Raw genomic sequence first — 144,179 nt, forward strand, 5'->3', positions numbered from 1 at the left:
GTCACAGAAAAAGTTGTTTGGTTATTGGTAGTTTGATAAAGACATTCTAAGAGAATTTGGAATAGTTGCAAATACAAGTGTTTAATAAGATATTTTTAAGAGTTATAATCAACAATTGATGATACTAATATTCATTATAGATCAATACACATTTTTGTATAAGATGTGTCTTTATATGTTGTTGTATTTGTGTTTTTCTTTTCTCTTATCATCGTATTTTGGTTTTTCTTATTCAGAATAAATTTTATATATGAAAAATGTCCTTGTTGGATTGTTGTATTATCTCTTCTGTTGCATTGTTTAAGCGTCAAAGTGTTGATGCTTAAACTTAGTAAAATGGTTTGAATACATAGTTTTCAACATGTTTCTTAGCTTATAAAGCAGAATTTTAATTAAGATTTTACAATATGATTGCTTTCTACCATGACCTTGTTGAATTAACTTTTTACTAAAACAGTAAATATAACAGCAAATAACTTTATTAAAATTATGACAAAAGATGGAATCTTGAAAATACATATTTATTCCGAACAACACAGAGATGAAAGCATAATTATTTGTGAATGGTGCCATTAACTGGGGTTTGAGCAGGTTCAGGAAGAAGCCCTTTTTCTCTGCAGCTCTCAACAGCTCCTGTGAACATATCCTCTAAGTTGTACTCAAATTTGAAGCCCATGTCAGTGATCTTCTTAGAAGAAAATCTAATAATTTCCAATTCATCTGGAATATCCTTGAACCTGCATCAGAATCAGCACAACATGATCCATACATATGAATCAATTATCACCTTAAGCAAAAGACAGTATTATCACTACTACTATAACATTCTCTGATGAAATGAGAAAAATTACAAAGTCTTACTTTGTGGGGATATTATACTGAGGGTATTTTTGATTTAGCAGTTTTGCAATGTCATGAATGGTTGCCTCATGTGAACAGCATATGTACCTCCCTTCTGCTTTTGGATTCTCAAACAAAAATATATGAGCAAGACAAAGGTCATCTAAGTGCACGAACTGCCCTTGTTTTATGATATGGTAATGCCCTTCATTTCCTGCTAATTAAAAACTATGAATCATTCCAATATAATACAGTATACATTGAAATCATTCACTTGATTATATAATACGTTTAAGCTCATATATAAGTCTAAAACCGCAGATTAACAAGTCTAAAAAGGTTAATATTATTAGATTAAAATGACTATATTTATTAATTTTTAACCTTGAATCATTAATTTTAAATATGAATAAGTTTTGGTGGTTTGACCTGTGATGAGTGAAAGAGCAGTGATTAGGCTTGGTGGCATTGTTGGCATAAGAAAGGGACCAACGACAAGAGGTGGAATGATGGAGACAAAGTCTATGTTATGCTCTTTGGCGAATTTCCAAGCTTCTTTCTCCGCCAGGGTCTTTGAAACAAAATACATCTACAGAGAAACATGGTGTAGATTAGAATCATTCTTCTTCATGGTGTATGAACAAAGAACACATGTAAGATAGATAGTAAGAACTAACCCAACCAGTCATTTTGACCCTTCTACAGAACTCAACATCACTCCAACAGTTCTCATCATAAACAGGCTTTGGTTGCTCAGCAACATCAACAGTTCCAGCTGAGGATGTGAAGACAATTCTTCGCACACTTTTGGCCTTCACGCATGCTTTCATGATATCGAGTAACCCCTTTATTGTCGGCTTTATCACTTCGTTCTGCATTTCCACTCAACTTTTTTAACCATGTTACAACAACTTAATTCAACATTTTCACAACTATGGTAAGAATATATGTATAGATAATGGCTCTTTCGAGAGAAATTCATATGAAAGATTCAACAATAACGTACCTAAACCAAAGTACATAAGAAATTCATAAGAATTATTGCTGTCACGATGGGTAATCCATTTGTCAATTCGGTCCACTACAGGTTTGAGTCGGTTTGGATCGGATTAGGTGGACAAAAAAGTGAAATTTTGATGTAAACCAATTTTGATGTGACTCACTAAGAATTCGTGATGTGTTGAGTTAGCTCACCAATCAACCTTTTTTTATTTTTTTTTAATGAAATGAATTAATTATTCAATGAAACAAAAAAACATTACCCCTTGACCTATCTAAAACCTTTTTTTTATATCGATTGGTCTAATTATTATTGTTTCAATTTGATCGATCAAAGTAGCTTGTTATAAAAGTCATGAAAGAAGAGAGTGAAAAAAAGTTAAACGAGTGAGTCAATCCGTTTAATCCATCAATCCGTAGTATCAAGCAATATTCACATTTTTTTCGACTCGCTAATAAATGAGTCGGGTTAGGTTGTCTCACTAAGTGACCAATTAACAACAAGAAAATATGTATAGATACCTCAGGGTCCTTGGATTCAAAATCCATGGGGGTTGCAACGTGGAAAACTCCTGTGCAGCCTTTAATGGCTTCGTCAAAGCTTCCCTCTTCACCAAGGTCAGCTTTCCACAGAGACAGTTTCGTCTTTGCACCTGGAAGTTCCACCAAATGCTTCACCTTCTTCATGTTTGCTGCAGGGTATGTATGCACGTCCATATATATCATAATTAGCATAAAACACTGTGATATGTAATCTCCACTTTCATGTGTGTTTTTTTTCAAGAGAAAGTTTCAGCAAGTTGAATAACATATAAAAAAACAGTCTTAAATTTATTGTGTAGTTAAAATTTTTGTTGAATCTGTCATGTTTTGTCATAATTCACTTCCATTAATTAAGATATCTCATTGTCATAATATTATCAAAAAATTTAGGTTAACTTATGATTGTCTCTTTTTTTTAAGATTTTCTACTGAGACCAAATATTCATCAATAAATTTAAGTTATTTTTAGTATAAATCTTTTTTAGTTGTTCAAATTTAAGATCTTATTTACGAACATTCCAAGTTAGATCTATGGCCAGATGAAAAAACCATAACAGGATGATAATTTCAAGCTTTGTAATTTGAAAACATGGTGTAATCTTCTGAAGGCACCATGAGAATATAAGAGCAAATTAATGAAGTGGATTTAGACAGAGTGTTAAAGGTTAATCAAAACTATGTAAAATTATTAAGGAGTGTAAGATTTTAGCAAAATTTCAAATACTTGTGTTTAATTCTAATAAATAAATAAATAAATAAATAAGTGAAGTAAGAATGAGACCTGGGTCGCGTACGGTGGCTCGAACCGTGTAGCCACGCTCCATTAGCCTCATCACAAGCCATGATCCTATGAAACCTGAAGCTCCGGTAACGCAAACGGATTCGGACCTTGAACTCATTTTTTATTTTATTTTATTTCTTTCTTTGTTTTTAAGGTTGAAAATGAAATGGAAGAGTGTATGAAAATGAATATGGTTTTATAGAAGCAACTGGGGAAAGTGGAATGAGGTAGATGTCTGAATTTGAGTTGGAATTAGATGTACAAAATTTAGATATGTTTGTAAATCCATAATCCAAAATCAATATGGTTTTGTTTGGTACATTTGGGATTTGGTATGTTCGTTTTTCTTTTGACTCCCCACGTGATGAGCAGCCAGTCATATATAAATTAGTTACACTCTTGACCACGTGACACTTTCCAAATTCTAAGGAGGATTGTCCCAACTGAATATTGTCCAGTCGCACATATCACTAAGTGTTAACTTACTATTAACACATTCGAGCCATGGTCTCCATTGCAACATGGAGTTTTGCTTTTAAAAATACATCTCCGAAAAGTGAAAAGAAGAATGTATGTAAATTATTATTGATATCGATTATTAAGTAATTTGTTTTTGAAATTTGCTTATTTTTTATTCGGTTTATAAAGTTTAGGTTAAGTTTGTTCGTCTTCTGTCCTTTATCTATCATTCAGTCGAGTTAGATGTTACATGCAGAAAACACTTTGATGTTAAAGTTAATTTTTAACTGAATATCCTAACAATAAATGCATAGTAGAAAGTAACCAACTACCTTAATATCAAACTTGTATTTATAAATTTTAGGATAGATTTCTAATCAGTGTTGATCTAATTACGGTCCAAACAATAATGATCTGATTTAGGATTGATATAATTATTCTTAGTGTTAATTTTGTCTATAGTCTGATCGACCAGTCTACCCATCGTTTCATATGGGATTCAAAGGATTGTTGATCACTCAGTCTATAGTTGACCAAACGGTCATACTCTACATATTCCTTGCATACTAAAACTCTTAAAATGATCTCTTATCTCCAAATATTAGAGTTGTTAGAACGGTTTGGTGTGAATAAAAAATGAATTTGATTTACTAAAAATCCAACCTAAATTGATCGGGTTGGTGTAAATTAAAAAAAACACCTAACATTCTTCATACGCATCAACATTTTTACTTCTTGCACGTCACATATCAAATTCTAATATCACATAAATTTCACCTAGAACAAGATAACGAATTTGAAGTTGTTGATTGCTTCATGGTCTTAATTTTACATGCTTGTTGATTATGGGTCAAAGTTATGTTTGTTTTGCTCCATCCTTTCTCTTTCTTGTAGGCTTTTATAGTTTATGTTTGTGGTGATTTCTGGGAACAGAAAAAGTTTGTCTTCCGGTACATTCATCGAACACCTGGAGTTCGAAACCAGACGTCATATGAGGACAATATATGGAGAGTCTTCTTTTACTTTCGGTATGAAGACAAATGAAGAAACATATGGCCCCGTAGGAAGAAAGTGCCTACAAACTGATGGGTTGGTGGAATTTGGGCTTATGAGTCCAAACCCAATTGATGATCACCTCTACAACAAAAAGAGATGAAAATACATTTTTTAAGGCTAAAAAGTTGGTTTGGGTTAAAATTAGAATTTGATATAAACCGTATCCGACACTACATTTGATGGATATAAATCCCTTTACAAACTGATGGGCTTATTGAGTCTTAGCTTACTTCATATTCATAGCGTCTCTAGTATTGTTATATAAATACTTACGATTAAATAAAATTATTAAATTTATTTTATTGCATTAAAAGAACTTTATACTTGTTTTGTAAATCATTTTTAAATATATATTTTAAAAATATAAACATAATCTATAATAAAATATTGTGACCAACTTTTTAATTAGAAGTTGTTGTATATAAACTTGTTTAAAAGGTAAGTTTCAAATTAAAATCAATAATCTCGACAAGTTGAGAAAACTTCTGAGGTAACAAAGCTAAAATAAATCAACTTCAATAATTAGTTTAGATATTATGATTTACGTATTGAACTAAATCAAACAAAATTAATAATATTTTCTCAATATAATACGGTTACACATTTTTAACATTGACTTAGCCGAATACTATTTAAAAAATACTTGATTCAATTGAGATGGAAGAAAAAAAAATGTTGAAATGATCATGGCTCATTTGATGAATTTAATTGCTAAGGTAGTATATTTTGACTCATTAAACTTAAAACATAAGAAGACTTGATAATTAAAAGAAAATCAAAGCAATAATACAAGTTGGAAGTCATGCTATGATTTCCAATGGTATAATATACAAATAATAAACACAAATTGTTTCGGTTATCTGGAAACTAAGTTAACAAATGCCTCCACAATTTGTCCTCTTGTCCACTTGTTGTTTGGCTCCTAACTTTGCTGTCCACTCCTACTGTCCGGGGAAACCTGTCAAAGATTCTCCGATGTCAAAGTCAGTACGGAAACGGACGATTTCGATGGAACAGTAATAAATGTGCAGTAAATGCAACCTAGCTACCATTCACCTCTGACATCTATTTATAGTTTTTTACTATGGGCTTGGGATTACTGAAAGTTAATCACGACCCAACTCCAGCCCAATAGTTCTAATCCTGATTTACCTTAATCTTTTATCTTAACCACCTGGCTTACCCATCGGCCAGCTTTGAATACGGTCGGTCAGATGTGAAGTGAATTTCTACATGAACAGCCACCCTCCCATGCTGTTAAGAGTAAGATGGGGGAAACGTTGGTGGTTGGTTGAGTCTCGGGATTGCTCCCGGACCGGCCGGTCCATACGGTACACAAATATAAGTTTATTTATTCAAATATACATTAAATAATAAGTGAGACAATAATAATGTATTCGAAATATAGAAACAGTTTTATTAGAAGTACATGTAACTAACAACCGTGTGACCATAATCACTTGAATCAACAGAAGTAGATGCTCAAACATGTAATGTTATGAGACATCATTAAAAGTTCATGTTACAATGTACGCACATTTCTAACTTAATAAAAAAACTGAGATTGAAACTAACCAAGAAACATGCATGAACAAAGAAATTAAAGGGTGTGTTTAGTTCTGAATAACGCCCTTGGTAGGAGTTTCTGCATTCTGAATGATACTACTGAGTGGAGTTTCAGCAAGTTTAGGAAGAAGCCCTTTGTCTCTGCATGTATCAATTGCTCCACAGTACATGTCCTCTAAGCTGTACTTAAATTGGAATCCTAAATCTTTTATCTTCTTCGAAGAAAATCTCACAACCTCCAATTCATCTGGAATATTCTTGAACCTAAAAAAACTCCAATATTATGAACATGATCATGAACATTTGATGGATATAATATTTAAGAATAATGTTCTGGTCTTGTGTGAGAAACTTACTTGGTGGGGATCTTGTACTCAGGGTATTTTTCATTGATTAGTTTGGCAATGTCATGAATAGTAGTGTCACATGCACTGCATATGTACCTCCCTTCAACTTTTGGTTGTTCAAACAGAAATATGTGAGCAAGACACAGATCATCCAAGTGCACGAACTGACCTTGCTTTATGATCGAATAATGGCTCTCATTTCCTGCAAATTTTTCACTCATAAAGTTTTCTGGTCTATCGAAAAGGAATTTCATTTTAAAAATACAACGTGAACGAGATATGAATCTAATCACGTAAAAAGTTGACACCAGTCTCAATCTAAAATCTTTAGATAATAAATTAACGTCTCTTTTACTTTTATATAATTCTTTGTTCTTTCGTTTTTATTTAATGTAGGACTTTGACTATACTTGGATTTCGAATATATATCGTATATCAGATAACTTACGTGTGATAGGAGAAAGGGCAGTGATTAGGCTTGGTGGCATGGTTGGCATGAGAAAGGAACCAACAACAAGAGGTGGAATGATGGTGATGAAGTCCATGCCATGCTCTTTGGCGAATTTCCATGCTTCTTTCTCGGCCAGTGTTTTAGAAACGAAATACATCTGCAGAAAGAATAATCAGTGAGAAATCATGAAGGAAAAAAAGCATGGTGTTTTGTGTTGAAAGATGAAAATTTGAATGGTAATGGAAGAAAAATGACTAACCCAACCGGTCATCTTTACTCTCCTACAAAACTCAACGTCACTCCAACAAGTTTCATCAAAAACGGGCTTCTGGTGCTCAATAACATTAAGGGTTCCTGCTGAGGATGTAAACACAAGCCTTCTCACTGTCTTTGCCTTCATGCAAGCTTTCATGATATCCAGAACTCCGTTTACTGTAGGCTTTATCACTTCACTCTGCACCAGTTTCCATCAACTTTATCACATTCAAACAATAATAATAGAAAAATGTTTTTTAACAACCCTTTTTACAATTGTGTATGTGATCTGTTTCAAATACAGTAACCAATAAAATAGTAACACTTGTTCTATTATCAAAAAATTGTTAAAATAACATTTTAACAATTTTTTTAATAATTTTTTGAGAATAAATTATGTGTCACTATTTTATTGGTATTTATATTTGAAACTTAATCACAAATTATCACATAAGTTATTGAAAAAAATTTGTTAAAAAAAATTGTTAAAAAGACATTTTTCTATTATATGGATTAATAAATAAATTTTAAGTCTAAATTACTCTCACAAAATTGACTAAGTGAGGTTTATATTCATCAAACTGATTACTGATAAGATGAAATTTATATCCAGTTATATACTCTAAATTCTAAATTGACCTTATATTTAGTAGGATTATCATATACATTCCACCATTTTTCATGACTTTCAAAGATTTTCAATCAAATTTCACAAAAGTAGATTGGTATAGCTATATGAGTGTACCTCAGGGTCCGGAGAGTCAAAGTCCATCGGAGTTGCCACATGAAAAACTCCGGAGCACCCTTTAATGGCTTCATCAAAGCTTCCCTCTTCACCTAGGTCAGCCTTCCACAGAGACAGCTTCGTCTTTGCACCCGGCAGCTCCACCAAATGCTTCACCTTCTTCATGTTCCCTGCACATGCATATAATAATTAGCTAGAACAAAAGGTGGTGACACTGTATGAAAGCTTAACCTCGTTATCATTATGGTGAAGAGTGGGACCTGGGTCACGAACGGTGGCTCGAACGGTGTAGCCACGCTCGATGAGTCTCATAACAAGCCATGACCCGATGAAACCAGAAGCTCCGGTCACGCAAACGGTTTCAGAAACTGAACCCATTATCTTCTACCTTTCTCTGACCCAAATCACAAAATCAACAAAAAACAAAGAAGAGAAAACGTTGAACCTCTGATGAAATGAATATAGTTGTTAGATTCGTTGACTTGGGAATGGAACGTGTGATGTTTGTTGGAAGCTTTTATAGAAGCCTTTCTGCACTCTGCACATGAACAGAGACCAAGGAATTGTTGGTGAGCTTTACCTTCCCATCAGATTTTCTAGATTTCAGTTGGACATTACAGTAACCTTTTACTCTGTTTTCCTAAGATTACACTAATCCTAAATTAACACCACTCTTTGAAATGGAACATCGTCGTTTTGCTTTTCAATCCTAGGATTCTTCAGTTTAATCTTTACTTAATAAATTATCAGTTTGTTTATCTTTCACTTTCATAGTTAACATAACATGCTTGCTTTTCACACCTAAAAGTTGTTTTTCATTCATAGATGTTACGTTACTCGTATCGTTTTAACGTTTATTGCCACCATTGTTACATTATAATTAACTCTGCTTTCTTCGTGTTTCCTTTGTTCTAAACACATTCGTACTTATTTTCAATTTCTTACTATATATGAAGACTAACAAAACCTTTTCTTTCATCGTATAATTTTTTTTCTTATATGCTGACATTTTCAAAATTAATTAATTAAGAATTTAAGTATGGATTGAAAGTATCACACTAAATATAAATTATAAAGTTGAATGATATATATATAAAAAAAAACTTGTATAATCTTAACCTTATATGTTTTAAATGAATAACTTAAAAGGTCAAAAATATAAATATAAATTGAAAGTCTCATGTTAAATATAAATGATAAAATTAAGTGTCATATATAAAAAGGGTTTAATTAATAATTTAATTTTTATATTATTTAGATATATGATTCAAGTATTAAAGTCAAATTAATGTAAAGGACTACGGTGAATTTTTTTTATAAAAAATCAAGTTGATTCTTTTTATAGAAATAAAGACTGATTTACAAACAAATATAAAATTAAAATAAATAAAAAATTTAAATATAAAAATTAAATTACAAATTAAACCTAAAAATAACACTTTTAAACTTAAAGTATGACTAATAACTTTTAGAAGACTCTTAATAGCTGAGATATGAAGTTTCCGTTTAATCTTTAATAAGTTTATCCTAGATAAATAAATAGCCTAAAAAGAAACACCTTTATTATATCTAACATTATAATTTAAAAAAAATCTTATTCAAATTAATTGACAGAAGAAAAAAAACATGTTTTGTTGATCACGTGAGCCATCAGTAAGTTGACGTTGATAGTTAGAAAAACGTGGTTTGGTTTGGAGATGACTAGTTGGTTTAATGCTAAGCCTTTGTCATCTGCTTTTTTCTAATATGTTGACTGTCTCTCACAGTATATCAAGTTTTATTTTTTATTTATTTTTTCAAACATTATTCTTAAATTTTTTAATATTAATAATTTATTTTTAGTTTTCTTTCAATTAATTAATATTTATTAATAAAATATAAAGTTAAATTATTTATCTTCAATTTTTTTTATTCCGTATTTAAATAAATAAATAAGTTGTCAAACAAATAGGTAATATTTTATTCTAAAAAAATCTGCTACTTATTTTTATTTATAAGTTAAATCTAATATTAAAATAAAATCATTAAATAAAACAACTAATTTAAAAAATATATATTAGTTGCTATATTTAACAATTTAGATATTAATTTATAAACTAAAAATTATTAATGTCTAAAATAGTCTCTATTATAAATAAAAAATAATTTATTTATAAATTAAAGTTTAAATTGATTTCTAATATTAGTTACCAAAATTTTAACCATCAAAGAATTAATGTCTAAATTGGATTCTATTTTTTTTAACTAAAACCTTGGTATGGTAATTAATATTAAAAAATAATTTAGATTTTAATTCATAAATAATTATAATTTTTTTATTTATAATAAAACTATTTTAAATATCAATATTTTTTTTCTATAGATTAATATATAAATTAGTTATTACAGTTTTTTTGTCATTAAAATAGTTATTATCCAATGATTTCTTGTAGTGTAGTTTATACACTAACTAATTAATTGAAGGTATTTATTTTGGTTTGTTTAATTTTGATGTTAAAATGAAGATTTTATAGACAATTTACTTCATAACAAACTTAAATGTATTATGAGATTTGTTTAATATAAACATATTTAATATGTCTAAAATATTATTCATCTCAACATTTATAAACAAATAATATACAGTAGTGCAAAAACAACCCATAATTGTTTAAGGATTAACCACTTAATAGTCAATATTAAAAATGACATGTGATAATTTTATAAACAAATACAATTATTAAACGTTATTTATAATTATAATTCGACGTAAAAGGATATAAAGGGTCTAATGTCTCATACGTCAAAATATTAGTGAATTCAATAAAAATTTGAACTGAAGATTGAAAATTCATTCACTTTATCTTAACGCACGAGACCCTCTCCTCTGCTCAAATTTTTCTCGAACAAAGTTTGACGACAATCATATGTAATCTTTCTTTCATTTGATACAAATGCATGTTAATTAACTACTTTACGTATGATTTTCGTTTGTTTTCACCGATTATTTTCGTATTCTTGTCCTTCATAGACGCATTCTGCTTTCTCTCTCACAGTTGGCAACACTTTATTCCGATGAACCACCTTCTGAAAGTTAATTTTCGTTTTTGTTTTGAAGAACTTATTTGTTGAACTTGTTTGTTGTTTTTTTTGTTGAACTTGTTTGTTATTATTGTTTGGTTGAACTTTGTTGTTGTTGTTTGATTGAACTTGTTTATTGTTTGATTAAACTTGTTTGTTGTTTGTTATTGTTATTCGTTATTGATCCTATATTACCATTCAATTCTGAAGAGTTGTAAAAAAGAATTACAATTAATTAAAAATAAAATAAAAAAAATTGATTACCGTTCACATATCTGTTTTTGTTGTTTGTTTATAATATATTTATTTATTTTTTTGTAAAAGTTGATGAATTTAAGACCAAAAACGTCCTTGATCAAAAGCTAAAACTGAAATTGCAGACATTTATCTTTGTTGTAACTTAATAGTATTCAAATATTGTTGAGAGGTTCTCATTCCTCATCTCATTTCATTAATGGACAAGACTTAATCCACAAAATCCTCCTTAATAAACTCTTTTAAGAGTTTCATCATTTATTCTTAATCAAGTAATACTAAATAGGTTTAACATACTTTTTATTCTTACATTTTTTAATTCTAATTTTATCTTCTTAATCTTTATGTATAATTTTAGGTAAATTATAATTTTAAAATTTTTAAAATTGGATGTAAATTATTTACAGATTATATTGAAATTGAATTTATAAATAAAAAGTAGTTAGTGAAAATAGAGAAATAGTTTTAAAAAACAAATATATAAATAAATAATTATAAAAAGAATAATTTTGAAAGACATCCTGAAGCATGTTGGAACCATGAACATGATACCTTAAATTTTGTCCGAAAGTCGAATTCATAGCACTCACGGGGCAACAATGGTGCATGTAAGGACATAAAAATTTATGATGCTAAGAACAGCTTTGTGTTCCATCATCCTTCTCATACCTCATTTCACCATCAAAATGATACACTTCCAGACCCCACAACATAAACTTCAATCACTAACATTTTTTGTATAATTTTTTTTATTTACTGAATAATATATATATATATATATATTCCATCACAAACATTAAATTCAATTATATCTCAGGATCCTTATAGCATTCAAAATGGTAAGAGATAATACATGAAAAATAAGGTTATTTGAAATTAGAAAAACTAAATAAATAATAAAAAAATTATAATTAGTTTAATTAAAATGACAGAATATAGAATCAAATTGATTAGATAATAGTAGAATTTTCTTGATGGTAATTTAATAAAATTAAGTTTGGATTAAAATTGAAAATATTTTTTTTAAATATAAATTTTATTAATTTGAATAAGTAATTATAAATTATGTATACATTTTTTTCACATACCGATTTTTAAAAAAAATTTAAAATATAATAAAATATATGAAATTTACCATAAATGTTTTACAACACGATTTACTTAAACAAATTATATCTTTCGTATAGTTTGTTTTGTATTTTTCTTTAGATAGAATGAATTACCCATAATAACTAAAAATTAAGAAGTAACTTATATGTATAATGCATAAACTACTTTGATATATCACATATAATTAGAAATATCAAATTGAATTTGATTTGAAATGTATTAATTAGTATGAGTACATGTGTATTAATATTAACATGTAATTCTGTTCTCATTTCAATTATTATTTTTTATTTTATTAAATAACTTAAAAGAATTTATATTAACTTTTTTATAATTTATTTTTAAGACATATATTTGGTATTTTATTTCATTTTATAATTATTTAATTTTTATCCTATTGATATTTAATATTTATATAATTCTAGTTTATTTCTTAATATTTAATATTGAAGAAAATAAAAAATATATATTTTTAATTTTTTATACTCCATAATATCATTTATTTTTTTATTTTATTTTTTATTTTTTAATATTTAATTAATATTTATGACAATAAATAAAAAGTATCAGTATATATAATGAAACAAAAATTTTATAACTACTTTAGATATAAATACCACACATTTAAATCTCTGAGATTTATACATCCAACTACATTAACCAAATATTTATTTATCATAATATATACATATGCATACAATAATTACTAAATATTTAAACCAAATAATATAGATAATGAAAATATACCAATTTATTTATCACATCACTAAATTAATTTAAATAAATATAAATAATGAAAATGAAGTTATCAACACTTCACTGATAAAGGGAAAATAAAAATTTATTTATCTTCCTATAAACTTTTAATTATAAATTTGACTGGTCATATTAAAAATATATATTTTAATAACACTTTATAAAAATTGTAGCCTAATCCAGTGGTTCACGAGATTTAAATCACAATTTCACTTAGATAACTTAAAAATAAAAACTAATTAACACCTCAAAATCATTCTTTAATTTTTTTTTAAAAAGTACTTTTTCATAATATATCAATTTAATTATAAACATATTTAAAAAACTTAAATATACTTATGTTATTACAATTATATATATATATATATATATATATATATATATAAGATATTATTTATATTATAAATTATTTTATTTAAGATAGTCAACTATTTATATAATATAAATTTAAATAAAATAAAAATATACTTTTTTTAAAGTATTCTTCAAAAATTATATTTGTTTTATATTAAATATTTAACTATAAAATTTAAATATAATTAATGACTATGAAAAGAGGATGTTAAAAATAATAATTTTATTTTTTATTTTTTGGTAAATAAAATGAATTATGAATTAAGATTATAGTTATACTTATATTTTTATTAATTTTAAATAATTATTCATCTTTCTTGAACTTTTAATAAAAAATAAAATCACGAGCATTATATTCAATTGCTATATTATAAGATTGATATTTGGAGGAATTTTAATTTCTTTACCAAATAAAATAGATATTTCAATCAAATTAGACCTATTCAATTTCCATCAAATGTTATATTATTAAATATGCTTTAGAACTTTTGACATAAATTATATATTTAAAGATTTGTATTAATCTAAAATATCCAGCGATCTAATATATTTTTTAAAATAGAAATTATTTAATAAATTTTGTTGTTGTTCAGTTTCGCAAGTGATATAAACCATCATGATAATACTAAATTATAATTTAATAACTAAGTTGACAAAAACTTATCAATACTATGTAAAATTTATATCAATATAATATTATTTTTTATAAATTATTATTCTTATTATTACATATACAACAGTATTTAAGAAAGAATAAAGTACATGCATAAAGATTCACTTAATAATTTATTATTTATTGATATAAATAAAATGCCTTAAAAATATAATTAAATGTGATAATTATCATAAAAATATAAATTCAGCTGTTTAATTCACTTAATAAAGATTCACTTAAAAATTCAGCTGTTTAATTTTTAATCAAACAATTAAAAATATAAGTATAATTAAATGTGATAGTTATCATAAGATTAGAATTTGGAGGGATTTACTGAAAAGTTTAAGTTTTCTTTCAATATATATAAATACAGTACAGTGATAGTTGGTATACACAGACACACATTTGTCATTATAAACAGTGTGGGACTAGCTTCAGTGCTGCAAATTGAGCAGTATCATTCGTTCCTAGTTCTTCACGCCACCAAAAAGCAGAGAGTGTGAAGATTTTTGAAAGCAGAATAATGAAGCTTGGTTTCTTTCTGTTCTCTCTAGTTTTCTACCAGATGATACTAGAACCTGGGATCTTCAAAGTAGAAGGTGATGATCATGAAGATGAGTTTGTGAGAGTAAGAGGGGTGCAGCTTCTCTTGAATGGGAAACCCTACTATGCTAATGGTTATAATGCTTATTGGCTCATGTACATGGCCTCTGATCCATCTCAGAGAAACAAGGTCTCATCTGCATTTCAAGTAGCTGCAAACCATGGACTTAGCATAGCAAGAACATGGGCTTTCAGTGATGCTGGAGATAACCCCCTTCAATACTCTCCTGGATCCTACAATGAAGACATGTTCCTGGTCAGTTTCATTTCCATTTTCTAATCTCAATGTATTCTTTTCTACAGAGATTAAAGATGGTTTTGCTTAAATGTAGTTAATTAGTTGTTTAATTATAATGTTATATAGTCTATTTTGCGCTGGCTTTCCATCACATATCATCATTGAATTAACATCTAACACAGATATATTATGCGTTGTGATTAGATCGATGACAGTGTAACTTAGTTTTTCTGCGAAATGTATGCCTGCTATAATTGGTGTACAGTTTTTTCTGCAGCAGTAATAATGATATTTTGGCTGTGTGAATAATGAAGGGACTAGACTTTGTAATATCAGAAGCCAGAAAACATGGGACCAAGTTGGTGCTGAGTTTGGTGAATAACTATGATGACTTTGGAGGAAAGAAACAGTATGTTGAGTGGGCAAAGACTGAGGGCCAGTCCCTACACTCTGAAGATGACTTCTTCACAAACCCTCTTGTCAAGGGATTCTTCAAAAACCATATCAAGGTCATTACTATATTTTCTTTTCTTTAACATCATTTTTACAAGTTATTGATGCCAAATCTTATCTTGAAAAATAAATGTTATAAGATTGAATTAGACTTAAAATTTATTTCTTAATTAATCTGAATGATGTATTACAGAAATTTATTGTTTATTAGATTGTTCATCTATTATTAAATTATTCATTAATATCTAATAATACACTCAAGATATATATACTTCCACGAGATAAGATGAATTTATAGTATATAAATAGATACAAACTTGTTCAAAGTTCTACATCGACTAAAAGTAAGATCAATTCAAAGTACATAAGTGCAAACCTAATTTGTGAGGGAATAAGACCAATTTAGAGTACATAAGTAGGTCAAACCTAATTTGGGAGGGTCCAAACCCGAGTTGTGGAGTTGAGGTAGGCTTAAATGTATTTATTCACAAAACTTAATCTTATATTTTTGTAAAGTTAAATTAATCTTAATTTTTTAACAACCAATACAAATAGAACGAGATAAGAAGAAAAAGATCTAAAATCATAATAATTCAAAAAAAGTTTACATTCACCAGCTTTTGCAGTTGTTTTGGTCTGTGAGCATAAATGTTTAGCAGCAGAAAGCTACGAAGAATTAATGAACCTGTATAGAGGTTTAGACTTTTCTTAAAGAATGTTGCTACTTGCTACTGATACACACTTGTGATTTTCAACCATCTTAATGTGCTACATGTGCACTGTGCTATCGACCACTTCTTCTATAAAGTGCATTTAAGTACAGCTAATGAAACAAACACTACACATGAAGAAAATTTCAGCACTAACTACATATGCAGTAATATTTTTTTATTATTATAGTTGCTGTCTCAGCTACTTCTGCTCGTGACAACATTTGTACAAAGGTTTTTGAAGTGAAAAAGACATATAACAGTGTGGTTTTATGTTTGTCTGCATGATAGAGTGTGCTCACAAGGCGTAATAACTTCACGGGAGTGGTTTACAAAGATGATCCAACCATAATGGCTTGGGAACTCATGAATGAAATTAGATGCCCTTCTGATCATTCGGGAAACACAGTTCAGGTAATTATTATTCTGTTTTTCGATTATGTTTTCTTTTCCATTTCAATTTAAATAAATAGATAAAATAAAAACTTTATGTACTATCAATGCAAAGAAAAACAGAATTAAGAGAACCCTTTTGGTTATGAAGGAGAAATGTAACATTTTAATTTTTTTTTAAGACTACAACATTTTGATTAAATTAATATAATTTTGGATTAAAATAAGTAATGTGAAATCTATGTTTTCAAACATTAAGAGATATTTCCCTTTTTGACAGGCTTGGATTACTGAAATGGCATCTTACTTGAAATCCATAGATGGAAACCATTTACTTGAAGCTGGTCTGGAGGGCTTCTATGGACTTTCAAAGAATGAGTCTAATCCAAATTTCCAAGTTGGAACAGATTTCATTGCAAACAATCAAATCCCAGCCATTGATTTTGCCACAGTTCATTCATACCCTGATCAATGGTGTGCCATTTCACTTTTATTTAATGATCATTCACCATTTTTCAAACATGACACATTTTTTGTTTTTAACATTCATTTGACACAGTGTAGGATTATCTTTGTCGAATTTTCAGACCATCATAATACACAATTTTAAAATTTAATGATACTTGACATGTCAAATGATTGTTTTTGTCACGTTGACATCACAAGGTACTGATACTCTACCGAAAAACATGCATTTATACACATTCTATGTGTATATATCTCAAATTTTTTGATGACAGCAGAAAACATAATATAATATACAAGTGGAGGTAAATCTTATCTTCAAAGTTAGTTTGACAAGATTAAGTTAGACATAAAATTTTCTTTTTAACAATTTCATTAAAATTAATTTCTTATTTTGGAGAAATGTTTTATATTTTCATAATGTTAAATTGGGTAAGGTTACGAGAAGGTTATAAGAATAAATTTATATTAGAAGTTATCAAATAATTATTAAGAATGATATATATAGTGTTTATTGGATAAGGAAAGAAAGGTTAAGAAATTATTATGTTATGTTTTATAGTCATTATAGCAAGTTATTTATAATAATTGGGAGTATATTTTGTAGATGAAAAATCTAATGTTAGTGTTGAAATTATATAAAAATATACTAGAAACATATTTAGAAATATTTAAGTTAAAGTGAGTGTCATTTTCTAATACAGGTTACCAGAATCAAGCAATGAAGAACAAACCTTGTTTTTGGTTCGATGGGTGAATGATCACATACAAGATGCACAGATTATTATTGAGAAACCAGTTCTGTTTGCTGAGTTTGGAGTATCAGTGAGAAACATGAGAAGTGAGTCAATTACAATAAGGGATGAATTTTTCAACTTGGTGTATTCTTCAATCTATTCATCAGCAAGTGATGGTGGTGCAGCAACTGGTGGCTTGTTTTGGCATCTTTTAGCAGAAGGAATGAATGCTTTTAAAGATGGCTATGAAGTGCCCTTAGATGAGAATAGCTCAACTGCTACTTTGATTGCTCAAGAGTCTCAAAAGCTAAACAGAATCAGGATGAAGAAATTCTCCGTTGTTAACACTAAAGCAAAGCAAGTTAGAAACTGAGACAAGACTTTTGAACATTATTAACACAAAGCCCTTTAATCTTAGACATTATATTTGTGCATGAAAGATAAATTATAAGTGTCTCCATGTTCATCAATCTATAATACTATTTATGTTTTTTGGTATGCAAAAATGAATTAATAACATTTTGGTGTAATTAAGTTTTCAAATATTTTTTTCAAAGTTCTTGTTTATGAATTATTAAAAATTCAAAATTATTGCTAGAACATAAATAAGTTTGTCAAACAAGTTTAAATTATTTAAAGGATATAGTGAATTTTAATTTTCAAATTTTTTGATATTGAAAGATTAGAAAGAAATATAAATCTTTAGTTTATTATTATTATAGATGATTTTATATTAATTGTAAGACCCATGAAAAATATTTATAGTAAATTTTAGTATTTTATTAGTAATAATAATTTTAATGGATAGAAAAATATAAATTTTGGATATAAAATTATAGTAAAACTTTTCATTATAATTACTATAATTTTAATGGATATAAATTTTAGTATTTTATTAGTAATAATAATTTTAATGGATAGAAAAATATAAATTTTGGATATAAAATTATAGAAAAATATAATTTTATGATTATAATTTTCTTATTTTCGAGTTAGTATGGTAAAACTTTTCTTTTAATTATTTTGACCGTTGGATTTAGCTACAATTTTAATATATGAATCCTAAGACCTATTTCTTCACTTTGACCGTTGGGATTTGTAATTAGAAGTCTATACTTAGAGAAATAAATCCTGCATGTTGGAGTAAATTAATTACACCTATAGATCTGTTACTGAGTCATCTCGGTAAAATATATATTACGACTTATTTGACCGTTAGATCAACTTGAAATTTTTATATATGATTCCTAAGATATATTAATACACTTTGACCGATCGGATTATAAATTGAAAGTCTATGTTTGGAGAAAATAATTTTTAAGTTTTTGAAAAATCTGATGAACACTATATTTCTGTTCTTAAGTTATCATGGTAAACATTTCCTCTATATTTTATTTACCGTTAGATTGAGCCCAAAATTTAGTATGTAATTCATAAGACATATTAAGTCATTTTGACCGTTCAGATTTGTAAGTAAATGTCTGTGCTTAGGAAAATTAGTTCCGCATTTTGAGTATAACCAAAAACCACTTAAAATTCTGCACCTGAGTTACCTCGGTAAAACCTCAATATCTATCTAGTTAACCGTTGGATCAACCTGAAATTTTAATATGTAGTTTATAAAAAATAGTGAATTATTGTGACCATTCAGATTTGAAATCGGAATTACAGATTTATAGATATTAATTTCGTATCTTCTCAGGGATCTCAATATTGCTTAATTTCTATTTTTTTTATATATCTATATTAAATTTCGGTGTTAATATTATATGCTGTTGTTTTAAATCTGTAAATAAGAAATTTGTTAAAAACTAGTTGAGGAACGCTTTGGCTAAGGAAAGATTTGGTACTTAAGTTGTCCATTGTGACGCACCTCTCTTTCCTGGAAGTTTACTCGACAAGTTTTTAACTTAAATCCTATTGAACAGATTATGTACTGTTAAATTATTGTGCAATATATCTGGTTGGAATGGAAATGTCTGATGAATTCATGTTATTGTGGTAGATATGGAATTATGAATTATAATTGTGATGATTGCATTTTATTATATTGGATTTGAATTTATGCATCTGAACATGTATGAGTATTACAGGGAGATGTCGTAAGGGTATAATATGAGTTGAGGAATGTGAGTATGGTATGAGTCTCGCGGAGAGATTCTGTAATGTCATGGTATGTGTATGAGGATTGTGGTGAGATTTCGTAATGAGTTAAGGAATGTGAGCATGGTATGAGTTTCGTGGAGAGATTCAGTTATGGTATTTATGTATATGTTGATGTTGAGGGTCCCGTAGTTGGAGGTTATCCTGATACTCTAATAATGATTCAGTCTCAAGTAGAGAATGATGAATTATGTGGTGAGAGGGGCAGGAGGTCCTGGTCTATGTGCCGGTTTAGGACATAGTGAGGGGACTAACCTTGTGAATAGTATGGAGGACAGAATGTCCTGGTCTATGTGCCAGTTTTGGACATAGTGAGGGGACTAAGAATGACATCACAAGTGCGGAACCTCCCGTGATCGCTCATCAACATATCGTTGGGATAAGTGCCTATTGAATATCGTGGGGATAAGTGCCTATTGGGTATTGTGGAATGAGTGTTTATTTGGGTATTGTGGGATGAATGTTTATTGGGTATTGTGGAATGAGTGTTTATTGGGTATTGTGGGATGAGTGTTTATTGGGTATTATGGAATGAATGTCTATTGAGTATTATGGTATTTATTGGGTATGGTGGGACGAGTGTCTAATAGGAATTGGGGTACGATGGTATGAGGGTGTCTGACATAATTATTATATGATGTTTGTATCGAAGTAATTATGCATGTCTTATAAATGATTTGTTGCATGTTAGCTCACCCTACTTGTTTGTGTTTTGTGTTTGGGTATGTGCGATGATCGTATAATTCGTTATACGGGAGCAGATGAAGGAATGTCGCCTCACATAGTACCAAGGAAAGAGGAGTCGAAGAACTATAATTAGAATCTTTTTACATGTATAGACTAGGAAATTTTAAAGGGTGAGATTACGGAATGTTACCGTAAATGTAATGTTAATTATCAAGTGTGAAAATTTGGGATGTTACATTAATGTGAAAAGTTGGGATGTTACATTAATGTGAGAATTTGAGATGTTACATTAATTGTTCAATGTTGTTTGGTAATTCAGCTCTTTTGATACCATATTTCATATATAAACTATTTCACTAATTAATTCACTTTAATATAAACTACCTTTTAGTTTTCAAAATAATTTTTATATCTTCATTTTAACACAATAATAAGTGGAAACTACGTGCAAGTGTTTTTTTTATTCTAGAAAAAATGTATTAAATTATAAAATAATTTTTATTAAAAATAATTATAAAAATAAATAATTTGTATAAATTTTATCATTAAATATATTTTTTGTTATTTATAAAAAGGTATTTGAATTTTAAAACGTAGTTATTAAAGGAATAAAACAGTAAAATAAAATTGAAAAAATAACATGTTTACACAAAGGGTACTCTGAGTTTAAGAATTTTCTAACATTTTACAAATTTTTGTAAAAAGAGGTTGCTATAACTTTGTTAAAAATATAAATATTTTCTTAATTTCTATAAAATATTCAGTTTTTTTTTTTCAAAAAAATGTTTCGTGTAAGATAAAATATAATATCTTCTTCTATCTTTTCAGAAAAAATCATTGAATAAATCTCTATGTTTTCTTTTTTTTCAATACTAAAAAAAAAAGAAAAAATTAGACAAGTATTAAGAATAAAATAAAAAAGTAATTTGATATTTTAAAAGATAAGAGTTAAATATGTTTTTAATACCTAAATTATTTACCATGAGAATTTATTTTTAGTCCCTCTTTAAAATAAGGTACATTTTAGTTCTCTTTTTTTAAGAAAACTTTAATTTTTGGTTCTCTAAAACTAAGAGCGTGAGGATAAAAAATTAACTTTTTTTTAAACAGAAAAATTAAAATATATCTTACTTTGAAAGATAGACTAAAAACAAATTCGGTTAATAACTAAAATATTTAACACAAAATAATAAGTTAATATAATAGTTAAGTATGGAAAGATTAACTTTGATTGAAACAGAGCAACAAAAACTGTTTATTCAAACCAATAATTCCTACATGAAGTGTAACTTGGAGTATACAATGGAGCAAACTAATCCTACTACATTTTCTGCAACAAATTCCTTCAAATCACTGCAACAAACTCCTTCATATCATTGTTCCATCTTTGATTGTTGCATTCCTCACTACAACTACAATGCCAGATCTAATGTAGAATCCCTCTTCAGGCCTATCAGCTTCTTCAACACCCTGTGAACTCATCCAAAAAACTGAATCAACAAACTTGGATAGTGAAATACCATGTTCGAGTTTTTCAAGCAACACTTACATCAGCATTGGCAATGATTACATTTCTTCCTATCTTGGCATTCTTGTCAATGATGCACTTCCTTCAAAATATTGGAACAGGAAATCAGCATAAATTAGAAACAAAAAATTTATAATTTTTACGGAATAGATTTTAAGTCTAATTCGTAAATTTATGATAATTCCTAAATTATAATTAATAGAATATTTGACATATGACACAATTATCATTAACTGACATCACGGTACCTGATTTTGGTATTCTCTCCAACACCAATTGGAACCTTTCCCGTTTCCAGCAGAGATGCAATTTCAGAATCAGTTTGATAACAGTCAGCACCCATCATCATGGTATCCTGCATATTAAGAGGGTCATGGAAAAGATGTGAAAAATGCACCTTCCTTCTACCCCACCGATTTTCAATTGTGACAAGTACAACCATTCATGATGCAGAGAAAAAGTGCAGAATAAGCTTACCTGAAGCTCTGAACCAGCCTCTAAACGTGAGCGCAAACCAACAATAGAATGTTGAACTTTACAGTGATTCAAGTAACAGCCATGAGAAATAATTGCATCCACAATCTGCAAAAACCAAGCTTAGTTATTCATTTTTTGTAATAGCATGTAACGAAGGAAGGTCATGAGCGTGAGGAGACACGTGGAGACAGGCGCGTGAGGAGAAATAATGTGAGGCTCAAAAATTATGATTAGGTAAGAGCACATTAAATAGAAGTTCGTTAGAGGAGAGAGGGTGTGTGTGTTGTCATTACTTCTCTCTGGCATTTTTCATTTCTTTCTGTGCCTTCCTCTTTCTTTGCTTTTGTCACTTTCTGTTACATGGGAATTGTACTACATTTCATGTAAGAACCAAATACAGAAAAGCTTACGAAATGCTATTATAACATCATTCCAATTTTCACAAAATTGCGTTACTGTTACATTGCCCTTCTTACATAGCATAAAAACAGGAAGAAAACCAGTAAAAGTTTTCACTCTTACCCTGCATTTTATTGCTCTAGTGGGTGGGTTGTTTCTTGGGGAAGTGAAGAATGGCCTCTTCTGATCATAGAATTCAAATCTTGGAGACTACAAATAATAAAACCAGTTGCAGTAAACAATTGGAATTGGCTGAAACAAACTTCAAATTAAGAATTACATATAGAGGAAATAAACCTGTTCTGTTAGGTCCAGATTGGCTTCAAAGAAGGACTTGATAGTTCCAATATCTTTCCAGTAATTCTTGAACATATATGCCTGAAAATACAAACAGAAACAGAAGCATCAAGAACAGAAAGGAGTTTAACTTCATTAGCATAAGAGCATTCAATTCCATGGTTTGGATTGTTTCTCACTTGGACTTTGTGGTCCCTCAAAGAAGATGGGATGATTTCAGATTCTAAGTCATTGCAGGAAGGACAGCTCCACCTCAGCAGTTTCAGCAGGACCTCAGTTCTGAATACAAAAACACCCATTGGAGAAAGGAAAGGATATTTCTCTGCTTCTTCTTCACTTAAGCCTAGGAGAGTGGTATCAACACGCTGCAGTTATCAAACGTGACAGTGAATTAGCTTTGAACACTTCATATTTCATTGAATAAATGGGTCGGAAATGTGAGAGTTAAGGCAGAGCTAATGTACCATTGCGTTCACATCTACTTCATTTGGATTACCTACAAACTCTGTAATCATTCCCCTTCTATCAATTTTCATCAGCCCATGATCAGATGCACCGCTACAAGATAGCCCATAATAAGGTGGTTTTCCTTGATTGTTTTTTGCAATAAAAGCAAACTTCACTGATTTTTTGTAAAGATCAAGTTTAATGCATTTTCAATGTAAAGATTTTCAAACTGTGTAAAAATTATCTATATCAGTACATATTCTCTCTTTTGCATACACATACCTGTCATCCATAGGTACACATGAAACTGTGATATCAGCATTGTTCTTATTGTGTGTCTGAAGCATATAGTATTAGTTTTAGAAATTGGTGATTGAATGTTTCTGTAAGCACAGTTCTCATGAACTATATACAATAGATGTAATTTTAGCTGAGAAATTAAGTTGTACCTCCACAAGCTGCATATAGTCCATCCGGCAAAGATGGTCACCAGAAATTATCATTATGTGTTCAATATTCTTGTTCTTGGCATCCTGCATGATAATCATCCACACACACATTCATTTTATGGTTACTAAATAAGCAATTTTAGCACAGATGCATGTAGCATTCAAAATATCTACCTCAAAAACCCAGGTAAATCGTCTCACTGCATCGGCTGTTCCTTGGAACCATTTGCTCCCAGATTCTCCAGGAGTTTGAGTAGCAGCCAAGACCTGTTTCATGCAAATTACTCCAACTTTGATCAGTGAGGTAGATTAGATTCACTGATAAATTTCTTCAAACTTGTTTGTCAAATCCATTTCAAATCTTACTCTTTTTTTCAAACAACTAACCTCCACAAAACCACCTCCAAAGTTCACTCCATTTCCAAAATTATAGGTGCGAGACAGGTGAGCATTGAGGGAGCAAGAGTTGAACTGAGTTAAAACGTACACTTTCCTGATGCCACTGTTGATGCAATTGCTCATAGGAATATCTATGAGTCTGTAACTCCCTCCAATGGGAACCTGCAAAATTGATAATTATTAATTAATATCTCCTCACACACACACACACACACACACACACATATATATATATATATATATATATATATATATATTTCAGCACATTCAGAAATCCTGCAACTGCTTGAAGGAAGAACTGTGATGAGAATCCTTTACGTTAGTGCATGCACCCGTGTCTCAAAATTCAAAACAAAAACCTCTAAAGAAGTTTATATAAATTAGAAAACCATACAGCGGGCTTGGCTCTTGTGCGGGTAAGAGGAAAGAGTCGAGTTCCAGCACCTCCACCCAATATGATGGCAGCTACGTTTTCAGGGTTTACCTTTGGACTCTGAAAATCAAACCCAACGGTAGTATTTAGCATCCAAAAGAACCAACAAACCAAGCAACATTAACCAAAACGAAAACATCTCATGCACCAACATGTCACTCACATCAGATGACAAAAAACACACGTAAGTCTATAAAGAAAAGTTATTGAATAATTTAATACATTTCATGAAAATATGAACATTTTTTCATCATTGAAACATGCATATAGGTTATTACCGGATACTCTTGGTCGAGTTCGGGACTGTAAACAGCGCGTGCAATTCCAGACTTAGAACTTGCAGCCTTAAAACTCTTGCATGGTTTTGTATTCGGAAATCTTACGTTAAGACTTCCCTTCGTGCTCTCACCCCACAAGCCTGAACTTGTTCTTTTTATCCCAAACCTTTTCTTAGCTATGATATTACGACTTGCATTGGGAGTTGCCATGGTTGCATTCATCATGTTCTCTTTCACACAAAACCCACAATGCACTGAGTAAAATCAAGCTTGGCCTGTCTATTACTTCTTGACCAAATATATAGAAGTTTGTTGGAGACCCATTGCCAAATGAGTCGTCATTATATACCAGAAAAAAATGGCAGAACTTTCTATAGTTCCTGACTCATTACATGCTATATAATTATGTTACGAGGAATCAGGATATTAACATAACCTTTCTACGTGTTCTTTAACTTCCTTAAACTTGTTTTTGTCTTAAAAAAACATCTGTTCTACATCTCTTTTTAATACGAAATAAAATGTCAATTATTGAAACCACAAATGTCAGATAGTTACACTTCTCAAGTCAAATGTGTCACGTACCTTTGTCGTACCACAATTTTGTACCTAGTATGTAATTTATTTATTTATTTTTTAATTCTTTATATATGTTTTAACTTTGCCTTTTTTTTCTTCTTTGGGATAACGACGAATATGCTTATCCCATCCTGAAAACTACATTTCTCTTGCATTATATTGCCACAATGCAAATATCTTGCCATTTTCTCATAAAAAAAACTATTTTCTTTTTTTTTTATGCATATGTTATTTTTCATCTTGTGATAGGGTTACAACTTACAACCCTACCACACTGTTCATTTCACATTATTGCTATTGATTTCTCTTACGCGTTGTGGATCACAATAGCAATCTCCATAAGTTAGAGAATATTATTTCATGAATTAAAATTTATTAATTAAAAAATATAATTTTAGATTGTTCTATCTTGTTTATTTAATAAATTTTTCACGATAAAACAAGTTTTTATTATATATATGAGCACAACTATTAGCTTACAAGTTATTTATATAAAATTGGATTAAATTTAAAATTTATTTACTCATATAATATTCCTCCAAAATCTATTTTAACAAAGATTTATTAATTTTTAAGTTTATTGAATCTGTTATCAAATAATCCATTAAAGTCTAGTTCTACGTTTGAATCTGTTATAAGTTAGTTTTACAAACAAAATCTTATATTATAAACCAATTTTAAAAAGTTGAATTAATTTTAAAATTGACTTATTAAGAATATTTATCCTAATTTATAATTTTTAATAAATTATAATTGCTAAAAGAGGAGTGTATTAAGAAAAGTACGTTAGAAAGAATAACATTTTTATTGAATGTATTATTCTCTCAGCACGACAAATTTGGTCTTCTATGGTTGTGTATTGTGTTGTTAACTGGTGATGATGGTCTTGTCTCGTGGGGTTTACATTTAGGATTTGGTTCCATGTGAGATAAAGATGATGTTTCGTATTTGTGGCCTCGTGACTTTGCCTTTTTTTCTTTGCCTTGTCCTCAATAAGAAATAGGCTAAGTATATACGTGTAATAACTTTTTGACATAATGATGAGGTAATGTTTTGGTTAATGAGTCAAATTAATGTACCATAATTAATAGTTCATCAGCTTTTCTCGACATTAGATATGTTATTTCTTTCTCTTGAAAAAAAATGGCTAAATCTATTTACTCTAGGAGACCATGATGATGATGATAGAGTAGTGTTGTAGTTAATGTGTCAAAATTAATTACTATATATGGTATTATAGGTAATGAAGTAGTCGTGTAGTAGTTAATGTGTCAAATTAATTTGAACATATCTCTGTCAGATTTTATTACTAAATTATATTATTGGAAACAAATATTTAAAAGTCGAAACAGAAAAATCTCCTTTTTGTTGCCTTTAATAATTTAATGTCCATTTTGTATAATTATATATATAAGAATAATTACCATAAGTATTGATGTATTTGGTTTTATTATAATAATAAAACAAATTATAGTTTTCATATAAATAGTTTAATTTCATTATTTTTATTTTAAATTAATTAATAATTAGGATAATTATTCATGTAAGTTTTTACTAATTGTCACTGTATTTATTAAAATAAAAGTGATTCTTTTAAGATTAATTGTATATTTAATTTAATTTTCACTCTAATAAACGTTTGTCACAATTATTAAATATTAAAAAAAATTCACTCAAATAATGTCAACTGATTATGCAAAGTAAAAAAAATGAGTTTAAAGCTATGAATTAGATTGAAGTTTTCAACCTGTCAAAAATTAAAATTAAAATAAAAAATAAAAAATTAAATTGTTTAAATTACTTGAATAATTTAAATTGATATATATCAGCATTGTATTCGGATAATTGGATATAGATATCGTTTGTAATATAATTTACTAGTACAAAAATCGCGTACAACGCCGAATATTTTAGACTTTTAATAGCGAAATCATTAACAACGTTATATTAGGAGACGTTAAATTGATGTTGAATTTAAAAAATTCGACATTTGACGTTAATCAATTTTTTTAATTAATTGTCATCCTTTTTTACAACTTTACGAAATTTGAAAAACAGAAAAACAACAAATTTCAGTTTTTGGTATTTTATAAAGCATGAACTATGAACATGTAGGCCTTGTTCAATTGAATGGATTTTGAAGAGAGTGATTGAGGGGATTTGAGAGGATTTAAAAGTAAATTTTGTTGTTGTTTATTATTTTGAATGGATTTGGAGGTAAGTGAGAGTGAATTTGGAAGTAAAGTTTGTGAGAATTAGTGTATGATTTGATTGACATGACAGATTAAAAAATTTTATTTCGAAATTCATTCTCATTTACCTCCAAATCCACTCAAGTAAAAAACAAAAAACTTTACCTTCAAATTCTCTCAAATCCCCTCAATCACTTTTCCCCAAATCCATTCAAGTGAACAAAGCCGTAATGTAGTATCAACAACAAACAATAATAATCAACAACAAACAATAATAATCAACAACAAACAAGTTCAATCAAACAACAAAAAACAAGTTCAATCAAACAACAACAACAAACATGTTGAACAAAAAAACAAAAAACAAGTTCAACACATAAGTTCTTCAAAACGAAAACGAAAACCAACATTCAAAAAGTGGGTTCATCGGAATAAAGTTTCGTAACCGGTGAGAGAGAAAACAAAATATGCCTATGAAGGACAAAAACACGAAAATAATCGGTTAAAACAAACTAAAATCATACATAAAGTAGTTAATTAACATGTATTTGTATCAAATGAAAATGAAAGAAAGATTACATGTGATACTCGTTACACTTCGTTCGAGAAAAGTTTGAGAAGAAAAGAGGATATCGCACGCTAAGATAAAATGAATGAATTTTCAATCTTCCGGTCAAATTTTTAATGAATTCACTAAACCTTTTGATGTCGAATTTAAAGGGCATTCCGCATTTTATATCCTTTTACGTCGAATTACAATTCTAAATGACGTTTAATAATTGTATTTATTTACATAAATATCTTCGCTCATTTTTAAGGTTGGCTATTCAGTGATTCAACGTTAAACACATGTTGTTTTTGTACTAATGATTGCATAAAGAGAAAAAGGGTTACACCTAATGTTAATCCTATATATTTTAAGGTTTAAGTGATACGAAAATATATAGGTATTAAAAAATATCTGAGTGTATTTTTTAACACAGGTTACCGGAATCAAGCAATGAAGAACAAACCTTGTTTTTGGTTCGATGGGTGAATGATCACATACAAGATGCACAGATTATTATTGAGAAACCAGTTCTGTTTGCTGAGTTTGGAGTGTCAGTGAGAAACATGAGCAGTGAGTCAATTAGAATAAGGGATGAATTTTTCAACTTGGTTTATTCCTCAATCTATTCATCAGCAAGTGATGGTGGTGCAGCAACTGGTGGCTTGTTTTGGCATCTTTTAGCAGAAGGAATGGATTCTTTTAAAGATGGCTATGAAGTGCTCTTAGATGAGAATAGCTCAACTGCTACTTTGATTGCTCAAGAGTCTCAAAAGCTAAACAGAATCAGGATGAAGAAATTCTCCATTGATAACACTAAAGTAAAGCAAGTTAGAAACTGAGACAAGACTTTGTAACATTATTAACACAAAGCGCTTTAATCTTAGACATTATATCTGTGCATGAAAGATAAATTATAAGTGTCTCCATGTTCATCATCTATAATACTATTTAAGTTTTTTGGTATGCAAAAATGAATTAATAACATTTTGGTGTTATTAAGTTTTCAAATATTTTTTCAAAGTTCTTGTTTATGTATTAAAAATTCAAAATTATTGCTAGAATGTAAATAATTTTGCCAAATAAGTTTAAATTATTTAAAGGAAATACTGAATTTAAATTTTCAAATTTTTTGATATTGAAAGATTAGAAAGAAATATAAATCTTTAGTTATTATCCTTATTATTATTATAGATGATTTTATATTAATTGTTCAATGTTGTCTGGTATAATTCAGCTCTTTTGATACCATATTTCATACATAAACTATTTCACTAATTAATTGACTTTAATATAAACTACCTTTTAGTTTTCAAAATAACTTTTATATCTTCATTTTAACACAATAATAAATACTAGTGGAAACGTATACGTGTAAGTGTTTTTTTTTTACTCTAGAAAAAATGTATTAAATTATAAAATAATTTTTATTAAAAATAAATAATTTGAATACATTTTATTATTAAATAGGTTTTTTATTATTTAGAAATAAGTATTTGAGTTTAAAAATGTAGTTACTAAAGGAATAAAACAGTAAAATAAAATTGAAAAAATAACAACATGTTTACACGAAGGGTGATCCGAGTTTAAGAATTTTCTAACATTTTACAAATTTTTGTAAATTTTGTAACAAGAGGTTGCTATAACTTTGTTAAAAATATAAATATTTTCTTAATTTTACTAAAATACTCAGTTCTTTTTTTCATAAAAAATGTTTTGTGTAAGAAAAAATTTAATATCTTCTTCGATCTTTTCAGAAAAAAAATCATTGAATAAATTTCTATGTTTTCCTTTTTATTCAATACTAAAAAAATCTAGACAAGTATTAAGAATAAAATAAAAAAAGTATTTTGATATTTTAAAAGATAATAAGTTAATAAAATAGTTAGGTATGGAGAGATTACTTTTGATAGAAACAAAGCAACATAAACTATTTATTCAAACTAAGACTTACTACATAACTTGACCACATATTAGATTTTCCAGTATAAAAGATTAAAAAATCATCTCAAACCTCTCTTTTTCTTTTCTATTGCAATTTTTAGATTATTATATAACGATTTTTTAATTTTAAATTTTGCATAATTTTCCATTTATAGAAATAGATAGATTAGAAATAGAAACAACATTTCTTATCTCAATAACACCAAATATAGGAATATGAAATGAATGAAATTAGTTTATGGATGTAATATAATGAAATAAAGCGAGTTTGAGGTTCCCAATAAAATGAAGCATGGAAGGGAGCCGCTGTGAATAAATTTGACGAGTTACGAAGAAAACTTCGAGTTTCTATTAGTCATGGGTTGAGAACGGAAATTGAACTCTATTAGATCGAATTTCCCGGTGTTGCTCAGTAGCTCAGTGATAAAGCAGTCGGCTGTTAACTGACTAGTCGTAGGTTCGAATCCTACTTCGAGAGATTGAATGGATTCTGAAATCACTGCAACAAACTCCTTCAGATCACTGTTCCATGTTTGATTGTTGCATTCTTCACTACAACTACAATGCCAGACCTAATGTAGAATCCCTCTTCAGGCCTGTCAGCTTCTTCAACACCCTGTGGACTCATCCAAAAAACCGAATCAACAAACAAATGTTGGATAGTGAAATACCAAGTTTGAGTTTTTCAAGCAACACTTACATCAGCATTGGCAATGATCACGTTTCTTCCAATCTTAGCATTCTTGTCAATGATGCATTTCCTTAAAAATATTGGAGCAGGAAATCAGCATAAATCAAAAACTAAAACTTATAAAGGTTAAGAGGTAGATTTTAAGCCTAATTAAACTTTACAAAAATGATTTGTCAGGCTTCATCCATTAAAGAAATCCCACGAAAACCGACTCGTAAGACTTCATCTATTAAAGCAATGACATCTATACCAATTATAGGTAACATTTGACATACCAGATAATGATCATTTAAGTGACATTATGGTACCTGATTTTAGTATTCTCTCCAACACCAATTGGAACCTTTCCCGTTTCCAGCAGAGTTGCAATTTCAGAATCAGTTTGATAGGAGTCAGCACCCATCATCATGGTATCCTGCATATTCAGAGGGTCATGGAAAAGATGTGTAAAATGCACCTTCCTTCTACCCCACCGATTTTCAATTGTGACAAGTATAACCATTCATGATGCAGAGAAAAAGTGCAGAATAAGCTTACTTGAAGCTCTGAACCAGCCTCTAAACGTGAGCGCAAACCAACAATAGAATGTTGAACTTTACAATGATTCAAGTAACAGCCATGAGAAATAATTGCATCCACAATCTGAAAAAACCAAGTTCAGTTATTCATTTGCTGTAATAGCATAAAAAAGAAGAAGCAAACCAGTAAAAGTTTTCCCTCTTACCCTGCATTTTATTGCTCTAGTGGGTGGGTTGTTTCTTGGGGAAGTGAAGAATGGCCTCTTCTGATCATAGAATTCAAATCTTGGAGTCTACAAATTATAAAACCAGTACATATATCAGAATGTTGAAAAGGAAAACGTGATAATAGCATTGCTTTCTGCAAATATTATCAAGCTCAATATTATAAAGATTAACACAAACTTGGGCTCTGTATATTCTACTTCAAGTGTTCTAAAGAGTGAAAGATTCAAATTGTTTTTAAATTGAATTGAGATTAACTTTAATTCTTGGCTAATCAGTTGCAGTAAACTATTGGAATTGGCTGAAATAAACTTCAAATTAAGAATTACAAATAGAGGAAACAAACCTGTTCTGTTAGGGCCAGATTGGCTTCAAAGAAGGACTTGATAGTTCCAATATCTTTCCAGTAATTCTTGAACATATATGCCTGAAAATACAAACAGAAACAGAAGCATCAAGAACAGAAAGGAGTTTAACTTCATTAACATAAGAGCATTCAATTCCATGGTTTGGATTGTTTCTCACTTGGACTTTGTGGTCCCTCAAAGAAGATGGGATGATTTCAGATTCTAAGTCATTGCCGGAAGGACAGCTCCACCTTAGCAGTTTCAGCAGGACTTCAGTTCTGAATACAAAAACACCCATTGGAGAAAGGAAAGGATGTTTCTCTGCTTCTTCTGCACTTAAGCCTAGGAGAGTGGTATCAACACGCTGCAGTTATCAAACGTGACAGTGAATTAGCTTTGAACACTTCATATTTCATTGAATAAATGGGTCGGAAATGTGAGAGTTAAGGCAGAGATAATGTACCATTGCGTTCACGTCTACTTCATTTGGTTTACCTACAAACTCTGTAATCATTCCCTTTCTATCAATTTTCATCAGCCCATGATCAGATGCACCGCTGCAAGATAGCTAACATTGGTTAACTCCAACAGTTTATTGTTTCTGAAAGACATTTAATAAGGTGGTTTTCCTTGATTGTTTTTTGTGATAAAAGCAAACTTCACAGATTTTTCATAGAGATCAAGTTAAATGCATTTTCAATGTAAAGATTTTCAAACCGTGTAAAAATTATCTATATCAGTACATATACTCTTTTGCATACCTTTCATCCATAGGTACACATGAAACTGTGATATCAGCATTGTTCTCACTGTGTTTCTGAAGCATAGTCATCATCAATTAGTATTAGTTTTAGAAATTGGTCACTGAATGTTTCTGTAAGCACAATTCTCATGAACTATATACAATAGATGTAATTTTAGCTGAGAAATTAAGTTGTACCTCCACAAGCTGCATATAGTCCATCCGGCAAAGATGGTCACCAGAAATTATCATTATGTTTTCAATATTCTTGTTCTTGGCATCCTGCATGATAATCATACACACACATTCATTTTATGGTTACTAAATAAGCAATTTTAGCATAGATGCATGTAGCATTCAAAATATCTACCTCAAAAACCCAGGTAAATTGTCTCACTGCATCGGCTGTTCCTTGGAACCATTTGCTCCCAGATTCTCCAGGAGTTTGAGTAGCAGCCAAGACCTGTTTCATGTAAATTACTCCAACTTTGATCAGTAAGGTAGATTAGATTCACTGATAAATTTCTTCAAACTTGTTTATCAAATCCATTTCAAATCTCACTCTTTTTTTCAAACAACTTACCTCCACAAAACCACCTCCAAAGTTCACTCCATTTCCAAAATTATAGGTGCGAGACAGGTGGGCATTGAGAGAGCAAGAGTTGAACTGAGTTAAAACGTACACTTTCCTGATGCCACTGTTGATGCAATTGCTCATCGGAATATCTATGAGTCTGTAACTCCCTCCAATGGGAACCTGCAAAATTGATAATTATTAATATATATATATCATCACATTCAGAAATCCTGCAACTGCTTGAAGGAAGAACTGTGATGAGAATCCTTTACGTTAGTGCATGCATCCGTGTCTCAAAATTCAAAACAAAAAACTCTAAAGAAGTTTATATAAATTAGAAAACCATACAGCGGGCTTGGCTCTTGTGCGGGTAAGAGGAAAGAGTCGAGTTCCAGCACCTCCACCCAATATGATGGCAGCTACATTTTCAGGGTTTGCCTTTGGACTCTGAAAAGCTGATCGCTCCAATGCCTAAGGGAAAAATCAAACCCAACATTAGTATTTAGCATCCAAAAGAACCAACAAACCAAACAACAACAGTAACCAAAACGAAAACATCTCATGCACCAACATGTCTGTCACTCACATCAGATGACAAAAAAACACACGTAAGTCTACCATTTTAATATATATAAAGAAAAGTTACTGAATAATTTAATACTCTTAATGAAAATATGAACATTTTTTCATCATTGAAACATGCATATAGGTCATTACCGGATACTCTTGGTCGAGGTCAGTGTAAACAGCGCGTGCAATGCCAGACTTAGAACATGCAGCCTTAAAACTCTTCCATGGTTTAGTATTCGGAAATCTTACGTTAAGATTTCCCTTCGTGCTCTCACCCCAGAAGCTTGTTCTTTTTATCCCAAAGCCCTTGTTAGCTATGAGACTTGCATCGGAAGTTGCAATGGTTGCATTCATCATGTTCTCTTTAACACAAAACCCACACTCTTCAGAAGCAGCTAAACAATGCAGTGAGTGAAATCTAAGTTTTGGCCTTTCTATTCATCTGCAAGTGACCAAATATATATATATGAAGTTTGTTGGAGATCCATTGCCAAATGAGTCGTCATTGTATACCAGCGAAAAAAATGGCAGAACTTTCTGTAGTTCCTGACTCATTACATGCTATACAATTATGTTACGAGGAATCAGGGATATTAACAAAACCTTTCTGTTTTTTTACATGTTCTTTAACTTCCTTAAACTTATTTTTGTCTTAGAGAAAAACAGTTCTAAATATTGACATCTCTTTTTAATAATTGTGATAGAACTGGGTTAAAATTTTAACATAATTATTTGGACTTTTACTTCATTTTAAAAATGACTATAATATATATTATGAAAACTTTCAACAATAAATATTTTGGAATTTTTAGAATAAGATTTTTGAAACACATGAAATTTATTTTAGAATTTTTTTCTATATAATATATATATATATATATATATATATATATATATATATATAATATTTTAGTATGAATATTAAGAAGCATTCTTACATTAAATATATTTTACTAAGAACTTTCTAAAATAAATGAAATATATGTTTCAAAAAAAGTTATTAGAATGAGATTTCTAAACTGACTACATCCTTCGATGTTTTAAAATGAAAATTTAGTGCTCTAAATGAAAATTTGAATGAATTTTCTAAACTTATCTAACTGATTATATAACTACTAGTAAAAAAAGTAGATTTAACTTCGCCCATTACGCTTCGGTTTTGTCAAAACCGAAGCGTATTCCAACGCGGTGGCATTTCTGTAATTCTGAATGATCTTATATGCCTCGGTTCGAACATAACCGAAGCCTACTCTCCATACTGCCTCGGTTCGTCGAGGCAACCGAAGCATATACGTTTAAGAAAATTACACATTTAGACGTTTCAACTGCTCACTTTTTTAGGACAACGATACTGCCTCGGTTAGCACTTCCAACCGAGGCAGTATACCCTGCTTTTCCTGCCACGTTGCCCTGCTGCCACTGACAACCTTTTCGAAACAGTGCTATGGCCTCGGTTAGTACTAAGAACCAAGGTCGTATCGATGTCTGATCATCTGACTTCTTCTGACCACTTCTGACCACTGTGAACTGCTTCTTCTGAATGTCCCTTCAGTTTATCAGGCTACTGCCTCGGTTGCTAGAAACCGAAGCCGTAGAGGACTTTCCGCCTCGGGTTGGCGGAAAACCGAGGCATATAGCCAAATTTATTTTCAAAAATTGAATTTACTGGAATGTTTATGCCGCGGTCTGGCATATAACTGAAGCCGTAGAGTCCTTTCTGACTCGGTTTTTTGGTTAACCGAGGTAAATTCCGTTTTATATTTTCCCAGGCAACGCTTCTTCTTCTTCACGCGAGTTTCGTTCTTCACTCACTGTTCCTCTTCCACTGCGATTTCGTTGCCGCCACTCCCCCTCCGCGGTCTTGCTTTCGTTTGCTCTCCTTCTCCGGCCTCAACCGTCCACGACAGTGTCCTCTCACTGTGCGCTACCTCCGACAACGCTGCCACCTCCGAGAACGCTGCTGCCTCCGACGACGTTGCCGCCTCCCTGCTGCCTCCGACGACGCTGCTGCCTGCGCCGGTCACACTCCGTCACTGCAGCCGCCACCGGTCACAGTTTGCCACCGTGCCTCAATCGTCCGCTTGCATTTCTTACGCGCATTTCACGGTTAGTTGAATATATTCGACTTTGGTAGTAAATTTATTGTTTGATTGATAATAATGGATGAGAGATTGATATATTGGCCATAGTAGCAATTATAGAATTATTTGATAATAAAATTTTGGTATTTGTTTGATAATAATTGTTGTGAGATGTTATAGTGGTGATGAATAGAATTAGAATTAGAATTATTAATAAAATTAGAAATAGAATTATATAGTTATTTGATTATAAAGTTTTGATATTTGTTTGATAATTGTTGTTGGGATATTGATATATTTGTTATTGTTATTTGATGATTACATTGGTATAATGGTTATTGTATTAAATTGGTTGATTTGTTGATTAGATAAAGTTTAAGGTTGGAAATCATGAGTTGTTTGCTTCAATATATTGTTTGTTGTTGTAATTTAGCCTTAGTTTCCCGTTTGAGATTCAATACAAAAATTATTTACTATCTCCAGACTTTTTGAACAAATGTACTTTTTACAAATGAAAATAAAGGAGATGGTAATAATAATTTACAAGTATTGAATCTTGAATTGTCCGGTTGGACAGTTTAAGAAGAGTAATAACTTTTTCATAGTTTATTATAACATATCAATTTTAATATACATGTCTTAAATTTCATGAAAATTTGTCGTTGTGTTTTGTATTGATCTTCGGGTGCATATTTGATTGTGACTTATAATCACTTTCATTTCGTGTAACCTGAAGACCAATGCGAAATGCTGGCAAAATTTCGTAAAATTTAAGATATGTTGTTTAAAATTGATATGTTTAATAAACTAAAAAAAGTGAATCTTCTTGAATGGGATAGGGTCGAACCTTGAATACAAACACGATCAAAGTGATCATTCAAGATTATTGAAATTGTGTAAACAATTTCAGTAAACATGGGTACGGATAGAGGGTGGATTAATTTACCCCGCATCAGCACTGAGTACGAGAGAGGGGTAGAAGACTTTATAGAGTTTGCGCAACGTAATGCGAGTACAAGTGGTGATGATGAAGTCAAGTTCAGATGTCCGTGTGTGAACTGTTTAAATGGGAGGAAGTTGAACGCAACTGATATTAGGGAACATCTTATCTGTGATGGTTTCATACGAAGTTATACAACATGGATATGGCACGGCGAATTAACAGACTTTCCAACTGTCTCTCCAACTGAAAATGTTTATGATTCCACAATGGATATGGTAGATGAAGCAGAACAAGACAACTTAGAGGACATGATCCGCGATGTTGGCGCAGAAGCTTTTTCCCAAGCGCATGTGTATGAAACGATGTCCACTGATGCGGAGACTCCTTTGTATACGGGTTCAACTAAGTTCACACGGTTGTCAGCAGTGTTAAGGCTCATGAATTTAAAGGCGAGCAATGGATGGAGTGATAAGAGTTTTACAGAATTGTTGTCGTTGTTGAATGAAATGCTGCCAGATGGAAATACGTTACCTAATCGTAATTATGATGCCAAAAAAATTCTTTGTCCGATGGGTATGGAATATAAACGGATACATGCATGTCCGAATGATTGCATATTATATAGGAATGAGAATGAAGTTTTGATAAAGTGTCCAAAATGTGGGTTATCACGATACAAGTCGAAAAACGGTGAAGAAGGTGGCATCACAGAAAAGAATGGTTCTGCTTTGAAAGTAGTTTGGTACCTTCCACTAGTTGCCAGACTTAAGCGTTTGTTTGCAAATCCCAAAGACGCTAAAAACCTAAGATGGCATGCAGATGAGAGAACAACTGATGGGATGCTTCGTCATCCGGCTGATTCCAAGCAATGGAAAATTATTGATCAAGAATTCCCCCAATTTGGTGAAGAATGTAGAAATCTTAGGTTTGGCTTAGCTACTGATGGAATGAATCCATTTGGTAATTTAAGTACCAATCACAGTTGTTGGCCCGTTATCCTGATAATTTACAACTTATCTCCTGGATTGTGCATGAAAAGAAAGTACATGATGTTGTCAATGTTGATATCTGGTCCAAAGCAGCCTGGAAATGACATCGATGTTTATCTAAGGCCACTAGTTGAAGACTTGAAGTTGTTGTGGGTTGATGGGGTTGAAATATTTGATGCCTTTGCTTCAGAAACTTTCATGATGCATGCCATGTTATTTTGCACCATTAATGACTTCCCAGCTTATGGTAATTTGTCGGGGTACAGTGTGAAGGGTCATAAAGCATGTCCTATTTGTGAAGAAAACACTGCAGCTCAACAATTAAAACACGGAAGGAAGACAGTGTATATGCGTCATCGGCAATTTTTACAATCTAATCATCCATATCGAAGGTTAAAGAAAGCATTCAATGGAGAACAAGAGAAAGACAATGCACCCATTCCACTTACTGGACTTGAAGTTGTTGAGAAAGTTAATAAAGTACATCATCAATTTGGGAAAACGTCGAAGAAGTCTTCTGTAGCGACCCCTTGGAAGAAGAAATCAATATTCTTTGATCTTCCATATTGGTCAAAGTTAGATGTTAGACATTGCATAAATGTCATGCATGTTGAGAAAAATGTTTGTGATAGCTTGATTGGTACACTACTAAACATCCAGGGAAAAACAAAAGATGGAGTGAATGCACGTTTGGATTTGGTTGACATGAAGATCCGAGAAGAATTGGCACCAAGAGAGATTGGTAAACGTACTTATTTGCCCCCTGCATGTTACACAATGTCCAAACAAGAGAAGATAAGTTTTTGTCTTTGTTTAAAGAGTATCAAGGTACCACAAGGATACTCTTCAAATATCAAGAGCTTAGTGTCAATGCAGGACTTAAAGCTTGTTGGACTGAAGTCTCACGATTGCCACGTCTTAATGCAACAGTTGTTACCAGTGGCAATTCGTGGAATTTTGCCCAAAAAAGTTAGGCTGACGATAACTCGATTGTGCTCATTTTTCTCATCAATTTGTAGTAAAGTCATCGATCCTACAAAGTTAGATGAACTTCAAAACGAAATTATCATCATCTTGTGTCAACTAGAAATGTTTTTCCCTCCATCCTTTTTTGACATCATGGTGCATTTACTTGTTCATTTGGTCAGAGAAATAAAGTTGTGTGGACCAGTATACTTAAGATGGATGTACCCTATTGAGCGTTATATGAAGATTTTGAAAGGGTACGTCAAAAATCAATATCGTCCAGAAGGTTCGATGATTGAAAGATATATTGCTGAAGAAAGTATTGAGTTTTGCTCTGAGTATATGGCTAAAGCAAATCCGATAGGAGTCCCTCGGACATCATGGTTGAGTAGATATTCTACAAGTAAAAGCATCCGAGGTGTGAATGTGGTGACGAAAAGTCGTGAAGAATTGATGCAAGCACATCTATACATATTAAACAACACAGATGAAGTAATCCCATTTTTGGAAGCTCACAAAGTCGTTGTAAGGGACAAGTATCCACGACAATCAGAGAAATGGCAGTTGATGGAGCATAACAGAACATTCTTGTCCTGGTTCAAATCTGAAGTTTCGAAAGAATCACGGTCCTCTGAGACTTTGTTCTGGTTAGCAAATGGCTTGAAGTTTGATGTTGTATGTTGTACAGGATATGAAATTAATAATTGCACATTCTATACGAAAACTTTGGATGATAAAAGCACAGTTCAAAATAGTGGCGTCAGTCTAGAAGCTGAGTCGCTGCAGTTTTCCACATCCAAAGATCAAAATCCTGTAGTTGGTTCCATGAGATACTATGGTAGAATTGAAGAGATATTTGAAGTTCATTACACTAAGTTTTCCGTTGCACTCTTCAAATGTAAGTGGGTAGACAATAAGAGTGGTGTCAAAATAGATGAATCTGGTATGACACTTGTTGATTTTCGAAAGGTTGGTTATAGAGAGGAACCGTTCATCATGGCATATCAAGCAAGTCAGGTTTTTTATGTCAAAGATCCTGCATCTGACCATTGGTATGTTGCTCTCCAAGGAAAAAGGCAAATTGAAGATAAAGAAGAGAATTTAAGTTATATTCATATCGCTGACAACCATCCATTTAAAACGACAATAAATTTGGATGACGACCCTCTAATTGATGATATACAAGCAATACGAGAAGATCACAATGAGGGAATATATATATGACCAATCCATATGATTATGTATGAATTTCATGTTTGTTTAAATTTTTATGGCTTTTGTTAAGTAATATATGTAAGTCTTTTATTTATATTTCATCTTATTTATTGTGACAGATATATGGCTGAGTCACCTCATTTGTCGGGCGATGAAGTCCCCACCACTTCTAGACGGACGAGAGGAGCAACGAGGTTACGACAGCTTATACTTAGAAGAAATGCAGGTGAGAGGACACCTGTTATTATTGACGTGGTCACTGGAGTTGCATCTGGCCCAAATGCAGATGTATTTAGGTCTTACCTTGGAGTATTGGCACGTGATCGTATCTCTATACTTACTCCATCGTTTGACCATGTTTCTGAGGCTGATCGGAATCTCATCTGGCAAGATCTATTGGTAAGTTAAGCAATATTGCTCAATCTTCTATATTCAGTATATTGATAAATCTGTAGATATATGAGGTTATTACTTTCTTTGTTGCAGATAACATTTGATATGCCAAACGTCGAGAGCTTAAGGAATAGGTGTTTATCTGCAATTGCAGAATGCTTTCGAGGGTTTAAGACAAAATTGACGTCTAGATATATATTTGGACCAAAAAGTGATGAAAATCCATGTTCCAAATATTCAGCAATTGACGAAGAAACATGGCGTCAGTTTGTAGAGCTTCGTTCTTCTGAGGCGTGGCAGGTAACTGTAGTAAAATCATTCAATTTTTCCTTCGTAATTATTTACCATGACAATTGTTTAATTTTGTCACAGGAAAAAAGGTCAAAAGCACAAGGAATAAGCGCTCAGAATAAAAATCCACACCTCCTGTCTCGTGGTGGATATAGGAAGCTTGAAGAGAAAATAATGAAGCAGAAGTCAGATAGTAGACTTCCACTTTCTGAGGGTGATGACCCTCTTCCTCCTCCTTCACCACCATCTCGGCACGACAAGTGGAAGTTAGCCCGTATGAGACCATCGGGCTCCTACACTTCCGAGTCTGCTAGAGAAATATCTGAAAGAATTGTAAGATGTAATTTCTTATTATATTACATTAATTTTGTTATATATCTAACATGTATATTAAAAATCCATTGAACTGTTGTTATGTGACAGGACTCCTTGGTTGAGAAGAGCTCCCAAGGTCAATTCACACAAGAAGGTCGTCAAGATATTCTTACCACAGCTATTGGACGACCTGAGCACCCAGGACGGGTGCGTGCTGCTGGGACTGGCATAGGCATACGACATTTTTTTGGGTCTTCCTCGCGTCCATATTCATATGAAAAGATGAAGGACGAAATAAGAAAAGAGATGACGCAGGAGATCACAAAGAAGGTTCGAGCAGAGTTATATGATGAAGTTGCTGAAATGGTTGCGCGCCAGTTCCAGCAGCATTATGAGGATTATGGCAATCGTCCTCCACCATCTCCTATAGCGGAACATGCTGTGCCCCCTACAGGTAAGGTTATTTATTTTTGCTTACTAATTTACTTTATGCATAAACTAACATTTAATTTGACAGGTAGAAGCGGTAAAGGAAGTTGCTCAGCTGCCGGTGCCCCAGGGGACGACTTGGATGACACTCGTCCATGTGAGTTATATATTCTCTCTGATACTGGGACCATGCTAGTGGCTCGTGGTACAGTGTATGAGACAGCCACTGTAGTGCATGGGGTACAACTTGCAGAAGATGAGGTCAAGGTCACGGTCGATGAAGTTGTCATAGCGGATGCCGTTCTTCCTGTGCCTACAGATGAGTTCTTCACTGTGGAAGAAGCATTTAGGTCCTTTGTCGCCTGGCCTAGACATTTGGTTGGTCATGTATCTAATCCCCCGGTAAACACTCGTACTATATACTTCTCAATTTTAATATTTACTTCTAATTGACGTTATAACAACCAATTTTGCCTTTAACAGCAGATAGGTCAAGAGGGAAGTCCTAGACCGAAGAAGACTCATTTATCTGAGGATGACCCTCTTGGTGCGTTAGATGACCTTGCTAAACTCATTTCAGAAGTGCCGATGAATGTACATTGGGATCCTACTACATTTGGAAGAGAATCTCATATCCCATTGTACTTGCATCAGCAAGATGTTAGGGAGCTTGCGTCGGGGAGAGATGAAATTAATATTACACTCATTCAGCTGTGGATGATGTAAGTTTATGAAAACTTTTATATATATTGGTATTTTATGAACTTACTTACATCATATTATTTCTTCATTTTAGGTATCTGTTTGATGTTAGTAACAAGAAGGGGTTCAACGATGTATATGGGTTCATTGACCCTTCTATGACTCATGAGAGAAATAAATTTGATGATATCCAGACATACATCACCACCTGCTTTGGAACGGGGAAGGAGATATATTTTCTCCCTTATATACATGGGTAAGTGAAGTTTGTTAACTTCAACACATTCATTTATTAATTTTGGTATATCATTCATAAGTTATTACCAATTTCAGGTGTCATTGGCAGCTACTTGTGATCTCCGTACCGGGGAACACGGCTGTTTGGTTTTGTTCGTTGCATAAGTCTCCTCCCAGCCCTCTTAGACATGCAGTAGATTGGTAAGAATCTCAATGTCTGGTCCTTTTTTTTATATAAATGTATGCTAAAAGAATTTCTTTTGATAGTTCCCTTGCAGCACATATGATGTTATCTGGGAGATCTACTGCTACAGCTAAAAAGCTTGCATGGGTTTCTCTTAAGGTTTGGTATTTTAGTCCATACTTTGTTACATTTGCTTCCATTCAAATGATGTTACTTAACATTTTATAATTATGATGATATATTGTAGTGTAATAGACAAATGGGGTCATACGAATGTGGTTACTACGTTATGTTTTGGATGATGACCATCATTCGTGCACATTACACCACTGGATGGGAAACGGTAATATTTAGGTTTGAATTTTATGTTCTCTATATTTGGATTTCATATACACTAATTGAAATCATTGTACTTTATGCAGAGATTTAATAGGACTGCTACAATTCCAGAGAAGTCAATCCAACTTGTGAGGAAAACACTTGCAAGATATGTAATTCGTTTATATAATAATATGTAGTAGTAGATATTAGGATATACTAAGTTTTAAGTTTATGTTTCTAAGTTGTTTTATGCTTTTCTACGTTACTATAAATTGAACATGTACATTGCATTGATTTATGCTTGGTCCCTTGATTTATGATTGCATTGGATTTATTTATGCTTCTAATAATTTGATTTATGATTTGATTCAATAAATTTATGTTTTAATATAGATTTCATTTAAAATATATGTTTCTGCAACATTCTGGACTGTTCTGGTTATTGAAAAATATGCAGGTCTGTTTTTGTGAATGGGAATGTTGCAGAAACAGACACCATTTTTAAAAAAAAAAACGTACTTACAGCCTCGGGTGTGGTCAAACCCGAAGCAGAATGTGTAGCGAAGGAGCAAAAAAAAATTGAATCTACTGCCTCGGTTCAGGACACACCCGAGGCAGTAAAGCGGAACGTACGGCCTCGGTTGAGAAGAACCGAGGCCTAATGTGCTACGAACAAATAAATTAAAAAAACGTAAATCTTTTATGCTTCGGGTGGGGCTCAACCGAGGCCGTAGGGTGGGACTTTATGCCTCGGTTGACTCAACCGAGGCCGTAGAGTGGGACTTTATGCCTCGGTTGCCAACCGAGACCAAAAGTGTCTGACTTTTTACCTCGCCTGAATATGCCTCGGTTCGTAAACCGCTGCGTATAGCCAAAAATAACCGCTGTCGTATCCCCTTATTGTGAAAATAAAAAATAAGACTTTCAGAATGAAGTTTTGAAAATAAAATTTTCATAACATAATTTTTAAGATAAAATTTTCGAAACACATAAAATTTGTTTTTCACATTTTCGAAATAAACTTTTTAAAACATATCTAATATCTTTTTCAATGAATTTTGGAGAATATCATGAAAATTTTGCTCTGAATGAAAAATTGAATGAATTTTCTAAATTGACTATTTTGCTCTAAACTGACTATATATAGTTAAAAAAAACTTAAATTATTATTTTGCTCCAACTCACTATATATTCTGAAAATTTTCAACAATAAACTTTTTGGAATTTATAAAATAAGACTTTCAGCTTGAAATTTATAAAATAAAATTTTCAAAATATAACTTTTAAAATAGAATTTTTGAAACACATAAAATTTATTCTGAAATTTGTTTTTTCAGAACGAGATTTTCGAAATAAACTTTCTAAAACACATTTAATATCTTTTTGAATGAATTTTTGGAGAGTATCATGAAATATATTTTGGAAAAAAATTTCTAAAATAAATAAAATATGTTTAGAGCTTTTAGAATAACATTTTTTCTATATTTTTCTTCCTTGCAATATTCTTCCTAAAATCCGAATAAAATAAAAATATTTTTTATTTTTATTTTTATGATTTTTAATATTAAATATATAATTATATACTTTATTGGATAATAAAAAATGTTTAAAAGTTTATAAAAATTAATTTATAATTATTTTATTTTTCAAAATAAATTAAAGAAGTATTTAAATATTAATATTTGCACTAAATTATCATCATGTTAATGTTAGTCTAGTTATGAATTTTTTTTCTAAACTGCTTTGGTCTAATGGTGTATTTGACTAGCCATCATATGGGGTGAGAGAAAATCTGAGGCCAGCGAGTAACATTCGTCAATGAGAGAAAAAGATAGATTATACAGAGAGCATTTTATATGCATGGCATTTATGAAAATGATTTATTTCAAAGTATCTTATTCCTATTATGTTTTTACTGAACAAAAAATTATTGAGTTTTGCAGTGGATTGAATGCAAAGTTCTAGAATGAACAAGCAAAGTTCTAGAATGAACAGATTGTTTACATTTTTTTATTTGGAATTCTAGAAGAACTTAAATATATATTCAATCTTAAAATATTTTTTATTTGTTTAAATTCAGGATGACGCAAATCAACCAAATTTAGCTGCCTACAAAAACATGATTTGTTTGTTTGGTAATTTTTTATTTGTTTATTTCATTCTTAACTAATGTGGCCAAGTGATTTTATTTCATTTTTAATTAATCTCACTCAACTAAAACATAAATATATATATATATATATATATATATATATATATATATTAACTTATTTTTTTATTTGGATGGACAAACTATTTCGGATGAAAATAGAGATTTATTAGGACATTAAACCTTAAAAAATTACATTCATACATATTTCTTAACACCATTTACTAAAATTGACAGAAAAAATTTATTTACATTAAATTAACAAAAATAAGAATTTAATTAAAACTTCAAACAAGAATTTATTTCAAATTTGAAACGAAAATTATCGAGACAATAAACCAGTTCTATTTCTAAAACAAATTATTTGACTTTGGCGCTCTTGTGTGATGTATGTATGACTGACGAGTAAAAGTAGGTATACAAACGTAACATGTATACAAAAGTAGGTATACAAAAGTAACTCTGACATATTTTGCAGTTAATGGCGCAAAGCAGCGTACATTATCAAAATTTCCTTAACATTAAAAGTAATATAAAATAATAATTATTGATATTATATATAATTATAAAAATTATTATAAAGAAGAAAAAATAATAATAATAATAATAATTATTATTATTATTATTATTATTAAAACTGCAGGATAAAAGATCAAATAATAAAACTACGATAATTCCTTTCAATCTCTTCGTATTTTCATCACCAGCTTTTCTATCTACACTATTTAAATAATCTCAATCAAACTTATAACATCTAGCATTTTCATCTTCAGCTACAGGAGAATCATAGGAAGTGAACATAGCACTAAGGACGGCGGGACGCGAAGGCTGAGCAAATACTACAAAGCCAAATCTGATGGTGTCTCTCTCTCAAAGCGACATGTCGGAACCAGGTACAGGCAGAACTTATCAAGAGACATTTGAACTCTCCATTGGCAGAACTGAAGAGGCAGATTCCAATTCCTTTGATGATGATGGCCGTCCCAAAAGAACTGGTAATCAAATAGTAGAAGTATTTGTGTTGGCTATTAGTAAAGTAGTGATTTCAAACTCACCTAGCTTCATAAAACAGGATATTGGATGACTGCAAGTGCCGATATAATAAAAGCTGTCATTGGGTATAGAGTGCTGTCTCTGCCATGGGCTTTTGCTCAGCTTGGTTGGATTGCTGCTCCTGTTTCATTCATTCTGTACTCTGTGGTCACTTATTACACCTCCTGTCTTCTAACAGCCTGTTACCGTACTGGAAACCAAGTTACAGGCAATAGAAACTACACTTACACGGACGCTGTTAGATCACACCTAGGTATGCATGCAACTCAACTCAATTATGGTACTTTTGTATTGTCTTTTTATAATATTTCCGGAAAAAGTATAAATTAAAACTGCAAGGAATTGATTACCAAAACATTCTTGGGTTTTGCAGGTGAAAGGATGGCAAAGTTGTGTGAATGTGTTCAACATGCGACCCTTTTTGGAAGGGAAATAGGGTCCACCATTGCAGCTTCCAAAAGCATTGAGTGAGTTTTGAAAGTTGCAAGTGTTGTTGTGTGGATGAACGTGTAACAACAAATCTGCTCATTGGTGTTTTCCGTTGTCCATGAAACAGGGTCATTTTAACGGCTATTTGTTATGTTATTAGAGGAGGAAAAGATACATGCGAAATGAACAGCAGTTACACAATTTTATCATTTGGATGTGTGCAAATTTTATTATCTCAAATTCCAGATTTGGAACGGTGGCTCTCTAGATCTAATGTGTATGCTCTCATGCCTTTCACATACACTGTACTTGGACTCGGTCTTGTAATTGCTAAATTTAAAGGTATGGTTCTATTCATGTTATGTCAGAGAGAATTGTCATTTATTAGCATTGTGAGTTGAAGATTGATCAATTTGACTTGAATTGTGCTTGTAACAGAAACCGTAAAGGTTACAAAAGGCTTAACAGGTATAATAAAAATTCAAAATATTTGGAGTTTCTTCCAAGCTATCGGTTACGTGGCCTATACCTACTTCCCCTACTCAGTGAACCTTCTAGAAATTCAGGTACATCTACATTATTTGTAGAAAAAGTTAGGCCAATATTCTCAATCAAGAGAGGTCAATTGGTTTCCCGAGGTAAAGCTTTAAAGTTTCATTCAAGAATGAAAACAATGTAAAAGATAAGGGATAAAGAAATTAACAGTATTGTTTACACTAGTTCGACCAACTCTATATTCAGTCTTCCTTCAATCAACATTAGATGAAGGGATTCACTACATTGATAGAGTTCCTAGAAGCAAGATACAGAGAGAACAATCCTCTCAAGTTTACTCTCCTTTTAATTCAATATCAACTATAACATAAATCCAGAAAGATCACTCATTTTCTATCACCCTTAGAGCTATCCCACTCTAATTAAGATCTCAATAAACAAATAAGTTATGACAAATTAAGTTCATACAAATCTGTTGAGGCAGTGAGTAATGTGTCCATTTATAGATTTATTAGTATTGATGCATTTTAATCTATTAACCTATTAATGTAATCAGTTAAGCTTTTCTTTAAGCTTTAACACTTTTACATTTGCACAAAATTTAACAGATTAAAAGTGCATGCAATCGATTAAACAAAACATACAAGTCACAGCATTTAAAAATATGACCATTATGATAGTTATGCCTTTTCAAGAATCTTTTTTCATATAAAACACATTTTAACCGATTAGGAAAATAACGTAATTGGTTAAGTTTTATACTTAAGCAAATTCGAAAAGTTTTTCCATTCAAAACACTTCAATGCACTCAGCAATCAAGTACTGACACATCAACATGTTTTAATCGACTATCCAACTAATGTAATCAATTAAAATAGTTGTTTTGCCCCTATTATGCATATGTGAAATATGATGAAATCTAACATATTATATGAACAGTTAATCAATTATTTCATACAGATATGCAATGTGCAATGTGTTTAACTCATGATTCATTTGTAATCATTGAATACATTTACCAAATAGTTCAAGCACAAACACAAATATAATCAAGCAATAATTTTGTCATTTTGTTGTGCAAGAAACTACAAAACATTTCTTTTTTCATCATCAAAAACTCATATGAGATATATGGGTTCAACTATACATAGCTTTTCCCATCAACAATCTCTCCACTTTTTTATGATGCACAATAAGAAATTGTTTTCCAGTTACTCTCCCCCTTTGGGCATTAGTAAAAAATGACACTACAAGTAACATGGAAACAAAGTGCTTAAGAGATACATCAAATAAAAATTCTTGCAGACCATTTGAAGCATATGATTCCCCCCTTATCATGATGCAGTGTAACACTTAAACAGTATGAACAATTAGGATTTATAACACATTTTAAATCATAGCTCATACTATCATATGAAAACAATATGACAGAATAAAGATGTATACAAATCAGAGTATATATACTGGATTCAAATGAATGTATCAAGATGTATCATGTGCAGCTAGCAAAATACTCAACATGATTATGCAAATGATATGAATCTCATAGTATAATTGCAGTAAAAATGCATGATACCATCTTATGCAACAACAGAATTAATATCCCAGTGTAAAAGATTCTGCAACATTAGGTGCAATTTTCAAAATGAAGCATATGTAAATGATTTTCAAAACATTTTTGAGTAATATGCAACACTTGATGTCAAAGATATGCTTAAAATGTATATTGTGACAATTTAAACATATTAAGTAGTTATATATCAACAGATATAAGTATATAAACCAATAACACAACTTTTATTAGATTATATTATCACTCTAACCGATTAAAATCTCTGCTGAGAGAATTTTTAATAAATTATTAATTTGTATAAACGGTTAAAATTCGTAACGGTGATCAAATTCACAGATTTGATCAATTAAACCTTTACCCTTTGTTCACTTGAATGTATTTGAGGGAGAGTGATTGATGGGATTTGAAAGTAAATTTTTTTGTTGTTTATTTGAGTGGATTTGGAGGTAAGTGAGAGTGGATTTGGAAGTAATTTTTTTTAATCTGTCACATCAATCAAATCCTACACTAATTCTCACACACTTTACTTCCAAATCCACTCTCGCTTACCTCCAAATCCACTCAAATAAACAACAAAAAAATTTACCTTCAAATTCTCTCAAATTCATTCAATCACTCTCTCCCAAATCAATTCAAGTGAACAAAGCCTTAAAGATCAGTGTTTATCTTGCAAGCAAAACTTTCTCAACAATGTTGAGTGTTAGTACAGTAATAAGCATTGTAAAAGCAGTAATTGTGATGCAATTTCAATGTTTATGAATGAGTGTGAATGTGCAATAGTATATGACAGTGTAGTATTGCATTCATACAAACAGATTAATTCTTCAATGCTATTATTTGACACAACTTTGATCGAGTATGCCTAACTTATTCATTTCTTATAGTGTAAAACCTTTCTTTAGACAGAGGTTTTGTGAAAATGTCAGCCCATTGGTGTAAAGTGTCAACAAATTCAATTTTAACTTCTCCTTTTAAGACATGATCTTTGATGAAGTGATACCTTATTTCTATGTGCTTAGTCTTAGAATGAAGAAATAGATTCTTTGTCAGATTAATAGCACTAGTGTTATCAAACTTTAATGAGACATGATCTAGATGAATGCTATAATGTTCAAGCGGACTCTTTATCCAAAGAGACTGAGCACAATAGCTCACAGCCGCAATGTACTCGCTTCAGTAGTGGACAATGCCACAAGAGCATGTTTCTTTGAGTGCCAAGAGATTAGTGATCATCCTAAAAGATGACAAGTACAACTTGTGTTTTTTTTTGTCTAGTTTACAACCTCCAAAATCAGAATCTATATATCCTTCAAGGGATAGGTTTGAACCTTTGGGGTACCATAATCCAAGATTTTTAGTCCCCTTAAGGTATTCTAAAATTATTTTCACTCCAGTTAGATGTGATTCTTTTGGACATGATTGGAATCTAGCACACAAACAAACATTGTGCATAATGTCAGGACGACTGACAATAAGATAAAGTAGAGATTCGATCATAGCTCTATAAAGTTTTTTGTCTACATCTTTACCTTTTTCATCCCTGTCCAGGTAATAGTTGGTTGCGATAAGAATAGCCACTTCTTTGCACTCATTCATCTTGAACTTCTTCAATAGATCAGTATAGTACTTTGATTGTTGTATGAAAATTCCAGCATCTTCTTACTTCACTTGTAATCCAAGGAAGTAGTTTAGCTCCCTCATCATGGACATTTCAAACTCCTCTTGCATATTTTCAGAGAATTCCTTACACATAGTGGGGTTATTAGAACAAAATACAATGTCATACACATATATTTGTACAAATAATAAGTCATGTATAGATTTTTTTAATGAATAATGTTGAGTCAAATTTTACCCCTTTTGATATTCTTTTTCAAAAGAAACTCACTTAACCTTTCAAACCATGACCCTGGAGCTTGTTTGAGTACATACAGTGCTTTCTTTAGCTTGAAAATATAATAAGGAAATTCAAAGTCTTGGAAGTTAGGGGGTTGTTCCACAAACACTTCCTCTTTGATGTAGTCATTTAAGAAGACACTTTTTACATCCATTTGGTATAGTTTGAAGTTCAACAGAGAGGCTATAGAAGGAAGTATCCTTATAGCTTTCAATCTAGCCAGTAGAGCATACGTCTCATCAAATTCAATTCCTTCCTCTTGGTTGTAACCTTTCGCAACCAGCCTTGCTTTATTTTTTATTATGACACCGGAATCATCCATCTTATTTCGGAAAACCCATTTGGTTCCTATAACTTGTTAAGCTATTTTCCTTGGAACTAACTCCCATACATTGTTGCGTTTGAACTGATTCAACTCTTCTTGCATAGCTAGAAACCAATTTTCATCATTTAAGGCATCATTTACATTCTTGGGCTTAATTTGTGAGACAAAAACAATATTCATGCATAACTGATTTAGTTGCCTTCTTGTTGATACACCCTTTGAAAGATCTCTAATGATGTTATTGGTTGACATGTTTCTAGGAGCCTTTCATTCTTCGATTGAATCAATGATGAATGCAATATATGTGGCTGTAGGAGTGTGAGTATCTTGAGTTTCTTGAATCTTTAATTCTTCTCCTGCAGATTCTCCTACATCTGTACAATCTCTTGGAAGCATTTTGTTATTAACATAATCAACATTCTCATCAAATGCAACATGCATTGATTCTTCAACAGACAAAGTTCTTTTATTATATACTCTATATGTTTTGTTAGTCAAAGAGTAACCAATAAAAATTTTCTCATCAGCTTTGGAATCAAATTTACCAAGATTGTTTTTGCCATTGTTTAACACAAAATTTGCAACCAAATACTCTAAGATGAGTGATATTAGGCTTTCTACCCCTAAACAGCTCATAGGGAGTAATCTTAAGCAAAAGTTTAATGATGGTTATATTTAACACATAACATGTTGTACTGACAACATATGCCCATAAATTTTTGGGCAAAGACCTCTCATTGAACATGGTTCGAGCAAGCTCCTCTAGGACCCTATTCTTTCTCTCAACAACATCATTTTTTTGTGGTGTTCTAAGTGTAGAGAAGTTACGAGAAATGTCATGTTCATCACAATATTTCTCAAAATTCTCATTTTGAAACTCTCTACCATGATCACTTCTAACGGATTTTATCTTAAGATATTTTTCATTTTGAATAACAGACGAAAATTTCTTAAAGATCCTAAAAGTGTCACTCTTGGTAGCAAGGAAGAAAGTTCAAGTATATCTAGAATAATCATCAACAATAACCAGAGCATAAAGGTTTCCTCCCATACTTTGGATTCTTGAGGGGCCAAACAAATCCATATGTAGTAAATCAAGAGGTCTAGTAGTAGACATCACTCTCTTAGGTTTGAAAGATGATTTGGTTTTCTTCCCTTTTTGGTAATCATCACAATGTTTGTTAAAATCATACTTTGTGTTTGGTAACCCAATTATAATATTTGTAGATGCAAGTTTGTTTAGATAAGGCATATGAATATGAGCAAGTCTTTTATGCCAAAGACAATGATCATCATCTTTAGATAACAAACATATCACATATTTTAAAGATGTTTTTATAAAGTCAACCATGTAAATGTGATTGCATCTTTTGCCAATCACAACAAGTTTATTCGAAGTAGCATGACAAATTAAAAAAATATCAGGCTCAAATGTAACTTTTAAACCTTTGTCACACAATTGGATAATGCTAAGAAGATTATGTTTAAAGCCATCAACAAGCAAGACATTTTCAATAACATATGAGGAAGGTGTTTGAATTTTACCAATACCCACAATTTTACCCTTGTTATTGTCCCCATATGTAACATGGTCGCTTGTCTTATAGGATAGGCTGATGAATCTTGTTGGATCTCCTATCATATGTTTGGAGCATCTACTGTCTAGATACCACATGACTTATTTTTCCTTCTCTTCTTCACATCTTTCTTCCAGGCAGATTTCACCAATTTGCTCGAATTTGTTTGCTGCAAATCTTGATCATTAGACAACTTCTGATCTTGCTCAGGATTGTTGTTAGATTTCCTTTTAGTCATCAAGAATTTTGTGAACCTTTCTACCATTAATTCAGTTTCTTCATCATCTGGTTTCTTTGCAAGGTTTCAGGATGTTTATGACTCTTTCCTCCTCTTGAGATGATTTTCATGATGTTCTTGTCTTAATACACTCATAGGAATTGTTATTCACAAAGATCAATCTATCTTTACTTGTTGCATTCAAGAAATCATCATCAAGTTCATTTTTACTCATGATTAGAGACATATTGGCCATCAAGATCAATTTAATCGATTATACTGAAAACCCAAATGTAGAAAAAGTTAGGCCAATATACTTAACCAAGATGGGGGTGAATTGGTTTCCCTATGTAAAAACTTGTTTTTTAAAAAGCTTTTTGAAATCTTTAAAGTTTTCTTGGAATGCAATCAATCAAGAATGAAAACAATGTAAAAGATAAGGGATATAGAGATTAACACTGTTGTTTATACTGGTTCGGTCAACTACTTACGTCTAGTCTTCCTTCAATCAACCTTAGATGAAGGGATCCACTATATTGATAGAGTTCTTACGAGCAAGACATACAGAGAATAATCCTCTCAAGTGTACTCACCTTCCAACTCAATATCAATTATAGCATGACTCTAGAAAGATCACCCACTTTTTATCACCCTTAGAGTTATCCCACTCTAAGTCCTAGATCTTCACCAAGTCCTCTTCATGGCCATAGCAACAGGGAAACAAACAATCAACCTCGGTTGTATAATAACCCTAATATGGAACAATACACCTAAATTGTGCAGAAATGATCACCTCTATGACAACACTTTAGTTCTTGAAGAATCTTTATTGATTTCTTCCAAATGTAGCAATCTTGATCCTCCAAGAAACTCAAGACGCTCCTGCAATTAAGATCTCAACAAACAAACAAGTTATGATGAATTAAGTTCATACAAATCTATTGAGGCAGTGAGCAATGTGTCTGAATATAGATTTATCAGTACTAAAGCATTTTAATCGATTAGCCTATTAATGTAATCGATTAATCTTTTCCTTAAGCTTTAACATTTTTTACATTTGCACAGGATTTAACAGATTAAAAGTGCATGCAATAGAATAAACAGAACATGCAAGCCACAACATTTAGAAATAGGATCATTATAACAGTTATGCCTTTTTAAGAATTTTTTTTTCATATAAAACATATTTTAACTGATTAGGAAAATAACGTAATCGATTAAGTTCCATACTTAAGCAAATTTGAAAACTTTTGTCATTCCAAACACTTTAATGCACTCAACAATCAAGTACTACCATAACAACGTGTTTTAATCGATTATCCAACTAATGTAATCAGTTAAAACATAGTTGTTTTGCCCCTATTATGCATATGCTGAAATCTGATGAAATCTAACAGATTATATAAACAATCAATCGATTAGTTCATACAGATATGTAATGTGCAGTGTGTTTAACTCATGATTCATTTGTAATTGTTAGAAGTGGACTTTAAGCCTAACTCAACCCCACAAAACCGGCTTGTAGGGTTAGGTTTGCATCCACTTATAAACTATGAATTGACCTTATCTCTAGTCGATTAGGATAGGCTCTAACCATGGCTCTGATACCATGTTAGAAGTGGACTTTAAGCCTAACTCAACCCCACAAAACCAGCTTGTAGAGTGAGGTTTGCACCCACTTATAAACTATGAATTGGCCTTATCTCTAGTCGATGTGGGACTTCCAACAGTAATCAATGAATACATTTACCAATTAGTTCAAGCAGAAACACAAATATAATCAAGCAATAGTTTTGTCATTTTGTTGTGTAAGAAACTATAAAAACTTTCTTTTGTCATCATCAAAAACTCATATGAGATATATGGGTTCAACTGTACATGTTTCCCCTATCAACAATCTCCCCTTTTTTTTATGATACACAACAACAAACCGTTATTCAGTTACTCTCTCTCCCTTTGGGCATTAGCAAAAATGGCAATACAAATAACATGGAAACAAAGTGCTTAAGGGATACATCAAATATAAATTATTACAGACCATTTGAAGAATATGATGCTCCCCCTACCATGATGCAGTGTAACACTTAAAAAATATGAGCAATTGGGATTTATAACACATTTTAAATCACAACTCATACTATCATATACAGAATATAGATATATACAGATCAAAGTATATATTGGATTCAAATGAATGTATCAAGATGTATCATGTGCAGCTAGCAAAATACTCAACATGATTATGCAAAAGATATGAATCTCAGAGTAAAATTGTAATACAAATGCATGATACCATCTTATGCAGCAGCAAAATTTAAATTAACAGTGTAAAAGATTCTGCAACATTTGATGCAATTTTCAAAATGAAGCATATGTAAATGATTTTCAAAACATTTTTTAGCAATATGCAACACTTGATGTCAAAATATGCTTAAGATGTATATTATGACAATTTAAACATATTAAGCAGTTATATATCAGCAGATATAAGTATATAAACCAATAACACGACTTTTAATCGATTATATTATCATTCTAACCAATTAAAATCTCTACTGACCGAATTTTTAACAGATTATTGATCTGTATAATCGGTTAAAATTCGTAACGGTGATCAAATTCACAGACTTGATCAATTAAACCTTTAAAAATCAGTGTTCATCTTGCAAGCACAACTTTCTCAACAATGTTGAGTGTTAGTAAAGTAATAAGCATTGTAGAAGCAGTAGTTGTGATGCAATTTCAATGTTTATGAATGAGTATGAATGTGCAACAGTATATGACAGTGTAGTATTGCATTCATACAAAAAAATTAATTCTTCAACCCTATTATTTGACACAACTTTGATCGAGTAAGCCTAGCTCATTTCTTATAGTGTAAAACATTTCTTTAGACAGAGGTTTTGTGAAAATGTCAACCCATTGATGTAAAGTGTCAACAAATTCAATTTTAACTTCTCCTTTTACTACATGATCTCTGATGAAGTGATGTGTTATTTTTATGTGCTTAATCTTAGAATGAAGAATGAGATTCTTTTTCAGATTAATAGCACTAATGTTATCACACTTTAATGAGACATGATCTAGATGAATGCCATAATCTTCAAGCGGACTCTTTTTCAAAGAGACTAAGCATAGCAGCTCTCGACCGCAATGTACTCGGCTTCAGTAGTGGACAATGCCATACAAGCGTGTCTCTTTGAATGCCAAGAGATTAGTGAGCATCCTAGAAGATGACAAGTACCACTTGTGGTTTTTCTATCTACTTTACAACCTCCAAAATAAGAATTACTATATCCTTCAAGAGAAAGACTTGCACCTCTAGGGTACCATAATCCAAGATTTTTAGTCCCTTTAAGGTATTTTAAAATTATTTTCACTGTAGTTAGATGTGATTTTTTTGGACATGATTGGAATCTATCACACAAACAAACATTGTGCATAATGTCAGGACGATTGGCAGTAAGACAAAGTAGAGATCCAATTATACCTTCATATAGTTTTTAGTCTACATCTTTACCTTTTTCATCCTTGTCCAGGTAACAATTGGTTGCCATAGGAGTAGCCATTTCTTTGCACTCGTTCATCTTGAACTTTTTCAATAGATCAACACAGTACTTTGATTGATGTATGAAAATTTCAGCATCTTCTTGCTTCACTTGTAATCCAAGAAAGTACTTAAGCTCCTCCATCATGGACATTTCAAACTCCTCCTGCATATTTTTAGGGAATTCCTTACATAAAGTGGGGTTAGTAGAACCAAATACAATGTCATCAATATATATTTGTATAACTAATAAGTCATGTCCAGATTTTTTACTGAATAATATTGAGTCAACTTTACTCCTTTGGAAATTCTTTTTCAAAAGAAACTCACTTAACCTTTCATATCATGATCTTGGAGCTTATTTGAGTCCATACAATGTTTTCTTTAGCTTGAAAACATAATCAAGAAATTCAAAGTCTTGGAAGCCAGGGGGTTGTTCCACAAATACTTCCTCTTTGATGTAGCCGTTTAAGAAGGCATTTTTTACATCCATTTGGTATAGTTTGAAGTTCAACAAAGAGGCTATAGAAGGAAGTATCCTTATAGCTTCCAATCTTTCCAGTAGAGCATACGTCTCATCAAATTCAGTTCCTTCTTCTTGATTGTAACCTTTTGCAACCAACCTTGCTTTATTTTTTATTATGACGCCAGAATCATCCATCTTATTCAACTCTTCTTGCATAGCTAGAAACCAATTTTCGTCATTCAAGGCATCATTTACATTCTTGGGCTCAATTCGTGAGACAAAAGCAACATTGATGCATAACTGATTTAGTTGCCTTCTTTTTTATATACCTTTTGAAATATCTCCAATGATGTTACTGGTTGACACGTTTCTAGGAGCCTTCCATTCTCTTATTGAATGAATGTTGGGTGCAATCTTTGTGGATGTAGGAGTGTGAGGTTCTTGAATCTTTTGTTCTTCTCCTGCAGATTCTCCTACATCTATATAATCTCTTGGAAGAATTTTGTTATTAACATAATCAACATTCTCATCAAATGCAACATGTATTGATTCTTGAACAAACAAACTTATTTTATTATATACTCTATATGTTTTGCTAGTCAAAGAGTAACCAATAAAAATTCCCTCATCAGCTTTGGAATCAAATTTACCAAGATTGTTTTTGCCATTGTTTAAATAAAACATTTGCAACCAAATACTCTAAGATGAGTGATATTAGGCTTTCTACCTCTAAATAACTCATAGGAAGTAATCTTAAGCAAAGGTCTAATGATGGTTCTATTTAACACATAACATGTTGTACTAATAACATCTGCCCAGAAGTGTTTGGGCAAAGACCTCTCATCGAGCATGCTTCGAGCAAGCTTCTCTAAGACCCTATTCTTTCTCTCAACAACATCATTTTTTTGTGGTGTTTTAGGTGCAGAGAAGTTATGAGAAATGTCATGGTCATCACAATATTTCTCAAAATTCTCATTTTGAAACTCTCTATCCAGAATCACTTCTAATGCATTTTATCTTAAGATCTTTTTTCATTTTGAATAACAGATGCAAATTTCTTAAAGATCCTAAAAGTTTCACTCTTGGCAGTAAGGAAGAAAGTCCATGTATATCTAGAATAATCATCAACAATAACCAGAGCATAAAGGTTTCCTCCCAGACTTTTGATTTTTTAGGGGCTAAACAGATCCATTTGTAGTAAATCAAGAGGTCTATTAGTAGACATCACTCTCTTTGGTTTGAAAGATGATATGGTTTGCTTCCCTTTTTGGCAAGCATAACAAAGTCTGTTAGAATCATACTTTATGCTTGGTAACCCAATTATAAGATTTCTAGATGCAAGTTTGTTTAGATGAGGCATATGAATATGAGCAAGTCTTTTATGCCAAAGCCAAGGATCATCATCTTTAGATAACAAACATATCACATTTGAAAGATGTTTTTCTAAAGTCAACCATGTAAATGTTATTGCATCTTTTGCCAATCACAACAAGTTCATTCAAAGTACCATGACAGATTAAACAATGATTAGGCTTGAATGTAACTTTTAAACCTTTGTTACACAGTTCGCTAATGCTAAGAAGATTATGATTGAAGTCATAAACAAGCAAGACATTTTCAATAACATATAAGGAGGGTGTTTGCATTTTACCAGTACCCATTATTTTACCCTTGTTATTCTCTCTATATGTGACATGACCGCTTGTCTTGTAGGATAGGATTATGAATCTTGTTGGATCTCCTGTCATATGTCTAGAGCATCTACTATCCAGATACCACATGGCTTCCTTTTCCTCCTTTTCTTCACATCTTTCAGCTAGAGTAGATTTCACCAATTTGCTCAAATATGTTTTTTGCAAATCTTGATCATTAGACAACTTCTGATCTTCCTCGGGATTGTTGTCAGATTTCCTTTTAGTCATCAAGAATTTTGTGAACCTTTCTGCCATTAAGTCAGTTTCTTCATCCTCTGGTTTCTTGGCAGGTTTCAGGATGTTTGTGACTCTTTCCTCCTCGTGAGATGATTTCCTTGATGTTCATGTCTTAATACACTCATAGGAATTGTTAATCACAGAACTCCATCTATCTTTGCATGTTGCATTCAAGAAATCATCATCAATTTCTTTTTTACTCACGATCAGAGACATATTGGCCATCCGGGTCAATTTAATCAATTATACTGAAAACCTAACCGATTAAAATTCGAGTAAAATTCGAATCCCCAACAGTGGTGCCAATTGTAGAAAAAGTTAGGCCAATATACTCAATAAGAGGGGGGTGAATTGGGTTCCCTATGTAAACACTTGTTCTTTAAAAAGCTTTTTGAAATCTTTAAAGCTTTCTTGGAATGCAATCAATCAATAATGAAAACAATGTAAAAGATAAGGGATAGAGAGACTAACACTGTTGTTTATATTGGTTCGGCCAACTACCTATGTCCAGTCTTCCTTCAATCAACCTTAGATGAAGGGATCCACTATATTGATAGAGTTCTTACAAGCAAGACATACAGATAACAATCCTCTCAAGTGCACTCTCCTTTCAACTCAATATCAATTATAGCATAAAGCCATAAAGATCACCCACTTTCCTTCACCCTTAGAGTTATCCCACTCTAAGTCCTAAAACTTCACCAAGTCATTTTCCTGGCCACAGCAATAGGGAAACAAACAATAAACCTTGATTGTATAACAACACTGAATGGAACAATACATCTCAATTGTGCAGAAATGATCAGCTTTATGACAACACTTCAGTTATTGTAAGAATCTTTATTGATTTCTTCCAAATGTAGCAATCTTGATCCTATAAGAAACTCAGGCCTGCAATTAAGATCTCAACAAACACAATTGTTATGAAAAATTAAGTTCGTACAAATCTGTTGAGGCAGTGAGCAATGCGTCTATTTATAGATTTATCAGTATTGACTCATTTTAATTGATTAGCCTATTAATTTAATCGGTTAAGTTTTTCCTTATGCTTTAGCACGTTTACATTTGTACAGGATTTAACATATTAAAAGTGCATGCAATCGATTAAAATGAACAAACAAGCCACAACATTTAAAAATATGACCATTATGACAGTTATTGCTTTTCAAGAAAAAAAATTCATATAAAATGCATTTTAACCAATTAGGAAAATAACGTAATCAGTTAAGTTCCATACTTAAGTAAATTTGAAAACTATTTTCATTCAAAACACTTCAATGCACTCAACAATCAAGTACTGGCACAAGAACATGTTTTTATCGATTATCCAACTAATGTAATCGGTTAAAACATAACTATTTTGCCTCTGTTATGTATATGCTGAAATCTAATGAAATCTAATCGATGATATAAACAGTCAATCATTTATTTCATACAGATATGCAATGTGCAATGTGTTTAACTCATGATCCATTTGTAATCAATGAATACATTTACCAATTAGTTCAAGAACAAACACATATATAACCAAGCAACATTCTGATATTTTGTTGTGTAAGAAATTATAAAACATTTTTTTTGTTATCATCAAAAACTCATGAGATATATGGGGTTCAGTTTTACAAACTTCATTGTTCAAAAGATAGTTTGATAGGTCTTATTTGTATGCTTTTTCTAATCAGAGTTGAAATTTTACATCAACAATCTGTATCATTCTAAATGTGAATATTATAAGTTGAAGTATAAACTAAAACAGGGGTTGTTATGAAACAGGACACAATCAAATCACCTCCTGAAGAGTCAAAGACAATGTCGAAGGCTATTTTAGTGAGTGGCGTGGTGATAAACATTATCGACGGGCTATACGGTTTTTTAGGCTATGCAGCTTTTGGAGATTCAAGCCCTAGAAACGTGCTAACTGGTTTTGACTTCCATAACCCATATTGGCCTGTCGCCATCATAGCCAATGTTCTCATTGTTGTCTACTTTGTTGGTGCATACCAAGTTTCCTGCCAACCCCAGTTCCAATCTTTTGAAAAATTCGCAGCAGAAAAATTCCCAGACAATGATTTTATAAGGAAGGAGTTTGAAGTACGAATCCCTGGGTGCAAACCCTTCAAGCTCAACCTCTTCAAGTTGGTTTCGAGGACATTGTGGGTGATCCTCGGCACTTTCATAGCAAAGAAGCTACCATTCTTCAACGACATTATTGGGCTTATTGGTGCCATATCATATTGGCCCCTCGCCGTGTGTTTCCCAGTGGAGATGTTTATTGTTCAAACTGAAATACCAAAATGGAGCAAAAAATGGATATGCCTGAAGATGCTTAGTGCGACATGCTTCGTCTTGACAGTGATAGGTGCAGGAGGTTCAGCAGCAGTAGGACTTGTTCAGAAATATCGCAATCCATCAATGAACGATTACTAGTTTACTGCCATTTCTCTGTTAAAATCATTGTTAGACATTACATGTTTTAATTCATTTATAAGGGTCTTTAATTCCTTTGTATATTTCATTTTAAATATTTTAAAAGTTACACGTGTAAATTACATTTTGGTATTGATATGTCATTTATATTAATGAACTGTATGAAGGAAAAAAATAGAATTTTAATAAGACTTTCAGCTTGAAATTTGGGAAATAAAATTTTCAAAATATAACTTTTAAAATAAAATTTTAGAAACCCAATTTTTTTTCTGAAATTTGTTTTTCAGAACGAGATTTTCGAAATAAACTTTCTAATATATATAATATCTTTTTGAGTGTATTTTGGAGAGTATCATGAAATATATTTTGGAAAAAAAAATTATAATTAATGAAATATGTTTCAAACAGAGTTTTTAGACTGAGATTCTTTTTATATTTTCTATCTTTTTCTTCTTTGCAATGTTTCTCACTTATAGGAAGTATAATTATAGCAGTTGTAGTTATAAGATCACAGTTATAGTAAAAAGAGTGTTTGAGTCTTTTTCTTCTTATTACACAAATCCAGTAAGTAATTGTAGAGATACACGAAGTAATTCTACAAATCCAAAACTACTTCTCAATAAAATCACCTATTAAAACCTTAAATTATATCCAAAACTAGAAAAAAACTTTCTCCTTCCACTACTTCAAGGCTAAACAACACTTTTTAACCAAATACAACCTCAATTACAACAACTCACATAATCAACAGGGACAATATGTAACAAGCATTCATAGCAAACATCTCTCAATATTAAATATCATTCGTATAGGTCAAGTTAAAGTAATTACACTACAGCACAATAAAATCTCCATAAGCTAAATCTCATTAAATCAAACTCTAACATACCAATTCAGATTATCACAATATTAATATAAGAGAAAAGGGATATTTAATTTCTCTTACCGGTTAAATGATAGAACGATCCTATAAAGAACTTAAAACCGCTTTTTCAGCTCAGAGAGTTTTTTCTGTACCTACAAATCACGAAGTCATAATCAAGATATACAATTAGAACTATCGATAAATAGAGAACTTAAACAAAAGTTTAGATGACACTTGCAGTGGAAAACTAATCACATAAATTGAAAAACAAGAAAATTAGAGAAAATAGTAGAAATTACCTTAATCTTTTGCATGAATTGTTCGGCTAGACTAAAAGACTTTGATGTTGTAATCACTGTGGCACCTGCTGATCTTCAAACAAATGACCTAACAAGAACAATATTTAGAAAAAAGGAGGAGCTGTAGAGAAAGTGCTTTTAAAGAAATGATATGACTTGAAATGATAAAACTCGTCTCATAAAACTTCTATTTATACTTTAAACTTTTGACATTAAAATATTTGAATTTCACAACTTAAGTCACGCTATCAATTCTAAAAAAAATGATTTTAGAGATTCTTACAAAAAAAATTGAATGAATTTTCTAAACTAACTATTTTGCTCTAACTAATAAATTGTTTGGAAAATTTGTTTAAAAATATCATAGGTAAATTTGGAAGTTATCACTTCTTTGAAAAAAGTTTGTTTTTTTGAATTATTTTGAAGAAAAAAAACATTGTCATGATCTAATCAGAAAACTAAAACAAATGGAGGATAAAAATATCTTTTAAGAATTTTGAAGGGTTTATAATTTTTTTTTATAATTTTGAACATAATTGACATGTTTAAGAGAGAGAAATTTTTAGAAGGTCAAAAACTATTTTTTTTTTTTTTTTAATTTTATCCTTTCTTTATTTAAGAACAAGGATATTTAAAAAGAAAGATACCATTGAAATCTCAAAAACTATTTTCTTTTGTAATTTTATAATCCTTTTTTTATATTTTTTCCTTTTTGTCTTTTATTTTTTATGATTTTTTATTGGATATTTTTTATTAGAAAAGTGACTGCGTGCAGTGAATGTTAGAGTGCAGCAAACAAACAAGCCCGATAAAAATAAAACGCAAGGGGTGGGGTTTATCATACAAAAGGAAAAGGGTTGCACAAAAAGAAAGAAATAAACAATCAAATAATCAAACTAAAACTAAATAAAAAAAGAAATAAAAATTAAGGTGCAGGAAGTAAAACAAAAAAAACAAAACAGTCCTAGAGTATGGATGCAAAGATGAAAAACCAGGAGTGCGTGGAGTCTAAAGCCCATGAAACAGAAGTCCAGGAAGAAGACTTTTAGCCCAGACCCAAATGAGGATAGGGTCTACTTATGAAGTTCAAGTTGCGTCCAGAAATTGTATTATGCTGGCTTTTGTTTTTTTAGAAAAAACAAAATTATTTTAGGCTGCCCAATTGTTTCTTTTTTTTTTCTTTTTCTTTTTTTTTCTTAAAAAAAACATTTCAAGTAGGTTGACTTTAAGGGTTTTTTTGATGTTTCACCTGTATCTCCAATTTTTTTTTAAAAATTACGATAATGTCCCGGTAAAATCAATTAAAATATTATTAATTTTCAATAAAAAAAAAAAGAATTTTTTACCAGATTCTTTAAACAACTTTTTCTTTTAACAGTTTCTCTCCCTTCAAAACTCACTTGCAATCATTTCAAAACATATAACACTATTTAAATAATCTAATCAACTTTAAAAAGAAATATTTTTAACTTTTTTACATCATAAAAAAGTAAAATAAAAAAACTAATACAATAAATTCAACATTTATAATTAAATTATAAAATTGCAAACTAATACAATAAATTAAACATTTATAAATAATCTAATCAAGTTAAAATAAACACCAAAATAATAATACTTAGATCTACCTAAAAAATCATTTAAAATTTTTATATGAATTTTAAATACCAATTTTTTAATAAATTAAAAAAGTCATACAATTTATTTATACAAAAAAATTTAACAAAATAAATTAAACATTTATAATTAAATTATAAAATCATAAACTAGTACAATAAATTAAATATTTATAAATAATTTAATAAACTTAAAAAAATTAAATAATTATAAAAAATGCATTTTTATATTATAAAAACTAAACATTTAAAATGCATTTTTTATATTAAAAAATTAAATAAATATAAAATTTAAGTCTGCATAAATACAATTTATAATAAATCAAAAATTGTTAAATATGTCTTCAGCTTCAAAATAGATTTCAGCTTTTAACATGGTTTCAGTTTTAATACATATCAGATATAGAAATACAAGTACGAAGGTTGGAATTTGCATTTTTCTTTATTTTGCATTTTTTTTTATTAGATTTCAAAATTGAATAAAGAGAAATTCGAATTTTGACATTCGATGTATAAGTTTTCAAGTTTTGGATTTTTATATTCGTGATTTTTTATTTTGAATTTTGATATCCGAAAAAGTATTTATTGGATTTCGATAAAAGCTGAAAAAACCACTTTGGAGAAAATGAAAAGAATGCAAAATATCAGATAGATCAAACGGGTACAGGATAAGGAAGTATATAAACTTCCACACGTTGACTCGTTAAATAATTTGGTCAATCATTTGATTCAAAGCATTTAATTTTCAGCAAACCTCATTAACTACGATGAGAAATCTGAAAGTTGAGGATGCAGGATGAGTGCAGGGTGAAACAACCGTTCTCTTTCCATATCAAATTCTAGGGCAATTTTCTTCTTGAACGTGCACATCTCTCTCCTCAGAATCTGCCACTGCAACAGGTGCTCCTCCCATGGCTGCCCCTCCGTCCGATAGGTCAACGTATCGCCACTGACCTGTAACGGCAGCCACCGCCGATCAGGGCTCGCCACAGCTGCTTCCAACGAGACTTGCCACTGTTCCTGTCGTTGTACGTCGTGGCACCGTCAGCAGCAACGTCTGGTGCCATCACCTCCAGTCCTTACTGTCACCAAAGTTGTCATGGGCATTGATCTGATGTATTTGATTTCTTCTCTGTGAATAGTCTTATTCTCTTGTAATTCCAAAAGGAAAACTCTGATATCAAGCTCAATAAAATTGAGTCTCTGTGAATCACTCTCTTCCAAATTAAAGTTGTTTGGGGAAGAACAGGTCTGTGATGGTAAGGGGATTTTGTGGTTTCTGTGCAGAGCAGATGAAGGATGAAGACCTTCATGTGTCAATGGAGGATGGGAATCAATATTGGAATGGGTTTCAAGTGGCATTAAAGATTGTGGGTTGGCTTGATAGCTAACGTAAGATCAAATAAAATTCAAATAAAATTCAAATAAAATTCAAATCAAATAATGTCATATAAATAAAATTAAACAAAATAAAATCATATAAAATAAATTCAACATCAATCTAATGTAACATCTCACGTTTCATTTTATTAATGGAAAACAATTAAAATAAAATGTACAAGGAATTTCAAACTATTAGAACAAAAAAATATTTATTTTGTTATTTCTCTCTCAACTAACGGCTGAGTCAATGAAAAGATGTCTTCTTTCTAAACTTATATCAGTTAATGTCATCATTGTAAAAGAGAAAATATAAACACACAAACAAAAGTAAGTTCATAATATACTTAAATATTTTAAACATTCCACACATTATACATATAACACAATTTAATCAACCAAACACTTTACACATGACCATACTTTAACTCGATTGTCCATACTTAGAATGAATGTTGAACTATGGTGGATTATCGACTTGTGGTAGCTTTTATTGTTTTGCAAAGTCATTGTCAATGAGTTTCACCCTACCACATTCATAAAATTAGTCTATTCCACGCCTTAGATCATACTGGAAACACCCAAGACTAAGACCTCTTATTACTTTCTCCACATGTGTCAAACATCTCTATTTGACAATGTAAGACCATTAAAATGTTAGGAAAACCCCCAACTGAGCTACCTGTATTCATTCTAACCACATTTAAAATCACAACCAGGAGTTCCACCTTGGAACTCACTTTCACAACTTTGAAGTTATTTGAAACCATTGAGATCATTTCACATTGACATAGTATATCAATACATGAGACTTTTAATCATACATTAAAGAATTAGAAACACACTCACAAGTCATCAGAAATCCCAAAATAATAATATTTTCTTCATAGCATCTTGATACCCACATTAGGCAAAGAAAATGGCTTGGAAACTTTCACCAACAATTCCGAAAGGGTCCAAAACCCTCCAAAACAACCTAAAGAACATCCAAAATTGATATTTGAAAACCCTGAATTTGGGATCCTAAAACCCTAAATGCAAAACTGGTGCAGTGGCATTCAGGGCGTGCCCAAGGGCCCTCAAGCGCTACATCAGCTTCTAAAATTCACCTATTTTGACTTTCGTAACCCTTTACACAAGTTTAAATGGTTCCTACAATCCCTTAGGCACTGAGACACCTTAGAAAACACACCTCTAACTCAAATTGATCACTCCAAACCCAAACTAGTCATTCTAGACTACTGAAAATCACTCCTACCACTTTCTGCACCAATTACAACAAACTAAAGGTCTAGACAACTCATAATTGACTCCACACATACCTTAAACTCTCCAATTCAGTCCCAACCTCTTACATCAAAATTTCATTACCAGACCTCTTATTTTGTACTTAAAACCACTCAAACACTAACATTGACCACCCTTTTTTATCCTAAATTAGTTTTCACTTAAAACATACTTCTAACAAACTTCAATTTACCCCATAGCAGACATTGAAAAATTGTTTTCTCGCACCAATTATCTCAGATTTTCCCATTGAAACCTCTATTTTTAACTACACACTTATGTTTTTTGACCACCTATTACTTATTAGAATCACATCCAATTCCAATTATCCAACATCATCAAATTTACAACCATCATAACAATAATCAATTCATAATCACAAAATATCAATCATCCAAGTATCATACATTCAAAAGTCATCACCTAAACATGATACATATTAGAACCATTGTTCAAAATTTTAGTTTCATCATAAAATTGAACATAAAAATACTAAACATATACAACAAACATAACCTAGCGAAAATAATAGCTTCCCTTTGCTAACAATGAACAACCCAACTCTAACAACACCTCGCAAATTGCTTGAAACATAAGAAATTTCTAGACAAACCTAAGAAACACCAAATTGAAAGTGGACATAGTCCTTAGGACTTTAGATTACTCAAGAATGAGTAGATGAAGCAAAATTACACATGCAACTACACTTAATTCTTCAAAAACATATTAGTAAATGAAAGAGGAAGAATGAGTCGAAACTTACTTGTTCTATGAGAGAAATTGATCGGGTAAAAGTGTAAATTACTCTGTTGTGATCGTTTAGGTACCTCTTGATTGTCAAAGATATGACTCAGGAGTTAGAAGAACTCTAGGAAAGTAGTTTCTAGAGAAATGATAAGTTTTAAAATAATGAAACTCGTTTATAACAAATATGTTTATAAACCATTTAATATTAAAATAACCAAGTCTCACTATCTTTGAACTATCATCACTTCTAAAATATCATTTTTTGAGGTTTTTACATCGACTAAAACAAAATAAAATAAGGTAAACATGATTAAAAAAAAGAAAGAAATATTTACTTATTTTTTAATTTCATATTTTTTTTGTTATATATATATATATATATATAGTATTAGTTATCCAGAAAAAATTAAGTATTGATACTAAGTATATATATTTTGAAAATTTTCAACAATAAACCTTTTAGAATTTCTAAAATAAAACTTTCAGCATGAAATTTGGAAAATAAAAATTTTAGAATATAATTTTTAAGAAAAAATGTTTGAAACACGTCAAATTTGTTGTTGAGAACAACATTTTTTAAATAAACTTTCTAAAACACGTGTAATATCTTTTTTGAATAATTTTGGAGAGTATCATGATGTATATTTTGTAATTTCAAAAAGAGTTTTTAGAATGAGATTTTTTCTATATTTTCTATCTTTTTCTTCTTTTTGCAATGTTCCTCCCTTACAGCAGCAATAATGATAGAAGCTGTAAATGTAAGATGACAGTGATAGTAAAAAGGGTGTTTGAGTTTTTTTCTTCGTACAAATTCAGTTAGTAATTGTAGAGATACACAAAGTAATAGCCAATGATTTGTTACTGTTTTTCAAGAATTAAAGCTTAATGGGCAAGTTGGGCCGAATGAAGAAGCCCATTTGGTGACGACCACATATGCAATTAATGTAAATAAAGATTTTGAGAGTGTGAAAAAGACAAAAGAATAGTAGAAAAAATAAGTTAATTGATAATCAATTAAGAAAAAAAGAGAGAGATCATCGTACTTGGCGGCATTCCCCGTTCGAAAACCCAATCTTAACTTATTTTTTCTTTGTTTAAACTCATTCACGCAACTCAATTTATCCACTTTAAATTCGCACTGTCGACATATTTCAACATATCAACATACAATTTTGTAATATGCAACATACGTTATCGTTTCTATCGTTCCATTTCTAAGCCAGACCTTGGTTGCTGCCATTCTTCTTTTCAAATCATCTAGAAACCCTAACTCAAAACTATGTAAAAATTTATAATTTAGTTATCATAGGTAGAAAGTTAAAAGACGTCACCTACTAAGGAGCTATTTGAGAGTACGCAAAGGATGGAAAAAATTACTATAAGAAGTATTTGAACTCAAAATCTGGTAGTGTCTCTCTTCAAAGCAAAATGATCGAAAAAGGTACCTTCGATGTCTCTAATGGAAGGATTTCAGATTCCAATTCCTTTGATGATGATGGCCGTCCCAAAAGCAAAACATTGGTTGTAATATGCAACATACAGTATCGTTCTATTTTTAAAGCCAAACCTTGGTTGGTGTCTCTCTCTCAAAGCAAGATGTTGGAACAAGGTACAGGCAGAACTTATCAAGAGGCATTTGAAGCCTCCAATGGCAGGATTCAAGGAGCAGATTCCAATTCCTTTGATGATGATGGCCGTCCCAAAAGAACTGGTAATCAAATATCCTCAAAAGTAGAAGTATTTGTGTTGGTTATTGGTATGCAGTCATTTCAAACTCACTGAGCTTCATAAAACAGGAAATATGATGACTGCAAGTGCCCATATAATAACAGCTGTTATTGAGTCTAGAGTTCTGTCTCTGGCATGGGCTTTTGCTCAGCTTGGTTGGATTGCTGCTCCTGTTTCATTCATTCTGTTCTCTGTGGTCACTTATTACACCTCATGTCTTCTAACTGCCTGTTACCGTAATGGAGACCAAGTTACAGGCAATAGAAACCACACTTACACGGACGCTGTTAGGTCCCACCTAGGTATGCATGCAACTCAACTCAATTATGGTACTTTTGTAATGTCTTTTCATAATATTTCCGGAAAAAGTATAAATTAAAACAGCAAGGAATTGACTTTTTTCTTTCTATTCATGTTTTTACTAAACAAAAACATTCTTGGGTTTTGCAGGTGTAATGAATGAAAAGTTGTGTGGATGGGTTCAATATGCGACCGTTTTTGGAAGGCAAATCGGGTACACCATTGCAGCTTCCAAAAGCATGAGGTGAGTTTTGAAAGATGCAAGTGTTGTTGTGTGGATGAACGAGTAACAACAAATCTGCTAATTGGTGTTTTGGGTTGTCCATGAAACAGGGCCATTGTAAGGTCTCGTTGTTATCATAACAGGGGAGCATGCAAAATGAACAGCAGTGTTTACATGATTTCATTTGGAATTGTGCAAATTTTATTATCTCAAATTTCAGATTTGGAACAGTTCCCGTGGTTCTCTAGTATGTCTGTTGTCATGCCTTTCACATACCCTGTAATTGGACTCGGTCTTGTAATTGCTAAAGTTATAGGTATGTTAGAGAGAATTGTGATTTATTATATGATTGAGTTGAGGATCGATCAATTTTGAACTGAATTGTGCTTGTAACAGGAAACGGAAAGGTTAAAGGAAGCTTAACAGGTGTAAGTATTGGTGTTGTAACAAAAAGCCAAAAAATTTGGAGGATCTTCCAAGCTCTCGGTAACTGGGCCTATGTCTACTCCTACTCAATGATCCTTCCAGAAATTCAGGTACATCTACATTCGTATGAACTTAATTGTTCAAAAGATAGTTTCATAGGTCTTATTTGTATGCTTTTTCTAATCAGAATTGAAATTTTACATCAACATCTGTATCATTCTAAATGTGAATATTATAAGTTGAAGTATAAACTAAAACAGGGGTTGTTATGAAACAGGACACAATCAAATCACCTCCTGAAGAGTCAAAGACAATGTCGAAGGCTACTTTAGTGAGTGTCTCAGTGACAAGCATTTTCTATCTGCTATGTGGTGGTTTTGGCTATGCAGCTTTTGGAGATTCAAGCCCTGAAAACCTGCTAACTGGTTTTGGCTTCTATAACCCATATTGGCTCGCCGACATAGCCAATGTTGCCATTGTTGTCCACCTTGTTGGTGCATACCAAGTTGACTGCCAACCCCTGTTCCTATTCATTGAAAACCTCGCAGCACAAAAATTCCCAGACAGTGATTTTATAAGGAAAGAGTTTGAAGTACCAATCCCTGGTTGCAAACCCTTCAAGCTCAAGGTCTTCAGGTTGGTTTGGAGGACATTTTTTGTGATCTGCTGCACTTTCATAGCAATGTTGCTACCATTCTTCACTGACATTATTGGACTTATTGGTGCCATTGCATATTGGCCTCTCACCGTGTATTTCCCAGTGGAGATGTATATAGTTCAAACTAGAATACCAAAATGGAGCAGAAAATGGAAATGCCTGAAGATGCTTAGTGCGACATGCTTCGTCTTGACAATGATAGCTGCAGTAGGTTCAACAACTGGACTTCTTCATGATTTTAAAGTTTACAAGCCATTCATGACCCATTACTAGTTCACTGCCATTTCTCTGTTAACTGTTAGTCAAAAGGTTATGTCAATTAAGAGCAGACTATTATTTAGTCTTGACAATGATAGCGGCCAGGAGCTAGTTTGTCCTATTATTTAGGAGATAGTTGAGTTTTTTATTCCGCCAGCCATTTAGATCGTGACTTTGTTGCACTGTTTATTTTCTGTCATGTAAGGCTTATATAAGCCAACCCTTCTAATTTAATAAAAGCATTCTCTCACAGAGTACATTTAGAGTTACTCGTACCTTCATATTTAACATTAACATCATTGTTAAACATTACATGTTTTTTATTCATTTGTAAAGGTCTTTATTTACTTTATATATTTTAAAAGTTACACGTGTAAATTATGTCATTTATATTAATAAATTGTATGAAGGAAAAACAAATAGAATTTTAATCCCGTATACAAAATTCACAAATTTATCATGGAGAATAAATTCGTAACTATTTACGTCCTTATTTTTGTCCAAACTGCAAGTCCAAATTTGTAAAAGTGTGCGCTTTTGTTTCTCTCTCGCGTCGCTATATTATATTTTATTTGTTTCACGTTGAGTTATTTATTTAATCTTTTACAATAAATAGTAAGTACATGAAATTGAGTTCATATTAAGATGGTGAAAGATTTATAAAATTGTAAATTTCGTAACAAATATATTTTATTTTTTACAAAATTTATATTTATATATTTTATTTTTTTGAATGAATTTTCTAAACGGATTATTTTGCTCTGATTGACTATATGTAAAAAATTTTAAAATGATTATTTTGCTCTAACTGGCTATATATTCTGAAAATTTTCAACAATAAACTTTTTAGAATTTCTAAAATGAGGCTTTCAGCTTGAAATTTAGGAAATAAAATTTTCAGAATATGATTTTTCAAATGAAATTTTCGAAACACATAAAATTTGTTTTTCAGAACGACATTAAATTCTAAAATTAATGAAATAATGTTTCAAAAAGAGTTTTTAGAATGAGATTTTTTTTATATATTTTCTATCTTTTTCTTGTTTGCAATGTTCCTCCTTTACAGCAGCAATAATGATAGCAGCAATAATGATAGAAACTGTAAATGTAAGATGACAGTGATAGTAAAAAGGGTGTTTGAGACTTTTTCTTCTTATTGTACAAAAATAGTTAGTAATTTTAGAGATACACAAAGTAATTGCCAATAACTGTTTTTCCAGAAATAAAGCTTAATGGGCAAATTGGGCCGAATGGAAAAGCCCATTTGGTGACGACCACATATGCAATGTCTGTCCGTAACCATAATCTCATCCTTTGTCACAAACCGATAGGTACCTGAAAATGGCGCAGAGTGTGACCAACACATTCATCCAAGGAACACGCTTTCTTCCACTTCCACCTCCCAAGAGAAACGTAATCAATTTCAAACCCAGAGCACCAAGTTTGAGTGTGGAATCATGAATTTTGACGGAGTTTTTGTTTGAATTTGTTGGCAGGTAGGGAGAGTGGTGCAGTGTGGGGTTCGGTGCAGGAAGAAGGATATACACCCGGAGTTCCATGGGGAAGCCAAGGTGTACTGTAACGGAGAGCTGGTGATGACGACGGGTGGGACCCAGAAGGAGTATGTGGTGGACGTGTGGTCGGGGAACCACCCCTTCTACCTCGGCAACCGCTCGGCGGTTATGGTGAGCGACGACCAGGTGGAGAAGTTCAGGAAGAAGTTCGGGGAGCTCACGCAGATTATGGAGATTCCTGTCCTCAAAGGAGAGATTGTTATCCCCTCTAGACGCAAGGGGGTTTCCAAGGGAGGCAAAAAGAAGTGATCTTCTCTTCTTGGTAACTTTTTTTTTTTGTCAATTTCAATTGGTGTAATATGATCAAACACTTCTCTCAACTGTTTGAAAAAATGCTGCTATGGATATTGTTTTCAGCAAACGGGTGAATGTGGATATGTTTGTCACTGGTAAAAAAATGCATTGGGATTCATTGTGTTGATTTTGCTCTGACAGATAAAACAACTCGGGTGTTACATTTTTTTTCGTTTGGATTAGTTTATTTTGTACTCCAATTTATAAATGAGCTTGTTAATTTTTATTTCTTAGAAGAAAAATAATGTCCTAAAGATATGATTATGAGACTTGAATGATAAGGATAATGGTGTTGGAGATCTCGGTTCAGTAATGTAGTTAAAATAGTACATATTAGTGGAAGAGAATTCGTCTCATGAACTAGCTTCATGAGTTGAATTAAGTACGAATTGGAAATTTTAAATGATCTCAGAATCTGTGTAATGTTCTAACAGAGTCACCCATTGTCTTACCATTGTCAAACCAATGCATATGTACACAAACTTATGTTCATGACGAGTGTTAGAAATCTTAAATTGACTTGTAGTATGATGTAAGAAAAGGATATCCTTCACTTCATGGCCTAGCTTTGGAAGTCGTGATAAGCTCAAATCCAAATTCTAGAGTTTCTTGATGTTGTTGTTGGTGAAGAGCTACAGAAGTACAACCGAGATAGCATTTGTAAATTTGGATAACAACTTTCAAGGATTGATATGGTGGAGATATCCTTCACTTCATGAACTTTCAAGGATAACAACTTTGGATAACAACTTTCAAGGATATCCTTCACTTCATGAACTTTGAATGTCGCAGTTACCATGGTCATCTGCTAATCAAATTTTCACAACATTGATAATGATTTACTTGTTAATTAAAGTTTTGAACTTGCATGACGATTTTTTTAATAAACCAAAGATTATTGAAACATGAAATAGAATTACAAGGTATACTCTATTGATGTTATTGAAACATGCATATCGAATGAATATTACTTTGATGCTATGTCCTGTTTTAGATTTTTGCGTGCATATTGATGTTATTGCCAGCCAAAATCTGAAAACACTTTATCGTGCACCCAAGGCCTTCCTTACAAGAATTGTTGCAGCAAACTTATATGAAAACCAGGAAATGACTGCAACAGACTTATATGAGATAACTTTGCAGATACTGCTAAGCTTTATTATCATTGGCAGATCTTTCACTCTGTGTGAATGTGAGTATTTGAAAGCTGAGAGAAAGTACAAACTCTTAATTTGTTCAATCAAAGAGTGAATTGAATTGTCAACTTTATTTTTTTAACTTTTCTTTTATATATCTTTTAATTTGTTATATATATATATATATATATATATATATATATATATATATATATATATATATATATATATATATATATATATATATATATATTAAAAATATATTTAGTAATATAACTATTTTTATATTTTTAGTTTTTAATTTAATGTCTCTAGTAATGTAAATTATAATAATTATTATCTTTATCTGGTAAATTATTTTGTTATAATTAATAATTTAAATTTAATAATTTAAGATAAAATATTATTACATATGTATCCTTCAAGTGATTTATAAATAAAAATTATTTTTTATTTTAATTTTAATTTAAAAAAAAAAAAAACGAACTGGTGGACTAGCCTATCCTTTGCATCTCTATCTATCCTATGCACGTTATCACTTATAACTTTATTTTTTTATTTTAATTTGATCTACCTGTAGAGCTTCTAAGTTTACATTATTACAAATTGCTCAATAATGTGACACAATTATTCAATGGTGAAAGTTATAGGATGTTGATCTTGCTATATGAAATCGTGAAAAATTGACTAGCTAAGCCAGATTACATATTTAACGTAACGATATTTCTTAAAGTTCTTGCATACACAAATTAACAATATTTGTTCAATGAACCCACTACCAAACATTCCTAATTTGAATTGTTCAACTAACGTACTTGTATTAAAAAGAGTGGTAATTTTTTGAATTTTATGAAATTATTAAAAAATTTTAAGTCTTTAACATTGAATTCACTAAATAAATTTGTCCAATCTATGATAAATTATGGATATCAAAGACTTAACAAATAGGATAAATCATTTTTTTCTTTGAGATATAGGGATTTCGATTTTCATTTATTTATTTATAAACAAGATAAAATATAGCATGTATTTATACATTTTTATAATTTAAAATGAAGGATGATTATTTTGTAAAAATAAGATTGAGAATATCTTTTTAAATTTTTTTATATTCGTATTGTATATATCGTTGATTGATATATACCGATCAAATTTCATAATTCATCGTCTAAGTTTGGAGGAGACCGATCGATTTCAATTAGAATCAACTGATCATTTATGTTAACCTAAATAGGTTTCGTAATCAAGTTTTATGGAATTGGACAGTGATTAGGCCGACTCTAATAAAAAATTCATGGAGAAAACTATAAATACAAGTCAAAGATATGGTTGTTGAAAATTTTATTACGCATTTATTACAACATTTATAATTCTACATTTATTGTTGTTGTTAGGGGCTATTGGACAACCCACTCCTTAAGTGTGTCCATGTTCTTGGACTGCTTCTTAAATATCAAGTCCGATAATGGTTTGGGTTGGAGGTCATATATCGAAGAATGTAAAATCACTAACGAGGTCAAATTAGGTATGTTGATTATTGTAATGGTGAACATTTCCATGAAGTGTCACAGAGGCTCATTCTCTTATTGTTTTGTCTACTTCAAAGAGGCCAATGTGATTGGAACTATTTTGCGATCAATAAACTGAGCTTTAAAGATTGTGCTCAACATGTTGAAGGAATCCACCGAATTAGGAGGTGATGTGTAACACCAGTCTAGGGCCTGAATGTTTAGAGTGGTAGGGAAGAACCAACAATAAAATACCTTTTCTCGAGTATGAATGTGTACCTAGATCAAATAAGCTTTCAAATGAGTGGTTGGGTCGGTGATACCATCATACTTTCGAATATTAATGTTGATTCCTCTTGGGAGGTTAGCTAGAGTAATATTCGAAATAAAAGGATGGAAGTCTTGATCCTTGGAAAGTCACAAGTGTACCCTTACGTCCAGGAAGTTCGCGTTGGACTCATGTACTTGTAAATTATTTTGCTTGTTTCGACGATGAGGTGAACGTCTCCGTGGGTTGTGAATTCAAACATAGCCTTGAGATTTGTCCCATCTCGAATGGTCACAAGTTGGCCTAGGGCTTCTAGAGTGATGTCTTTATGTCTGTGTTTACCGTTGTTCCACGATGGGTGCCAAATGTTTTTATCAATTCTAATAATGAATAATCATCTCATAAATGAGTCACAACAAATATATGCATTCAATATTTATTAGGTTAAACCACTTTTATAGTCTCTATTTCTGTTAGGTTTTCTCAAATAGGTTTCTTTCTCTTTTTTTTCTCTCAATTTGGATCCCTAAAAGTGAAAAAATTGAAATAATTGATTGTCATTAAATTGACTTAACGAGGTTAACTTTGTGATTGTGTGCTGGAATCATTTAAAAACATGACATTGCATAAAGTCTTAGGTGGAAAATGTTTAATTAAAACATAAAAGAAAAGGAGTTTTTTGAAATCTAAAATCAAAACATCAATAAGTTAGGGTTAATGAAAAGCAAATTGAGAACCAGAGTCTGATTGGAGATGCAACACATTTAGGATTGATAGAGTTAGAAATTATATTGATAGAGTTGGAAATTAGAGTGAGTTTTAACGAAGTTTATTGTATGATATTTTCGTGAAATTAGGGTTCATACACATTCTAAACAAGAACATGAGGATGACAATGATCATGGTTTCTCATAGCAAAACTGAGAATTGACTTTAAAGACGAATTTTGTTCTTTAAGATTACCATTGCGTAATTGTTTCGGCTTTTTATATTTTTTCAATACGGTATTCAACCACAGATTTCGTGCAGAAAGTTTCGGTCTCACCCACTAATCCTACTTCAGAAGTTTTGGACACACCTGGTCACACCCGAGTTCAGCTTATCATGTGGCAAGCTGTTTGAAGGAAGTCCTCAGAAGGTTAGTTAAAATGCACTTGGAACACCAAAGGGACTTGTTACTGAAATTGCTTTTAAACGAGGACTCTCTGTTGCACATGATGTCTTCTCTTATAAAATAAACCTTATAAATATAACCACACATGCGAACTAACATGTTTATTAAGATTTCTTTTTTTTTTTCAAAACTTGTTATCATATTCATATTTGTGTTTTTGCTTTGCAGAATGCAATCCCTCAAAAGTGAGATGAAGTTAATCTGACCCTTGGAGGCATTGACCTCAACGATTCAGGTAGGTTGGCTTGTTTTTCACATCTAGACATTTGTAATTTTTGTTTAATCTTTTATATTTGTACTGTCAAAATAGCATCATTGTAAAGTTTCGTGACCTCCTACAACTTTTCTTGTAAAATTTTGTAGTGTTGTTATCATACGACAAACAAAGGATAATTTTTAGAATTTTTTTTTTAATTTATATTGTATAAGAATTTAGTTAATAAAAAGGTATTTGAGATTTCTATTTTGTATTCCAATTTCAAGAATTTAGTTAATAAAATGATTTATTTCTAATGAATGCAACTTGTATATAATTCTCAATCAGTTATTAAAATCAATTGATGTTTAACTTACGTCTAGAAAAATGATCACAAACTAGGTTTCTAAAAGCTTAATTATTTACTAGTTTTTAACTCCAAAACAATCAAAACACAAATTATAAAGAGTTTAAAAGTTAGAAGAATAAAAAAAATTGAAAATGCAACAAAAAAGAATAAAAAATCAAAGAAATTATAAAGTAAGAATGAATTCAAAATCTAATCCAATGGACGTGCCTCCTATGTTAATGTCGGCCATACATGCAATGATTTGATTTTGAAGCATGTAAAAATATAGTCAAATTTGAGAATTTTGAATCTGTTATTCGGTAAATCGAAATTACAGAGCATAGTATTTAACGTGTATGAAACAGGTGGGTAGCAACCTCTCAGAAGCCATTATTTTATTTATGAGTTTTCGATTTTCATAGTCTACGGAATCCTTCTTCCATTAAAGAAGCACCACACTGGGCACTCTTATGGATGTCAGTTTTTCGGTTATTACCTTCAGAGCCTCCGACAGCCATCCACATTGAACCATCTTCACTTTGCAGAGTCTAAGAAGAAGAAAGTCATCGTGCCTGCGGAGCGCCGGCGGAAGTGGTGGTGGTGGCTGTGCAGGGATGGCGACACCAGGCCGACTTCTCTCGGTGAGTTAACGGCGGTGCGGCGACAACGTGTTTTGTGGTGTGGCGGCAGAACATGAAGGTTCTTTCTTCTTCGAGCGTTGACAACGGACCATCGACGGCGGGAAGTTTTTAAAGTAGATTCACAATTTTGCTATGAGAAACCATGACCATTGTCATGCCCTGTTCTTGTTATGTGAACGAACCTTAATTTCGGGAGAACATAATACAATAAATCTCACTAAAACTCACTTTAATATCTAACTCTGTCAATCCTATGTTGCTTCTCCAATCTTAAACACGAAGACTTCGGTTTCCAATTTGTTTTTCATTAACCCTAATTTAGTGATGTTTTCATTTTAGATTTCAGAAAATCCCTTTTCTTTTATGTTTTAATTAAACATTTCCCATGTAAGACTCTGTCCATGTCGCATCTTTAAATGCTTCCAGCACTAACACCTCATCACAAAGTTAACCCCTCTTGAACTAATTTAACGGCAGAGCAGGAAGTCAATTCCTTCAATCTTTTTTTTATATAATCTATTTTTTTCATTTAATACCTTTTATTAAATTAATTATTAATTAAATATTGTTTTAAATAAAATATAATTAATATTAATTATAAGATAAAACACTTATATACATTAATTATTTTCATTTAAATTTAAAATAAGATACAATTAATATATATTAATTATAAGAGAAAATAATTAATGTTTTTTTATTGCTAAATATTTCAAGGGTAAAAATGTACATAAATTATTTTTCTATAAATTCATGTTTAGCTTTGATGAAACACCACAAGTGTGATTCAACTTTTGTAGAATTTCATAATCTTAAAGACAACTTAGAAAAGACTTATGGAGAAAATTGAGATAAAATGTATTTGGGTTATGATTACGATTATGATTTTATTAAATTTTGCACAATCTGTATTAAGTCATGGTGTTGTATGCCAAGTGAAATGTAATGTCCAATGTGAGTTTATTGGATATAGTCAAAAAGCGTTTGACAATTGTGTCAAAAAGTGTGAGTCACAATGTGGCCAATTATCCAACGATCCTTTCTACAAATGTATCAGTAACTGTCACTTAATGAAATCTGCCACCATCAACAACGGTATGTATTCTTAAATATTTTTTTATGGTTTAACATTATTTCTCGATGTTTTATTTCACTAATTTTTTTTCACATGATTTTTATAATTGATTTGCTTATTTTTTTTATTTTAACCATTAATTTTACATGCTTACCAGGTGCTCGTGATACTGGGAATAATGAGATGGATACCTGCATACAAAAGTGCAAATAAATATTATAGTTTATAACAACAATAAGTGATGGAAAAATTATTAGAGAAAATTAATAATTGATCAATAAAAAGTACTTCTTATCTGTTTTCATGTTTTATTTGTTTTCATGTTTTATTTTTCAATTGTTGTCATTTGGTCATTTATATATATATATATATATATATATATATATATATATATATATATATATATATATATATATATATATATATATATATATATATATATATATATATATATATATATATGTGTGTGTGTGTGTGTGTGTGTGTGTGGGTTTGCTAACGTGCATACCCTATTTTTCAGTTGGTACATTTTAGCAATGCGTATCAGATTTTAGTAGATAAAAATATCCTTATATATCATGGATTCTAAGTTTTAAGGTTAAGGGTATTTTAATAATTTTCATTCTCAAAAAAAAAACTCTCAAATCCTTACTCACCTCTCTCATTCCTCTCAACCTTTTCTCTTTCATCTCTCACTCCAACCTTTTTCTCTGTCATCCCTACTGTAGCCCCAATTGAAAAAATCAGAAACACTGGTTGTTAAATAATCTTACAAAAAAAAAGGTTTTATAATGAGTTTTCATTTTATAATTTTTGTCTTATCTAATTTTATCCAATTTTCACAAGCATAAAGGAATTGGTAATTGACCTGAAAAAAATCATAAATACTCGTGGTTAAACAATTTCTTAAAAAAAATGATTTTATAATGAGTTTTCATTTTATAATTTTTGTCTTATCTAATTTTCACAAGCGTAATAACATCAAAGGAATTGATAATTGGTGTGAAAAAAATTAGAAACACTCGTTGTTAAACAATTTCTTACAAAAAATGATTTTATAATGAGTTTTCATTTTATAATTTTTGTCGTATATAATTTTATCTAATTTTCACAAGCATAATGACATACGAAAGAATTGGTAATTGGTCTAGAAGGTTTTCTTTAGAGATGATGATTCAACCTATGCAGATGATAAAATTAGAGAAATTACTGAAGACGATGAAATTGAAGAGATCTTGAATGAACCTTTGCCTGAAGGTGAATATGTCAATGACTCAAATCTTTACAAAGACAAATTGTTTGTTTCTGATTTTTTCAATTGAGACTACAGTAGGGATGACAGAGAAAAGGTTGAAGTGAAAGATAAGAAAGATAAAGGGTTAAGAGGAATGAGAGAGGTGACTAAGGGTTTGGGGGTTTCTTTTTTTTTTTTAGTTTTGAGAATGGAAATTATTAAAATACCCTTAACCTTAAAACTTAGAATCCATGTTATATAAGGATATTTTTGTCTACTAAAATCCAGTACACATTGCTAAAATGTACCAACTGAAAAACAGACATATACACATTAGCAAATCCCTATATATATATATATATATAAAATAAATTATTAAATATGTTAAAATTATTGTATTTTATTAATCAATTATAATTATCTAATCAGTTAAATTAAAGACATATATGTTAACCAATAATAAATTCAATTTATTGAATGAATTAAATTAAAATTATTAAAACTTAAGAAAAGTAGCCAATCAAATGTTACATAAAGGAGATATGGTCATTATTCTTATTACTTCCTCTTTTATCTTATAAGAAATGAAAAATCAAAGAGCAATATACTATTCATTAATTATTCTATCTTATTAATTATTCTCAATGACTCATCCTTCGTTCCCATTTTCTATTTTAAAGAACATTGGAACTGTCTTGATTGTAAGATTTAATACTAACTAATATGTATGTATATCATAGGTTTAATACATCATTTGGTCCCTACTTTTAGGGGTTTGATTCAAAGTGATTCAACCTTTTAAAAAAGTTCAGTAACACTCCATATTTCGTTAGAAAATGTTTAATTCGGTCCTTTTCGTTCACGCTGTTAAAAACATAACGGTGCAATGTGGTGTTATGAATATGTGGCACGTTTGAAGAGGTTGCACTGTGCAAATATTTAAAAAAAATTAAAATGATATGTTAGGTGCAAATCTCAACAGCTACATCATTTGCAAATCCTCCAACCTGGTCCAAAATCACTCTCTGATCATGATGGAATGATAACGACATTGCATTTGCATCAGAGGGCTCCACCTCAATAATCCTCACCTTTGGATTAACCATCTTCAGATAACAATCACCGCAGAGTAGATAACTCCTGTTTCCAACAACTTCCTGGGAAGCTTTGCCATCATATTATAAGCTCCACGAATCTTAAATGAGAATCTGGTGGGTACTGGAGGGAATCCAACGAGACCCGGGAGCGTGGGGGAGCCACTAGTTGGGTATCCTCAACAACGATGGCAGCGGGGAGAAAGAATGCGCGGCCTCCGGCGGCTTGTGTGCGAAATAAGAAGCAACCCTAAGTTACATTCTAGAACAACTCGAGAGAGTGTGAAAGAGAGAAACCACCACTTTTTGTCCTCCACCATGAGCGTAATGAGTAATAGGGAGAAGATTGTGAGTACCAAGGAGTTGTGCAGGGGCCCTTGTTGTAGTCACAAGATTTTCTCGGAACCAAGGGGCCTTTAAAGAATTCACTGGAAAAACCATGTAAGGGGAGTTAACTTTTTGATGTATTGATTGAGCATGATGTGTTTCTTTTGAAACTTGTTAATCTTGAGAAACTATGTGGATAGATAGTATACCCAATTGGAAGTTTGTGGGTTGCTAAGAAAAAAAATGGTTTGGGATGTTATTCCCAGAATATGAATACACGGGTTGAAGGATTGAAGTGCATGTGGTTTTGTAGTAAGGGAAAAGTGCATATCGTGAATCTTTGGAGGGTAGCCGTAGGTTGGCTAGGTTAAGAAAGTAAATAAGAGTAGAAAGTGTTAACATGTTGTATGAGTGAAATATGACAATAGAGTGCATTGGTGATGGGTTGTGTTCTCAATAGAGATAACAACATGGGTTTATGGGTATAATAAATTATTATTTTTTAATTGCATGGAATGTTTTATGGGTATTAAATGTATGGAAGTGGTATAAATGTGGAGTAATATACTGTCATCACATGATGGTATGAGTGTGTTGGGTAAACTTTAAATATTTGTTTGGACCCATGTGTAACACCCAAATATTTTAAAGGGTATTACTGATAGTAGAGACTAAATTAATTTGATATCTCATATAAACAATCAAACTTTATTTCAATTACTCCAAAGTACAATACCAAACTTACAAACTTTAAACAATATAGTCTTCATCATTGAAATTTCAACTTATAAGTTTTACACAACATAATCTTCCCAATACAAATTTATTCTTTTTACAAAAATCCCTGAAAGTTTTTCCCCGCATCTCTCTCATCTCTAAGCTTTTTCAACCGCATCTGCAACATTATCTAATCACATATAACATGAGTTATATGATCATAGAACAAACAAATAAGGGTAAGCCAACCATATCATATCAATCATTAAACTTGTAATAAGAATAGTTCAAACGTGTATTTCTACAATTACTAAAATATCATTACCCCGATGTCATTAATTCATCATTATCAAAATCAACTTCCTCAATTTCATAAACCTTATAATTTTACCATGCTTACTCACGAAGCCTTATGGTCAGACCGCTCTCTGCCTGCTTCCTTAAGCCTCACCTGTATACTATGTATTACTCTCTGAAGCCTTATGGTCAGACCTCTCTCTGCCTGCTTCTATAAAACTTATGAACCACATATTTATGTCAAAGCCTTATGGTCAGACCACTTGCCGCCTGCTTTCATAAACCTCAGGTGTTACTTTGCTCATATTAGGTTCCCGTGGTATAAACCGAACATACTACTTCCCGTAGGAAACATCATTTCATAAGCAATGATTTCTTATATCTACTCCAACATTTCATCAAATCAACATTTCATACCCTCTTATCCACTCCAACATTTCATCAAATCAACAATTCATAACTTCTTCTCCGCATAACTCAATCATGTTCATTCTCTAATCATAATTTGACAATAACCTATTTTGGTGTCAATAAATTAAACATATTGTCAGATATCATACTTCATATTATAAACTCATTTTGACCATACTGAGTATAACTCAACATATTTTCACCAAACAAAGATCATGGATCAACCAAAATATATCAACATATCTTAGGAACTACATATTAAAGTCTGGGCTCAATGTAATGATAAATAAAATATATATGAAATTTTTACCATGATAATATTATGCATCTACAATCAACTTGTTTTATTTTATTTTCATCCTAGTAGAGATTTTTCTTTACCCCAATTGGTCACCGGAGAGGACCCAGATGTCTGAACGCATCAAACTCACCTTCGACGCCAGCACATATGACTAGTCACAACTGATTGGACCAGGCCAGGGCTGCTCTATGATCAGGGATGTGCCAACTCAGGTTTTTAAGGTTCCTCTATCCTACCAACAAAGGGAGGCCTTCAATAATTAACAATTTATTTATTTAATTTATCTGCCTTGTTTTCTTATGCTCTAAATCTTAAAATGCCTAATTTTACTTCCTCTCAAAACAACCTCAAACACTGTTTATATATTTAATACCCATATACAAGCTATTACAGAACCCTTATTCCAAACCTTCCAACAAGATTAATTTCAGCCAACAAACTCATTCAATAAATTCATCACAATAAACATCCATAATAGAATTCATACAAGATAATTATAAACAATTAACAATAATAAAACATTACTATAAATGGTCATAGAAAAATACAATATTTGACAATCATAAAAATAATCTTAATATAAAAATTCATGGGGAAACAAGAAGTTGAATCTGGCAGAGCCGGTTAGACAACTTCTAATCCATCCATCAATACAATATAATTAAATAACAAGAACAATACATGTCTGGGGAAATAAGAAGTTGAATCTGGCAGAGCCGGTTAGACAACTTCTAATCCTTCCAAAAATGCAATAAAATAAATAAGCAAAGAAATAAATAGTTTGGGGAAACAAGAAGTTGAATCTGGCAGAGCCGGTTAGACAACTTCTAATCCTTCCAAAAATGTAATAAAATAAATACGGAAGGAAATAAAAAGTTTGGGGAATCAAGAAATTGAATCTGGCAGAGCCGGTTAGACAATTTCTAATCCTTCCAAAAAAACAATAAAAATAAATAAGGAAAACAATAAAATGTTTGGGGAAACAAGAAATTGAATCTGGCAAAGCCGGTTAGACAATTTCTAATCCTTCCAAAATACAAAAATAAACCACTAATAACATACAATTGGCATAACATAATCAACATCATATTTTACAACTATCACACTTGGATATTAACACAAAACATACTCTTATTTAAAATTCAAAATCATACAGAAACAAAATACTCCATATTCAAGATTTAAAATCAGACAAAAGAAAAATTATAGCATATTCAAGACTCAAGATAATACAAAAAGAAATACTCAAAGTTAGCTTCCCTTACCTCTATTCCAGACTTAGTTTCCTCTTCTCAAACCGTTCTCCGGAAACTTCCAGAATTTCCCCTCTTTAACTATAATTTCCTCCAACTCTCTTCTCTCACAATTTCTCTAGAATTTTGGTGCAAATTTTCAGCCTCCCCCCTTGGCTATTTATAGCCAAAAAATTTAACTATTCATTTTTACTATTCATTTTTACTATTCACTTTTACTATTCATTTTTACTATTCAAAAATTATTTTTTATTCATCATTCTTATCTCTGAATGATTAATTCTACGTGGAGTGTTCTCTTCCACAATTTATTTTAATATATATTTTTTTTAACTATTCACTATTCACTATTTACTATTTACTATTTACTATTCACTATTCACTTTTCTTAAAAAAAATCCTAAATAAGTTATCAAAAATTTGAAGCTCTCCCTCTAGAATTACTATAACTTTATATCCAAAAATTTACATTTTTCTATCCATTAAAATTATTATTACTAATAAAATGTTAAAATTTACAATTATAAATATTTTTTTTTTATGGATCTTACATTTTAACTTACAAATATTTTCAAGGATCTTACACCATGCAATAGGAAATGTTGTTTGTATGTAATTATGTGAGCACCGAAAGTGAACACTAAAATAGTCACCATATTTGGATGTTTGTGCTTTTGTTTATGATAAATTGGCACCTTGTGGTAAGAGAAGAAGCGTGGCAAACTTGTAAGTATATGCACTATGGGATTGGGCAGTAGAATGAAAAGAAGATAGAAGTGTCACAGTTTTGTGAGAGAAAGAAAGGAGAGGGTCTCCGATAGAGTGTGCAGCAAAGTCATGGTGTTTTGTGAGAGTTATTTGTGTGAGAAAGAGAGAAAGGTTCATCACCGTGAGAAACCAGAGAAAGAGAGTTGTTGCATGTATTATTGAGTCATGTGTAGGGATGGCAACGGGTCGGGTCGGGCACGGATAGTGCCTACCCGCAACCCGACCCGACAAAAAAAAAATCCACCCGCTACCCGCATGGATACCCGTTTAAAAAATATCCGCAGATATTTTAAAACCCACGGATACCCGTGGATATCCGCGGATACCCGCAAATATTAAAAAAAATATATATTTTAATAAATTATTAAAATAAAATTTAAATAGAATTAACAAAAATATATAAAATATAATATAAATTAAATTAAATTTAAATTCAATTTTAATTAAATTTAATCTTGTAAAATATAAATTAATGTTAATTTTAATTAAATTTAACTTAATAAAATATAAATTAAAATTTTATTTTTATTTTTTGCGGGTAGCGGGTATCCGCGGGTACGGATAGTATAATATCCGCACCCGACCCGTTTATAAGTGGGTATTAAAATATCTGCTATCTGCGGGTTGCGGGTAGTAAATATCCGCGAGTATCAACTATCCGTCGCGGATTTTATCCGCGGATATCCGCGGGCGCGGATTTTTTTGCCATCCCTAGTCATGTGTTTGTTTGTGAGTTGTGCATCATCGTGAGAGAAAGAGAGAAAATGGGTTGTACTTTGTGAGTTGTATGTTGTGTAAGTTTGAGAGTTGAAAGTGTTGTCTGTGTATTTGTGTGTTCTGGAAAGTAATCCAGAAAAAATACAAAGAGTATATATTTCGTCCTAATAGTGAAATATCTAGTTTTATGGGTTTCGAAAATTATATCATTTTTGAGTTATTATTGAGTGTAATAGTATATAGGATGATATAGGATGAGATCTGGAGGTGGGTCTTTAAAACTGGTGCATTGTTGGGTGATATAGGGTGAAATAGTATATTGGGTGATAAAGTCATTTACGTTTCTCTCTGCATTTAATTCTTCAAACAATCATTTACGTTTCTCTCTCTGCATTTAATTCTTTCAGCCACCTATTCATAAAACTGCAGGTTTGGCCAGTGTAGCATTTGAACCGTTATGTTTTTAACGTGTGAGCGAAAAATGATCGAATTGAATATTTTTTAACGAAATATGAGGCCTTAATGAACTTTTTTAAAAGATAGGATGACTTTGAACCAGATCTCTAAAAGTTGGGAGAAAATGATGTATTAAATCTAATTTAAATTCAATTACTTTCCAACTTCCTTTTTGTAACTCGTGTATTAATAAAAAAATTAATATAATTAAATAAATTAAAACTTAACATATATTAATTTTACACATTTTTTTAAATGAATTACATTCCTACAGCACCATCATTTCAATAATATTGATACTGAAAAAATAAAACACAATAGAACCCAAACTATAAATTAAATTAAATTTGAAACTTTGATTCGTTATTAATTTTTATACAACATCAGTATTAATTTATCATTTAATGTAAAAGTAATGAATTAATGATAAAATGTAAAAAATTGTTTTGTGAAAAGACGTTTTCAACAAATATTAAATTCAATATACGCAGTATTAATTTGATTGATAAAAGAAAACTTACATGAATTTCATTATCTATACTATTGATACTTATGATCAATAAGGGGATTCAGCTTGTTCACCTTAAAAATATAACCACACATGCGAAGTAACATGTTTATTAAGAAAATTGGGGAAAATTGGCGATGGAGGAATCATTGTATTGAGAAAAAGGGAATTTGGGTATGATGGAGCCTACTGGTCATAGAAGAAATCGGTGAAGAAGAAGATGATAGTGATGAGGAAAGAATTAAGGACGGAGATTCGGATGAAAAACTGGTATTTCAATGGCTGAAGAATGATTACCTGCACAGTTAATTGATTGGCCGGAAATGGTGGAGTGATAGGAGGGAATTATTCGAAAAAGTGAAACAATGAAATAAATTACATAAATGAAAATAAAACAAAATTAAATAAAATAAAATAAAACCAAATCAAATAAAATGAATTTAAAGCAAATAAAATTAAATCACACAAAATCAAATCAAATAAAATCACATACTACCAAATTAAATCAAATTAAACAAAATTAAATCAAATTAAAAAAAATTAAATCAAATTAAACAAAATAAAAAACTAAATCAAATCATTCCATAAATAAAACAAAAAAACATAAAAATAAAATAAAAATCCCTTAAAATGAAATCTCATAAATGAAAACAAATAAAATCAAATAAAAATTAAACCAAATTAAACAGCATCACATAAAATAAAATCAAATAAAATTAAATCTAATAACGAAATAAAAATCACATAAAACCAAATTAAATAAAGTAAAATCATATAAGATCTAACAAAATAAAATAAAATCACATCAAATAAAATCAACTCCAACGTAATCATCGACTAAAACAAAATAAAATCAAGTGAAATTAAATAAAATGAAGTAAACATCATAAAAAGAAAAGAAATATATTTTTTTAATTTTTCTTTTTTTTAATTTTTTTTAATTAAGAATTATCCGGATAAAATTTGGTGTAGTAATTATGCTCTTCTTGATTTTCTCTATTTCGTTCCTTTTTGTTTGATATAATATATCTTTTTCATTTAAAACTTTTTATTAAGTCAATTATCATTTAAAGGCGTTCATTTTTCTTTTATATAATCTATCTTTTTCATTTAATACATTTTATTAAGTCAATTATCATTTAAATATTGTTTTAAATAAGATACAATTAATATTAATTATAAGAGAAAACAATTATATACATTAGTTGTTTTCATTTAAATATTGTTTTAAATAAGATACAATTAACATATATTAATATATATTAATTATAAGAGAACACGATTAATATTTTTTTATTGTTAAATATTTTCAAGGGTAAAAATGTACATAAATTATTTTTCTATAAATTCAGGTTTAGCTTTGATGAAATACCACAAGTGAGATTTGACTTTTGTAGAATTTTATAATCTTAGAGAAAACTTAGGAAAGACTTATGGATAAAATTGAGATAAAATGTATTGGGGTTATGATTACGATTATGATTTTACTAAATTTTGCACCACCTGTGTTAAGTCATGGTGTTTTGTGCAAAGTGAAGTGTAATACTCAATGTGAGTTTATTGGATATACTAAAAAATTGTTTGAGAATTGTGTCAAAAATTGTGAGTCACATTGTAACCAATTATCTAATAATCCTTCTTACAAATGTATCAGTAACTGTTACTTAACGAAGTCTACCACCATCAATAACGGTATGTATTCTTAAATAAATTTTTTATGGTTTTATATTATTTCTTGATGTTTTATTTCACTAATTTATTTCACGTGATTTTTATAATTGATTTGCTTGTTTTTTATTTTAACCATTAATTTTACATGTTTACCAGGTGCTTGTGATCTTAGGAATTCAGGTGCTCGTGATCTTAGGAATAATGAGATGAATACTTGTATACAAAAGTGCAAATAGATATTACAATTTATAACAATAAATGATGAAAAAATTATTATAGAAAATTAATATTTGATCAATAAAAAGTATTTGTCATTTTTTTTCAATTGTTTGTTGTCAGGTCATTCATTCATATATATATATATGTTAACATTTTGTATTTTATTAATCAATTATAAAATTATCTAATCAATTAAATCTGACCAAAAATATATATTATATGTTGTGAAATTTTTTTAAACCAATAATAAATTTAATTTATTGAATGAGGTAAATTAAAATTATTAAAACTTAAAAAATAGTAACCAATCAAATGTTATATCAAGGATTTATGGTGATTATTCTTATTTCTTTCTCTTTATCTTATAAGAAATGAAAAATCAAATATCATATATTGTTCATTAACTATTTTATCTTATTAATTATTCTCAATTACTCATCCTTCTTGTTCCCATTTTCTATTTTAAAGAACATTGGAACTGATTATAAGATTTGATACGTACTAATATGTATGTATATCATAATTTAAATTCAATTACTCTCCATCTTCCTTTTTATTCTTGTAACTAGTGTATTAATAAAACAATTAATATAATTAAATAAATAAAACTTAAACATATATTAATTTTACACATTTTTTTAAAATGAATTACATTCCTACAGCACCATCATTTCAATGATATTGATACTGAAAAAAAAACATAATAGAACCCAAACTATAAATTAAATTAAATTTGAAACTTTGATTCGTTATTAATCTTTATATAATATCAGTGTTAATTTATCATTTAATGTAAAAATAATGAATTAATGATAAAATGCAAAACATTGTTTTGTGAAAAGATGTTTTCAACAAATATTAAATTCTATATACGCAGTATTAATTTGATTGATAAAAGAAAATTTACATGAATTTCATTATTTATACTATTGATACTTATGATTAATAAGGGGATTCACCTTGTTCACCTTATTTTTTTAAAATTTATTAAAAGATTTTCTCTTCGGTATCTATCTATTTTTTTAATTTTACTCTTTTATAACTATTTTTTTAAATTTAAATAAATTACTTATAGAAAATGCTACTTTTCAGTTTTACTTTTTTTGGTAATTATTTTTTTAATTCGAATAATTACTCATGATAAATAAATCATCTGCACAAGTTATCTATGATAAAATTATAAAAAATATTTTATAATTTAAAGAAAATTTTTACTAAAATAAAAAAAGTTGACACACATGTTTTCACTAGTTAGTATTAATAAAAATATGATATTAGTAATTTTTTATGATAATAAAATACAATATAATTGTAACTATAATTATAAGAATAAATATAATTTTTATTAATTTATTATAACATGTATCAACGTTTTTAAATGGATAAAATAAAATATTATAAAATTGATAAACAAAATAAATGTGTTTTACACATATATAATATTAATATAGTTATCTAAACTAAAATAACTTACTAAAAAAATCACTAATACAATAAAAAATAAAACTATGCGATATAATTATCTCCTATCAAAGATACATCCACACTTATTTTTTATGTGTTCACACTAATGAGATTATTATTGTAGTAAAAAAAAACAAACACCAAAAGAAAATAAGATATATGATGTACAAAAATATTATAATGCAATTAAATCATATTAGATATAAGTTAAATACTTATGAAATACAATAACTTATATAAACACATATAAAGAGTTGACATTAGACTTAACTATCTAAATATATGCATTTGACACTGAATTTTACCGTAGGCGTGCACTTGTAGTACCATTTATAATATGAAGAGTCATAAACAAAGGAGTTATCACTCTACTACATACAACGTTAGTATAGTTCACGCTTAGGACAATAATAGTTTAGTGACTAGGACCTCGTGTCATTCTCTTCCCCAACTCATTCCTCTTTGTATGAGTTTAATGGTTTGTAATATATCAATATACCTCCTTACTAAACCTCAATGTCAATGCATACACAATTACATCACTACAAAGAATTTCTCCTTGAAATTCTCATAACATCATCACCACACATATCCGTAAAATATCATAACTTTAATAAATCATAATAATACTTATACACATACACTAAGTGCATTTTAAATTTATCTCAAACAATAAAGAAGACAAACAGATCCAATGTCAAACTTTCTCATAGAAGGTGGCACTCAACGTTATTTTTGTAACAAGTTGCGCTTAGTTGCACGGTCAAATCAATATTCCTTTCTTAGTACTTTGGTCAACAACAACTTTTATTGTTATGACAAATACCACTTAGTTCAATTAATCAAATCATAAATTCTCCAATCAACATAAAACTTACTAGGACAATTCAACATAACAAACATCCAACACAACCAAATTCACCCAATCAAACATCATCATACCACTCAATCATATAAAATAACGTTTCAAGATATCTATAACTGGTAAACAAATGCAATTAGCTTCTTTTATGTAAGAGACAAGTGAATTTGCTCTAAGGAATCCCAAAACCCTTCAAGCTTACAATATGTCCTGTTTACAATTGCAAATAACACAAACATAATCAGGACACACTATTAAAACCACTTATTAGTAGGGGTTCATATAGATGACTAAAAAGACACATGCAAGAGAAAGAAGGCTCACACGCAACAGATAAAAGAAAAAAAATCAAGAGAAAAAATTAAACTCAATTTATAAGAATGGAGAAATTGATCGTTCTAAATTGAAAAACTCGTCGCAATGATCAATCATATGGTCTCGATTTTTCAATCAGACGAGTATAACAAAATGAATATTAGATTGAAGTCAAAGAGTTTTAGAAAAGTAGTTTCTAAAAAGAGAGCGTATTTTAAAATAATGAAACTCATTTATAAAAAAGTATTTATATTAAAAACTTTTAATATTAAAATAATCAAATTTCACTATTTTTAAACTATTATCACTTCTAAAATACCATTTCCTAGGTCTTTACATATTAATGTTCATCCTCAATTTAATTATATTGCATATAAGTTTATCCTAACAAAACTCTTTTGTAAACTTAAATGCTTATTCTTTTGTTTGTCATCCTTCTGTCCTACATCCGAACTTTAACATGTGCATTATCACACGTTGAGCTTGCTCCTTTCATTAACAATCAAATTCTTTACTTTCTTGATGGTCGACTTATCTTTCACTTTGGTCGACTTCTTCGTAACCTTGACCAACTTCTTAATAATCATGATTGACTTCTTCTTAACCTTGATTATCTTCTTAGTAATTGGGTTTCTCTACATCTTCATATTCATCCTTCCCTTTCATCGAGATCTTCTCCATGCTGATGATGAATATGTGGCTCAAAGTCCCAAATTTCAATCACGTGTTGCGTTCCTTTTTGTTTCTTCTAGTTGCTTCGTTGTCTCCTCTTCTTATGAATGACATCATTTTGTAGGTGACAAAACTCATCATACTTCTATATAAACTCGTGATTTAACGTCTTTAATCACTTAAAACAAACATGCAATTTTGACTTCATACTTTTCGCGTCTACGTGCTCGTTTGATTAACATATATACTTTTCAATTTATTATATTACATTTCTTTATCACTTATGCAAACATATATGTGATGCAATGTCTCTCTGCATTTTTTAGATAATTGTTTGTATTATAAATTAATAATATATATATATATATATAAATTGATTAATTTAATATATAAGAAAAACTACAAATATAATAAAGAAAAAAAAACAAATTTATACATAATAATTCAAAATAACAATTATTTTTAAAAAATCAATTAACAATTATATTTTTTAAATAATCTGTTAATAATTATATTATAAAAGAATAAAATGAGAATAAAAAATATTTAAAAATAACGATTAATTTTAAGAAAACAATTAACAATTATAATTTTAATATAATCATTGAAGTGAAAACTCTAATATTATAAATTCATTAACTAAAAAAAAGTACTTATTAAAAGTACTTTATTAACGTATATACAAAAAGTATCATTGATTAGTTATCAATGTAAAACATATAATTTAGTTTATTAATATTTTTTTTGTTTTCCTTTATTAACATACATACTTATGTTTATTATATTATATTTATTATCACTAGCATAAACGCAGACGTGACGTGTGTATCTAATTTTTTAAATATTTGTATTATATTATAAGTTAATAATATATGTAAATTTATTAAATTAATATATAAGATAAACTAAAAATATAATAAAGATAAAAAAAAAATCTTGGACAATTTTATACAAAATAGTGGTCACTTCTAAAATATAAGTTAATGATTATATTTTTAAAATAATCAATTAATAATTATATTATAAAAAATAAAAATAATTCAAAATAATGACTATTTCATAAAAAAATTGAAATAGTGAAGAATAACTATATTAGAAAATATTTGAATCCGATCTGGCCCACCACGGGTTGGTGAGTTAAATCGGTTAGCTCACTAGGTCACTTAATTACAAATTTTTATTTTTTCAATTAAAAAAACAAAAATTTTCTAATTCAAATCTAAACAAAAGGGAATGATCTTAAATTATATTTATAATCAATCAAACCTAAGATTTCATTGACATAAGGATATTACAAAATCTCCTCAACAAAACTTTTAATAATTTCATAACGATTCAAATTTGTTTCTATATAAAAATTGAGTTATTAAATATAGATTTATAGATTTTTCATGTTATCTAATTATTCCACACAAAAATAATTTCACGCGAGAAATGATTAACCCAACAAAAAGTACTTATTAAAAGAATTAAGTGGGTTGGTGAGTCAACTCTACTCACCACGGGTTCAACCCAGCTGAGCCGAGTTTTTAGTAAGCTGGGTTTAAAATTAGCCCGTATTAAAATTTCAAAATTTTTTAAATCAAACATTGTCCAAACTTGTGGTGAGCTAGATAAATTTACTATTTTGTTTATGAGAATATGATTTTCCTTTTAGAAAGTTTGTCATTATATTTTTTTTTTGAGTATTTTCACAAAATTAAATTAAAAAGTATGGGAAAAAATGTAAAATAAAAACTTCACCGAAGAGATTAAATGTAAAGAATAAGTAATACTCACATCGTTCCATATATATATATATATATATATATATATATATATATATATATATATATATATATATATATATATATATATATATATATATTTGTCTTACGACTCTTATTATCACTATTTTAAACTTTTGGCTCAGTGTGGTATGAAATGAATACACAAATCAAGACATTTGCCTAAATAATTCCATTTATATTCACTGATTAAACTATGAATAATGTTCAGTCACACTGATTTTTCAAATATAATAATGCCTAACTCTGAAACTTTTAAATTTTTTTTTGTCTGAAAAATTCAATCTTACAATAATGACTTTGCAGATTTAATTATGTTTTCTAATTTTAAAATTTATGACTCCATTCAAATCAATCTAAATATAAGTAGACAAATTCAATTGGAATTAAAGATCAGAACCAAAACGATATAATACAATTTAAATTCATTAAAATTATTTAAATAAATTAAAATATAGCTTGCAATATAATTCATTTAACAAATATAAGATAAGTTAGAGAAATTGGTTAGTTCTTTGATACCATACCACCATGTTTTGGATTGGAGTGTGTTACCCAACCCACGTCACTGTGACGTCAAACAAATTTTTTAAATTTAATATTTATATTTATTTTAAAAGTCCCATATATTTTTTTCTATTTAAATAAGTAATTTCTCTAAACTAATTCAAAGTATTAATAAAATTTAATTTTATTTATTTTCAGAATTTTTTTATCTACAAATTTAAAATATCACTACATCAATTTTTCTTATAATTTTTATGTAACATCCCAAAAATAAAGTAATAAAATCATATAATAGAATTGATTACAGTTAATAATAAATCAGTTCAGTCTTAAACTAAGCAACGAACGGTTATGGTCGAAAGGCCTTACATGAGTTACAAACTTAATTTGTTCCATATAAAAGGAAACATGACCGGACGGTTTACAAAAAAACTAAATACCGAATGGTCACATAGAACAAAAGAGAGGAGGTGACCGAATGATCACCTCACAACAAAATTACTATAAACTAGCCGAACGCTCCTATGGCTCGACCTTCACTTCCACTTCCACGAGGTTCTCTTCCCCCAAATTTCCTTCTTCCAGCGCCTCTTCCAGTAGCGCGCTTCCTTCTGCTCACATCCACATGGATGATCATTGCAACGACAAGACGAACGTACAAGACGAGACAACACAAAGGAAACACAGGGTAAGCTTACGTAATTTAATTCAGTTACAAATCATACAATACACAACATCAACACACAGATCAAGTTAACGGAACACTTCAAGCAAGGCCTACTGCTAGACCGACCGTCCGGACTGTATGACATCTGTGTAGCTACGACGTTCGTGCACCCGGGTGATGTAGTAACTGGAATATTCCCATCAGCTGCCACCCGAGGTTAGTCCTATCTGTCCAAAGTACCCCTAAGGACTAGGACCTCCTGCCGTTCCCACACATGACCTACTCTCCTCTACGTGAGGACGAGTACTCACGGAACATCAGGATGAATCGACAACTTAGCATTACCACAGTCATACTTTACAACTTTCAAATATTCACTCATGAGTCGTTCCTCCCCGGAACGCTCGTTCAAAAACCACAACCTTTAATTTATCTCATATACTTTTCATCCTTTATAATCTTTCACTTTAGTGTCATTTTCATCATCATTCATAAGAACATAAAATACCGAACGTTCAGCCCTCTTCATAACGAGGACGAACGATAGAAACGAGACTGATAAAATCTCCCGTTCCAGAATAGAATAAGACCGAGGGAGTTACTTTTAGATTTAAGAATAACCAGAGTACAATAATATACCATATATGACGAACGTTATTTACCACGTAAATCAGTTGAATTAACTGACTCTCGTGAGTTCAGACCAATCCTCAAAGCATAAATTAAGTACGGAGGCTCTATGCCGGATCCAATGGATATAGACACATCAAGACGTTGAAGAACCATACCTAGAATAATTCGATTACAGAAACCTAATGCAGTCAATGACCGAACACGGTAAAAGGAATTTTTTTACTGAATTTGGACGAACGTCGTTTCATCAAGTTTGATAAATTAAAACGAGTACGAGCGTTCGGTATAAGACCGAGCGCCACTCATTACAAGAGCTTGGGTTGAGACCTATCACAAATTTTAAACTTATAATAGAAACATTAAGAATAATAAATATGATAAGACACGTTGGAAACCAGGTTGAAGAATAACTAACTATACCACTACATATTTACAAGATTTTCAGTTCCTCACATAACACTCAGGTACATCTACGTTTGGCCGAACGCTCAAACATAGCACTATTACAAAAAGACGCTCGTCCTCAACTAGAATTCTTCCCAATTGAAAGAATTCCATTTCAAACAAATTTAACAGAACCACCGAACGGTCAAGGACCGTTCAATGACGAACGTACACTATCATGGGGAATACATTATTCAGATTTCATTTATATTCAATTCATTTCTCAATACGTATATAGTTTCATAACTTTATAAAATTCTAATCATAATCAATTTGACTACTTCATACAACCCATATCATACCAAGAAATCACATTCCACATCAACCACCATATCAGTATTCATACTTGATACAAACATTCAACCATTCATCAACAAGCATTCATTATCAACGAACGTACAACAACATACAATTAAATTAGATAAGCTTCCCTTACCTGAATACGTGATTGGACGTCCTAAGAGTAGGTTTTTGGTTCGTCCGACTACAATCTTCTACCCTCAACGATCACTTAACTCTTCCAACTAAACCAAACAACATGAAAATCAAAGATAACTTAGACCACACCCCTGCATGCAACCAGAACTTGGTTTTGCATGTAACAAAAGACGAACGACCAAGGACAGATACACTTACCCGCTCAAACTTGAAACTTGTTCGGTTCAAGAGGAAGCTTGGGACGCCGGGAATGCTCCTACGGTGCCTGAACGGTGATCGGAGCAGAGAAAATGTGAGTTACAGTAGAGAGAAGGGAGAGTTCTTAGTGAGAAGGAGGAGAAGATGAAAATTTCAGAGTTTGGAGAGAAAGGGTGCATGCATAGTGAGTGAAACGAGGTTTTCAAAAATTCAGTTTTGCTTCCAACGTTAAAACGAACGTCCGTTCACTCGCTGACACCTGCCTTCCGCTATCTGATTTTCAAATCTTCGATGCTTGACACCTGGCGTCCGCGCAAAGGGTTTTAGGTGCGTTTTAAATGACTGACAGGAGGGTTTGTGTGCGTTTTTCTGAAGTCTGACATTTTACTTGTGTCATATATGTAATAATAGATACAAAATTATAAATAAACAATAATATCAAAATATAAAAAATAATAATTGAAGAAAAATTAGAGAAATTATAAATTAAAAAGTGAACTATTCTTTAAATTAAAATATTTTCAAATAAACTACTTTAATATGTTACAAAACAATTTTATACTAAGTAATAATTTATAAGTTAATTAAAGAAACTAATAACCAACCAACTTATCAGTCTTACTATACATTGTTTGTCATGATTTAATGATAAGAATATAATGTAAGGTATATGTCTTTGGACATAGTGTCTTGGGTGAATAATTTAGAAACAATTGAATGGAAATTATTGAAGGTTGAAAAAAATAAGGAAAATGATGCATGAAATATTATTGGTTCCAAGTGTCGGCAGCTGATTTCTACAAAAATTGGAAATTATAAAATATGAAAAAAAATGTCAGGTTTCTATATGCATCAGCTGATGCTATACCAAATTCACACAAGTGTGTTCTTCAACAAAATTATTGAAGTTTTGAATTATGAGTATTGAAAAGAAAATATTTATTTTGTATAATGTTTTGTTTTGTTTTTTTATTAAAAGATGATAAACGATCGGTGGATTTTGAAATGTTAAAATATTTTGCATGAGTTTGTTGGAAATTAAAGTCTTAATGTAAGAAAAAGAAAATAATTAACATGATAAGTGATTTTTTAAGTAAAACTTAAACATTTTATCATCAAAATGTTAAATTTATAAATAGAAAATATTATTATTAAAGTTTCATTTATAAAGATTATTATTTCTTTAAAATATGTATTTTTTTTTCTTTCTATGACTTCTTTGCAAGATTTGAAAGATCTATTTATTTCTTTTGAAGATCGTATAAAAATTCATCATAGATCGTGTTGTATAATGGAACCATTATGTTTGATCATATCGTACTTTTATGAGTAAGGTTATTTTTATTCATTTTCTTGAGTTAGTTTAAAAGTTTTGTATGCATGGATTTAAACTATTGTATGTGGTTTAATAGTGTTCAAGGTGAATTTTTGCACGTTTAAGATTGTTAGGATGATGTTTAAATCGTTTATAAGAAATTTTTTATATACAAGTATTTCATTTTATGTGGGTGAAAACTCTTAGAACTTTGATAAAATCAAGGCTTAGTCCCACCTAAAGAAAACTAATATATTTTTCTAATAAATATTCTAAGTTAGATGATTTGATTGTAAGAATAATAATTTATTCAATGATTTAAGATAATTAGTATCATTTAATTTTACTAATCTTAATTTGAAAACGATTTTTGGACTATGAATCATACTATTATTAAATAAGGTAGATATTATTTCTTAAATAATATCGCCTGCTTTATAAGATAAGATTAGTAGAAAGACAATATATAATCAACATCTTTATATGATATTACTGATAAAGAAATTTACTAAAATACATTCATTCACAATTTTATCAATTTTTTTCTTTTTTAATTACTTAATTAATGGTCTACAAGTAGAAACCATAGGCCAAAAATTCAATGCTTGAAGTAACGAGTCCAAGCAAATATAAAACATCTGGCATGTGGGTTTGACGTACAATTGAAAACAACAACTCAAAAAGTTTAAGAACAAAAAGTATAGGAAATTGAAATTATACAGTTCGTACAAAGATATTTTTCATGGAAAGTATTAAAAATGTGTTTTAAACCAAAGTAATAGGAGAAAGTGTACGACTGAGAGATATGATGTGAAAAAAGAAATAAAGTTCTCGTATTTTTTTCACTATTAACATCATTTTTCATTTATATAAAAGTAACACGTTTCACTTTAATTCTTTATACAAAAAATTATATTTAAATTAAGAAAATTACCTTAATATTTCAAATTATTCTATTTTAACCATGTTAAAAGTATTGTTTTAGGATAAAAGGAAAGGGAAGTGATGTAGTTTTTAAAGCATAAAAGGACAATAACATATTTGATAGAACCAGACATGGACGAAAATGTTTGGAATGCCGACACACAACTGTTGGATCGAACAAACTTTATAATATCATCTTATAATAGTAATAATGAACATAATAAATTAATAATATAGTAGTTTTCAATGATTCACCCAAAGAGACATATTTCAAATTATGTGGTTGTGAAAATGATAGTTATCAATTCATAAATTAATTATAATTTTATTTAGTACTAACATATAGTGTTTTGAATAATATAATATTAACATAAATATTTATTTATTAAATAAAAGTATATATTTTATTAATTTTTAATAAAAAATGATTTATTTTGTCTCGTTAAAGATAACTTAACTGAATTTATTAGCGTTCAACATTAAGCAAAATCTATTTATATAAAAAATTAAAAAATAACTTTGTATTTTATTACTAGTCTAAAATATTTAATTTCTCTATTCTATTTCATTAAGTCAATGAAAGTTTATATTACAATATTGTGGGAAGGGATGTGAGAAGTGAGATTATATGTAATTATTATTATTATTATTATAAGTCAAATATATAATTTAATGTTTTATATTTTAATGCATTGAATATATATATATATATATATATATATATATATATATATATATATATATATAAACTATATATGTATATATTTCTAAATTATAATATCAAAGGAAATGATATTAAATGACACTAATCAACTTACATAGTGTTGATATCATGTTTTACTTTAAAAGATAGAATCAATGCATCCTTATAAAAACCTGTCATATATATATATATAAAGAAACTTTGGATTATATATATTTTTTCTTTAAGTTTTCTCTTCAAATTTAATTTAGTTCATCAATTTTAAAAATAAATAAATTTAGGTTTTTTTAATCGAATTTTATAAAATTTATTTGATATTTCAATCAATAATATAATATAATTTAGTTGTTTATATTATTAGATATATTTTTGTTTTAAAATTAAATATTAAATAAATTTAATTAAAAAATTAAATTCACGTAAATCCTAAATTTAAGAAAGTAAATTAAATCAAAATTTCACGAAAAAAAAGACATTTTACTTAATAAAAATATATTTACTTCTAATTTTTTTAAAGTTATATACATGTAATAGTGTCGGGAGCAAGTAGTTGTCTTGTCTCATGAAATTCAATAACCTCCACTACTTTTTGTTTAAATCTAAATTCTGATGAATAGTATTTTCCTGGAGGAAAAACTAATAATAAATAATACAGTAATGGATGAAAATATATAAACCCTACAAGCTTTCCAATCGATAAAACGTTGGCATGACATGGACACAAACCACTATAAGATAACAAAACATTATAATTTCACATCTCTATCTTTTCTTCCAACCACTATAATTATAGAATTTATTATTTTGTTATATCATTTTATTTGTATTCATTATTATTACAATTATATCTTAATATAATGCCTAGGTGTATGGTAAATGTACGTGAAAAAGAAAGATGATGTTAGAATACGTGTTTCTGCCATAAGGGCATGGAAAGGGTTATATTAAATTTTATATTTTAATAAATGATAGGATAATTGCTTACATGTGTTTTTTAATATTTACTTAATATTTTTATATTTAAATTAGTTATTAGAAAAAATTTAGTTTTAGAAATGAATTACTATTCCTATTTATCAAATATTTGATATTATATGTTATATTTTACTCTATATATAAAGTATATTATGAATAAAATAAAATAATAAGTTTCTTAATATAACATATTTCTTATATATTTCATATTTTTAAAATTTCATAAACATTTTAAGTGTGGTATCAAAGTCTGATTCTTACAAACATGTAAAATTGTAAGAAAAATTCTTAGTTATTTATTTTTTAATGATGAAAGCTATGACATAAGAATGTAAACTTATATAAAAAAAAAAACTAGATTTATGTAAAATAATAAAAGTTATCAAGAAAGATAACTATCTTTTATGAAAAAAAATTTACCATAACCCAGACCAAAATACAAAAAAAGAAAGGCTTATATAAAATATATGAATAAAATAAAATATTTGTTTTTTACATATAATATATCTCTTATTTCCGAAACTCCTAAACAGCACGTATATGTATTGTGCTGATGATTGCAATAACGAGGAAGTCATGGTAAATGCTTTTTCGTACTGTGCTGATGATGTTTCTGAGGTCAGAAAGACGTAAGCATGCTTTTATATATATATATATATATATATATATATATATATACTGAATGTGAGATGAAAATGTGCTAACAATAATTTTATCCATTTTTATAAAATCTCTCACAAATTACACCACATTAGTAAATAGAAAAGTCTTTAGGGAAGTATTAACTTATTGTAATTTTCAAATTATATTTACAACCTACTTTTTCTTTTAAACCATAAACAATAATAAAATATTAAATTAAGTTATTTAATTAAAATGTAGAATAAATTACCCAAAATAAATAAATAAAATTGGCTGTAAGATAATATAGGATGAACTTAAAGTGATCGTAAACGAATCTAGAAAAATACAAGGCCATAAACCAATCGTACAAGAGTGAAGCATAAACATATTATTCAATATATTGTCTTCTTCTTGGTCGTGTCGTGTTTAATACATTTTTCTTCTCATTTTTCTCAATGTTTTTTGACACAGGCAAATTTTTTATATTTATTTGATGTTATTTTTTTTTAGATTTTTTAACTTTTATAAAAATATAAATATTTATTTCATTATTATTACTTTACCCTTATATATCAATTAAATATAACTGTGTCTAAATTATTCATTAAAAGTTGGCCGATACCACAGTCTTTTGCGCATATATGGAATATTCTCGGTCAGATTTTTTAATAGATTCTAAATTTGATGTTTTAAAATATATTAATTTTTTAAAAAAATATATTTATAATACTCAAAAAAATTAATAAAAAATCTGGACTCGTTTTTTTTTATTTTATTGAAATGAGATCCACCACTTACAATATTTGATGTGTTCCAAGTTTGAACCTTGTTATAGCTTGACAAGGGAAACGACCAAATTGATGTACTTGGTGTCAGTGTTGGACAAATGTTCTTCCACATGTTCTCCAAACCTTCGAAAAAGCTCATCCATAATGTGAGGTCCGAAATGAGATTCCAACATGGACTCAAGCACAGCCCTTAGGGTTCTTGAGACTCTTTCTCCTCTCGACAGGAATGGCCTACCCTTTGAATCACTCTGCAATTCCATTCCTCCATCCCACTCTATTTCATAAGCATCGTGCTCTTCCACCATGAATGACCCTTCCTTTTCAATCACCTTTTTCACTTCTTCCATGCATGGCGCGTAGTACGGGGCATCAAAAGAATCCACCTTTTCCTCTTCCAACAGACCCTACACACCCCCACAACACTTTTCTCATATATATCACATTACAAAGAATATATACATATGAAAAGTTTTGGACTTTAGCATACCTGAGAAACCATGGTCATAAGGGACCGTGCTAAGAGTTCCCACTGATAGCAACTGTGGTCGGAAGTTGGGTCCATGGTTGTTCTGCCCATGAAAGACAAGACCATGCGTCCCCCAGTTACCATTTCATGCGAACGAGAAGCAATAAACGATGAAAAATCGTTCTGGAATTGTTGAGAATAAGCATCCAGCACGCACTGAGGACTGCTCTTTGATATGTACATCTTTCCCTTGTTCAATGCTCTTCCACTACCGTCTTCTAATCCACCAGGAACCTTGCACCCCAACAACAACAACAATAATCTGTCAAAACATGTCCTACTTTCTTCTTTCTATAATCACATCAAAAAACATATCCTTAATTCTTCAGTATATGCCTCGTCACAATGTTCCGAAAACGTGGATATAATCAAAATTAAAACCCCATCTCTCTTTGTCCTTTGTTTTATCAGATAACTACTTTTACAACAGAGAAATTCGGTCTACACAATTTGAACAAAGACAACTGATATTCCTTTCAGATAACTTTTATGAACCAATCAATATATATATATATATATATATATATATATATATATATAACAATTTTTAATTAATTAATATAGAAAAATATATTGTCTATTCTTAATTAAAAGTTATAAAAGTTAAACTGAAATGTCTTACTTAATAAAGGAATTTTAACACCGTGTGTCTATTCTTAATCATTTCTTAAAAAACAAATTTTTTTCTTGAGGACAATGATGCTTTAGTTTAATATAACAGTCAAAATATAACCCAAATAGTTGAAGTGAAGTAGGTTTAATCAGTTGGTTGATTGATGCATCTGTGTTCTTTTCTCTGCTGTTTAATTAACTTCTGCTCTAATACTTAGTAATAATGTCTGGTGTGTGTATATATATAGATATATATATGTGTGTGTGTATATATATACCTGAGAAAGCCAATGGAGGCTGGAAGAAGAGTGCACAAAGTGGAGGGACTTGGCAGGGAAAAGCCTTCCATAGAAGGTGCCAGGGACAGCTGAAACAAAACAGGATCCAAAGCGAGTTCCCTTTTCTTGCCTTTGTTTTCTGTAGAAAGATGGCAATGAGGCAAAGATGTTGTTGAAGTCATTGGCGAAGAGGTCGTTCAAATGCACCACCAACTCCGGCGGCGGCCGCTCCAACAGACGCGTGGTGGCGTAGACGCCATCCACGATCTCAGAAATCACCCTCAAGGCATTAGGGCCGGAGGAACAACCCATCTCAGCAATGCCCATCTTCTCAGGCCAACTCGTGCACAGAATTTGCACAATGGCTTTCTTTCTCCATGCCTCTGCACAAGAGATAATTGTGTTCTGCAAAGTAAAAAAAAAAATATCATTTTTTCAGCACAACATCACTTGAGTTTAGTAGTTTCTTGCAAAAATTAAGGTACGATGTAAGAAGAATATAGGTTGAATGTTTCAGACAGAGAAGATAAGTAACCTGAACGGAAGAATTCATGGCATAGCTAGTTTCGCCTGCGCCTTTGTTCATGTGAAAGAGTTCCAAAGTTTCCATTTCTTTCCTTGTGGCTGTTTGCATGGTAACAGTGTTGAAGTTGAAGGTGTGACGAAAGGGGAAAAATGGTTCCTTGAATGAGGGAAAAGGAAGAGGTATGTGTATAAATAATAGAGGGTCATGGAAACTTGACCAAGAAAATAATGGTAACCACAGAAAGAGATACAGAGATGACGACAATTTCTGGTTATACCAGAATATCACACTCTAAAAATTATTTTTTCTACATCATTTTTTATTTTCTTATATTTCTTTCATATAAATCAATTTTAAACCATCCATTCAAATATTGTATTTATATCATACCTAACTCCTCTACACATCTGCTTAATATTAATATTTTGGTTGGCTTTTAGGTCTCATGATAAAAAAATGACAAAATTAAACATAGTATATTATATAAAAAAAAACTAATAAATCTAATAGTTATATGTATCATATTATATAATTTTTTCTAATTAACTAATCTCTCGAAAGAAAAAAAACATCAATAATTGGTAGCTTTTACTCTTTTACTCTCTTTTTTCCTCTCTAATTTTTTTCTCTCGTTATATACAATTTAATCATGAATTTCCTTCGATCCAAAGACTAATTATGCTTATAATTATTGTTCATTTTATAAAATTCGAATGACGTAATAAATGCTACATTTATATCCATCATTTTAAAAATAATATATTTAATATTTAATAAATGAAGGGTCCATTATAGAAAGTAGGCAGGTCCCCACCTTGACTATTGTTTCCCATGTTTACAACTATCCACATTCTAGTATTGATTATTGTCTTGTTGTACTGATGGGTATTTTTAATTTAATTTATATTTTGTTTATTTTCAACACTTTCACAACTTTTTTCTTTTAAATTTTTCTTTGTTGTTTTTCTTCACATTATACATGATTGTTTCATATGTTTTATTTATTTTAACTTTATTATATAGCCATCACGTAAATTTAACAATTCTACAAAAAACATTTACAGTTTGTTAAGCTTATTGTTTAATTTAAGTTTTATTGAATATTATTAGGAAAATTAACTTTTTACTTATATATTTTAGATAAAATAGTAACTTTCATTTTATTTAGATTTTATTTATTTTAGCAACTTACTATTATTACTGACTAGTTTTTAATTTTAAATTAAAAATTAATTTACACAATAATTTATTAAAACTTTGATAAATGATGTTAAAAATTAATTTAAATTTTAATTCACGAATTAATTATAATTTTTTATTTATATAGAAACTATTTTTCATACTAATAATTTTTAGTTTATTAGATGATAATCAATGTAGAGATTAATTATATGTAAAGTTGATTATTATTTAATAAATATTTCGTAATTTTTATAATATTTATGGTTCACATTTACTAATTTTAATTAAGAATACGCATTCTAACATTTCAAACTTTATATTTTGTTTAAAACGTAAGAAAATTGATAATAATTAACTAAAAATTATCTTCTATTTAATTATATTTTCAATATAAAATTTAGTAATATCAAATATTTCTTCAAAACATTTTAAGATTTCTGGATTTAAGTTTCATAAAACATTCTAATTATATATATATATATATATATATATATATATATATATATATATATATATATATATATATATATATATGTGTGTGTGTGTGTGTATAAAATTTTCATCCTTTCAAAATTTTTAACACATCAATAATTAAATTAATATTAAAGTGTTTAATTATTATTTTTAATATAAAATAATCATATTGTCGATAAGAAATTCTTCTTTCATTTTATTTCATAAACTTGTTTTAATAATTTTGATTGCAAAAATATTTTTTATGTTGTAGCTATAAAAATAGAAATAATCGAAATAAAATAAATTAAATGATCAATTAAGTAAATGTTTGTAATTTTTGTGTTATTGTAAAAAATTGATATAATTTGATAATTTTTATTCTTTTATTCTTCATTAATATATTTTTTGACAAAGTTTAAGACTAAACAATAATCTAATAAAAATTAACATCGCCGTAATTATCATCAGAATAATTTATCATAATCAATTCACAATTAAAAATCGGTTATAAAAAAACACATGATATATTTTCTATATGTTCATAAAAAAATTAAATATACAAAAGACTAAACTAATATTTTACTATCAGTAACACAAGAGAGAATTATATTTCAAAATAAAATGAAAGAACAAATGAGAAATAGAAGAAGAAATAATGAGTTTGTGTTTAACTTAATTTTTTTCTTTTAAAAAAAATATGAAAACGAGAGACAATGAGAAACTCACGAGACAATGGACGAGAAAAAAATAAAAATATCTTAATGAAATTTATTATTCTTTATTATATTTAAATTAATATTTTATTATTATTAACATTAAATGTTATGTTTTATTAAAAAAATAAAAAGTTACTTAATTTAATTCTCATCAATTCTCCATGATATAATTTAAAAATATTTGGTGGTCACGGCACCCGTCTCATTCTATCATGTGTGCCTACCTAAGTGTGAGAGTCTTGGTTTCCTGATTCTTTTATACGTATAATAGTTAATGTATAAATGATAATAATATTTTTTAATTTTAATATATTTTATATATTTGACATCTCATTTTATGTGTATTTTTTATACTTATTAAATATTTTTTATATTTTTTTTTTTACTTTTAGAAAAAAATACAAAAGTTTAAATTTTTTATAATTATTTTATTTTTGTATTATGTATCAATAAATGTAAAAGTATACCATCTCTAAATTTTAATATATAAGAGTGTAAAACAATTAAAATTTGAAGTGAGCATATGTTTCACGCCTCAACATAGAAATAATAGAATTTAGAATTTGAAAATGTGAGGTTTTGGCAATTAAGAACACAAAAAAGAAAAGGAAAACGTGAGATTTTGTGATGTAAACTGAAAAACGAGAAAGAACAAAAGTGCAACAGTGAGATATGTAGGTTCTCCATTTCACACTAAAAAAGAGTGGTCATCCCCAAAAGACTATAAAAAGTTCACTCCATTCATTATTCTATGACTTAGGGTTTTTGGTACATGTTCATGTTCATATTCATATTCATATTCATTATTTCTATGTTGCGTGTCATTCATGTTTATTCGACCATAATGACTTTCTATATATATATATATATATATGTCATTAATCAATTCCTTATTCTTCCAAATCTCTTCATCTATCTCATTTTTCCATGTTATATGTATATAAACGATCTACACTTTAAAAGCATTAAAAACAAGTTTTTATATGTCATGATTATTTTTCTATATTAATCACGATATTATCTGTACTTATTATATTTTGTTGCAGAACACATTAAAATCGATTTTTCGTATTCATCTATAATTATATAATTATATATATGAAAATGTATCTATTTAATGTCTTCTTTTTGTTTTTATAATTTTATCTTCTTAATTATTATTTTTAAATTTAAATAATAATTCATAATAAAAAAATCACCTTAATGGTAAAGACTTAAAAAATAACATTTAAAAAGTGATAATAATTTAAAAATAGTAAAACTCAACTATTTTAATATTAAAATGTTTTAATATAAATAGTTTTGTAATAATCGAGTTTTATATTTTTGTAACATACTATCTTTTTATAAATCATTTTTTTATTTGATTTTTTCTAAAGATTTTTCTTCTATGTCAGTTTGAAGATCAGATATTACTAATGTGATCCTTGAGGTGAACTTTTTACTTTCATTTTATTAGTTTCTCAAATAAGGTAAGTTGGTGTTTTTGCTCATTTTTTTGTTTTGTTTTGTTTTTCTTTGCATGTGAATTATCTAGGGTTTCATGTGATGTTTATATCATTTTTAAGAGTTTAATCAAAGATCTTAATGGTGTGCCCTGATCTTGTTTCTATTCTTCGTAGGAGCATATAGAGTTTTATGTGCTTTTGGAGCTTTTTTATGTCTCTATAGTTGTTTGGTTATCTGTCAGGTAAAAAGCTAGATGCTTTAGTGCGCGTGAGTTGGATATTGTTGATTGAATTCAGTTTGTTGAATATGATTTTCTTTTGTGCTTAATTGTATGGTATGTTTGATTTCTTCAATTCAGTGTTGGTTGTGCTTGGACTATGGTGATTAAGAAAATTGAGGAATTGATCATTTGATTAAGTTGGTATTCCTTTTAACATTAAGCATTATTTTTGAACTAAGCACTGAGTCATGAATATTAATTTGATCATTTAAATAGGTCTCTGATTTTCCAAATCACATATTTGAAGTGAAAATTTTATGATATGGCATTGAGTATTCTAGAAGCAATTTAGTTCCAGTTCCTTGAGCTCCACTTTTTCTGCTAAACGACCACTTTTGTGAATAGTTTGATGCTGAGTGGTGGCAAGGTACTGTTGAACGCCACTTTCCACTGCAACATTTTAGGTCCATTTTACTGAACGACAAAATGGTCTCGTTGAGTGAGTCATTTCATATTACATACTTTCGATTGATTTCTTTGATTATTTGGTATTTACCTTTATCAATCTTGATATTACTAATGAGTATAATGACTTTGTGAATATATATATATATATATATATATATATATATATATATATATATATATATATATATAAACGACAATTTTTTATATGTTGATGGATGATTTGATTATTGAGAGAATTTCAAGGAAAAAATTTGTCTTGATGATTGTTTAGTGTATGCTTTGATATATAGGAGTTTTCAAGTTGAGTATCTTGAAATTCTACCAATTACTCAATTCATATAGAGATGAATGAGGTGGAGGAGAGAATGATAGGAGGTCTTTTCCTTATACTTTTGATTTAGGCCACAAAAGATTAACCTCGTGAGTAGTAGAGTGATAAACTCTATATTTAGGACTTTACGGGGTATAAATACTACTATGAGTGCATATCTATGTCAAAGCATGTACTGAGATAACCTTGTATTAATATTTTCATGGTTGTCGAATGTTATACATGTTGAACTAATATGACATATATTTATATTGTTTTATGAAATTTCTTTTGAACACTAGCTTATCATACATTTTTTTTGTTTCTTTTTTGTATTGTTTCTCTTTTGTAATGATCATCTCATAGTATAAACATATGATGAAATAAGTGCGGTTATATTTTTGATGGAAGGAGAAAATTTTGAAACATAAGTATTTAATTTTATCTTAAATATTAAGTATAAGAACTCTTTAATTTTAAACAACTTGTTAGTTTAAGTTGTTTTTGTACATATTTTATATTTTATGTTATTATAGTTATTGCAGTAAATAACTATATAAATGTTTTGTGTATTTTATATTTATCCGTTACATACTATCATAATTTATAGTGTTTTATTTAGTGATTTTATATTATTAAATGAAATGTTATATTGGTAATTATATTTTTAAATTCAAATATTATTTATTATATAACAGTTATTTACTTTTTTTATCAACTATTTTTTAAAACTTAAATAATTACTTATAAAAAAACTATTTACATAATATTTTTTATTTCAATAATCATAATTTATTTTGTCTATGTTATTTCAATTTTAGTATGGTGCCTGCTAAGTTCGAATTACATGAACCGTTTGATAAAAAAAGAATTAAATATCTTACCATCGAAGTGATATAAATTTGTAGAAACTCTGCCATTTTTCTATTTTTTTTAATCTTATTTTTAACTATACATAAACTAACTTTGATATATATAAAATATCATTTATAAATATTTACTCAATCCGATCAAAGGTAAATGTTTCTACATATTTTAATATGTTTTTCTGTTATTTTTCAGTAAAAATCTACTCTTGTTATAAAATTTTATTTTCATATATAATTTTATAACGTTACATTTAATATTTGATATATTTGCACGAAACATTTTTTTTTCCTCAAAATTGGCTATTTAATACTAGTAATTGTACTGCCAAGATACATTTACGGTCTATATTAATAGCATTATGATTCTCCATAGTTTTCTCTTAAATATTATTAATTTTCTTAATGATTGAAAAAATTTAAGTTTGTTGAAAGATTAATGATATTGAGTAATATGGAATAATTTGTTTGTGAGCATTGACACGTAAAGCTCTCACGGAGAGACAGCATATGATTCTTTTCCAGAGTTGCTTATTATTATTCTCCTTCTTATTGTTTAGAACATAAACTAAGATAATATTAGCATTTGTTCTTTTCGAACAGAATCAAAGACAGCATAATTTAGCATCGTTTTCTGTCAAATTGGTTGTTCCTGTGGTTAGAACTTGGGAGTGGTGGCTGCATTCTATTTTTCTCCCTTTTGAAGAAAAGGTACTCTTTCTTCTTTGGATTGTGGTATTAGTGTTTGATGAAATGCTTGACAAGATTTGCATGTGAAACAGATGCCACTAACTTTGAAAGGGGAGGATGCAGCTGATTGGGTTTACAGAGGAGAAGGAGCTGTTAATCTTGTGCTCGCTTACGCTGGATCCTCTCCTTCTTTTGTGTGTTCTTTATTTCTCTTTCTTTCTTTCTTATGCTTCTGGTAACTGAATTGTTTGAATTGATGAGTCCCAAAAAAAATTTAATTTGAATTTTTGTGTGTGTAGATTGGGAAAGTGATTCGCTTACGTAAGGCTCCGAAGAATGGATTGGAGTCAAATGGTGTGAGTGTGAGGAATAGCATAGCTTTGACTCCTCAAGAACGAATCCTCTGGAAAAATGTGGATCAACTTATTTCCTCTTCTGACAAGGAAATTGTTGGTCAACTATATGTGGAGCATGTCATGAAGCCCTTACTTGGTTCCAACTATGTTGATGCTGGGGTATGTATGTATGTATGTATGTCAGCCAGTGACTGTTGCATTGTCTCTCTTTTAGACTTTTTGTCAGAAACCCCTAATTGAAAGTTGTTTTATTGACTGAAAAGAGTGTTAATTTTTATCATCATGTGTTGGAGATCTTTCCTTGACTAGTAATTTGATCACATTAGTATTTGAAAGTGGGAGACAATTTTCACTTAATGAACTAGCTTTTGAGATAGGTCTAAATCCGAGCTGTAACTAGGAAAGTGTGAACCATTGTTCTAATTAAAACGACTAGAAAAGCTAATGATTATCACACATCATGGAAACAAATCAATTTTCATCATTATCATGTTTTCTAACCTAGGGTTTTAAATCAGGTACTGCCTGACGCACCATTTTAAGATAGTTATTGCTAGTCTCCATTCTGATCAATTTTGTTAGAGATGAAAATGGGTTGATTGATTTGATTTGATTTCTGGGATGAAGTAGCTAAGATGTCGAGTGAGAAAGTTTTTGGTTGTGTTTGTGATCCTTGACCTATTACTCTTTGGTATTGTTAGATGCACATCCTGGTGACCAGGGAATTCCTTGAGTTGGTTGAGAAGAATGTTACTGGTCAACGTCCTGTGTGGCGAGTTGATGCTGCGCGGGTTGATACACAGTGTGATTTTGGCCTTCTCATGTCCGATCATTCACTTTTTGCTCATGGTAATTATATGTGATCTTGCTTCTACCTGTTGACATTTTTCTCTTTTCCCTTTTAAATTAAATATCAAATATGTAGTAGCAATGTATCATACCTATCTTAGGTATTTTAAGAAAGTAGGTATCATACCTATCTGATATTTTAAGAAAGTAGACAGTAAGCTTGACTTAATCTCACAGACCTTAAATCTGCATCCACCTATATACTACAATTTGGTCATACCTCTAGTCAATTTGAGATTTCCAACATATATCATCAATTTCAAGTGTGAGAAGTCAGTACGTAAACTTCACAGATTTTTGAAAGCTTTGTATTAAGCTTCTTGTTTCATTTCAGGAAGTCCAAGACCTAGCCCCTGCATATCTGTTGAGATAAAGGTATAGTCTCCACATTTTTCTCTCCTTAAATAATACCTTAGCTTATATTGAATATCTTCATCTCACCTTCACCCCTTTCCTCGCAGTCTTTGTCTTTTGCTTGTTTGTAACAATAACTTGTATTTTATCTCAAAAAGTAGCCCAAATGTGGATTCCTTCCATTTTCAAGATTCATATCTGAAGGAAATGCTATCAAAAGGAGAATAACTCGATTTGAAATGCACCAAATACTGAAATTGCATCATGGAGAGGTACATCCCACATGATTTTACATTTCATTTATCCAGTGGCTACATGGTTCATACTTCTTGTTTTCATGAGTTCCTGGCTCAGCTTTTAGTTATGTGTCTTTTGATTGACGTTATGACTGCCAATCTCAATTATTTTTAGCATTAAATCTGAACCATAAATTCTTTGAATATGTCTGCAGATATCACGGCTAAGTGAGTACAATCCACTTGATCTATTCTCTGGATCCAAGGAAAGAATTCAGAAAGCTATTAAAGGTCTCCTTATAACTCCTCAAAACAATTTCCGTGTATTTTTAAATGGCTCTCTCATACTTGGAGGTCTAGGGGGTGTTGCAAAAAATACAGATGAGTGTATTGCTAAAAAGTTTGAAGATGAGCTTAAGTCAGTCATTGAAGTTGGTGATGGTCTGTGCACAGAGAACTTACGTACTCTTGTTGCTGAGGCTTTGCAAAAGTCAGGAGTTCTTGATAAGCTCCTGGAGGTTCAGAAGCTTGATAGTATTGACATAGAAGGAGTCATCCATGCATATTATAACATTACTTCTGAACAGTGCATAGTGTGTAAGGAATTAAGTGAAGAACAGGCAAAAATATATGCCTCTTTGCATTCAGCTTCATTTGATGAAAGCTTGAGAATAGTAAAGGACTACCTGATAGCAGCAACTGCAAAAGACTGCAGTTTGATGTTGTGTTTTAGACCGAGGAATGAGGAGGATTCTGGATTGGTGTACAATAATGTATACCTTGATTCAACTAAGCAGGCCTTTGATTTTAAGGTAGGCAGAAATCTTTCATTGTTATTATTTGTTGGAATTTTGGGTGTATTGTGCTTGCATGAATCAGTTTGGTTCATTTTAAGATACTCATTTGATTTAAGGCCTTGCTTTGGAATGATGAGGCTTCTCAAAAGCTACTGGCTTGTAGGTGCTATGGACATATACTTCTAACTATCACTCAGAATTTTTTGGTGAAAATTGTAAAATTCACCTTGAACAATAATGGGCTTGGTGAAAAGTATTGTGCAACTGCTCCAAGTATCTAAAGTTACTGAACAGATTTTGTAAAACTAAATGGAGTTTAAATTAGGAAAGGATGAGGTTAAAATTAGGAGAAGACAAAATGTATTTAGGTATTTAATACTCTTCCAGTCACAGCTGTTTTGGAGAGTATCTCCACCGTAATACTAATCCAAAACAAAACAGTGCCTCTTAAAAGAAACTGTCAAACAATTTTTATCAGACATAATTTTTATGACTTCCGTTTTAAAGAAGTTCTAATATATGAATAGGCATTGCCTATGGTTCCATTGGTAAAATGGATTTCAAATTTATAGAACCCTATCCCTTCTATTTCCCTTTGGTTGTTTGAACCTTTGAATTTATTTTTTTTCCTTCATGATTTCTGGTTTATATTTATGTACTTGATTTGCATTAGTTGAGAAAGTAGCAGTTAATATCTTGTACTCATTGCACTTATTTTTTGTTAAAGAAAAAGTAATAGCAACATGCAAAAGTTTTCATCATGAATATCATAATCTGAATGATATGGTTCTTAATTATGGTCTCCTTTATATAAAAATGAGCTTTAGCTGTAATTCTATACATGGAACATCTGAGTTCATTTGCAATTTGATCTATATTAGGTATATTTTATCGACCTTGATTTAAAGCGTTCGAGTAAAGTGAGAGACTACTATGAGTTAGATAAGAAGATAGTGAGCCGCTACAGACATAATATCAAATTGGATCGAGGAAGAAATGAGGTGACAGGCTTGAAGGCATGTAATGGTGTAAGTTAATATTTAATAGGTTCGATGGTGTTCTTCTCTTACTTCCAAAAAATGCTGTAATACTATTCAAGGTGTAAGATACAACTCGTGTTTTGCTCCATTACTCTTCTAGTTTGCTGTACTGCACCACAACTTTCAATTTTCTGTAAATGTTGGGGCTGTCAGATTTCTCTGTTTATGAGTGTGTTTGTATTTTTATTTTTCTTCTAGTCCCTGTATTATGTTGCTTCCTGATAACCTTTTTGAAAGAACATATTTAGTGTTAGTGTTCTTCTCAATACTTTGGTTTTTGGAAGCTTATTTATTATCATGATAAATTCCCATTTTTATTTCCACTGCAGCCTCTGCCTGCTACAGGGATTGCTCTAGTGGAGCAGATGTAGCAGACCAAACAGCAGGAGTAACGGTTCTAAAAGGTCCCTTTCAAGAGAGAAACTAGGGTGTTTTGGAAAGATATTTCTGGGGTTTTAATTTTCAAGACTGAATTCTACAGACAAAATAATAGTGATTTAGAAGATGATTGATAATTCCAATTCAGGAAACTTGAATTTGACTTTTGCTAGTGTTTAGTTGAATGTTTTCGTTTAAGATACTCATGACTTTTCACTATTATGAATTATCAATCTAGTCATTTTTATTATCTATAAGGTTGATTTGGTAGTAAATCTGGAACAAGAGAAACGACTTGAATCAGTTGAGATTTAATTCATCATATCAATGTCTATCTCACACACCACAATCAATTTCAATAAACAAATATATATTTTCAATACTTTTTATATTTATTAATTACTTTAATAATTATTTTCATCAAAAGCTTTTAATTTGATAAATTCCATCTATTTTTGTAGAAGATAACCTAAAATAGATTTCACTTCAAATTTGGTTACAAGTCGTGTAAGAAATATTAATAATGGGAACTAGTAACATGTAAGTCTAAATTAGCTCAATTATTAATTAATTTTGAAGATAAGATTGAGAATAATGAATTAATTATGATCTTATTTAGTTCCTCAAACTTCATGGCCACAATTATATTATGGTTATGTTTGACAAGTCATATTAGTTAATTTCTAACTTATTCATACTAGATGCAAACGAGGAGAATAATATCATTTATACTAATTCTTGCGAGATAATTATTTTTATTTCTCAAATAATTTAATCTTATTCTTTTATTCACGCTTATGTTTATTTTTAAGTTTTCCCCACCACATTAAAGCTTGTTTAGCTTTATTTTAGACTTGAACACACAATAACTAGGAGCCAACAGAAAATCATTTTTATAAATTAAAATTAGTTTGTAAAACAAAGTTCTTTTTTTTTCTTTCTTAAAAGTACTTATGGGGGAACTTGTAAATCATAAAGTATTTCAATCACTTCTTTCATCCAAATTCGAGTCCGGAATGGTTACCAACATACCCAGAATGCTAAAAGATGAAGGAAAAAAATTCACCCAATTCATACTGCAGACGACAAAGAAAAAAGCTCTCTGTTTATACTATTTCTACATGATTATTTTTCTTCAAAAATTAGACAGAAAAACAGTGAATGAAACAAAATATGTTAGAAGTTATAAAATGTTCCCTTTATCAGTAATTAATATAAATTTTGTAGTTAGATGAGGTAGATGATGACATTGACAGCCATATCACATCATTATATAAAACTTGGCATATTCTTATCTTAAAAAAAAGTCTTAGACTCTGGTTTGACATGATGTTGTGCATGTTGAATATAATCAGCAAATAAAGAGGTTTTAGGTTCTATCTCCTCTTCATCTACATGCTTCTTAACTCTCTTGTAACTGTTAGAATTTATTATGAACATGCAATGATTGTGCTTCATTTGTCCTTCAATTTCCACGAGTCAAAAACACATGCTGTAAATTTACAGACAGGTGCCTTTTTGACTGCATTCAGTTCACTTGGGAGGGCATGATGGCTCAAGAGTTTGAGAGGCTTAAAGCAAACTTAAGTATGAGACATCTTTTAAAGCTTTTCGGACATGCATGTCACTAGTTACCAACCACTGCCAGCACTGATAAAGTGACACTACATTTACTCTTCAACTAAACTTCTTGAGTAGAACATGAGGGAAAATGGTGCCATAAATTCATGAAAGCTTATTCAGGAATAATAAAGTTTGATTCTTGTTTCTGTACCTGCTTGTTCTGGAATTGTGGCTGATTATAGACTCCACAACCATGTCTAAGGTTTATGTTTCATATCCGTACAAACTTCCACATGATAAAGTTATTTGTGTTATTCAATGTAACAAACAAATCTTAGGACCTATCACCTCGTAGAGTGCTACACTTAACACCGAAGGATGAAGTACTTTGAGCTGTTTTGTTTCACATTGGTGTAAGATTTATGTGCTTTTTGTAAGGGAAAGTATAATAATTTATCTCAAGTACTTGTGTGTTGCAGAAAACTGTGGTGTCAGTAGAACTTGGGTGTTCAAAGTGCAAAAGAAAGGTGATGAAGTTAATTGCAAAGGTTGCAGGAATTAATTCCATTGTCCTAGACCCAGACAAAAACACAGTGACAGTAGTTGGTGAGGCTGATCCAATAAGGATAATAAAGAATGTTAGAAAGTTCAGAAAATCAGCAACAATTGTGAGTTTTGGCTCCTCAAAGGAAGAAGAGAAACAACATAAGAAGGATGTGAGGAAAGAAGAGAAGAAAAAGGAAGAGAAAAGGGATGTTATGTTGCCTTGCTTGTTAGATCCAATTAAGATTTGTTAAACCTCATTGGCAGATTGTAAATTTCTTGCAGAACTGTTAAGACAAGGTTGCTTGGATATCTATACGTACTTGTCATTTCCTATATTGGTCTGAGTGTTTTCTAGACAATAATGAGAATGTAATTGGTGTAATTATTATCAATGAAATAATTCTTCATTTTCTTATATAATTTAAATTTATGTCAAAACGATATTATCATACCACTATCAAACCACTTTAGTATTGGAGCTTTTATATCAACTAAAGATTTAATTAAATTATATTATATAAGTGGATAGTACAAAAACTGCTTGTTCTTTCAATTTAGTAAGAAAGGAGCATTTTTCCCAAGAAAATTGAGATCAAAATACATGAATGAGATAATATTGCTGTAAAATTATGGAATTAAGTTTACTGTCTTCACTTCTTTGGTGCTATTTCAATTTGCACATGATATTTAAATCATAGATAATATTATAAAAGAGTTCTACACTTAAAGGTGAATCAAACTTTATTTGTCATACACTTAGCTATAATTCAGCAGTCAAATTCATGTATTTTAAAATTGGGTGAGAGAAAAGTAGACGTGTAAGAAGAATTCCATCATATAAGAATTTTGTGATGAAAACAGACAACAAGCCATATCGAAGACAAAAGTACAGGTAAAATATACAGACAGGAAAAAAGTTATATATATATATATATATATATATATATATATATCTCCGTCAATCTGCCAAACAGCTCCGTTCTGTACAGTTATCTCTTCACCAGCAAAACTTCTTTTTCTGTAACAAAAAGATTTGACTACATTTTTAAGAGTTCCGAATCAAGATAGTAACAATTACCATAAAAGATGTAAATTTGTTTACATACCGCGAATTTACTTCTTTCCTGACGATCTATATAGGCCAGAAGTTCTTCTTGTCTGATCAAAGCTTCGTATAAAGCCTGTTTAGGAAATATAATACATCAGATTTTATATTAAACAAATGAATAACAATGCCGTAAGTATTTAATCAACAGCACAGAAGCAGGTTTAAAGATTGTTAACAAAGATCCTGATAATGAAAAATCTAAGCTAAGAATCATGTATTGAATTGAAAATATGGTAGCAAGTCAAGTGCACTACCAAAAATTTCATGTCTTGGGATAATATATTAGCACCATCAAAAGAAAATAATGATATGCACAAGTTCACATTCACAATCAGAAAATTATACATGAGAAGGTAGTTGGTGGGCAGACCAATTCAATGGCAAATGATAGCCAAGCATGCGAATCTTTTTCTTAAAAATTGAGACTTGCAAAAAGAACAGTAATTGTTTTACCTTCTTTGTAGCAATGAGTTCTGCTTCCAATGCATCCACACGATAAACAGCAGCATTCAGCAGCTCCTCTTTCTCATATGGCATCACATTTGGTTTTGACTGTAGCATGTCAACCTTCTCCTCGAGCTCACCAAGGCGTTTCAAAGCAGATGAGACAAGTTCTGTCTTTGTTAATCTAGGAACAGGTGATGGGGGCCGAGATTCTTCCTTGGCTATTGAGTCAATGGTCATGTTAGGTGTATTTTTGGTAGAATCAAATTTAGTGTCCTTTATTCTCTTAGTCACATGAAATGCTAGTGAACGAGCAAGAGCAAAGATGCCAACAAAGAAGCCCACAATAACAATCCAGATATGTGCACACTTTCCACCAGATTTTCCAGTCCTCAGCAGGAAATTTTCTGCAACAAATACATTACAATTTCACTTCTCTAGGATGCCGATAACCTTAAAATCTGATACCTAGCAAAATTTGTTTAACTTATGTAAACGAAAATGTACTAATTTCTCACTTTTTTCACTATAAAGAAACAATTTCTTTCTTAGCCAAGTGCTGAATATTTTGCATCAATTTTCTAATGCACTGGATATACCCATCAATGAGTGCAAATATATGGGAAAAAAAGTGTAAAGCACAATCTTGGAATATTTTAATTCTTTTATATCTTTTATATTGTTAAGCACATAAATATTTTGAATTTGCAAAGAATATGTTCCTGTTTCAAAAAAATGTGAGAAAGCCAGTTCAAATGAGAGCATATCAGAGTCAACAACTTCAGGGAATATGCATCAAGTCTCTAACCTGTTGAACTTTTCGAGTTTTGAGTTGTTACTTGTTTCTCCTTCCATCCGAGGTCAACGGCCTTGTCAACCATGGGAATAAACTCATCATACTCAGAGAAACCGCCAGAGAGATTAGCCTTACCAATCAGCCTTGCCTGGGCAAACATCAATGCAGTTGTATTTCAATTACTGCAACATTTTTCCATTTTTTTCTTTCTTTTTGCAACAATTTCAATTTCAATTTCAGGATGACTTACTTCTTCATGAACAGGAGTTAATCTGGGGTTTGTATAATTTCCACTGGCTTTGGGAGAAGTGATATCTTCAACTTCAGATCCTGATTCTGCTGTTGATGTATCACTACTTCTAATTGGCTAACAAGATCCAAAACAAAGAGTTGATAAGAATCAAAAAACGTTCTCCCATTCATGAAGAATGGATGGCTGAGTAAAAATTCAAAGAAAGAGCTGATAAGAATTATAAAATCTGAAAGTTTTCATTCATGAAGTGTCTAAAACGGCTATACCATTGGAAATGCCTTGTCACATTCGATAATGGTGCCCTCATCGTTAGAAACCGTTACTATTTGCCTTGAACATTGCACTTCGCCACTGAGAACCATCTGCATGCACACAACTGTTCTACCTGAGTCACAGAAGCATAATAAAATTTCGAGAAAAGCAGAGTCTAAATATTACATGATAGGCAGCAAACCTTTAAAATATTTGGATCCTGCCATGGACCCTTATCAGACCTCATACAACCACCTTGTTCTATACAAGTACAACTACCACCTAGAAATTCTGGCAGCTCACTGAAAAAAAACACACAGATAGTCAGAATTTCCAAATAACTATATACAAGTTGACTGATAAGTAGTACATCATTTACCAAAACCACTGATTAGTTACCTCGCGTCAATAATTTCAAGTAATTTGTTCTGGAACTTGTTTCCAAGAACCTAATGGAACATTGAAGTATCAGTTAAAACTGTACCAATAAGATTACCTCTGGTAACTGTAAAAGATGATTAGTCTTTGAAATCCTTTTGAAATCTAAAACAGAAAGAATAACAGGCCACATAATTAACACGTACATTTATCTTTGAAGTAGTTTTGGGATCAAGAAATGATTTCACTGTGTTCCAAAGCAGCTTAAAACCAGGACCAGCATTGATTATATACATTTGACATAATGTCTGCACAGAAACTTGTATGGTTAGAACAGAAGAGATAGCAGCACGATAAGTTCAGAAACCATCAAGAATTGAAAACCACCAAGAAAAATATTTATCACTAAAGTTGCATACTTCGGGATAGTAATCACCATCAATTTTCTGCAGCCGCATGATGAGTTCCCGAGCAGATTTGGTTAGGTTTTTAAAACCCTGAAAGCATAAAGCAGCATAGTAACCCATATTAATTATCGACTACAATAAATTAAAATAGTAGAAGGAAACTTTGCAGACCATTTAGAGAGGCAACCTACCACACCATGAACGTCCAAAATGGTTGTACTTGAATCTATATGTCTCTTTGCAGCAATAGAGCATGCAGGAAACTTAACAGCAAACGTTTGCTCAAAACCCTGCACATGGTATCTCAAATACCTTTCTATGGTAGTCACTTGCATAAGCTTACAGGGATCAACTTTGCCTAACCTTTCAATATAAACAGGTCTTCCATCCTTATCCACCCCATGATAACCATGTGGATAGTACTGCAGGACTTCATTCAACTCACTGAATTCAAAATCCTAAAGATAAAGACAAGGTACCAAAAATATTTATAGCATTAACAATCTTCAGAAAACAAAAATGTAAAGATGATCAAATCAAACATGATCAACCAAGATGAAAACCAAATAAGATAAATATATTTTTCAATTCAAATGACTCACCTCCATAATCGTATCAGTACCATACTCTTTCCTCCATTGGATCATGTTGGCCCACATGTGCTTTGCTTTCTCAATGTCAAATTTCCTTGCTTTCAAGAATCTGCAAATAAGTTATCTGTGTTAGAAGCCTGACATTATGAACGTGCAAGGATACCATTTTATGTAAACAACATATGCCATAATCAAAATGTTATGACCTTTTTGTGTAGTTTGAAATAATGAAGCCCATGATTAAAAGCAATATATTATAGATGAGTTGTAGTTACTGAAGACATGACAAATTAACAATATATGTGATAAGGGACAGTAACCTTAGTAACATATGATAGTCATCATGTCTTGACGGCAACAAGCTTTCCGACATAAGTGCCTGTCGAAAAGCATCCACTGCCTGAAGTTCCTTAACATCTCGAACATCCTCAATGGAGACCGAATTGCTTCGGCTCGCGCTCTTCCTTCTGCTGCTCTTCTTCCTAAGAGAATGCCTGAACTTGCTTGAAGCATTGATTGCTTTCTTTTTCAAACTGCCAATCCTCGTTCGCCGATCATCCTCTGAATTCTCTAAATCCGATCTTCTCTCCCTCCTTTCATCATGACCAGAAAACCCCTCAAAGCCTATCAAGCAAAGTTTCACCACAATTAATTCCAATTATATTCCAAAAGCTCATAATTAGATCCAAACTCCCTTTAAATTCTTCATCAAAGCCAAATCCGAAGAGATCGATTATCAAACCACTACGTACTACTCAATTGTGAAATCTATGCATGCACTATTGGATTAGTACTGAATTAAATTCAGCTTAATTAAGCCATAATTGAAGTCGATTTAGTGAGGCAGATAAAAAAGAAAGAAACAAGATGATCGAATCCGTAAAGAAGTGATTTTTGCGTAGAATTGAGAAAATTGTGAAAAGAAAAAACGAAGATACTGGTACTCACAGGGACGTGCGAACCGATCAAGCGGCCCTGACATGTGAAGACTGTTAGATGAATACGAAAGATGTTCTGTGGTTGAAAGAAAACATGAAAATGAAGGCCCCAACAGATAAAACCAATTCAGTGGAACAGAAACCTAAGCCAGAACCGAAAACCGAAAAGATTACGATAATTATGATGTTTATTGTATTGGACAGAAGTTCGTTTAAGATAGATAGAAGTTGTCGGCAAAGGAGAAAAAGAGAGAAATTGAAGAGAAGATGAAAATGGTTCACAAACTGTAAATCTAAAGTCAGAGAAGGTTGCTACCTTCTCAGCCAGCCAGACAGTCAAATTCATACAATTTTATTATTTAAATGTTTTTGCACTCAATCATTTCTCCATGAGACTCGTCACTTAAATAAATACTTATATTATACTTTAGGGCTTTCATGATAAATATAATTTGGTTTATCAAGATATTTTAGTGATAGGTAATTAATGTAAAAGAAATCACATAAATTACATTAATATTGGATGATACAAATATTGTTTGGCAGTGACATTTTTACATATGATACAAAGTAGCAAATTTAAGATGGGAGGTGACGTTTAAATGTAAGAAGTGTTCAGTTTTAGATCACTTCAAAGTAATGAGAGAGTTTAAATCTACAAGTTATTGACATAATCTTTTTCTTGTTTTACATGGTCAATTCTTTTAGGATTCGGATATCTCGTGATTCCAATAATAATATACTGAGGCCAACATTTTTCATCATACAACTCGTTTTTTTAATTTTGCATTAATAAATATAATTTTCTATTTTAATTTAGAAAAAAATGTTATATTTATATACAATGGTGTGTATAACAAAATAAACAATTTTTGTCTTATATTTTACTTTTATTCGATTGTATTCTTATTTATCAGAAAGGCTTAATGTAAATTGACGTGTTAACGTTGTTTTGAAATATCACGTGTTAATATTTAGATTTTACGTGTGTCAAAATTAATATTTTTTACTTAAAAAGTTTCATTTATCAAAATCAAAGAATTCTTAAAAAAAAACTCAAATTATAATTCGTAATAACTTAAATTTTAACATAAGAGTTTTTTTATAGAAAAAATAAAAATTAAAGTAAAAGGCAAATATAAAAACTAAAATGAATAAAAAATGTAAATATACAAGTTAAATTACTACTTAACTTTTTTTATAAAATAAACGTGTAATATTATTTGAAATTATGAAGACAGAAAGGAATCTCACATGATATGGCTTTTCATTTTGGGGTCCCACCATTGTTGCATTATTAGCCACCTTGCCTTGTTTTGAGGTCAGTCCACCATTATTGTTATCTCTAACTTGGCGGGAATTGGCCGTCGGTGCGGTGGTGGTTGGTTGCCTGGTGCTATGCTATCTATCTACGCCTTCCTCGTCAACTTTATTTTTTCCCTTTTTATGGTTCACTAATTATTTTTATTTCATCACCTATGATTGTATGATTGAGATTGACTACCATTAAGTGTTTCTAATCATTTTTATATAATCCGTGTAATATGATTTTTCAATCGAATGGAAAGTCCAGTCCAATTATTGTATTATAAGAAATTGTAATCATAACCTTACGTATTCACGCAATGATTCCTTTTTCGGTTTTTTCAAGTCCAAGTAAAGATAGAATTAATATAATTAATAAACATTTTCGTTTTACTAATCGTCGTGCAAGTTGTGACCATGGACTTTCCTTCAACCGTAAGGCACTTGGCTTGCTCTTTCTAGAAAGAAAAGAACAATATATAATACTCTGTTTGTAATATATTGTAAAGTTGTCGAGAAATCGTCCATATATTACTATAAAATTTTGTAATGAGACGATTTCCTTCTTTGGAACAATTAGCTGCGGTAAATATACCAAAAGTGTTTGTCCATAGTGATTGTTGTGCGTAATTCAGTTAACGAATCCAATTGAATAAGCACAGGATGGTCTAGAGTACAAATGCATCTAAAATTCTCTAGTAGCTAGTTTACTTATAAGTAAACTAAATGCACAATTAACTGGTAACTGAGTAATATATTTACACTAATTTATCTAACCATCCCAAATGTTTTAATAATACAGGGAAACACATCAATCAATCGCATACTGCATCCCATGGATAAAAAACCAAATTACATATTAAAATCTTTTGAGGATTGAAACAAGTCTGCGAAAAGCAGTGAAAAGTTGCACGTGATTGCTTTAACATTAATGTTTAGGAATATTTACAATTATTCACAGACAATGTAAGCATTTATAGACTGAAGAAGGGAGAGACATGACCGCAATCAGCTCAGCTGTACGAGAACCCCATCGCCATTCTAATATAAGATTGTATTTACAATTAAAGCATTCAGAACCTGCAACAAAATAAAAGTTGTCAACGTTCTGGAATGGGTTTAAACGACTTGGGCATAGAATTCTTTCACTGAACATTAACTTGTCATGTCATATAAGAGCTTCAAACCTGTTATTCGTGTTTTTTCCCGCCCTAAGTTGATTAAGTTTGTCCCTGAACACAGCTGGGGTTGCATAAAAAACATGAGATGTGTAAGTAACATCAGAGGCGTACAATTAATACTACAGTCAATAACAAATGTAATAATGATTCCGAAAACATATTAAGCTTCAAAAGTATATAAAGATACAGATAAAAATGAAACTTATAAATGCTCAGCAAAAGCATGCTCTGGTGATAATTTAAGCGGTCTCAACTATGCCAGTTATCCTACTTTTAATACCAAGGGCGTATGGCATACAAATTTATTTTGACTAAAACTGATGGATGATACCAAATGCTTACAGACTACATATTGGTGATGAGAATAAAGAACTAGGAACCACTCGTGCAACTAATTAGAAAAAAATCTTGATTTTAAGAACACTAACATGAGAGGATCCTCAATCAAGAGAATAATTAACAAGCTTATGCCACTCCAGCAACTAAGGGCAAAAAATATCAAACCAATACCATTGACTACATGTTGGCTACCACTATCATCAATCACATACACCGTCCAAAGAACTTTTGTCAAGCGTCATACATTAAAAAGATGTACCTCAAAATCATTAAAACAAAATAAATAGATTAAAGAAACAATAATAATAATTATTACCAGCATCTTTATAGCGCTCTTCAACAACAGCTTTCAACATGTTGTGCAAGAGATTGAACTCGGTTGTCTCAACACAAGGTTGACCACTTGGCCTGCAATTATATCCCCTTTTAGTGAGAAGATGTTTTATCACAATGGAAGAAGAACTAATGAAGATACTTATTCCAAGATATATATGTTTTAGGAATAAAAATTACAAAGAACAGAAACTATACAACAGCAGACAAGTTATATAGCCTTATAACAGTATTGTATATTTTCCACAAAACTTACCTGTCCATTTCAGTGAATAATCGGCCATCCATACCAGGAAGCTGTGTTGACAATTTGCCCGATTCAATTACTCTCATACCATCACTGTATGCCAGGTACTTGTTGACTTGTATTGGAACCTACAACAGATGTAAACTAGTGAGATCTAGATAATCCCTTGGATTTGGCCTTCAATCAAAACAATCTAACAATGGTTCCAAGGATATGAAACTAGAACTTTGGGATTTGATAAAATAGTCTATAACAGGAACTGAGATTTAGGGGCAGTTGTTAAGAGTAAAAGTAATTACATATTAAACAGGTATAATAATTGCCAGAAGCAATTATTTGTGTATAACTTATAACTCTAACAATATATATAAATACCCAGTCTTTGGTGTACACTCTGTAGAACCTTTTTACCTTTATTTATTTCTAAATGTAGAAGCTCACGATTAAAAATAAATAATTTTAATACACTTTAATTTTAAAATTTAACAAAAATAATAATAATTAGATGAAACTGCTGAGCGGCTTATTAACGTAATAATTAGATGTCTTTAATATCTCACATATCTTGTAAGCTCAGTCATCTTTCTTTATTTTATATCTGTCATCTCTCTCTTTTCGCTCAAAGATCTTTCTCTTCTCATTAGTGCCTTTCTCTTATTTTCATTTGTTTCTCTAATAAATTTTCTTGGTTCAACAAAATTTAAAATTGCTCTAAACATTTTTTATTTGAAGGTATATCCAAAAGACTTATGTTTTTCTTCCGACACCAGTTTTTATGAATTATATTTATTAGTAAATGGCAGAGGATAAATTGTAGAAGTTAGAACAAAGATTCTCCACAAAAGTAATAGACTAACCTACAATATTAGTAATTGTCCATGTTATTTGCTCTACTTTTTACTATTTGATTTTGTTACTGTAAATATTGTTTTCAAATTATTTTACTTATTCATTGGAGAGGTTTTTTTTCTGTATGTGATGCAAAATTTTAATGTAGATTCATAATTTTTCCACCACGTCTAGGTTAAAGAGACAAATAACATTGAATTGCTATAATATATAGCAAACTTAAGGCAATAGAAATGCAGACAAACAGGCAGACCAGTGTTTCTGCTAGTTATCATGTTAGCAGTTTAAGACATAAGTTAAGAGCAGTTACATAATAGAACACATGCATATTTGCATCCTAGTAGATTGGACAGAGAACTGTAGGAGTCTATGACTCTGGAGTAACAAGTTCGGCTGTATTTAATGTATTCTTTGATTTAACATTACTTTAGGAACTCAGTGAAAACAATACAACAGTGAATCCAAGGGTAAAAAACTGTCTCCAGTACTAACCTTTGTTATAATAAAAATGTCAGAAAAAAAAATCCTGCAACCACTCATTTTTTCCAAAATATCAGCAGGGGCCAAGAGGGGTGAACAACTACTAACCAAACCAATAAAATGCAATGTAATGCAGGGTGATTATTCAGACACTGAGTTTACGACTATTACCTTGCATCTTACTGCAATATTGATAGCGTCTGAAGGCCTTAGATCAAAGCTTACACATTCTGCAGCATTTCCAACCTAAACGAAATAAAATATAACTATCATATAACATTTGGAGCTTTTGTTCATTTTTTGAGTTGGGGGGAAGAGGAAAGAGTAAAAAGTAAATGCCTTTGTAAGATATAACTGGGCAAAGTATGCCTCATGAACTCTCCTGGTAACTCTGACAAGTTTAACCTGTAGAAGAAGGAAATGACACAAATTGATTCTTAATTTCATTGTGGAATCTAATGGAAAGAACACAATACAATCAGGTTCATGAGTAAGCATAATGATAAAGAACACAATACAATCAGGTTCATGAGTAAGCATAATGATAAACAGAATCATACCTCATAACCCATCTTGTCAATCATCTCCTTTACTACTTGATATAAAGTAGGCCTAGCCTGATATAGCAGCTAGATAGTTAGTACCCATGGACCATATTAGATAATACAAAATCTCTTGGGTAAATTATTTGATTAATTGCACATCTTTGGAAGAACAAAGAAAAGAAGAAGTATTCAGATGTGTGAGGGTCAGTCAACTGACTGTGATAACATACTATGGGAACATTGCGTATTGCTGCCATTAGCAAGACGCTGGGCATCTCCACTGCAAATAAAGAAATTTCAGAAACTTACGACAGTATGATACATGTAATTATAAAAATGAAATCCAAGAACTAATTTCCACAATAACAATAAGAAAAACTTATAGAGAATATGAAAGACATACAAACAATTATGGGGAGAAGTAGGCCTGTCCCATCTTCCATCTTCAGAACAATAGCAGGATGTGGTGCATAATCTGGAAGATGCCCTCCCTGAGGATTGTTATGGACGCATCTTAAGTGTCTACCGTCCCTCATTTTGATTATGAAACCATCCGATCCACTCTTCACCTCAACTAGTCAACAAAATCACAGAACAAGTGTATTTCATAAGAGCCAAATGGGGAGGAGACACTGTTTGCCAGAGTTTCTTGCACTAGCATTATAGACATTCAGTCGGCCAAACTCACCTTTCAGTTAAGGTATTATACTTCAATACTAGTATTATCCATCTAACCATGCTATTTAGAAACAATGCACTACATTGATAATATCAGCTTATGGCAATATTGATATTGCCAATTTGAAACAAGTGAACAGACTAATTAATGTAATTTTTTTTTGGCCTGAATAACATTTTAGTCCTTATAATATGAATTTTTTTCATTTTAGTCCTCTTATAAAAGTTCTTGGTTTAAGTCTCGCAATTTTTTTTTATTTCATTTTAGTTCATACCTATGTTGTTAAGTAATAATGTGATCAACACAAATTAGACAATCGGCCAAAACTTTAACACGAACTAAAATGAAAATCCTGTAATATAAAGATTGAAAGAAAAAAAAATGGTTTACAAGATCAAAACATAAGATCAAACACAAAAAACGATGTATCATTATGAATAAAAAAAAGTTATTTATTGCAATGTATTGATATAGATAGAAAATATCCTAGTCAAACATACCAGCTTCAATCACACTGGAGGTGACATAGTCTTCATCATTTTCATTGAAATTACCGGCAGCACTTCCGCTGTCATTCGAGGGTGAGTTAAAACTACAATGCACAGTCTTGCATTTTGCCGTGTTTATACGGCAAGAAAGAAAACCAGGTTTAGCCTTAACGCCACTGAGACCCCAAAGTTCACTTCTAATGCGTCTAACGTTCATTTTCACCGCTCCGATCATCGGCGCTACCTGTTTGGCACGGACAGAAGGGCACACAACTGGTCCTTGCACAGAATTCATTCTCCAAACCTATTGAACTGGTCCTACACACACCAACGAATAAAACTACATGCGTTAATTATATTACAACAAGGTTATAACCGAATTATATTAATGTTAATACGATTCTAAATTAGGGAAATTAATTGCAATTACAAGACCTTAACCAGATAATTCTTCCACGATATTTTGTTCGAAACTTATCACGCGATTATTACAATTAGCAGTTAATTACGAAGAAAAAAAAGTTAGTTCAGACCTGGAATAGAAGATATGCAGGTCTCTTAGGTCAATACTACACAACACAATCGCGATCGATCACCGCAACAAGTGTTGTTGGCGCCGGCGATTTTCTTCAATTCGACAGAAACAGAAACAATTGAAATAAGTATAATTAAATTAAATTAATCATGGATCATAGTGGATAATATCGTAGTGAGGAGTTTACGAAAAAAAGGAAAAAACGGAATTGAAATAGGAAATCGAGGTTTAGATAGATAAAGAGGAATGGAAGAAGGGAACGAAGAAGATAAGAGATTCTTTTTAGAAAAATGTGAAAGCAAAGAACTGAAAGTATATATATTGAGAGAGTGAAGGTCCAAATTACTCTTGTACCCTCTATTCGGTTATTCACTTTCTATTTTTCTGCCGTAAAATACTCTCTAAAGTGGAATTTTACAATATGTAGAAAACACTAACCTCAGTGGATTAGAACGTTCTATTCATTAAATTGTCCATCTCAGTAAATATAATTGTAAGGTTTTATTAAATATTTATTCTCATTCTAGAATATTAATTTCTGTGCGATAATTTGAATGAATATTTTTTTAGAAAAAAAAATCATATAATTTATTTAATATTTCAACTCAAATTTATTTGAAAAAACAATCGATCGCACTCAAGGATTTGTTATAGATTAGCATTTTTTTAGCAACAGGATGTGGGATATATAATCATGTGATATGTAATTTAGATATTTTAATCGAGTTTTTTTTTTGTAAATCTTTTATTTAAAGTAAAATGTTGGTTATAAACTTTTATATCTATATATAAAAAAGGATTATTGATGTTAAGATGGTTTTATTAATTAAAGATTAGACTAATATATATATATATATATATATATATATATATATATATATATATATAATTTTCAATTAATTATGAGAAAGAATTAGGTTTAAATTCACTTTCTTCTTAATAGTTGTCATAAATTTATTGACTTACATTTACATTTAAGGTTTAATTCCTATATATTTATTACTTGTTGGTTTTTATGATAATTCTCACCTTACAAATATGGTATAATGATAAATTAAGTTTAAAGTGACTTTTTGCTCTCAGTTTACATAATTATAAATATTCATTATTATGAAATAAATGAAAAAGTTACTGCTTCAAGCAGAAAGGGCAATTACGGGTTTTTCTGTAGTAGACGGAAAGTTTGAGTTTGGAGATGCCACGTGTGCAAACATTTGTCGCATGATGTGGATAAGGTGTTATGATCAACATCCTTATCATGCCTGTGAAAATATCTTATATTTTTTTTTATTATCAAAAATTTATTTTCTTTTTATTTCAAAACAAATCTCTTATAATTTTGTTTCATGGTGGTCCATATATTAATATCAACTTTATCTGCATATACCATGAAAGAAAGATATTATATAGTTCATCTAAATTGATTTTAAATTTTATGAAGTTTGAAAACATAAAAGTAAAGTTATATAAATTTCAAACGATTAATAAAGTAAAATTAAAAAAATAAGTACGTTATAAATTATCAGACAATTAAAGAAAAGATTTTGTTAAATCGTTGTTTTTCATTATTAATATCCATCATTATTCTTTTATTCATGTTAATGAAGTGATTACCATAACAAAAAATATGTGGATAAAAAAACCTAAAAGAAGCAACCAGATAAATTAATGTATAAAAAAGTTTTCATAGAACAAATATAAATATATTATCATTCATCAAAATAATCATACCACATTTGAATACTCACACTATACTCAATATTTGGATACATGCTATTAAGTCAAACTAGTGGAGCCATGCACTTGCGGTGATATACTCTACTAAGTTATTCTACCAAGTTGACACACACAAGATTAGTCTTTATCACAATCATAAGAACCTTATACTTCCTACCACTCTCATCACCTAATTGTTCTCTTTTACATGAGTATGAATAATTAGTAGAGTTCAGGATGGTTACACATAATGAAATTATCCTTACCTCAAGACACATCCTAGTGAAACACATTCCACATGATTCCTCCCTAAAAATCATTGCTTCATCATCTCTTTCATACTACGATTTAACAAACTCATATTCACAACAATATCGCAATTCATTAAAACACCATAGTATTCATAAACATACATAAAGTGCATTGTAAATTATATATCAAGCAACCAAGGAATAATAACACCCAAACATGTACATTGGTGCTTAGAAATGACACCCAACATTAGGCTTTTCGTAGGTGACGTTCAACGTGCCAAACCTTTCGTAAAAGGTAACGATAGTCCTAGCACTCAATGTCATTCTTCTCTCAAAAGTCGCGCTCAATGACACACTCGTGTTGCTCAACGTCTTGGAACCAAATGCTCCAAACTTACAGTGAAACATGGCACTCAACGGTGTCTTACACCACTCAACGCAGAAGCATTCACACTTACATACGCTCAGCATTACAAGACTAATGCTCAGTGGCCTAGAGCTAAAATGCTCTCAGGCCTACACAACGAATTGGCGCTCAACGTTATCTTGTCACCGCTCAATGATATATCAAATATCAGCATGTGCAAAAAATCAATGATTTGGGAAAATGAAACCTATTCAAATGATCAATGTGGCATTCATTTCTTAGTACTTGGTTCAAAAACATTTTTTAATGTCAAGCCACATACTAATTCACTCAATTGATCAAATTCTTATATTCCCAATTCAATTCAACTCAAACAAGAAATTCAACCTACAACAATCAGCATAACAAACTCAACAATTCAAGATATATCATACCATTCAACAAGCATATTACACATCTTAAATTATCAATACCTTCGAAATATTGCAATTAGCTTCCCTTACTTTGAGGATGACCAAATAGCTTTAGGAATCCTACAATAGCTCCAAAAGCACAAGAAACTCAATATCCTTATACGAACAACAAAAACACCATCAAGATATACCATCAGGATCACTAATCAACAGAGACTCTTAAATATGACTCAAACGTCACATGCAATCCTATATAGTTCACATGCAAAGGAAAACAAATCAGACAAAAAAAAAGTAGAAAATCAACTTACTCTATTTGAGAAATTGATCGAACAGAAGTTACAAGCTTGACTCAACGATCACCCTTGTGGTCTCTGATCTTCAAACAAGCAGAGAAAGAAACCCCTAAAGAAAATTTAAATAACTCTAAAACAGTGATTTATAGAGAAATAATTATTTTAAAATATTGAAACTCATTCATAACAAAACTATTTATATTAAATTATTTTAATATTAAAAAATTGAGTCTCGCTGTTTTTAAATGCATGTTATTCTTAAAATGTCATTTTTCATATTTTTACAAATAAAACACATTATTTACCTTGAAATATAAACATGGTTTGATTATGATTATTATTTTATAAAAACATATTTAGTTAAACAAATAAAATAATAAAGTCCAATGAAGATTTTTCTTTCAGCACCCCTTTATTAGTAACGGCACTCATATATATATATATATATATATATATATATCAACCATTTGATAAAATTTCACTTTTTTTAAACTTTTACCAATTTCAATTTCTTTGATTGGATTGAAACACCTCTAGTTTTACCCAAATAATAGTTAACTCTTTATATAACCTTTTATAAATCATAACAACTTAATAATAAATAAAATGATTATATATTTTGTATTTAATACTTTCTGATTTTTTATAAATACAGAATTAATATCCCCAAATTTAAATAATTAAAGACTGCATTAAAATTTAAAATAAAAATAGCTAAAACTTTAGCTATATTAGTTTGGGATTTGAGTCCATCGACTATTTGGAAACATATTCAATAATGATATTAACATAATAATAAACAATTTTTCAATTTTTAAACTAGTTTCTAAATCACTTTATATAATTAATAGATTTTTGTGTGTTTCTAATGCAATTTGTATTTGATTTTTTTTTTCTTTTAATGGATCCTATGTTTTTAATTATTCCAAAAATATTATTAACTGATGAGTGAAACTTAAATTTATTTAAGCAAAGTGTCAGTGTTTTAGTTTTATGAATAGAAATTATATGATTAAGAAGAAATATTATATTAAAGTTACTCTCTTATATTTTTTATAAATTAATAACTAACAAAGTTAGGTTGTTCAAACTTATTTTTTCTTCCATTTACGTGTTATATATATAATTTTTTTATATCATATTTATTAATAACAATTATCTAGACCTTGAATAATATTATGAAATTTTTGGAAGAGATTTTCTATTTCATTTTCTTGATTAATATTTTTCAAATTGCACCATAATATTTCATAACGGTTAAATTTATGTAAATATTCAAACTATTAGTGTATAATATGACAAACATGTATTTTTTTTATTCCAAATCTATTGTACAAAACATCTCTTTTCCATCATAATCCCACAATATGTTATTGCTTTATAGCATGTTCTTTACAGGTTATATTAATTCAAACATGTCTTTGAATCACTCTACCGTATAGCAAAGGTATAAATTTTAAAGTTTTAAAAATAAAATTATATATTAAAGTTTGAAATAAAGATGAATTTTAATTTATGATAAAATTAGAAACTTAAAAAATATTATTTAACTTTTTTTTAAGGGGAAGAATATATAGATTGAAGTTATAGTATTGAATAAAGATTTGTTATAGAAATATATGGTGAAATCAAATCAAAGAAATTTGAGTGAATGATTCGGATGCCTTGTGTTTGTTTGGTGTCGCCTTCATATGTATGCATATTTCTTCATTCTTAATATGCCTTACAATTAACAACATTTCAACGTTATATTGTGCATATGTTTTTCACTCCACCACCATTCAACGTGATCAATTCATCACAACACCACCTATCTTTATTCTTTGTTTATTGAAACATCTTTTTGCACGACAACCATATCACTCAAAATCACCTTCACACCACATGATCCTACCCAAAATCTCACATTGTCTGGTACGAGGTATAGTTCTTTATATTTAAGAACATGATCTTGCTTTCAATGCTCTAGTCTATATGGATCGTTTCCTACTAATAAATATACATAGCATCAACTCATTGAAGCACAAAATTGGCAAGTGTATTTTATCAGAATGCATGAAAGAAAAAATGTTTGTTGAATTTTCAAACTATCATAGTGCACAATTTTCTATATATAAAATGTAGCATGCAATACATGATTGGAATTATTTGATGCACTCTAGTTTCGAATCTTTTGATTTTGGCCTCTAACCATCATTCTCTTGTTTTTTCCAACCGTCTTTCACGAGCATGTGGTAACGAAAACTTCCCACAACACTTTCAGGAACAGACACGAGCACTCTGACTGCATTAGAATCTCCAACCACCGGTAAAAACAAACAATGAACATAGCTTGATAAAGGACCCATAAACAAGGGTTTTCCTAATCCGAAATCCACGTCCTCCAACCCTAGTCTTGACCATTGCGATATAACCAAACTCGTCGAAAGATCAACACGCACCGTTTTGTCCTCCAACAAATCAACCATCGACCTTATATACCCTTTCTCCTCCAAAATAGCCTTAGCTTGTTGCAACGCTTTCAAACCGTGACTGATATCATCGCCATCATCATTTTCAACTGTTGTTAAATCTCTCACTGTGCTCTCTGCGCATGCCAGAACAAACCCGTTCCCATAATACCCTTCTGGGAGGTTAACCTTTTTCCTAACGTTAACGGTGAAAATGAGTTTAACTGTTATCGTGGGGGAGAGATTCATTGATTTAACCCACGCACGCCACGTGTGTGCCGCCACGCTTTCGAAGGTGGTGATGGGCTTCGGCCACGACAAACACTGTTTCTTCAACAGAAGCACCTCGGAGGTTCCGAATGTGAATGACGTGACGACCAGCGGCTGCGAGTGCACCATCCAATCGTGCAGGTCCACTTGATGAGACGCAGGGTTTGTTCTGGTGTATCCCGCGTGGGTGAAGTGCACCTGGGGAGGGTCTCGAGGATTCAACACGTGTCGCCCGTGGAAGGGTGTGACTGGTAATTCAGTGTTGGGATCTCTAGTGAGACAGGCCCAATCGTGTAGGAATTGGGATGCGCCGGTGCCGTCGCAAAGACAGTGGTTGATCGCCGTGCACAGTATCATCCCTCCGCATCGAAGACTTGTCACCTTAAAGTTTAATAGGTATCAATTAATTAAAAATATGTTAAAATATAAAATCATAAAAATTATTATTAGAAATAAGTTTAATAATAGGTTGTGATGGAATATCTCTTATGTGACGTAAAAATCAATATATTCAAACCTGGATTATAAGAGGAGGAAGATCTAAGAAACTTTGAGCTTTGACTTTGCAAAGGAGCTTCTTCCATGAAGTGTTTGGCAGGTTGCAAGGTTGAAGTAATTGTTGAGCAGTGGCATCCATGAAAGCCTGAGCAAACACAACACCTTCTCCATTGCAATCCACCTCAAGCTTGTGATCATCCTCACAAATGCTGCTCCTCCTCAATCTCCCAGCTAAGGGGTAGTAATCCACCAAAACTCTTGCCAGAGAAGACTTCAACACATCCACGCTCACACATTTCTCGAAGAGGTGCACATACTTAACGGAGAATTTGAAGAACTTTTGGCTGTCGAGATTGGATAGATGGAGAGAATGCTTTGGTGTTGGAGCACATGGGAATATGGTAACTGGTGGCCTAGGATATACACAATCTGGAAGTTCCATAGATTTTGAAAATGTTTTTTTTCATGCAAATAATTTTCTGGGGTTTCAGTTCTTCACATGCAAGTATAGTTTGAAGGTAAAAGAAGATGAAACTCCATCTGCATGAAGATGTCAAACCTGATATTAGTAACTTCAGAGATTTCACCTTCTGCTAAGATCAGGACATACCCTGATTTTCTCAGAAAATGAATGGCAAATAAAAGAGAGAAATCAAGATTCATGAAGGTTAGAAGAACACAGAAAAAAGCGAACTTTTACTTGTAAAGAAGAACAAGAGAAGAGATGGGTCATTCTGAAGTTAACCATTCCTTTTATAGCAACGAGAGGTTAATGTGAGGACAAGTTCAACATAAATTTATGTGTTTTTTTTTTAAAAAACACTTTTAATCCGATTCCTATTCCTAATAGATACGTGATTATTGTTAGGGTTAATTATTGAAATTAAAAGTGTTGATGGTTTTAAAGTTGGGAGTTTCATTATAGTTTTATTTTAAAAAAGAACACTTTTTCAAATTATTTAAAAAATATATATTTAAATTATCTTAATCTCATTTTTTAAGTTGTTATGCTCCTATTATTAGGAATAAAAGAAGAATTCTCTTCTAGCCTAGGGTAGCCTTCCAAACTTTTGACTAAACAAGAATATATTCTAATTGGATAAATTTGGTAAAAAAAAACGTAAAAGGCTAACTTTATTCTTCAAAAAGAGAATAAATGAGCGAGAAGTTAAAAGGTGGAAAATACTGGTATATTTCTCGTATAAGCTTTATATGAATTAACAATTTGGAATTTTCTAACACATTAATTGCTTGACTTCTGATTTTTCATTCACACTATCCTATTCATTAATGTTTTGTACATATTATACTATTTAAAAAATTATGAAGTATACTATGTTAAAAATGTACTGTCAAATTGTATTTAGTAGATAAATATATGGATTCCCGCTAAAAGTGTGCAAACCTTTGATATATATTTGAAATTTGATAGAAGTGCATTTGGTGAATACCGATTGAAATAATATATATAATCGATTGTTTGTTGGAAACTCATCGATTGAAATAATATAATTGACCGTGTGTTGGAAATTGATAGATCATGATTAGGATAAGCTAAATAATTAATTAGTCTAAATAGGTTACTAATCAATTTAAAAGAAAATTGAGTTGTAATTAGATCTAATAGGTATTCTCTAAATTGGCTGGTAAAATTACTTTAACTCGGAGAAGATCACATTGGAGCACACTACAAGGAAATTGTTCTAAGTGGATGTTCGACCATAAATCTGAAACATTTTAATGTTCACCGTAGGATTGAGCGAAAACTTTTGAAACCTATATGGTAACCACCAAAAACATGGCAAGTAACGTTGTGTTAGAGGAAACTTTGGATGATCAGTTGGATTTGAGGGAAGTGATACAGAGGTATATGAAGGAAATGCAAAAGAAGTATATAATTAAGGAAGAAATAAAGGCGTTACGAGCTAAGAATGCAATCATACGTCGAGAAAGGGTTGGTAAAGATCTCATGTGATCTACTCCTACTTTTCAAGGACTAGTAAAGCAACACCAAAATGAATCATACTCAATCGTCCAAACAAACAACTTTAGAATAAGTAAAGATCATAACTAATTTGCTGTGACAGTTGACATGACTGATATGTTCTTGTTCACTACGAGGATCATGAAGACCCATTTTATTGACAATTAGAGAATGTTTATGTTTGATAAGTACGATTACTACAGGAAATGCTCGTTTTTCCGGCGGCCTTTTACCCACGGCCTAGGAGCCCTCGGTAATGCAGTGGTGAAGTCAATTACGGACGGCTTAGAGGCCTTCGGTAATGTCTTCTAAGAATTTTAAGTTGTTCCCTCTCTGCAATTCATTTTCCCACCGGCCTTCCCCTGTGCTTCGTCCAAAACCTTTCCCTCCAACCCTATTCTTCGTCGCCCAAAACCCTTCCCTCCAACCCTTCCCTTGTGCTCCTCCAACGATACGAAAGTCGTAAGCTTTCTCTCCTCTGCCCAAATTGTCAGTAATTCCTCCTCTCCTGTGCCCAAATTTGAGAAATTCCTCCAACGATACCAAAGCCCTAGTCCGTTTTTGGTCACCGTAAGGCGTTCTTTCGCGGAGCTTAGGTCGTTGGTGGCATGGTCTTTCCGGCAGGGTGGTGGGTCGTGGTAGTTGGCGTTTTGCGGTAGTGGTGGTGGGTCATCGAGGTTGGCTTGACGGCAGCGTTGGGGTGATGTGGGCTTGTTAAGTTCGTGGTCGGGGTCTGCAGAGGCTGGCATCTTCGTCCATTTTTCTTTCGAGGTAAGTGTTTTTTCAAAATTGATTTTTTGTTGAGAAGAAATTGTACTTGAATGATGCTTGCTTTCTTTCTTTTTTTCATTTTCATGTTGTTTTGTCTCTGTCATTGTGTGTGGTAGAAATTGTGTTCTTTTTGTGTGGTCTTAGAGTTTCTGGAGGTGCCAACATTTGTTGGATCTTGGTCGTTGAAGATATTTGAATAAATAGATTGTTGGATGCTTAACTGGAAATTTCAAGCTGCTGTGTGCTTCTTCTTCATGTTGTTGTGGCTTCTTTTGCTGCACCGTGAGTGCTTTTCCCATGTCTTTTCCTCACACCGTGCAGCTCCACTCCCTTCAACGTGGTGTGCCTCCTGAGCTCTTGTTGTAGCTAAATATCTTCACTTGTTAATTGAAATGAGTTGCAAGTGTTGAATGCAAGCCGTGGAGTATGAGCTGGATGCCACTTTAATTAAATTATGTGCAGCTCTTCATTTTGATGGCTTCAAGATTCACGTTCCAGCCAAGAGAATTTGGTGGTTCCCACCTTTATTCCATCTTTCTGAATGCTTTTCCAAAATGCTTCTTCATGGGCCCTAGGCCGTGGAGTGTATGTGTGCAGCTGCTCCAAATGCACTTCCAAAACTCTGCTGGACTGCTCCTCCAAGCTCTTCCAGGAGCTATAAACCGTGAGGTGGTGGCTTTGTCTTTAGCTTGTATAATTTTCTTTTAATGACAAAATAAGAAGAAGGGAGGCCGTGTGCTTTTGCTTCTTTTCTTTTCTCTGGACTTGCTGATAAGAACCGTGACCTCCACCTCCTTAACAATACTAATTTAATAGATTTCAGCCACTTCATTTTGTAGCTTCTCTCACGGCCATAAGCTTCAACAAGTGTGGCCCCCTCCATTATTTCAAACCATGTGGTAGATACTTATCAAATTGAGTTGGCCGAGAGTTTTTCTTCCAGCATGTATCTCTTGCAAATTTGATAAAAGCAAAAACTAGCAATTGTAGCTTTTCAATGAATTGATACGTACCAAAAGCTATGAGGGGACCATTTCAACAAAATTCAGACTTTTCTATTTTGGAGTTCCTACGTGATATGCTTCCAAGTCATCACTAAATAACAAATTAAAGCCTTGGGAATAAAAGTGAGTGGTGGCCCATTGTTGTCTCCTTTATAAAATGACAAAATAAACAAAACCAATGCAAGGTGCACTTCTTTTCCCACATGGCCGTGAGCTACTCCTCTTGTTTCTCTTAGAAACCAAAATGAAAACAAAAGAATTTTGCTTGCATTATTCTTTCCATGACCGTGAGCAAAGTGGTTCCTCATTATAAAATTCACACTTCATTCTTCATTCTTCAACATGAAAGCTCTAAAACCGTGAGCTTCAATTCCTCCAACGTAGCCTCTTCTCTTAGTGGTGGCTCCCACTTTCTTCAATCAAAGTGATGAAAGCCAAAGCAAACGATGCCTTGAAAATAATCCATGACTTGCAGGGGAAGGGAGCAGGACCTAAGCAGAGAAGAGCCTTGAGTTCTTGTGCCAGTAAATACAAAGCAGTGTTGATAGCTGATGTTCCACAAGCCACCGAGGCTCTGCAGAAAGGAGACCCCAAGTTTGCTGAAGATGGAGCCAATGATGCTGCTAATGAGGCTACCTTTTGTGAGAGTGATTTCTCTGGGAATTGAAAACTCACCAAACAGAACAATGCTATGCACGATGTTACTGCTATTACTGCTGCTATTGTTAGATTGCTGCTCTAGATTTTCAACTTCCTCAAACCAGTACTTAGTTGTATTCACTGATTGTTGCAGATGTCTTGGAACCTGCTCTTGCTTGTTATGTAAAAAAAAAAAGCTGGTATCTATTTTAAAGCTCTAATAATAAGTTAATTTAATTTTGCTTTCTTTTTGTATATTTAGACATCATGTTCTGGAAGAATATGGTAGTGTACATTCTTTAATGCTTGCCCCTGTTCCTGGTATTTCTGTTTCTATGCAGTTTTGTGCTTAATAAGTGTGCAGTTGCTGTCCGAGAGTCTTTAGGGGAGTGGAGCTAAAATTTAGCTCTTTTCTAGGTAGTTTTTCCAATCCCATGTCCTTCATGAAAGTAGTGGGTTTGACTATTGTTTTCTTTTTTTTCTCTAGGCTATAAGTTTGTATTCCTTATCAGCATTAAATAACAGAATTCAGTACAGAATTTTTGGAGAATATCTTACTTGTTTTTGTTTAACAATTGGTATGAAACTCCTTCCCAGGGGCAAACCAGATAAACAAGTTGGGAAAAAAAATTAAACACATCTCCATAATATATATATGTATGTAATGGCTGAAACAGTACCAAAGATTTGAAATAAAAGGAGGAACGGTAATTACCGAAGGTTTTTGCCCTTCGGTAATTACTGAAGGCTTTAGCCCTTCGGTAATTACTGAAGGCTTTTGGTCCTCGGTAATTACCGAAGGGCAAAAGCCCTCGGTAAATGTTAGCGACAAGGGATTTACCGAGGGCTCTTTGGCCGTCGATAAGCCTTCAGTAATTACCTTTTACCGACGGTTTTGGGCTTTTTCCGAGGGCTTCTGGCCTTCGGTAATGTCCTTCTTTTTTGTAGTGGATGAAACTATTAAATTGGACAAACACATTTGGATGTTCAAAGAAAATATATCTTCTAGAGCATATTGAAGATTCTAAAAACATTTTTTTTGTTAAAATTTAAAATGAATCAGTGGAGGACTTCATAAGAACAATGTAAGTTCAAATGGTATTTCGTAATGTTTTGAGTTTGAAAATATTATAAGATGTATTGTTATACGAGAATAATTTTTTTTAATATTAGCGTTGGGAAATGGAAATCGAGATTCAAATTCTTATATCTTAATGTTTCATTCTTTAATTTTATTATTAGTTATTATTGATAAAAACATCAAAATTAGATAAATCAGATAAAAGATAATTAAGTTCAATTTAGAAATTTTTTCTTAACTTTAATTATGTGAGGTTTTCACCCATCGTATTAAATAATTTTAATCATATAAAAATTATTGTCAATATTAAACCACTTTTTTCTAAACTTATTTGACTTCTCTCTAAGAATATGTTTAAAATATATATTTAAATATGTTTAATTCAGACAATTATTTTCTTAACTCAATTTAATCAGTTTTGTGAGATTTTTAGGTCAACCATATGATCAAATTTTCTCGACTATTATATTTATATAAATCAATTATTTGTAAAGAAGTCACTCAACTAGTTGGTCATAATATTAAATGACTTATAATACTCCTTTTATTATTTTATACATATTTAATTTCGCATCTTATACATTTTTTAAGCTAATAATTATGTTTGATCCAAAGATATTTAAGTAAATAAAATTAAATGACATTGTATTTAACTTGGTAAATGTATAATATGTGAATTAGAAGCTCCACTAGTTCATGAACTTAGAACATTTGTTTCCAAATTGAAAACTCTTCCATAACACCATTGAAAAGAGATAAAAAGAATCACATTCATTGCTGTAATATTCGCCCGTTGAATTTTTCTAAAACAAGAAACACAGCATGAGACTTTATTGTAGATTATTTTTTTTTTCAAATTATAGAATATCTGAACAAACTTTCTGTTAGATGTATAAAAGAATAAGTTTTATGAAGAAAGACAGTAAATAAACCTGACTTCAATTATAAATTCACGTTACTTTATTTAAAATTTTAATTTAAGACAACAAATTTATAGTGTTTTTATGTGATTTTTAGACTTACATTTGAATTTTCAATCTTTTTTCTTAAAAATTTAAAAATTATAAATAATTTTTTTAGTAGTAAATATTACTTTATGTAAATCAATTAAAAATAAAAGTTTAGAAAAACTATACAAAAATTGTGCAAAAGAATTTATATACAATGTTGTGTTAATTGGTTTGATTATAATAATGTGGGATATTTGTTTCAGTTTTACCTTTTTGACTTGAAAGAAAAACAAGTGAATCCAATTATGGTCAAACTCTGCTTAAGTTGAATAGAATATGTTCTCAGTGGCTCTAACGTACTACTCAAAGTTCGGTTCGTTTTATTTTTCACTAAAGACAACTGTTTCTAAATCTATTCATTCTATTTCCATAAAATATGGACCGTTTTATAATTTGAACAGAATAATTTCTTTTTATAGAAAAATTCAACATATTGTTTGACAAAAAAAAATATTTTTAATTTTTCATAAGAATAATAAATTATTTAAAATTGTAAAATTTAAAATTTTCCCTAAAAAGTAAGAAGTTAAAAAATATATTTCTTTTATTTATATTCTTTTTCAACTCAATTTTAGTCTTGACGTTGACAATTTAACTAAGATTAAGACATTATTAGTTAAACATTTATTTCAGTATAATCTCATGTAAAAGTTATTTGTATTTATTTTTCAACTTATATTATTAAGGTTATTTTTTACTTTTAATATTAGACTAAAATTATTTTCTAACTGATACTAATAAGATTTTTTTTCTACATTTATTATATTTTTTTGACTGAAGCCAAACACATTCTTTTAAAATTCTTATTACTTGAGATTATATACATTAGACGTTGGTTGTACTATTTTTTAGTAATTAAAATTATTTTTCACCAACGTAGATTGAAGCTATTTTTCAATTAATGTTGTTTGGAATTTTTTTAACCGACAGTTAGAATTCTTTATTAATATTAACAGAAATTATTATTTTCATTTTTAAAATAATTTTGTTGTTGTCATATAGTATTAATATTTATTGTTTGACATTAGTCATAATATTCTAGACTGATACACTGTTATTTTATGAATGTAAACTAGTTTTTTTTTTCTTTTTTCAAATGATTTTTTAATTGATATCTACAGTAATTATTTTCTTATAAAAAAAATAATATTATTTTTTTATTTTGTTTTAATATTAGTTAGAAAATTTTCAAAAGATCTGTCTTTTAACATAAAAAAGATAAAGAGAATAACAGAACTATAAAAAGAAACCTACTAACTGGGAACATCTGTCTACAAAAAAGCTTAAAAAATTTCTAGCTCTCTTCTCCATGCTCATCGGCTCTCCAAAAGATCAACTAGGAACAAGGTAGCATCTCTTTATCCATGTCTTCTCTTCTTCTTTTTAGGGTTGCGTTTTGATTTTTGGGATACATAACGTTACAGTGATCATTTTAGTGTCAAAGATGGTGGTGATAGGGGAGATAGGGACTAATGTTAACATGATAGTGGAGAGTTCTTTGTTCATTGAGCAAGCGGGCATTGTTGACATGGTGATGGTATGGGAAGTTTTCTGTCTCACTGAAACAAGATTCATAAGGGTTTGCAAGGGTTCTTGTCTTGGTTTGGGTTCGATAGAGGAGATTCATCAGTCAGGAATCATGTGTTGTAAAATATTATTATAATATTGCAAAAGAAACTTTTGTAACGTTGCTTTGCAACGATCATTTCCAACGTTCCTTTTTGACAACGTTCGTATAGCAGCTCCTGTGCAACGGTTTGGTTTTTGCCACCTATAAATGGACTCTTTTCTCATTTCCAGGTTCATGAGAAAAATCAACATTCATAAAATTTTAGTCTCTCATTCTCTCATTTTCTTTCTTAAACTATCCTGGGTATGTATTCGTATAGAGTTTCTTGCTAGTTTTGTGACTCGAATATTTTCGAGAAATTCCTGTTATATCCTTAAGACTTGCGTAATATACCGTGGATAAATCCTTAAGGACAATGACTGTAAACACCTCAGAAAATACTGTTTTATCAATTTTTTACAATAATCTTAAGAACTTAGATTTCAAACGTAAAAAGATATGGAAATCTTATTTTTTTTCTTTATT

General features: G+C 30.5%; 14 protein-coding genes and 1 long non-coding RNA gene across 18 annotated transcripts; 5 read left to right on the forward strand and 10 right to left on the reverse strand.

Annotated features, from left to right (window-relative positions):
• Window positions 1-463: 463 nt before the first annotated feature.
• LOC108336367 (dihydroflavonol 4-reductase) lies at window positions 464-3,399 on the reverse strand. Its single transcript, XM_017572798.2, has 6 exons — window positions 3,164-3,399; window positions 2,362-2,531; window positions 1,518-1,712; window positions 1,270-1,429; window positions 862-1,054; window positions 464-737 (listed from the first exon to the last, which is right to left on the reverse strand). The coding sequence occupies exons 1-6, from the start codon at window positions 3,279-3,281 to the stop codon at window positions 554-556; spliced, it is 1,020 nt and encodes a 339-aa protein (XP_017428287.1). The 5' UTR covers window positions 3,282-3,399; the 3' UTR covers window positions 464-553.
• Window positions 3,400-6,072: 2,673 nt separating this feature from the next.
• On the reverse strand, window positions 6,073-8,541 carry LOC108336257 (dihydroflavonol 4-reductase). Its single transcript, XM_017572642.2, has 6 exons — window positions 8,303-8,541; window positions 8,043-8,212; window positions 7,302-7,496; window positions 7,040-7,199; window positions 6,601-6,793; window positions 6,073-6,508 (listed from the first exon to the last, which is right to left on the reverse strand). The coding sequence occupies exons 1-6, from the start codon at window positions 8,418-8,420 to the stop codon at window positions 6,292-6,294; spliced, it is 1,053 nt and encodes a 350-aa protein (XP_017428131.1). The 5' UTR covers window positions 8,421-8,541; the 3' UTR covers window positions 6,073-6,291.
• Window positions 8,542-14,653: 6,112 nt separating this feature from the next.
• On the forward strand, window positions 14,654-18,317 carry LOC108337135 (mannan endo-1,4-beta-mannosidase 7). Its single transcript, XM_017573593.2, has 5 exons — window positions 14,654-15,091; window positions 15,388-15,582; window positions 16,528-16,650; window positions 16,910-17,103; window positions 17,799-18,317. Exons 1-5 carry the CDS (start codon window positions 14,756-14,758, stop codon window positions 18,202-18,204), a joined length of 1,254 nt encoding a protein of 417 aa, XP_017429082.1. The 5' UTR covers window positions 14,654-14,755; the 3' UTR covers window positions 18,205-18,317.
• Window positions 18,318-21,932: 3,615 nt separating this feature from the next.
• On the reverse strand, window positions 21,933-25,681 carry LOC108337134 (glucose-1-phosphate adenylyltransferase large subunit 1). The gene is made up of 14 exons (XM_017573592.2): window positions 25,389-25,681; window positions 25,072-25,170; window positions 24,666-24,839; window positions 24,453-24,545; window positions 24,279-24,362; window positions 24,112-24,167; window positions 23,847-23,940; window positions 23,562-23,747; window positions 23,383-23,463; window positions 23,209-23,295; window positions 22,687-22,791; window positions 22,458-22,564; window positions 22,231-22,291; window positions 21,933-22,151 (listed from the first exon to the last, which is right to left on the reverse strand). The coding sequence occupies exons 1-14, from the start codon at window positions 25,611-25,613 to the stop codon at window positions 22,050-22,052; spliced, it is 1,554 nt and encodes a 517-aa protein (XP_017429081.2). The 5' UTR covers window positions 25,614-25,681; the 3' UTR covers window positions 21,933-22,049.
• A 5,238-nt stretch (window positions 25,682-30,919) lies between these two features.
• Window positions 30,920-34,677, reverse strand: LOC108337043 (glucose-1-phosphate adenylyltransferase large subunit 1). Its single transcript, XM_052880654.1, has 14 exons — window positions 34,468-34,677; window positions 34,099-34,221; window positions 33,757-33,930; window positions 33,544-33,636; window positions 33,372-33,455; window positions 33,193-33,248; window positions 32,895-32,988; window positions 32,610-32,795; window positions 32,431-32,511; window positions 32,066-32,152; window positions 31,879-31,983; window positions 31,650-31,756; window positions 31,351-31,411; window positions 30,920-31,266 (listed from the first exon to the last, which is right to left on the reverse strand). Exons 1-14 carry the CDS (start codon window positions 34,675-34,677, stop codon window positions 31,165-31,167), a joined length of 1,563 nt encoding a protein of 520 aa, XP_052736614.1. The 3' UTR covers window positions 30,920-31,164.
• Window positions 34,678-46,415: 11,738 nt separating this feature from the next.
• Window positions 46,416-47,059, forward strand: LOC108337042 (amino acid permease 5). Its single transcript, XM_017573479.2, has 3 exons — window positions 46,416-46,530; window positions 46,608-46,841; window positions 46,962-47,059. The coding sequence occupies exons 1-3, from the start codon at window positions 46,416-46,418 to the stop codon at window positions 47,057-47,059; spliced, it is 447 nt and encodes a 148-aa protein (XP_017428968.2).
• Window positions 47,060-52,626: 5,567 nt separating this feature from the next.
• Window positions 52,627-65,633, reverse strand: LOC128197971 (uncharacterized). The gene is made up of 6 exons (XR_008250736.1): window positions 65,007-65,633; window positions 62,637-62,724; window positions 62,419-62,489; window positions 56,622-59,936; window positions 53,895-53,983; window positions 52,627-53,797 (listed from the first exon to the last, which is right to left on the reverse strand). It is a non-coding gene; the product is annotated as an uncharacterized LOC128197971 (long non-coding RNA).
• Window positions 65,634-69,094: 3,461 nt separating this feature from the next.
• LOC108337041 (amino acid permease 3-like) lies at window positions 69,095-71,274 on the forward strand. The gene is made up of 6 exons (XM_017573478.1): window positions 69,095-69,377; window positions 69,463-69,696; window positions 69,845-69,938; window positions 70,028-70,233; window positions 70,314-70,453; window positions 70,621-71,274. Exons 1-6 carry the CDS (start codon window positions 69,095-69,097, stop codon window positions 71,272-71,274), a joined length of 1,611 nt encoding a protein of 536 aa, XP_017428967.1.
• A 1,262-nt stretch (window positions 71,275-72,536) lies between these two features.
• LOC108337467 (50S ribosomal protein L31, chloroplastic) lies at window positions 72,537-73,254 on the forward strand. Its single transcript, XM_017574000.2, has 2 exons — window positions 72,537-72,672; window positions 72,756-73,254. Exons 1-2 carry the CDS (start codon window positions 72,601-72,603, stop codon window positions 73,080-73,082), a joined length of 399 nt encoding a protein of 132 aa, XP_017429489.1. The 5' UTR covers window positions 72,537-72,600; the 3' UTR covers window positions 73,083-73,254.
• A 29,460-nt stretch (window positions 73,255-102,714) lies between these two features.
• On the reverse strand, window positions 102,715-104,877 carry LOC108337782 (probable jasmonic acid carboxyl methyltransferase 2). Its single transcript, XM_017574375.2, has 4 exons — window positions 104,715-104,877; window positions 104,180-104,584; window positions 103,251-103,523; window positions 102,715-103,167 (listed from the first exon to the last, which is right to left on the reverse strand). The coding sequence occupies exons 1-4, from the start codon at window positions 104,811-104,813 to the stop codon at window positions 102,805-102,807; spliced, it is 1,140 nt and encodes a 379-aa protein (XP_017429864.1). The 5' UTR covers window positions 104,814-104,877; the 3' UTR covers window positions 102,715-102,804.
• A 6,001-nt stretch (window positions 104,878-110,878) lies between these two features.
• LOC108336251 (inositol-pentakisphosphate 2-kinase) lies at window positions 110,879-115,272 on the forward strand. 4 transcript variants are annotated; one of them, XM_052880948.1, is made up of 9 exons: window positions 110,879-111,083; window positions 111,155-111,256; window positions 111,362-111,577; window positions 112,120-112,267; window positions 112,602-112,642; window positions 112,783-112,893; window positions 113,073-113,669; window positions 114,536-114,670; window positions 115,024-115,272. In XM_052880948.1, exons 2-9 carry the CDS (start codon window positions 111,155-111,157, stop codon window positions 115,063-115,065), a joined length of 1,392 nt encoding a protein of 463 aa, XP_052736908.1. In that variant the 5' UTR covers window positions 110,879-111,083; the 3' UTR covers window positions 115,066-115,272. The 4 variants fall into 4 exon arrangements, with proteins under 4 accessions (XP_052736908.1, XP_052736909.1, XP_017428124.1 ...); XM_017572635.2 differs by having other exon boundaries at window positions 110,882-111,083; window positions 114,536-114,682; XM_052880949.1 differs by lacking the exon at window positions 112,783-112,893 and having other exon boundaries at window positions 110,880-111,083; window positions 114,536-114,682.
• Window positions 115,273-117,998: 2,726 nt separating this feature from the next.
• LOC108338376 (phosphatidylinositol/phosphatidylcholine transfer protein SFH8) lies at window positions 117,999-122,658 on the reverse strand. Its single transcript, XM_052880433.1, has 14 exons — window positions 122,361-122,658; window positions 121,733-122,036; window positions 121,422-121,521; window positions 121,011-121,277; window positions 120,832-120,909; window positions 120,619-120,720; window positions 120,434-120,483; window positions 120,237-120,336; window positions 120,049-120,144; window positions 119,780-119,896; window positions 119,542-119,677; window positions 118,743-119,140; window positions 118,288-118,362; window positions 117,999-118,199 (listed from the first exon to the last, which is right to left on the reverse strand). Exons 1-14 carry the CDS (start codon window positions 122,392-122,394, stop codon window positions 118,179-118,181), a joined length of 1,878 nt encoding a protein of 625 aa, XP_052736393.1. The 5' UTR covers window positions 122,395-122,658; the 3' UTR covers window positions 117,999-118,178.
• Window positions 122,659-124,389: 1,731 nt separating this feature from the next.
• Window positions 124,390-129,616, reverse strand: LOC108336184 (bifunctional nuclease 1). The gene is made up of 11 exons (XM_017572524.2): window positions 129,330-129,616; window positions 128,809-129,114; window positions 128,033-128,203; window positions 127,860-127,909; window positions 127,645-127,701; window positions 127,424-127,489; window positions 127,256-127,330; window positions 125,765-125,883; window positions 125,492-125,583; window positions 124,843-124,897; window positions 124,390-124,735 (listed from the first exon to the last, which is right to left on the reverse strand). Exons 2-11 carry the CDS (start codon window positions 129,089-129,091, stop codon window positions 124,729-124,731), a joined length of 975 nt encoding a protein of 324 aa, XP_017428013.1. The 5' UTR covers window positions 129,092-129,114; window positions 129,330-129,616; the 3' UTR covers window positions 124,390-124,728.
• A 4,937-nt stretch (window positions 129,617-134,553) lies between these two features.
• Window positions 134,554-135,454, reverse strand: LOC108337881 (alcohol acyltransferase 9). Its single transcript, XM_017574477.2, has one exon. The coding sequence runs from the start codon at window positions 135,452-135,454 to the stop codon at window positions 134,564-134,566; it is 891 nt and encodes a 296-aa protein (XP_017429966.2). The 3' UTR covers window positions 134,554-134,563.
• Window positions 135,455-135,608: 154 nt separating this feature from the next.
• LOC128197832 (benzyl alcohol O-benzoyltransferase-like) lies at window positions 135,609-136,165 on the reverse strand. The gene has a single exon (XM_052880655.1). It carries the CDS (start codon window positions 136,035-136,037, stop codon window positions 135,609-135,611), a length of 429 nt encoding a protein of 142 aa, XP_052736615.1. The 5' UTR covers window positions 136,038-136,165.
• Between the last annotated feature and the right edge of the window lie 8,014 nt (window positions 136,166-144,179).

The sequence above is a fragment of the Vigna angularis genome, chromosome 7, assembly GCF_016808095.1.
Source record: "Vigna angularis cultivar LongXiaoDou No.4 chromosome 7, ASM1680809v1, whole genome shotgun sequence".
Classification (NCBI taxonomy): domain Eukaryota; kingdom Viridiplantae; phylum Streptophyta; class Magnoliopsida; order Fabales; family Fabaceae; genus Vigna; species Vigna angularis.

Bases quoted from the DNA above. Each gene is read 5' to 3' on its own strand.
- LOC108336367 (XM_017572798.2), bottom strand. From the start codon at position 3,281: ATGAGTTCAAGGTCCGAATCCGTTTGCGTTACCGGAGCTTCAGGTTTC. The intron at 1,713-2,361 runs GTATCTATACAT...GTGGAAATGCAG, and splicing joins TTGAATCCAAGGACCCTGAG to AACGAAGTGATAAAGCCGAC. The intron at 738-861 runs GTAAGACTTTGT...ATTCTGATGCAG, and splicing joins CAGTATAATATCCCCACAAA to GTTCAAGGATATTCCAGATG.
- LOC108336257 (XM_017572642.2), bottom strand. From the start codon at position 8,420: ATGGGTTCAGTTTCTGAAACCGTTTGCGTGACCGGAGCTTCTGGTTTC. The intron at 7,497-8,042 runs GTACACTCATAT...AAACTGGTGCAG, and splicing joins TTGACTCTCCGGACCCTGAG to AGTGAAGTGATAAAGCCTAC. The intron at 7,200-7,301 runs GTTAGTCATTTT...TTCTTTCTGCAG, and splicing joins GAGTAAAGATGACCGGTTGG to ATGTATTTCGTTTCTAAAAC.
- LOC108337135 (XM_017573593.2), top strand. From the start codon at position 14,756: ATGAAGCTTGGTTTCTTTCTGTTCTCTCTAGTTTTCTACCAGATGATA. The intron at 15,092-15,387 runs GTCAGTTTCATT...TGAATAATGAAG, and splicing joins ACAATGAAGACATGTTCCTG to GGACTAGACTTTGTAATATC. The intron at 16,651-16,909 runs GTAATTATTATT...CCTTTTTGACAG, and splicing joins ATTCGGGAAACACAGTTCAG to GCTTGGATTACTGAAATGGC.
- LOC108337134 (XM_017573592.2), bottom strand. From the start codon at position 25,613: ATGATGAATGCAACCATGGCAACTCCCAATGCAAGTCGTAATATCATA. The intron at 24,840-25,071 runs GTATGGTTTTCT...TCAATTTTGCAG, and splicing joins GCACAAGAGCCAAGCCCGCT to GTTCCCATTGGAGGGAGTTA. The intron at 24,546-24,665 runs GTTAGTTGTTTG...TGCATGAAACAG, and splicing joins TTGGAGGTGGTTTTGTGGAG to GTCTTGGCTGCTACTCAAAC.
- LOC108337043 (XM_052880654.1), bottom strand. From the start codon at position 34,677: ATGATGAATGCAACCATTGCAACTTCCGATGCAAGTCTCATAGCTAAC. The intron at 33,931-34,098 runs GTATGGTTTTCT...TCAATTTTGCAG, and splicing joins GCACAAGAGCCAAGCCCGCT to GTTCCCATTGGAGGGAGTTA. The intron at 33,637-33,756 runs GTAAGTTGTTTG...TACATGAAACAG, and splicing joins TTGGAGGTGGTTTTGTGGAG to GTCTTGGCTGCTACTCAAAC.
- LOC108337042 (XM_017573479.2), top strand. From the start codon at position 46,416: ATGTCGGAACCAGGTACAGGCAGAACTTATCAAGAGACATTTGAACTC. The intron at 46,531-46,607 runs GTAATCAAATAG...TTCATAAAACAG, and splicing joins TGGCCGTCCCAAAAGAACTG to GATATTGGATGACTGCAAGT. The intron at 46,842-46,961 runs GTATGCATGCAA...TGGGTTTTGCAG, and splicing joins CGCTGTTAGATCACACCTAG to GTGAAAGGATGGCAAAGTTG.
- LOC108337041 (XM_017573478.1), top strand. From the start codon at position 69,095: ATGATCGAAAAAGGTACCTTCGATGTCTCTAATGGAAGGATTTCAGAT. The intron at 69,697-69,844 runs GTATGCATGCAA...TGGGTTTTGCAG, and splicing joins CGCTGTTAGGTCCCACCTAG to GTGTAATGAATGAAAAGTTG. The intron at 69,939-70,027 runs GTGAGTTTTGAA...TCCATGAAACAG, and splicing joins GCAGCTTCCAAAAGCATGAG to GGCCATTGTAAGGTCTCGTT.
- LOC108337467 (XM_017574000.2), top strand. From the start codon at position 72,601: ATGGCGCAGAGTGTGACCAACACATTCATCCAAGGAACACGCTTTCTT. The intron at 72,673-72,755 runs GTAATCAATTTC...ATTTGTTGGCAG, and splicing joins TTCCACCTCCCAAGAGAAAC to GTAGGGAGAGTGGTGCAGTG.
- LOC108337782 (XM_017574375.2), bottom strand. From the start codon at position 104,813: ATGCAAACAGCCACAAGGAAAGAAATGGAAACTTTGGAACTCTTTCAC. The intron at 104,585-104,714 runs GTTACTTATCTT...TTTACTTTGCAG, and splicing joins CCATGAATTCTTCCGTTCAG to AACACAATTATCTCTTGTGC. The intron at 103,524-104,179 runs GTATATATATAC...TTGGGGTGCAAG, and splicing joins GCCTCCATTGGCTTTCTCAG to GTTCCTGGTGGATTAGAAGA.
- LOC108336251 (XM_017572635.2), top strand. From the start codon at position 111,155: ATGCCACTAACTTTGAAAGGGGAGGATGCAGCTGATTGGGTTTACAGA. The intron at 112,643-112,782 runs GTATAGTCTCCA...CTCAAAAAGTAG, and splicing joins GCATATCTGTTGAGATAAAG to CCCAAATGTGGATTCCTTCC. The intron at 113,670-114,535 runs GTAGGCAGAAAT...GATCTATATTAG, and splicing joins AGCAGGCCTTTGATTTTAAG to GTATATTTTATCGACCTTGA.
- LOC108338376 (XM_052880433.1), bottom strand. From the start codon at position 122,394: ATGTCAGGGCCGCTTGATCGGTTCGCACGTCCCT. The intron at 120,484-120,618 runs GTACGTGTTAAT...ATGTTCCATTAG, and splicing joins AAACTACTTCAAAGATAAAT to GTTCTTGGAAACAAGTTCCA. The intron at 120,145-120,236 runs GTTTGCTGCCTA...GTGTGCATGCAG, and splicing joins AGGATCCAAATATTTTAAAG to ATGGTTCTCAGTGGCGAAGT.
- LOC108336184 (XM_017572524.2), bottom strand. From the start codon at position 129,091: ATGAATTCTGTGCAAGGACCAGTTGTGTGCCCTTCTGTCCGTGCCAAA. The intron at 128,204-128,808 runs GTATGTTTGACT...TTTGTTGACTAG, and splicing joins CTCCAGTGTGATTGAAGCTG to TTGAGGTGAAGAGTGGATCG. The intron at 127,702-127,859 runs GTATGTTATCAC...CTGCTATATCAG, and splicing joins CAATACGCAATGTTCCCATA to GCTAGGCCTACTTTATATCA.
- LOC108337881 (XM_017574477.2), bottom strand. From the start codon at position 135,454: ATGATACTGTGCACGGCGATCAACCACTGTCTTTGCGACGGCACCGGC.
- LOC128197832 (XM_052880655.1), bottom strand. From the start codon at position 136,037: ATGGAACTTCCAGATTGTGTATATCCTAGGCCACCAGTTACCATATTC.